This window comes from Nothoprocta perdicaria, unplaced genomic scaffold (genome assembly GCF_003342845.1).
Source record: "Nothoprocta perdicaria isolate Ctin4 unplaced genomic scaffold, notPer1 scaffold_84, whole genome shotgun sequence".
NCBI lineage: Eukaryota > Metazoa > Chordata > Aves > Tinamiformes > Tinamidae > Nothoprocta > Nothoprocta perdicaria.
This window is the reverse complement of record NW_020456132.1, coordinates 1,058,334-1,185,069: the sequence shown is the minus strand read 5'-3', so window position 1 is coordinate 1,185,069 and position 126,736 is coordinate 1,058,334. Positions and strand designations below refer to the sequence as shown.

The following is a 126,736-nucleotide window of genomic DNA, read 5'->3' as shown; positions in this document are numbered from 1 at the left end:
GGGCGAATGGGCTTCGCGGGGCCCGGGCGCCGCTTCCGCCCGCCTGCGGCTGCGGGCGGGCCCGGCGCGGCGTCCCCGCGGAGCGACGTGCGGCCTGGGCGCGCGCCAGGGCGGGAACGCCGCGGTCCTCCCCCCGCGGCCCCGCGCAGCGCAGGGAGGCGCCGCTGGCTCGGGAGGGACGGGCGCGAGGGCCGCGCAACGGCCGCGCACCGGCCACCCAACGGCCGCGCAACGGCCGCGGCCCGCGCACGTAACGGGCGGGCGGCGCCGGCTCCGCGCGCGGCCCGCGGCCCCGCTGGGGCCTGCCGTGGCCTCCAAGCCCAGGCTTCGCCGCCCAAATCCTGTCCTGGCCAGTCAGTAAAGGCGAAAACCTGTATGGGTTAAAATTCAAACGTGTCAAACGGCTCTATAGCCCTTGCATGAACTTATTTAAAATATTTTAATAAAAAATTATTCTTAAATATTTTTTAAAGTACAGGCCTCCTGCCCTGCTCTGTGTTCCCCGATGCGCTGCCCTCTGTGCCTTTTGTGCACAGAGCAAGGAAAGCGTTTCATCAGGAAAAGCGGATCGTAGAGTGCTTTAAAAGTTGCTGGGATTCCACAAAGGGCAGCGCTAATTTTCTCTCTGATTCAGGCCTGAGTCACATGTTCGTCAACGCGCCATTGGGAATTCTTTAGGGAAGGAATCTGTGTGCACACACACCCTTTATCGATTACAAGAAACTAAAGCTGGGTTTCTGTTTCTCAAAGCTGCCTTACACTGCCTGTCGAAGGTAGCACTGCCAATCCCAAATACGCAAAAAACAGTCTCTCTGCCACCTGAAGTGTATATATATTTATATATATATATGTATCTTCTAATAAATCTGTGTATTGTTTGTTTTCTGGTGTATGAAATAAATTAATTTGAAATATCTTTATAGAAAATAGTTTTTTTTTTTTTTGCAAAAAGATGGAATCTTGCTTACCATGAACAACATGACTTCTGTATCTGAGATGTTCTTACAAAGCGTGAGATGCTTCAAAATGCAGCAGGTCTGAATAACCTTGTGTGCTCGCTCCCTTGCTGTCCACGGGCACTGCACTCCTGTGAAGATGATAAAACGCAGTTTTTTTGGCTGGTTTTGGACTATCTTTTTCTTTCAATGCTGCATCATAAATTAAGAACTCCTCATAGCTTCTAAAGAGCGATTTCTGTAAAGAGAAGCAGAAGGCCTCTCTCTTGGCAGCGGGTGCAGTGGGAGGACAGCACTGGCGGCGAGGCTGAGGCCGAGCAGCCTGTGCCGGCTCTGTGCTTTAACCCCGCTGCCTCCGCAGGGCTTTGTCTCTGGCAGCAACCCCGTCGCTTCTGCTGCTTGTGTTTGGAAGGGGAAAGATGCACCCTGGTCCTGCTTTGGTGCTTAAAGACGCTTTCCAAGGATGCTTTCCTGGAGAAGCTGCATCCTTCAAACAGAAGGCTTACGTTCTGCTATATATCCTGGACTTAAAAATGTAATGACTAATGTAAACAGCTGCCTATAATATTCACGGTGAGGGCTTCCTATAAATGCTTATACCAGAATGTCACGTTTTCACCCATTGTTCTCTGTTGTTAGTAGGCATCATTCCCCCCCACATGCCTTAACTGTTTTTCCTAACAAGTTACATAGCAGAGAGAAGAAATCACAGAAGTGGAAGCAAACAACATACTCATCTTTGTCCAAGTAGCTATACCACATAGTATTTATTAATGCCTAGGTACTGTTGCCACAAAGTGGCTTTGCCTATTCTCATGGGAAGCCACCAGCAGCGGGAAGCGGTGCCGGCTCTCTGCCATTCCCCAGCTCCGTCTCGCGCTGTGCCAAGGGGAGCAGCGTGGCACGGCCGGGCACCTTCCAGGGAATGAAACGGCCATGTGTGCCATGCATCAGATGCTCCGGAGCTACTTTCACAATAATTGGAAACTAAAAGCAGCAGCTGCCACCACGGTGGGCTCCGTGTTTCTTTTTTTGTGAGGCCCTTTTGCGATGTCATTTCCTATGCCCATGTGGTTAATGTGGATGGGAGGTGCAGCCCTACATGCTGTGGAAGGCCTTCCAGGGCAGGCTTAGCTGTTTTCTGAAATAAGTAATATACCACGGCCTCTTCCATGAGTCCAGTTATGGCATCAGGAACAAAACAGTAAATAACCTGCAGGGCCCATATTGAGATCAGAGATGGGGTATTGTTGCCATACAGCCACAGAGAGAATTCCTCAGACTCCCAAGTTTGCAGAGCACTTCAAAAGGCAGGATAAAGTGTTGCAAGGCTGTTCCTCCTCCTAAACAAGGAACGGGATCCCAAGCTCCTGTATCCTCAGGCCCCGTGGTCATTCTTTCCATGCACTCCCCTTAACAGAAAAATCTTTGAAGACCAGTAAAGGCCAAGGCCTTTTCTCACCAGAGAGATCCCTCCCACGCAACCAGTGCTTCCCCCCCCGGGCTTTTAAAAGCAAGAGGCCAAAAGGTCAGAAGAGCTGTAGGGTTTGAAACATCTCCAAAACAGAACTGGATTTGCTGCACAGCGCTAGCGAAGCCTCGCTCCTCCCCTAGCCCTTGGGCTGGGGAATGCAGAGGCAGCACGAAAGCAGCAGCTTCCCCGCCCGCCTCCCAGCCAGCCACACCTTACTTAGGACCAAGTTTATTCTTTGTTAGGAAGGTCGCGGGGTTGACAGGAAAGTTAGATTCATCGCTTCTGGATTTCCCCGGCTGGGTTTTCCCACAACATCCTGTATGCTGTGTGGCAAGAAAAGGCAGGCTTACAGTTTGCCTCATAGTGTACCTAATGACATCAGCGCTGCTGAGTGGACACTGGATTCCTCAGGAGCTCAAGCTCATGTTGACAGTCCCTACACCCATCACATGAGGTCAATATCTGTTCTTTTCAAGCAAGAAATCCCAAGAGAAGACAGCTTCTCTGCATGCACAAGCTCATGGGGTTTGAATCTCTGTATCCTTCCAGGCTCTTCTGAGAGCTGAGATCCCTGAGGGTGACAGAGCCCTGGCACAGGCTGCCCAGAGAGGCTGTGGAGTCTCCTTCTCCGGAGATCTTTAAAACCCGCTTGGACGCAGCCCTGTGCCCCGTGCTCTAGGTGACCCTGCATGTGCAGGGGGGTTGGACTAGATGAGCTCTGAGGTCCCTTCCAACCTTAAGCATTCTGTGATTCTATGATCCAGAAATGGGACTTCTTTGATGGAGGGATGTCTCCTGGTGTTATTTCCACAAGGCACATGATGAATCCCTGGAGCTGTGGACAGCTTAGCTAATCCTTCTGAAAGAGCAGCGGGTGGATGAGTCACGGGTGGCAGTGCTGGAGGTTTCGCACAATGTGTGGAGTCAGCACAGGGGTGATGCCATTCCTGTCTTGTTTGTGTATCAAATAACTTGGGCCCCAACCGTCAGAGCAACAGAGGGAAACTGAGTGCTGGCCCAGTAACACTTAGCTTTTTATCTCACCTCGAGATCGCTATCCCTCGCTCCCTGTTTCCTCCGTTAACACCAACTGTGGGAGTGAACACAAAGGCAACAAATGTAACTCCACCAACAAAAAGAAAAAATAATTAATGATTTTATTTTTTTTTTAGTTCAGTTGGCCATCTGAGGTGCTAAAATCTCAACACCAACAAAGCAAGTGTGCATAAAAACAAACAATAAAACACAACCAAACAGAAGAAAACAGGCTGGAACACAGTCGTAGATTTGTTTTTGTTTTTTGTTTTTTTTTTTTACAGGTAGGGTATACACTTTTCTGTTAACAATCCATACATGCCAACCATAAAAGCCTTGAACGATCTGAATATCAGAGTTCACTTTCACACAAAAGGGAAGATGCCAAAGCAGATCCCTTCACCTGGATTAGACCTCACACACACACACGCGTACACGCACACGTATTGAGAGGACTTAAATTACTGCAATGCCATCAGAACATGGCACTCTCCCCTTGACACCTACACTCCCAGCGACATCCTCGTGTGTCTGGCTACCCTGCCTATAGCAGTACTCGGAGCGATCCAAAAGCGGAGACATTTGGAAGGCTCCTAATCTCTCATTTTGCAATGGTCAAGAGCAATCTCTCTCCCTGTGAATTATGTACAGGCTGGTTTGTAGTATGCTTTAGTTGTTCTCCTTATTGCAGACTGTGACAATTGAAACTCCCAGCACGGCCACATCGTGGCTTTTCTGATTGTACACAGGAGGTTTTATAACGCAACGCCTTTCTCGTCTACGGCTGCCTGGTGTAAACATTGAACTGAAAACTCAAAAGAATGGTAACCGAACAAGGCGTAGCTTGGAACGTTGTAGGAACAGTTGCTAAGAAAAAATGGAGCTGCTGGCTGCTCTAGATCATGCAGTCTAGACCGCTTATAATGCTTGGTAATGTTGAGGATTAGAATGTATAAAAATATTAAAAACCACCAGAGTGCACACAAATGTGGTGACTAGCTCTACGCAAGCACCGTGTTCTAACAGAGGCCTAGGCATTGCACAAAACTCGGGTCCTTGGCCGCAGGGGTAACCCAAGGACCCACTGGTGTCTTTATATACAAACAAGTATTTACAGAAAATGCAGAGACGGCTAGAGAAGGACAGACTCTCAAAACGTGCGGTTTGCTCTAAAATGTGTTCGGCAATGCAGTTTGTAACATGCCCTAGTGACACCATGGGGTTTTGGATAACTGAAAAGGGAGGAGTGTGTCTGGAAGTTGGAGCTGAAAGATAATCATGTCATCTCCCCACGCATAGTTCTCCGAAGCTCAGGATTTTACAGCCATTTTTAAGCTTTAATGAAAACACAGCAAAAGAAACAAAACAGTTAAAAGTGTTGTCTGTACTGTGAGAAGAGCAGATGGGCTGCTTTGGCCGTCCTCGCTCCTCTATCCCCACTCGCCTCCTGGATGCTCCCAAGAGACCGGATCCCTCTCCTTTAGCATCAGGGTGCGTGAGCGCTCCCGCGTCCTCAGCGGGCCCCACGGGCACAAGTGGGGCTGCCCACCCAGCTGTCCTGCCCCACGGAGCGAGCGCCCGGCCCCTGCGGGAGGGGACGGCGCCGGCGTCGCGTGCCCGGCTTCTCCGCTGTGTCCCACTCGGAACAGCCGCGTGTGCACGGAGGGCACGCGGCCAAGCTCTGTGCTACAGCCCGCCTGGATAGCGCTAAGAGCTACAGCATCCTACTTGGATTCTGGTATAAATAAGGAATCTTGTAGTCACAAGAGCCTCCTTCAGCTTTAAAAATATAAAATTTGAATTAAAAATATTCAGATAGTAAAAAACCCCAGTATCTGATATGCAAGTTATATTCTTAAAGTGCAACCGAACAACAAGTACAAGTTGTGCCTTTTACTACCATTTTGGTAAAAAAGGGTCTTTTAAGGTTCCCATTCATGTATTTTTATATAATTCGCATGTGTGCAATGTTAGATCTTCATTTTGTCAGTGCCAGAGGACTTCAACATAACCTAAAGTGGTTTAGAGAATCGGCTTTCCCCCCGGCAGAAGGACCCTCAAGAGATATCATCGTTCAGCTTTGCAAAGACCTGGCCAGTGTCCTTCAGCACTAAGGGAGAAGCAGTAACCTGGTATTTCTTCTTCAGGATTTCTGTCCTACAGCTCATATTCAAAGATATTTTTTGTTCATAGTCAGATGTGCTCCACATACACATGCACTATGGAATGGACAGAGGCCAATTCTCTGTACGGGAACAAATTTACAATCACCTACTGTTTAGGTTCCCTTCTTCCCTCCTCCACTTCAGTTTCCACTGGCCGCTTGAACACATACCGTGTAAACCACCACTGGCAACGTGACTCCTGCAGCTGGCCTCTGCGCTGGCACACGGGCGAAATTCTGTTTGCAGACATCCCGCTGGTTCACCAGCGCTTAGAAGGAGCTCTGTGCCACGATCCTGGCGCAGCAGGTACCACTTGCTAACACGCACGATTACTGAACAGCACAGCGGTGGCTTGTCTGCTTTGTTTCATGGAAGTTTGCGTTTAATTTTTAATGCTTCAGCAGAAAACACTACGGAGGATGAAGGGAAAACATTTGAGGTGGAAAAAAACCACGTCTGCACAGTTAACAAGCACTGCTGAGAATCTTTGGGGACTGCCCTTAGCTTGAGATATGTTCAGGACTCAGATATGAATTGAAATTGTAGACCCTGGCTAACAGAAAACATCTTTGTTGAAGGCAGACTGTCAACAACATGAAACCATGTTAACTTCTATCTTTCTATCTGGGGCAAAAGATTAGAGGATGTGGAGCCCTGCTTGGGTATCTCGCACCAACAGCATTGTCAGGCTGAAAGTCCGTGCGCTGTAGGAATGCACTTGGGAAACAGACACGTTCTCAAAGATACTGAGGAGCAGGCTCGGTATTTCTTAACAGGAAAAGTAGTTGACAACTCGAGGGGAAAAAATTCTCAACGTGCCACATGACGGATGAGACGCCCACCCAGCACACAGTGCTGCTTCAGCTCTGCGGGACAAGTCAAGGGTGTGATGAGCTTGGGAATCTGTCAGACACTCAAGGGTGCTGAATTGCTCAGTGCATCTCCTGCTCATGTCTTCATGTGGGATTACAACAGGCTCCCTTGTGGCTTAAAAGCAGCAGCTTCATCAGCTGAGCCAACATGAGCTTCTTCCAACAGATGCACCAGGAAATGGTTTTCCAGCTATTTTTACTTACGTGGAAGCCCCTCTCGCTGTATCTCAGGAATGGGAGGGTCCTCTCTTTCAGTGAGAATATGGGATGTCTCTACCTCACAGTTTTGGCTTTCCTGTTATACACATTTAATATTTAAATAAATTAGAAGTTTACCCTGGGGGGAACGTGGGATGCAGAAGAAAAGTGTCCTAGGAACACAAATAGATTCTCACAACTCCATGAACGCACCGGATTTCATTTTAAAGGGAATGCATCCCATTGTAAAGGGAATGCCCATTGTAAAGGGCAGGATGCATCCATGGGTCCATAAATGCTGCCCTTGTTGTGAAGCAGGGACCAATCCGCAGTAGTGTCTTCCTCTAACAGAGTTAAAACACCCCCTCCACAATCAAAGATGTGTAACATTAACATTATTAATAAGAACACTAATAAATAGCCACAGGTAACAACGTCCAGTAATTTAGAAGTGGAGGTTGTAGGATGTAGCAGGCACACACACCCATCACTCATCCATATTTCTCTTAAAAGATACAAAAATGAATCTTCTTTCAAGTATTAAAAAAATAAGTTAATTGACATAAAAGGGTCAAAGTGACTGAGGGCCCAGGCAGGTCTTAAGCTTTGTTTCCAATGTGCAAAAACAAAATACAGAAGAAAAAATAAAAACACTGAAAAGTCTTAATGGTGGTTCAGTCACTTAAGGGCTTCTCCCTTTTGGGGGCTGACAGCCAGGAAACGCCTGGTAACACCCCTACCCCAGCACACACTTACTGCTGTCCCACAGTCAGTATTTTCCAGTGTCAAAACAAAAGCAGAACAAAGAAACCCATCAGCCTCCGAGCTGTGGCCGTGAAGACGAAGGCCAGCGGGAGCTCTCTCTCCAGTGTGTAGCAAAGCAGAAGGGCATCTTTCCGCTCTTCTTTTCCCCTTTTCTCCCCACAGCAATAACAACATGTAGGAGGACCACAACAGGGAGAGAGTCCTCTGATGCCCAACTCTCTCTAAAAACCGGGATGCAGGGAGTTACATCACTCCATACAAGCAGAATCTTCTCTGTCTCGTGTTTCTTCAAACCCATGCTTAATAATCAACTGCAGGTTTCTTTGGTGGGGAGGAAGACTAAAGCAAAGAAGGTGCTGCCTTGGGCTTCTGGAGCGCTCTTGGATAGCTGACTCCTCCATACAGGCTGCTACAGGCTGCTGTGGTTCTCCAGAGAGGGGTTGCCCCTTCCCTCTCTTCTATTAGAACTGGTGCAATGACAATGGGAAAGGAATGGACTGCCAAAAATCCTGTTTAGTTAAGGGTGCTTCTCCCCTTAACCTCCTTCCCCACACACACAGTTTGTTCCTTTCCCTTCTACCATAAGGAAAAAAGATGGTCCGTTCTATGGGACCTCATGGAGACTGCATAGTCTCAGCCCACTATCTTCAACTTGGCTTGCAAACACATGAAACTTAAGCTTCTGGATCCAACACACTTATCAAAAGGCTTCTGAGCGCTTCAGACCGAATCCCTGCATGCTGGCGGACCCTTTCGAGGTTTCCCCTTCAGTATCTTCCTATCCATGTAATTCTGGCAAACTCAGGGTAGGCCAACTGGACAACACAGACCAGCAGAGGTGAATGGTTGAAGCTCAGGACCAGTTCAAGCTAAAGCCTTTGGAGAGCATGACTGCCTCCAGGTCCTTGTCCTCCTCTTTTTCTCGAAGCCGTTGCTCCTCAAGGAGAGCCACAAGAGAATCTCTCTGCTCTACCACTTCTAGCATCTCGTTCAGGATCCTCTTCTCCTCCGAGAGCTCCTCATCCGTCTTTAGATGATCTGCAGAGATATGAAAAAATGTCAGCATACAGAGGACTAGAAGTACCCTCAAACACACTGTGAAATGTTCCTTTCGCTCTCACCTTCCACCGCCATCCTCTCCCGGAGCTCCTGCTGCAACCGACTCTGCCTGTCTTCTAGTTCCAGTTCCCGAGCACTGAAAGGGTAACAGATGAGGAGTCCAATGTACCACTTCTGTATATATTAAAAATACTCTATACATTGTTTTGCATTCATTCTTAATTTCAGCCCCTCATTTAAGTATCTGCTATGTGTTTTACCAATTTGTCTTTTTGCTTTCCCAACTGAGATTCTTAAGATATGCAAAAAGATCAACCTCCCCCCGCCCCAACTTTTAAATGTTCCCTCAGAATCACAAGTCCTTCACATTTAGCTCAGAAGTGAAAACAGGATGGGTAGGAATAGGTTACAGCGGAATTATCTTTCTCAGATAGCTGTGTACTGACCAATTTTATTTAATCCCGATGAAAACAGTTCTAATCTGAGACAGTTCATAAAGGAAGGACTAGACAAATCTGCAATTACTGTCAAAATGATATTTTATCTCTGTGTATTTCCTATCACCTCCCACTTTCACGAAAAATCTACTTCTCAACTAAGGCCATTATAGGCCACTGCCTTTTCAGGTTCCAAAGGGGAGAGTACCTTGGAGTTTTTCTGGCACCTAGAAAGACCCCGCCCTGGCCAGCCTGACATACTGAGAAACTAATTTCAGTGAATTTGCAGCAAAGGGACTAAGAAAGCTCCCAAGTTCAGTAACAGGAAAAGCTTTATCATCTGAACCCGGGTGAGAGGCAGTGTCATCCTACTAAAGTAGAGAAGAGGGCCACCCTGGAATATATGACTGAATTAAAGGTGCAGGATGTCAAACTGTTTTGGCCATACTCAAAAGTGGACTCTAGCAAAAACAAAATGATTTATCTATTAGATACAAATAAAAACGGAAAACACATATGAACAAGACCTGTTTTGCCCCACAACAGCCTGGCAAGGACTCAAAGCTTTGAACAAACATCCATACTTCTGCTTGGACACAAACAGTTGGAATTTTCATGCCTTACTAGACTTTTTTTTCTATCAGAGATTCTTCTGAGATGCACATTTGCTTAGATTCATATCTGAACCAAGAATCAGGCTAAGGGACTTCTGGCATCCCCACATTATAGGTAAGACAGTGCCAGCAGATCATCCATTACTATTTGTGGAGTATTTCCTCTTTTGCAGCTTTGCACGTTCACTCACAATATCATCAGCTCGGACTCGTAGCGAACCAAAGCGTTCTTCTCCTGCACCAGCTTGAACCACTCCTGCATCAGCTTCGGATCATCCTTCTTCCCCATCCCTGCCAAAAGAGAGACCTTGGTAAGTTCTCAGACATTGCCCTGTGATCATTATAAGCCCAAATGGCAAAAACAACAATGGGGGCAAAATGTGCAAAGAAAGCCGAGCAAGATGCTGCCAGAGCACTCCCAAGCCGGGTCCATTCAGTTTGCCTACAGCACACCGAAGAGTGGAAGCCACCTCCAAAAGCTTCTTTCTCTTTGGAGCCTGATTTTTTTTGCTTCCCAGTTTTCTTGCCACTGCTTGTTTCTTCCTTCCTGCCACTGCAGAAAGCCCGGATGTCTGCAGCTCACTTCATTCATTACAGTAGCTTCATACTTCATGTCAGCTATTTAAATGTGTGCTCATCAGAAACTGATCAACTTGCCAACTCCAAGCATTTACCCTTATTTTCTTCACAACCACATCCTTAATCTTTTGTTTTACTGGCCAAAAGTAACCTTGTATCTTCTTTTTTTCCCGTTTCTTCAGTGGCTAAATAAGTTTTTTTCACTCTTCCTCCTAGCCACATATATATCCACTGTGGCAATGCCCACTGCACAGCACACACAGAAATTACTTCTACTGTTTTGCACATCAGCACTGGAAAGAGAGAGGGAATCCCCAGTCACATTTGCTAACATAGTAGGACAGAAAATTCTTGGGCCTCCATCAGCCAATACAGAACTCACAGTTGATACTTCATTTATTTCACAACCAAGTCCTAACCCTACTCAACAGTCCACTGATAAATTTCATCTTTCAGGAGCTACAAGGAATAAATCGCAGAACTCTGTTCTCAAAGTCGCTTTCTGACATTTCCCAGTGCAAGAGCTTTCCATGGAAGCTCTTCATGGCATTATCCTGTTTTAGGCCCCTGATTCCACACCCCGCTACCTTGCATGGCTTAAATCAAACGCCAGCAAGGACACTAGTAGGCTGCCTACCTGCAAAGAAGTGTAGGCAGGAGAAAGGCCTCAAATCAAGGTCAACGGTATCTTCTGGCTGCAGAATCCTATCTGCATTGCATATAACCTAGGCTTGTTGAAGTAACTAACAGCAGTGTCTAGTTTGTTATTACGGATACCTAATAGCTACATCGAGAACAAAACATCTTAAACAATGGTTTTGATGCTAGCAAGAGTCAAGCAGCAAGCTCACTATTCGCTCTGGGAAGCTACACAAATACCACATTAATGGCCAGTTGACTCATACCTATACCCTGCTTCCATCCTTAAGGTCTCAGAGAAGTGTTGCTCTGGAGCTAAGAGCGTAAAATTTCTTTTAAACCATAGCTTAGTTTGAAAATATCTGCATTAGAAATATTGCAGTAGACCCTTGGGAAATAGCAGCCCCAGTTGTGGCACCCTGAGAGCCCCTGGCTCTCTGGATCCTAGAGCCAGCATTCCTCTCCGAGCATCTCTGCACAATATGCCCACGTGGCCACAGAGGAGGGGAGACAGCACATGCAGATGTCCAGTGCGGTGGTGCCATGAAAGCACTGGGAAGTCTCCCCACCCTTTCCAATGCCAGGATGTGAAGGAAACAAATGCCTCTAAAGAAAAGCCCAAAACACACCGCTACTGACCTATGAAATATTTAATTATTTTTAAACAGCCAATGCACAGAGGAATGTGGGAGGTCTTGGGAGGGAGTGTTGACAACTGATGTGAGGGAGCATCATGGAAAGCAGAGTAAGTGGTTAGCAAAGTTACACCATGAACACACATAACAGCCCCCTTCCCCCATGCCTTGGCAATGGAAAATCTATGGTATTAGGGACAGTTGAAGAATACACTCAGCACGACGGATCAGGGAAGACTGGTCTGACTCAAGGCTTGTTGGTTCTTAAACTTCAGGGATGTTTTCCAAGCCAGTCTTTTATAAAGAGACAGTATTCCTTTAATCCATACATTCTAATTAAAAGGCTATTTAAGGAAGGGGAATTTCGTCCCTCATCCCACTTTCCAGATACCTTTCGCGCAGAACACCGGAATTAAAAAGACCGAATGAAACCAGAAGCTTTGGAGAGTGATGTTACTGCTCCCGCTGCTGCTGCCCCGTGTCCCTCCCAGGCACTACTCCCTCCCTACCACAACTTGCAGCAGAAAAAGGGATACTGTACCTTTAGTACTAGCTTGTCACAAGCTGCTTACCAGGGTGCTACTGCGAAGACGGGTTTGGGGGAAAAGCAAGAACGGGGCCGAGGGCTTCGTGATCACTAGCTGCCTAGCACTGCTACAACAACCCAGCGCCGCCAAGGGGAGCGGGGAGTGTGTGAGGTTACGTTACCTTCGTGGGCACAGCAAGGGCAGAAGGAGAGAGGTCTACGACGTGGTGTCCCGGCATTGGGCTCAACTTCAATAGGACCAAACGAGGAAGAGGAAGAGGCAGGAGAGGAAGTTGGAAGTGGAAAGGAAGAAGGAGGAAAGGGGTGAAAGAAAAGACAAGCAAAGGACAAAAAGCGTAAGAGTGAGAAAGAAAAGAAACACAAGAAGAAAAGAAAAGAAAAAAAATACAAGAAATGGAGAAGCAGAAACAAGGGATACACTCTACAGATGAATAATGTCCCTCATAAGCACAGGTAACAGGTAAGAGGCAGACTGAGGTCCTGGCGAACTCGGCACAATTACCAGGCAGGAGGGTTTTGTTGACTGCCTTCCTGACACACATTTTCAATCATATGGTCCTCAGCAAAAAGACTTGTGGACAAGATGTCGGGATGAGCAGAGATGAATGGCTAACCCTGCTGATAAATGTCACATGTAATGCATGGCTTCATCTGAAGTCTCTCCTGCATGTACAGGACACCAGCTGTGATGAGCCGCCCTGCTTTAAAGATTTATCAGGGCCATGTTCTTATCACCTTGGCAGCATTCACTGATGGTGAAAGTGTCCTTTTTAGTGGAAAATAATCCCTTCACATGGGGCACATTAAAGGGCGAATCTGATTAATGTGGAAGCAGCCTGCCAGGATCTGCTCTGTCATGAATGGTGGGTACACATGCACACAAACGTGTTAGCACAGATTTTTAAAAGTGATTCACATCAAGGCCTGTGTGGGGAATGATCAGCTAAGAGCGTTGCATATTTAAACAGTAACTTTAAAGCTGTCCCTTGACATTCTCATTTTACAAAGCATTTTGAAGCCTACAAATCCTGTTGTAAGTGACTTACTGAATATTTTTCATCATTTCTATCTACTAAGTGAAAAGCAAACATTTCACGTTTCCGTAGTGGTTCAGCTATTTTAACACTGAGAATTTGCTTTTCACTTGCATTTATGTTTCAGAGATAAATAGCAAGAAATAACTAATATCACTCTAATTTACAGGGGAACATATACACCAAAAAGGTGATGAGCCTCAAACATCAAAAGTAAAAGACTGAAACACTTAATACTCTCAACACACAACTGCATTTAAAAAGGGAAGGCATTTCTTGGAAAAGGCATAAACTCCACAGCAATTACATGTTAAGAATAATTCATGGCTTGGGAGAGATTAGCAGAGCTTGATTATCTATGATTAAGAGACAGCTTTATAGAAGTCTAGACTATCAGCAAACTGGGAAGGCTTTAGAAGGGACCATCACAGAACCGGACCAGCACAGGAAGGACACACTGGAGCAAGAGGGAGAGCAGCACATGAGCTTCCAACCCTGTGCCTGAGCAGCATGGCTTTCTCACACGGGAAGAAGCTTCTGTACTGGGAGCAGGAAGGGATGACAATAGGAGAGGTTCCACAGTTGATCAAATGATAGTTACAAAAAAAGCATCGTATCAACATCAGCTGGCAGTACCTTAGTTGCATACAATTTCCTCACTTCATTTTAAATGAACAAATCTATGGCCTTTTTTTTCCCCCTATGATTGCCATTTCATAAATTTAGGTTGAAAAAAGAAAAAAAAAATCAACCTCTCAAATTTTGCAGGCTATGCACTGTGAAGAATAAGCTGTCACACAAAGCAGGGCATTTAGTGAAAGACACCTATTATGTTATTTTCTTTCATATCCTATCTTATTTAACATTATTTTTTTATCTTGGTGTAACAGCCATTTAGGGGGGTCAGGAAGTGGAACGTAACAGTTGGGAAAATCCACTTCAATTTTTCAGGTTTTGAGTTTCATTCAGACTGGGGGGAATGAGGGGAAAGTGAGAGCCTGATAAGGCAAACACAACTATATTTATAAATTTCAAACTATGGATGCCTTGGCAAGGAATTCACAATTTGCCCTACATGTTCTAAAAATAAATACCCAGTATTTATTTTTATATGCCATTCATCTCAAGGTGACATGGTCACAAACAACTATCTTTTGCCCTTAGTGGACAACGGGGTCAGATCTTGAGACAAGATACGAACTTTGGCACAAAGCCACAGGACTTACACAGCAGAAGACAGAATAGCAATTATTTTTCTTCTGTAATACGGACCTCCCCACATGCCCAGAATTCTGTTTTATTCTTTTGCTCCTCATTGTCCTATTTTCTGGTAGAAATACAATCCTCCTGCTCTCCTCTAAGCAAAATGTGTCCTTCAACCAAGTTATGGAGTCCTAGGTGTCTGTAACACTGCTGCTGCTAAAAATGCTAGTATTGCTCTTCTGGAAGCTAATGGACACAAATGGCAGTATGAACAATAATGCTATACTCAGTATTCCAGATATGAATTATAGTTGAATCAGTGAGCATAGTTACAGGATCATGAACATGAGTAAGAGGCAACCTGAAAACTTACCTCGTATGCTTCTCCTAAACTGCGAAACTATACCAATTGTTATGCCCTAAAATATGCCATAATCTTAAGCCAAAAATATTATAAAACATATAATGTAGTAGAACTTTAAAGATATTTTTAAAAACTTCCAGCACACTGCACACAGAAGTACTGATACAAATAGTACAGATTGCATGAACAGACTGAAGTAAGGATCTTTTAATTTTAAGAGGAGAAATATTTTACTGTTTCCTGAAAGGGTGAAAGATTCTCACTGGCAACAGCAAATCCTTCAGTGCATTCCACATCACACATTTCATTAGCCCTTCAGATAAATTCTTTCAAGAAAAGGCTTCTTAACAAAGAACAAGGGAAAAAAGATCACCCAATCAATGGAAAAAAAAAAGCAGCCCTTTTGGCAGCTGATTTAGATATGAGTTAATAAGTTCATTCATATTAAGAAAAAATGCAAGCATACAGCAAGTTCAAGAGTACTCACTGTGTGTACTTCTAATTAAAGACAATCCTGAGAAGATGCTGAACTTCCTGGCCAGTACCATTAAAAAGGACACCTATACAATACCCAGATGGACAATGCAGAGTTAAAATTCTCATCTATCTTGCCTTTATTGCTTCTCCTGTTGCATTATGTAAATCCTCACAAGTCATCTTATTTCTCCCAATGCCAAGCGTGACCAGAGTTTGTGGATGGAAAGTTACCACTCTTAGCAATCTTTTTCTTGTTTCCCCACAGAGGCAAACCCACCACTACATTTGCATTAATCAGCAGTTATTCCCTTTCAATATCACGTGCCAACTTCTCTGAAATCTATGTAAAATCTTCGAAGCAGAGGTCAGCAGCTCATAGCCCAGATACCAAAGGAGGTGTGTTGAGGAATTTGGAAAGGCACCCAGGGTGACTGGTACAGAGCCAGGAGCTGCAGCATTTTGAGGAAGAAGCATCTCCTGCATGTTCTGACCTTCGTGGAGGGGTGCAAGGAAGATATCACCTTGCATTTTAGCAAGACAGTATCAGTAAAGTGACTGACATTATCTCACCTCTGTCAAACGGAGCATTAGTGAGGTCATGCAATCATGTTCAGGCTCTGATTTAAACAGGAAAGCCCTTCTTTGGCACAGTACCCCTTAGAGATTGCAAACTTTGCCACAGTGGCTGAAACCAAGAGCCGAACCAAGAAAAAATGCCATAGCTCCCAAACCACTTCAAAACTGAGAACAGAGATTTCAGAGTTACCAAGAAAGCACACCTTTTTCCTTGTACATTCCTCTTTGTTACACAGCACACACTGGATCATTGCCATCTTTTCTAATTTTTATTTTACTACTTCATAATCCCAAGCACAGGAGCAAAACTGCTCAGTCCTGGTGATGAAAGCACAGTGGCAAGTTTAGGGTGGCAGATGGCATTATCCCCACGTGACAACTCACCATTAATCCCATTCATTATTTGCACATGCCCTGTGGTATGAGGTGTGTGCTGATGTCTTAGAAATGGTGAACCACTGCAAACAAAAAGTCTCTTGAAAAGAAACACCGCAAACCTAATGGCATCAGATCCTTTCCAAGCTTTGTATCCAAAGGCTTTAATTTTTATAGTGCTGACTGACCTGGGCAATTTGGAAATTAGCACATGAAAACACTGGGCAGGAAACTCTCAGGCTACCCTGAGGCACCACTTGGTCAGCACTTCACCTCACAAACTCAGAACATGGTATTTTCCAAAGTGTTTTTCTACTCACAATCTGTATCACACATTTGGAGACAGACCAAGTGCTCTATTTTTAACTCAGTGCTTACATAAACATCAGTCCAACAGAGATCAGTAAAGCAAACTGTGTACTGATCCCATGAAATATTCTCTTTCCAACTCTTTAATAATGGTATGCTCAGAAACTAGACAGCTGCAAAATGAAGTGTTCCACCTTTACGACTTGGTGAAGTTCTTCAACAACACGATTGCCAAGCAGCCACCTCATCACTGCAGCACTTAGAAAGTTGAGGGCAAAGATTCTTACATTTACCCCAAAATACATCAGTTGGGGCATCTGACTTAAAACTTACAGCTTACTAAATCTATGCCAGACCCAATATGCTCTGAAGTACAAACCAGAAAGTAAAAATTAAAAAAGAAAAGGAACAGCAACAGTTGGAGCAGAATACACACAGAAATCTGCTGCCTTCTGCTAGACCTCAAAGCGCTTCAAAATGTGACCAGAACTGGTACATTCCTATACTGGATCTGTTCCACAAGATCCAGCAATACCTGCTAAGTTTTGTATTGCAGTTGGGAGAACTGTACAGAAAGAAGCAGGAAAACAACAACTTTTTGCTTGCAGCATCTAAGAAGAATTCCCAAATCACACTTAGTAAGTTCTGCTTATCACATGGTCTTTCCTTCTCCAAACTCATACTGAATACAATTTACTACCAGTCCATTTTAGTGACAAAAGCAACTGCAGACTGAGAAAACACTGTTTATCTTACAACTGTAACTCTCTTCCAGGAGGAGTGTTTTTGCCAATGACAGGACATAGGACAGTTCCCATTTCAGCATGTCAGACTCAGGTCCCGTAGATTCAGAGGGGCAGGGCCTCAAAAGACATAGTCAGCTCAAGTATATTAAATAAGCTAATAAAAAGGTAAGTTGTGGTAGAGCACGCTTTCAACAAAGAATAAATTAAAAAATAGGCATTTTTAAAAAGCAAGCTTTTTTCCCTCGTTTACCTGAAGTTCATAAAAATTCTGCCAAATGGAAGAAATGTCTGAAACACCACTATCAAACACACCAGGTCTCTTCCTTACGTCTTTCTTGGCTACCTTGGCATGGCCCAGCCAAGGGCTGGGCAGGACCGGAGTGACGGGCTGTTGTCTCAGGGTTTCCCCACTGGGCGCCTGTAAGAGGAAGCTCCTCATCTGATCCCAGAGGGACCAGAGGAGGCTCCTTCCCGGGGCTGAGGAGGTGCACACTGGTGGTGGGGAGGAGCTGAGGCTGGAACTCACTAAACAAGGAGCCTAAGAGCACTAACTACAGGAGAAAGGAGAGGAAAGAGCAGGGAAAGAGATAGGGGACAGAGAGATAAGACAGGTCTGTTGAGAAAGAATGAACTAAAATTGATTGGACAAAGAATGTCAGGTAGAAGAGGGAGCACAGCCCCAAAATGGGGGGAAAGAGACAGAGGCAGGGACTGAGGCTGTGGAACATGGGGTCAGGAATGAGAGACCAGGAAGAACGACTGCAGGGGCACAGGAGGTCTGAAGGGTTGATATACTAGCATTTCTTCATCAAGAAGATTGAGATTAAATTTAAAACGCCTGATAAGCAGAAACCAGAACTGAGAATGAAAATGGAACTGGCCTAAGGAGCTGTGGATGGAAAAAGACAGGATTAGGACTGTCTGCAAAAAGGGAGTAAAATGGACAAGGAAGGTGTAATCACCACAGCATTGTGTCCTTCCCGTGTTTGACACAGGATCCACATTTTCCAAGTCTCACCATTCCACAGCTGGCAGCCAATATCTGTGAAATTCTCTGAGCGTGTCCCATTCCCCAAAAGGATCTAGAAAGGTAAATAACCTAGAATTGCTACCAGTTGCTCCATAAAGACAAGTGACAGACTTCTCTGCGGAGGATCTAAAGAATCTAAATCCGTTGATAAACCAACCTAATACCCAGTCTTAACTTCAGTTGACTTTCCAAGCTTTGCAGTGCTACTTTCACATAACTGCATATACAATACAATACAACAGGAATAATTACTCAGCATGGAAATGTGACCACCTGTACTGTGAAAAGAAACATCTGTTTTATGGCAACGGTCCGTGATAGTTAAGATCAGAAAGAGAGGATTATGGTGTCTGAGCAGAGCAACAGGGACAGTTAGGAGAGAGATCTGCAGTCTTGCAAATTAGCACTTGACCAGGACATCTGAAGCCCCCATTCCCTTGCCTAAGTTGTTGTGCAGTCTGAACAACTTAATGAAACACAGCTCTACTTAGCGCAAAGAAAATCCAAAATATTTTTTTAAAATGTCCTTATCACTCAAAACCCATAACAGATGTCTCCAAAATGATTAGAGACCTAAGATAATGTGTGATTTTGCATAGTACTCCACTGGTAGCATGACCTTAGAGCCTTGCCCATGCCTCAGAGACACAAGTTGCCAGCAGAATTCCTAATCCATGCAGCTGTGCTTGCTGCTTACAGTGCTCAGCAGCACCATCCAGCCACAAGGCACCCCAGGAATTTTGCTGGGGCTCCCCTAATGCAGCAGCTGGCCCCAGTCATGTTAACTTCAGAGCTGAGCTCCACATCTGCCACTCAACAGTGCTAAGTATCATCAGAGCAATGCATCCATTCGGGCAAAAGTGTTCTGGCAGCCCCAAAAGCAAACACAGAGCAAGTGACAGAGGCAACAAAATCGAACTATGAAGCCACATATTCCAGCAGGAATCCAGCAGACTCTACTGGGTTGTTGCAATTAAAGGGATACTGCCCAATCTTGTATTTTTAAAGTTTGTTTAGAAAAAAATGTTTTTGAGATCTGAATAGACTTGCTATAGGTTTTAAACATATCAAGCATTAAAAAAAAATGTGAACGTTGTCCCTGACTGTTGGGAAGTCCAGGTGACTGAGCCACCATATAGAAGAAAACAGCCTGCAACAGAAGACTGAAAACGACCACTCTAGAGTGACTGTTGAACTCAAGAGAAATGGAAAAAGTCAATAAGTAAAAAAGATGAAAGGTAAACTTGATTTTAATTGTTGGAGGTTTTCTGCAACACAGTTGATTTTTTTTTTGACAGTGTCCCTTTAAGTAAAGATTATTTTGCTTTCTTACAGCCATCATTAGTGATTTTGAGGGACTGCTGTCTCTAAGGAGGCATTAGGAGAAGGAGGGAGAGGAGGGAGAGGCATAGTGGAAATAGCATTAGCCAGGGATAAGGATCCATTGAAGTGTAATTCAGCATCCACCCTTTTACAGCTCCTACTACATGCTTGTTCATATGGATGTGGGCCTGTCCTTGTAGGCTTTTGTAGGAAGAGGGTCTCAAAGTGTCTCTGTGGAAGATATGTCAGCAGGGAATATGAGAGCCTGAACAGCCAAGGAAGCACAGGGCTAAGGAGGCTTATCCCATCAAAATTACCATAGGGGAGTAGGGTAACAAGGAGAAAAGTCTTCCATTTTGAAACGTTGACTTCTAGTGGATATTCCTAACTGGGTATAATTAACTAACAGCCTATTGTATTGGGACAATTTGGAGCCATTCCCAACAGGCAGCAGCAGAGAGACTGCATGTGAGACAGCCATGTCCATGAAGGAGAGAAAATGACAGTTAAAAAATCGGGTGACGTTACATTTCAAAGGTCAAATCCAGCACAAAACAAGAGAGGAAGACTTCTTGCCTTGGAACAGCCATGGAGTGCGTGGATATTTAATTCTGCAGATCTGGACTGTAATGGACTCCCTCAACAAAACACAGTCTAGATTTAGTAACTTCATATTCCTAAAGACAAATGAAAGGAGACTCTTGGATGACAAAGCAACATAGCAGATTGTGCTTTCTCTTGGATCCACGGACATATTTGTCCATTTTAAGTCTGCAAGAATAAACTCAGGGTTAACTAAGCTAGAAAAGAAAGGAATTTTAATCAGCAGGATGAGCAAATGCTAAGCAAATGCCATTTGCAATCCAGAAGGTATTCACCTATTTAGGGATTCAGGAAGTAGTATTAAAAAAAGGAAAACTATAATGCAGAATGATAACTGATGACTATAATCCATATGTGGGGAAAAAAAGTTAAATAATCTGACATGTCCTTTAGCATTTAAATGAGATATAAGGAAAATTAAATAACAAGAAGCTTTTCAGCAGTGTAACAGTGCTAAATGGGCTCTAGGAAAATTGACTGGATTCTAACAGTAGAATCTCTCCTAACCTTACTATGACAAGAGAAGAGAGAATAACTATCACTTACCTACAAGTGTTTTCTAAGTTTTTTGAGTGAGCATTTGTTTTGTTAACTCATCCAAACACTAGGTTTTTTTTTGAAAGAAGCAATGAGCTTCAAGAGCACAAGAGGCAGGCAACGGCATGACTAACCCTTTAGAGAGCTTTTTACCCTTGGAAGCTGACCAATTCTATCGCTCCCTTCGTGATAAAATATTTTCATAAAGGAGATTTGGATGGACTGGACTTTGCAATGGAGAAAAAAAACAAACCAGAAGGGCTTTCCATTACCAGGAAGGAAGCTGGCTGGCATGATCCAGTTGTGAAATAATTAACAGCGTGGAAAAGAGAAGAGGGAGCCTTACGTGCACCATTTGTGGAGTGTTGCAACGTCTCCTCTCCCCGAGCTGGAAAAGGGGTTCTGCTGTAGCCAATCAGTCATGTGCAAGGGCTGTTCCTTCTCGTTTTGTGAGCCAAGGATGGGAGAAGTAGGTGAAGGGAGGGGTGGGGAGGAGTGTCAGCAGGATTAGTGTCAGCAAGAGGTTCAGCTATACATACCACCCAGATGCAAGTCGATGAGGTCACTGTAATAAGACTCTCCCCAATAGTCTACAACAAGGAAGTGGTGAAGACAGAGTTATTGAATCACCTCAGGCCCACACAATCAGAGCAATATAAGAGAAAGAGACGGACAGACAGACAAAAAAAAATAAAGGAGACAAACAAGAAAACATGCATATATATACAGGTATGTGTATATAAATACACACACGCATATATGTATATGTCCCTCTCACTACATATACATATTCATATCTATATATCTATAGATATATATGGATATAGATGCACATTTATAATGGGAGGATGAGAACAAAATTCCCAGCAGGCAGGCAAGGACTTCCAATGGGAAAAAACAAGAAGTTTACACAGAGACACTTCACCTATTTCAGTCTGCACCTGACACTGATGTCTGTCTGTTCTTGCTGAGAAAGGAGGAGCTATTCCTTCTGTTTCCATGCTGAGCAATATGTCATAAGGAAACACTGTAATTCCATGGGTCAGCTGCAGCAAAGGTGTAAGGGATGAGTCCTTGGAGGTGAGCGAGTGGAGGATATATGTGTATAGCACACGAGTGAAAGGCATTGACCAAATGCTGGCACAAATGGCAAATGTCTCAGTGTAGAAAGACAGGCTCAAGAAATTTCTGGCTTGACATATTTTTCAAGGAAATCAATGAAAAAGATGGAAAATCCACACGGAAAAGGAGAGTTATCACCATATCCAAACAGGCGAATGCACCATCATCCAAAGGACTGCTAGTTTAACAGCAGTCTCGTTCAAGGGGTCTCTTCCACCGACACATTGCAGAAAAATGGGAGAATTCTTCACTGGGATTATCCTATTGTACCTTGTCCGTGATGCAAAAGAGAGAAAAAGAAGTGAAGACAAAAACCTAAACCACCTGATTATGACAAACTCGTCACATGAAATGGAGCTTGCACTAACTGCCAGAGGGTGAAATTTTCAAGGAAAATCACAGAGGACATATTCAGGTAAGTAAGTAATCATAGGGTCATAATCATAGTAAGTAATCATAGGGTGCAAGATGATTTTCTGGATTCTAAACTAAACTTTGTAACAAGCATTCCATTTGCAGAAGAATAAAAGTGCCCTTCCTGAAACTGAGCCACATTAAAAATGAAGAGACAAAGAGGTAGACAAGAAAGTACAATTATTTAGATTAGTCAAAATTAAAGTTGATAGTGACCTCCAAGATGTTGCTGAGTCTGATTAGTTGACTAGCGAGCAGGATCATATAGAGTATTTCATCTTGACAAGTATCAGATAAAGTGAAATTCTTGGAAAGAACACTGAGCTACTTGTACCTACTGCTATGATCTAAATTAACTCTAACCTCTGAGGGAGACAGCAGGGCACCCCTACAAACGATTTATTAACCGTCTGTCAGTGTAAGTCAGCTGGCAAGAAAATATTAAGGTGTATGCAAAATGGATGGAAAATAGAAGCAAAGTTTTTCTAATTACATTATACGTATGTTTCTATAGTACTATTCTTTTTCTTAGCAATCCAACTTAAAATTATGATTTGGCAAAAATGGAAGAAGGTCCAGAGGTCGGTGATATGAACAGTTAACGTTACGGAAGACCTATACTTCAGGAAAAAATGATATCCTTTAGTGAGAGGATGGGCAAGAAGATAATGATACATAATATACAGAAGCATTTCACATGGTCTTGTCTGTCTTCTTCCACAACAGAAAAATAAAAATAAAAATAATGAACCACTAAAACCCACAAAACTCTGTTTCTTCTGTCAGGATTTTCAATTAACTAGTAGTAGGAAATCCCTAATAATAATATATAAAACTTCAAATATGAAGTTGCATAAGTCAATGAATGATTAAAGTTAAGACTTTTCCATTCTGTACTGAGAGGGGAGCTGAATAAGCCACTCCTTAGAATCCAGTACCTTCTGCAAGAACAAATAATACTGGTTGTCATCCACAGGATGGTCTTTCTTTGCATGGCCATCCTCTACTTGTGAGGACACAGCATGCACAGAAGAGGGCTGCCTCCCATGTTTCTTCATCTTGCACAATGTTGTTAAACAGAGAGAGATCTTCTTCAGACGACACCACTTCATAGGCTACTCTTCCCTTTTCAGCTTTTGCTTACAAGATTTCATCAAGGGCAGGAGCTGACAAGAGTGTGACTTCACACTCTTAACCAATGGCACTGCTAAGTGCAGCAGTCACTGCTGGTTACCATCTGATGCAATGCAGGTAATAAGACATTTATGTTAATTTTCTGAATAATTAATGGTAATTGGAGGCGGAAATTAATGGATATCAATGGGGAGTGAAGTCACAGAGCAATTATCCAGGTCTGTAATTGTGAAAATATGTAACACTGTCCATGCAAGAATGACTAGAGAGGTGAAGGATAGAGCTGACTTTTTATCTCGTGTTTTCAGCTAATATGGGTTAGACCTTTTTTTTTTGAAGAGAATGCGTTTCTTGTTAATCCCCTGAAAAAAAATGGAAGAGTTGAGGTTGATGAGTTCCTATGATGGAGTTAAGCTTCTGTAAACAATAAACCATCTTTTGGTGGAAATGTTGCCAGGAGCAGAGCATATCCTAGAGACTTACTGGAAGAAGAGATTCTCCCACTTTGCAAGAGCGACCTGTGATTTCATAATCCTGCTATGAAAATCACATACATACAAACTTAAGTAAGACCTTGTCCTTTTCGGATGAGTTGCGAGTGAGAAAGCTGACAAACTTTCCTACTTGTGCTAGCATGTCCTACATGAGTGCCACTGGTGAATAACCAAGACAGATTTCCAAGTGAAAAAAATGAAAAGTAAAGAAGCAGAGAAAAGAGAGGGGGAGTTAGTAAGTGCAGTAACCACTGGGCTGGAGAACAGAGTGAACCACACAGAAATACACAGCACAGGAAAAGAGGCACCACCACAAAGAAACACGCTGTGTCTCAGGTTATTTTTTGAACCCCCAAATTAAAAAGCCAGTCAGAACACGACTACTGAAGTGACTGAGATTGTCCTGCACACCTGCAGTAGTCATTTGCTTGGGTAGGTGCTCAACCCTGTTGTTTTGCCATGCCCTTACAGAATATGAAACTACTAATCGTCGTGGCCAAGTAGCAACTGCTGGGAAGTTACACTGGATCCTTCCTCTGTTGAACCTTCACTGATGAAGCAACTGTGATCTTCATAGATACAGTGATTGCTCTTCAATGCCAGCAACGAGCCAAGCCATTTTCCAAACACTTGTTCCACTAGTATAATTTCCAATCTCTGATCCTTGCAATCAGGTGCATAGTCCTGGGCCTGACAGATATACACACAATGCATTTGCCTGTTGGATGTCTGACTCCCTGTATTTAGGGATTTCCAAATTACTATTCCATTATCTGAATCAACTGTTGCTCCACTCTTACACTTTGTCAGATCGGGTGATGATCATTTAACTGAATTTCAAGTACATTTAGCATATTCCATTAACAGCTCAACATGGATACCTTTCAGTCCATGTGTGCATTTCTACTCTGCACAACTTTGTCAGAAGTTGCCAGTGTGCTGGGCTGTGCAGTGAGGAAGATGTTCTGTGATGGTCCCTTGTAAGGACACTACCTTGATAATCCAACGCAAGAGAGAAAGCACACACAATTTTACAATTACTTCCCTAACATACAAACAGGATTCTCTTACTGTGACAGCTTTACATGAACTGCAGCCATGAAACCCCTGCCATTTTCTAGCTGTAATATCCAGTAAAATGCAAGAAAAAGTCAAATGGACATTTTAATCTATTAATAATTGGAGGGTTACCTCTTAAGCCTCAGGCAAAGGCAAGTGAACTAGTTTCCTGCCATTAGGGAAATCCAAGGATTAGAAGAAACACAGGAACAGTAAGGCCTCAGAAAGATACTAGAAAAGGGAGAATGAATTCACAATCTGATTCTAGGCTACAATGGTCCAATTGCCTCTAGAATACAAACAGCTATGGACTACTGCACAAGCATTTGGTAAGAAAACACTGAGAAGCAAACCGAGCTCTGCTGGATACCTGCTTCTCCCCGAAGGGCCTTCTCCACAGCAACTCCTCTCTCCTCAAGTTGTCTCTGCTTCTCTTCCACCTGCTCAAGCTGGCGCTGGATGATCTGTCCAGCAAAATAAAATAAAACAGAACAGCAGACACTCATCAAAAGCAATTCTCTTGTTCTGCCTGCAGTCCTCATGCAGCTCTAAATGACTTCAGGCAAATCAATCTTTTCAGAAACAAATATCTGCATTCAACAATACACTGCTTCGGCAGGTAGCACTGCAGTCCCCTGCAGAGAAGGAACTCCCTCTGTATCCTATCCCTTAGTTTTACAAAGACTTTGATACTCACTTACCTGCTGCAACTCCAAACACTTTTCTATATTCTAAAGTGAAGGTAATGCTATTCAGTTAGCTTCAAGTTTTAGCAGAAATCCCATTACCAACAGACAATGTCACCAGTCTTCCAACAGATCTCTCCTAATGAAATGTTAATCTGGTAACGCTTCCCCCAGCAACATAACTTAGTATAACAATCATTGGTGCAGCCTCATCACGTATTGACTACCACTCATCTATTCAGTGAATGGTATTTTGCTCTTCTCCAATTAGATAGGTGTCAAAATCACTATTTGCCATTTTTCTTGCTCTAATACCACCAGGATAGCTCCAGCAATTCTTCCCATGCTTGTGACATAGTACCAGGTTTGACAGAGAGTGAGAGTGGTGATAATCACGTAGAAACAGAGGAAAGTTCTGGCTCTGGATCCTCTCTTGGCACACTAAGAATGCCAGAATCACGGTGCTTTCACATAGACGTTTCCAGGCATGACACGCAAAGTGTGAGGCACTACCTGGGCTCTGTGTAACCTCTTTAGCTCCTCCTGCTTGGCTTGTCTACGGGCAGCTTTCTGCACTCGCCGAGTCAGCTTGGCATTCAGTTCCTCTTCTGTGTAGGCTCTCTGAAGGAAGAAGAAAGAGAAGCAAATTCTATTTGCATGCCCAGAGATAGAGGGGAGGGAAGAGAAATTCTCTCTGCCAAAATCTCACAGGAAAAGAGTTGTGTCATTGTCATGGCTGTGTCAAAACTCAAGCTTTCATAGGCACAGGTGTTTGCAGTGCAGCGAGCAACAATTTCAGGGTCAAATCAGGAGTGAAGAAGTGTATAAGCCAACTGCAAAGCTGTGACTTTATATAGTAGCCTATCCCTGATTTCAATCGCTATATGGAAGCTCCCCACAAAGATCATTATTCTTTTCCTCAAAAGAGTTAGCCAAATGGATTTAGCTAAACCAATATAATAGTGACTATATAAAGAGGTCACCTTGAAGACAGTGAAGCATGTCTACATGAAACAGTTATAACAGCACAAACAAGAAATTAATTTAGGCCAGTGCAGTTATATTGGTTTTCCTCTCTCTCCATATCTACCATTTTATTTTAGAGCAGTAACATCCATATTTGCCAATTATATTGGTATAACTAATTGGAATACCTGTGTATAAATTTATGCATTTTTTTCTATGTATCAGGAAGACAAAACGAGACTTCAAAGCAGACAATCCCTAAACTAAAACTAGACTACCACAACACCAAAACAGAGAAAGGCTCTTTATATAGAAAGGTATTTCCTCCTCTTTTCTCCCGCTATGGCTAGTTTTAAAAATAAGTAAATTGTTATTGACAATGGAGCTCTGTATTTTTTCAATTTTTTTAGTTGGTTGTTTTGTAATCTAGGTAGGCTTCTTTTCACAGGCTTTAAGAATGTCAATGGAGCTTACAATTGTAATTACAGTGAAGAAAAGAACTCTCTTTCACATACATTTACACAGGCTTTAAGGGACAGCTGGAAACAGATGCCTTCCACTTCTGGAAAGATATCTTCTCCATGGAGAGCCAACTTAAAGGACAAAAGATTAATACAGACCAACCAGAATGTGTTTCATCTAACTATTGTACTGCCACATCAATCTGTCTATCTCTGTTTTATTGCCCTCTGCAAGTAGAGGTCTAAGTAGGGACCACAATTCTATTCAAAACTCCTCAGAAAGGAAATTACCAAGCACCACTGCAAAAACTCCAAGCTGTTAATGGTTTTCTTTTTTTTAAACACAAATTCCACGATGACACCCCAATTAGAAGGGAAAGTCCTAAAGGATGAGATATCCCATCCCACCTAACACTTTTTTGACTGTGAAGATAGGACAATAAGATCTTCAAACCCAGCAATATTACTGAAATAGAAACACAACTTCTATCTTTTCATTTTAACCTGATAGAGAGTTTCACTGAGATTTCAGGGAATGCAAGAACCCTGAAGGACACTGACTGAAGAGTGGCAATTCATTGCAATTATATCCTGAGTATTAAAAATATATATAAATATACATTTAACTGCCTAGCAACCCAAACTGTTCTGCAGTTCATCCATAATTGTTCAAAGCTCATCCACACTGTTCTCTACAGCAGTGAATTATTTTTCACTGAGAAGTGCATGCACTCTAAGAAGTCAGAGAACTGGGAGGCTAATGCATTTTTCAGACAACCTCCACAGAGATTTTGCTGCCCATGTCTGCTGACATCTCAAGCATGCACAGTCAATGTTTGTGGTGTTAGTGCACACGTGATGGGTAGCTATGGATTCAAAGGGTTAATGCAGGGACACGCATGCAGCAATGGCCAACTAGTCGGAATGGAGACACTACCTTTGACGAGTATGATCTCTTGAATGCCAAGGCGTGTGGTACATAAATCGACTTTAAAGGGGAATGGTAAAGGAAAAAAACAACATACAAAATGAAGCAAAATCAGTTCAACATTGAAAACAGATGCACAGTAATAAAACAAAGCTGCTTTTAAATGAAACATGAAATTGTGCAAATGCTGAACATGGCCCAGACTGATTAAGCACAATGGAACTTCTGCCACAAAACTGAGGTTCTAGCGCTATCCTGAAGGCCCTTGGGCTTGGGACCCTCTTTGAAGATGAATCCAACCTGTAAATCCATCTTCTATAGGGATTCTTTGCCTTCTATAGTCTCTGCTCATCAGATTTAATGTCTATTGAAAAAATAAATGTACATGCATATACAATATTTTGGCTTAAAATCTGAAATTATGGCTTTATCCTGGGCATGCCTGGTCTAAGCCTGCTCACCCAGTTATATATTACATTTTGCCATACATTTACAGACTGATTTACAAATATCCTAGAAGTTAGGCTTATTTTGTGATTTTAAATGATCTTTACTTAATAAAAATGATCATTTACGTTTAAATACCATCATAATCCTCCTCACTGCTTTATGACTGGAGCAATACTAGATGGGCCCACAGTGGGTAACATATTCTACATTAATGGAATCTCCTTGTCCTAAAAGAAAATCTCCAGAGAGTTTGAGGAACTCAAATAATGGCATTGCAGCACAATTGACTCAGTGCTGCTGCACTGGATAACATTCTCATTAGTGCTGAGTCAGGAACTAAACACTGTCAAACTTTTTTTTATTATTCTCATTTTAATTTTCTGTTCTGGTTATTCTCTCTGGTAGTTCCAATGAATACTGAAACGAAACAAGAAGTCATTTCTTTCTCTATCCAGTGACATTGTAAGCTACATTGCACCCAGAAAACAAGGCCAATAGACTACGTGGGGTCTGTAAGAGAGGTGCATTTTCCTTCTGGCATCAGCTGCAGAAGGCATTGTGCCATTCTGGGGGAAGAGCCAGCATTTTGCTTTCCACATTCAATAAACTAAAACCAGTCACAGCTGAAAAGCCACAGAGCAACTTAAGCATGTATGCAAACTTAGGTAACCAGCAAACTACCTGTAGCAGCAAATGGATGTTTGACCACAAATACCACAGCTGTACAGGAACAACGACAAACACACACACACAGATAATGACAAATATCTATTAGCACAGAGCATTAGGCTAGGAATTCTTTACAGGACGCTTCTCTTGAAGGACAATACACTAAACAACACTGAATTGCTCACTGCTGATCACGCAGGACAGGCTAAAGAGAGCAGGCTCTCTGGGGAGCAAGCTGGCTACAAGAACCAAAAAAGCAGCACTTGCAGCATTTTAGTTCAGCGAAGGGGTTCACATAAAAGTTATGTGACACACAGGAAGTCAGTTCTTACCATAATGAGTAACAGGTTCTTTGTAACTTAAGATAAGACCACCTTAAGTTAGTATGAACTCAGTTTTGTCAATTCGAAAGTCCAGCTACATTTACTTTGATAGCAAAGCACCCCAGGGTTTGCAAAAATGTTTGACATCCTTAAGGCAGGATGCGTTGTAGCCAGAAAGTTGAGTTTTCAGATCCATTTCCTCTGATTAACTAGACTCATTCTCAAAAAAACACTCCATTAGAAAATAGGCAGATGCTGAGCAAAGAAATTATTAACATCATTCAGCGACAGCAAATGATAGAAAATGGGAAAGCAACATTTCAAATGAGCTGTGAGATATTCTGAATATTAAGATTCCAGGTACTTGCCACTGACCACATCACCCATAACTGTAGTGATGATACTGTTTCTGCAGAAGTTAATTTAAATCAAACTAGCTCAACATAGAAAATGTGACCATCAAGATATACTCAAGTTTGAGAACAGGCATGGACCTTAATGAAGCCCTGTCTTCTCCTGAAAGAGCATACAGTGCAGAATTGTAGCTTCATAAGTCTTATCTGAACCCCTTGTACTGCAAGGCTGTCCTCTGCTAACCACGGGTACCTCATTCTTTTGCACCTCTTGCAAAATGCAGAATTTCTCATGAAACGTCTTGATAGCATGCAAGGAAGAATGGAGGAGGAAGGGAGAGAGAGAAAATGCAACCAAATAAAAACAAAATAATCTTCCCCTCAGAAAAAAAACATATATACCAGTTAGGAAGAGGGAACAAGGGAGACTCAAGTCAACTCACAACTCCTACTTCTTTCACCAACCCCTTCCATGAGCCTCAAATTTGTTAGGTATTCTAATTTATTCTGCTATATACACACACAGAGAAAGTACTTCCTATGACATTCAAGCTGCAGTACTTCTATACCTCTGCCACCTGAGCCAAGTATCAACTAGATGCTGGCATCTGAGACCAATTCCTGCATAGTGGATGAAACGTTGGAATTTGGATGTACAGAGCACTCTGTGACAGTGCTTTCTTAGCTAATCTGTTCTTCGTGCGAATCAGGCTCCACAAGGAAGGGGCAGAAGGAATTCTCTTTTCAATTTTCTGTACCAGTAGGGCCTTAAGGTACTGTGGAGTCAAACCATGTACTGACTCTACTGATCATAGAATGAAAGAATAGAATTGGAAATGAAGGAATCTCGGGAGTGAAAGCAGTATCCTTTCCCCTTATAATAAATGTAGCTGATCTTATTTTAGCATTATTAGTGCCACACTAATATTGAAATAAATAATCTGAAAGCAATTAACAGATAGTTAGTTATCTAACTAACAGGCAGTTAGTTATCACTACTTATTTTCCAAATTGCAAATAAACTAAACATATCTTTTTTTCTTCCTGCACTTCTAGTGGCATCCATTGATCTCTCTTCTGTTCTCTCCAATATCTTCCTTTACGTATAATTAAAAGGGAAACTTATTTGGCTAGAGAGCCATTGATAGGGCTTACATTATAATACCATAGCACTTGCATAGGAAACCTGTGCAGGAACGAGAAACAACTTTCTCAGAAGAGGCAGAGTTCATACCAACCTACACCTGAACGAGGACACCAGGCTAAGACCAGTCCCTATATATTGGGATTGTGCAAGGACTTGCTGCGTATATCTTTATCATAGCTGTTCCTCTTATCTTAGTTTGTTCCTCTTCTCTATAGGAACTAACATATGGAAATACTCATGCAGTGTGAAGAAGTTCTAAAAAGGAACATGGTCAAATGGGGGGAGAAAGGGGGAGGAGGAGAGAGAGGGAGAGAGGGAGAAAAGAAGAGAGGAAGAGAGGGAAAGAGAGGGAGAGAGAGAAGAGCTCATCTTTTCTCCAAAAAGGGAAGACACTAATTCAGTCCGTAAACTTCCTCTTCTGCCAGGAACAAACCACCAAACTCAACTGAGTTGCAAAACTGCAAGCTACAGCTTACCTGGCTTGACTTGATATGTTCTTGATGCACACAAAGTAACATCCCTGCCTATCATTTGCCTCGAATTCTATCAGATCAATCCAGTGAAGAGCATGGCACGCTAATGTACTAAAATAAAAGCCTCTCAAACAACAGAAAAGGCTATTTCACTGGTACCTTCTTGCCATGACAGTGAATGAAATTACACCAAAATCAGTGAAATTGACTCTTGATATTAAATTTCTGTTTTGTATAGATCACAGGCATGCTCACCACAGGGAGAAAAATATCCCTGTTCAGAGGGTGATACTGAGCTGTAAAACAATGTCTCAGTGAGACGATTCCTTCATATAGCAATAGGAAATAGCTCAAATTCATGAAACTAACTCATTTTAGGTAGATCATTCAGCTCACTTACAGGAAAGCCAGCGCAACAGAAGAAACAGTGAGAATGACAAAATTAATGAATCGAATTTCCGTTGTGGTTCTAAGCCTATGACCTAAACGATGCTTGCCTTATGTAAAGTGCACTCCCCATCTGCCTACCTCTCGCTTGGATTTCTGGGAGGAACGTTCTAAAATATCATCACTGGAGAGGTCAGAGTCCTCTGAGAAACTCAGGTGTCGACGTAGCTGCAAATCTGAGGAGCCAGGGATAAAAAAATAAGGTTTGAAAAACGGCAATTACGACAGTCCCTTTCTCTCTGGAAACATTTAAGAAGTCAATTGATTAAGCTAAGGTTCACAAATATTTAGTCTTTCACACTACTCTGCTTTTTTAAGACAGGATTATCTTCTGACTAGATAAACATCACTCCAAAAATGAACAGTATTAATCAGAAGTTTCATTTTAAGAGAGCATCATCTTCTGCAAACAATGTTAGAAGAAATGGTCATGGCTCTCCCTTCCTATTGTATTAGTGCTCTTACGGATAGATGAGAATTTGGATGAAAACAGCACGCAGCATTTCCACTATTTGTACAAAGCCAGAGAAATGTTACGTGTCTGTTTTCAACCATGTTTATGGCTAACTTATTTACTTCATCACAAGTTACTGTTAAAAACATCTAATTGCATCTGATGACATGTGAGCTCAGAATCCCCATTTCTTATATTAGTAGAGAATTTGCAGATCACTGAAAACACAAAAGAAACTGTGTCTCTGTGATCCTCAGCAACCACCGTGCCAGACCAAAAGAAAGAGAACAAAGTCCCAAGGGGAAAGTTGATGATCAGATTTAAAATACAGATGAACTTAAGGGAAAATTTCTTAACAGTGAGGATGACAGAGCGCTGGACATGCTGCCCAGGGAGGTTGTGGAGTCTCCTTCTCTGGAGATCTTCCAAATCCGCTTGGACGCAGCCCTGTGCCACGTGCTCTGGGTGACCCTGTGTGTGCAGGGGGGTTGGACTGGATGATTTCTAAAGGTTCCTTCCAACCTTAAGGATTCTATGATTCTATGCATGATTCTGGCAAATATAGCTTTTTATCAAGTCAGTTGAATCCAGAAAACAGATATGTCTTGTATATAACAAGAGTAAACCTTCCATTTATGGATCCATCTTCTTTGTTAGCTGTCATATACACTAACTCTGCAAACACACAAATTGTATTCATTCAGTGTATTCATTCACCCTGATCTGCACATTAGAACAGGAGAGCAGTGTCACGCTACTCAGTATCACACAGAGCTATATTTCCTTTCAGGGATTCCTAGCTACACCACTACACACTAGCTACTCAACTGCAGAGGCACGTATCAATTGTACCTGCTGCTGTAACCAATGCAGAAGCCTTGTGCTTGCCAGAATCCACCGTGGCGCTACTTGAGGGCGTACTGGGGCAGGACTTGTCATCAGTCTTTTTCTTCTTGTCTTTCTTATAGCCCGAAAAAACAGACTTCCATAATGATCTAGTTTTTGTTCCTTCCTCTGTCCCACCACTAGATTTGTCAGAAAGCCTGCTGTCATTTTTGGATTTCTTCTCCTTTTTGTTCTTACGAGGGGAGAAAAGAGAAGTTCTTTTCTTACTCTTTCCACTAGAGCCTTCTGAAGAGGTGATGGACCCTTCAGGCCCAGCCACCTCAGCAGGAGTGGAGAACTTTTCACTAGCAGCATCATGCTTTAGTGTAGAGCTCTCTGCTATTTTCAAGGCTAAGTGCTTTGGAGAGTTATAAAATAACTCCTTGGTCTTCAAGGGCATGGAAGATGCCTTTCGTGCCCTTGCAGACCCAGCAGCAGCTGCCATCTCCATATCTTTCATCTTACACAACTGTTGAGCCATGGCATCGCGTAGTGCTTGGCTCTTGACAGACTTCTCTCTGGCTCTCATTCTTTCTTCTGCGAGCTCCTTGGCTTCTAGAGAAATTCCAGGCAGCACTCTTTTCTTTTGGTTAACTTCTCCTTCCATTGATGGTAGACCACCATTTTCTTTGACCAAGGGCAAAAGAAGAGGTTTCTCTGGCCTTGGCCTACTGGTAGGAGGTGTGAAGAACTTCTCTTGAAGACTTGTGTCCTCTGTTCTCTCATCGTAAGTATCCTCTACATCATCAGCAAATGGAATCTCATCTACACTCTCGGCAAAAGACTTCCGCACTTCTTCTTTTTTGGCCTGGGCTGACTCTTTGGCAGCAGAGGTTGGCTCATACCGTGGGGGAGCAGGAGGTGTTGATGCTGGTGTTGGAGGTGACTTGGCTTCAACCTCATTTTGCCAAATGGCTTGATGCCTCTTTTTACGCAAGGTAGCTGGTTCCTCATCCCGAGGAGGTGGCGGAGGTGGACTCGATGGAGGAGTAAGCATGGTAGAGTCAGAAGTGTTGAAGCTCTGGCTAGCCATTGTTCTCATGTTAGACGAACTCTCCTGAAGGCCAAGACCAGAACTGCTGGACACATCTCTTCTTACTTCATTAGAGTTCTTCAGATCTTTTTCTGATGGAGATTTTGGAGTGAGCAGGGAAATCTGCTCATTTTCTAACTTGGACAGTCCCTGTCTTCTTGGGGCGGGCTGGGGTTTCACGAGATGGACCCTCTCCTCCCCTGAAACATTCTCACTGTTGAAAGACTTCAGCTGAGTTGTCTCAAGGGCAGATACAGTCACACTTGGCTCTGAGCGCTTGTTTCTGTCTACCGGGGTGAGGCCTAAGCTCCTCCGGATTTCAGCACTCTTCATCCAGAACTCTTCTACAAGATTACTCCGTTTCAGGGCTTCTTCTGCTGTCGTAGGGCTCCCCAGTTTTTCCACCTCAGTACCCTGGCTCCTTAGGACCAGTTTGGCCAGAGGAGTAGACGTTAAGGCTGGGACAGGTTGGAAGCATACTGGAGGCTCCACTGGGGATGGAATAGTCGTTTCAGTAGAAGGCAAAGGCTGTGAACAGATAGGCGTTGGAGCAGATGTTGGGGATGAAGACGATGTTGGTGCTGCTGGCTGAGACTCTGCTGGTGATGGAGATGCAATGGCTTCTGGTGATGCAACTGGCTGGGATAATACCGGAGAGACTGGCACGGAAGGGCTCTTAACTTTCCTGTCTTTTGGGATTTCTTCCTTTGGTCCTTCTTCAGGAATGAAAGGCTCAGGGAAAAAGCGTGCCTCGGGAGATTTTATAGGATGGGATATTGCAGCAAGGAGATCTTTTGCATCCTACAAAAGTGGGGGAAAAAAAGAATTATTAGTAGTCACTAGGCTGAATGTTATTCCATTTTTGTTGCTAATCAAGGGAGTTAGCAACACAGAAACCATCACAGAATCAAAATATGAAAAACAATCAAACAAACATGTATGGCACTCCTTTCCCAGGCCTAGAATGTCACTTCGGATATTACATCAGGTATTGTTCATTTCTCTGCTTCTTTTGTATAAACAGAGCATGCTAAATGGCAGAAAAAATAATCTTTTCCTGCCCTCTCTTCCCTTCTCCAACACTGTACATTATGATGGTTCCTTATCTCATAAGTTTGATAACAAGTCTCTCCAGCCCTCATCAAAACAGCCTTTGTACTAGCTAGTGTGTGCTTTAAGTATATGGTTTCTTAAAACAAGCAGAGATTTTTTTCTGCTAGGAGTAAATTAGGCTGCAATTCCCGTGTCCCTTAATGACGTGAAGAGCTTGGGTTTCCATCTCCTACATCCAGACTGTCGTACTATCAATACTGCATTTCTTTGTTTTACAATTAAACTTTTTGGCAGGGAACTCCTTGTAACGTGTTCTGATATTATTCTTTCCAATTGCATTATTTTGCACAAGCTTTCCTTTAACTGCATGAAGCTTGGTTTAACTGACACCAGATCATTAGAGCAGGAACCTATCTCTGTGCTTGTGTAATACCCTGGAATGCCCAGCTCTGGATCTGGCTTCTATCCTAATATAAACAGTAATTATGTTGAATGGAATAATTAGATGTACATAGAAAAATAAAAATCTTGTTTTTAACAGAGTGAATGCTGTCAGCAATTGTTGTCAGCAAACTCACCTTATCCCCTAATCTATCCACTGTATAAGCAAACTGGATTACTGCTGAACTCTGTAGAAAATTCTAATCTTTTAATGATTCCTTATGAACTGACACTTAGAAATAAACAACAAACAAATTCTTCAAAGGAACTTTTTAAGGGTTATTATGCTCTTACATACCAGCTATTAGACGCATACTAAGCTCTGAACTGTAATGAAGTCAAATCTCAAGATCAACATGAGACAGGAAAGCAGGAAAGACAACTGCTGTCAGTCTGCATTATCTTATCTGGCAGACTGTTCTATTGAACTACAGGAAGTAAACAGAGAGCATCTAAGATTCCCATTCTTACCTCTGTTTCTTTTGCTTTCGGACTATCAACAGGAGACAGAGGAAGAACACTGTCGTTAGCTGGCTGGATAGGGATGGATGGTTTGCATGGAGCTAGGGAAATGAAAGCATGTTTCAGAAAACAAACAGATGACAAATATTGTCCTCTACTGTCATTTGTTGTTACACACAGCATATAGTAACAAAAAAAAACTTACCCTTTTACAAATTCTACACTGGACAGATAAAACCTAGACAATTTTTTGCAAATGCCCAAATTGTGTGGAGGCTTGTTATGCAAAAACTTCTACAACAAAAAGCGGTTACATGGATTCTCACATGTTTTAGGAAGCTCTAAGCAATGGAATCAGAACACCCTTCTGAAAATGCTCATGCAGGCACCTAGGGTGCCCCTGACAGCAGTGAGATGATCCAAATCCGAAAGACTGCCTTCTTTGTCAGCCCACTTAACAAAACTCATAAATACAGAAACTACTCAGAGCACAAGTTACTCAGAGCACTCAAGCAGCTACCTTTTGACACACTGCAAGAAGCACCTTCTGTTCCTTCTTCATCTTCTTCATCTTCAGAGACTTTCAGCTCCGGTTCTTCTGTGTCCCCTTGATGTAAGCGAAACTCAGCTTCTGCATCAGATGCAATGTCATCTGACCATTAATTGTATGGATAGGGAAAAAAAAAAAGAGAGATCTTGAATGTGAGTCCAGCAGGGTATCTGTTTATTTTCAATTTTTTTATAATCCTCTCTACTCACATAATGCTTATCACTGTCATAACCTGAATACTTAAATATTTTCCTTCTTTATTATGTGTTAATTAGAGCAATTCATCAGCAAGTGATGGATGATGAAATAATTAAGTAGATGAAGCCATATCTTCTCAATTTGCTGAAAGATTTTCAGTCTATGTTTTGCAGTTCTTTCTACATTAGTTTTGACAGAGTGTCACAGACTTCTCACAAATTTGCTTCTATTTAAATTATTCTGCAGTATTAATTACTGAGTAAGGACACCAGACTGAGCCCTCTAACTCAGCAGATGTTGAGAGGAACACAAGGAATTTATTCTACAATCCATAACATTAAGGTTCTTCATTCCTGTTTGTCTTTCACCTCTGCTTCAACCTTGTCTAAGTGCAAGGAACTCCTTCCTGCACCATTAGAAATAACATCAGGCTTAGGCACAAAGTAATTTGCTTTTGCCAGTGCTTGTATTTGCTAGTATGATTTTGTTCACATTGCAAGGCTTAAATGATGCATGTTGGTACCCTACCGTCATCCAGCTCTGCACCCGTGTCTCCCTCTTCACCTGCCTGCCCTTCCGTGTCTGCAGGCTCTGTGCCCAGCTCATCCTCCACTTCATTATCCTCACATGGAGCTAGAATATAATCAAGTATTGAGAAAACAAAAAAAAAAAAAAAAAAAAGAAAGAAAATATACAGTGAAAAGGTTCAACATTAAATTGCACTGTATGTCCCTAGTGGAAATATTTATTAAGTACTGTGAAAACGAGGAATTCTGAAGTGTGTCAGCTGGAAAGATATACATGTTCAAATAATACTTTCAGCCTCCACGAAGTCAGAGCTCCTGCCTTTGTGGAGTCTCCAAGACTGGAAGGCAGCCAGGCCTTTCCAAGGCACCGGCCTCGCAAAAAAGAAAAATCAGTGAAAAGGGCACTGGGAAGATATTGAATCAGAATAAAATTTTCTGTTTTTGCAGCATTTTTTTCTTTACCACAGCAGAGCAGTTTACCATCACTTTACAGCATTGTGTATTAGGTGAAAACTGAATTTTTGCAATGTAGCACAATATTTTTTTGAGAAACAAGCTAACTTTCAAACACTTAACACAAAGAGTCTAGTTGAAGGACTGATCAATATTACATTTGGAAATTGTTTAACTCTGTGCTGCTACAGTATTCCTTGGTAAAACAGTCGGAGAGACTTGGTGCATCGTACAAATATGTGAATCAAATTCATCAAATAGATGAATCAAAATGTTTTAAAGTATATTAAAAGGTGGGTTTTTTTATTGTTAAAGACCACAATTCTTGATTCTTGAATTCTTGATTCTTGAATTTATAACATCAAAGGGCGCATCTGAAAACAGCACCCGTGACAAGATTTAATTAGAGGAGAAGGACCCAGCTGTGCAGGTCTAAATTTCTTTTTTAAATTATATTTAAAAAACTAAAAAAGACTCTACTAACTCTCAGCTTATCACATCTTTTCCCTTCTCTAGTGTTTTGAGTGATGGACTAGAAATTTGTTGGTGATATTTAGGCATTTTCATGTTATTCTGTATGTCAGACATGATTTAAATAAATAAATAAATAAGTAAATGTGACTCCATTTTTTTCACTTCAGAGTCTACCAACTGCTTTTTTGGATCTCTGCAGTGAATTACAATCTATTTAATGTCATCATCATGAGACACTTAGCTTGTTTTTCATATGCCAACATATTGTGAATGGGTACGCAGATAATATATGAGTACCATTATGTACAGTATTTACTAACTGAACACATAATATCCTAAATGAGGATACCAGGCACATTTACAACTGCCTTGGTCACATCTATAGCAGTAAACTAAGCAGCGTAAGCCTCCAGACCTGAACCCACACATTGCCAGGCTATCACTTGTGTTACTGAACTGGTAGGAGGGCTCTTGGCAAGCTTCCCAGTAGGTTTGTGCCATGGAGAGGCTGCAGGGTGTTCCTGTTAGACACTCTGGGTGATGGCAAAAAAGTTTTAGCCATATGGGTGCACATCAGGCTGTGGTAGCTTTCTTCAGAGTCAGAGAGTGGGCCTGGACCTTTTTATTTACTAGGGAAGATGTGGCCTTTGGCACCATTAATTAATGGGGGCAATCTTAAAAAAGAAAAAAAAAAAAGTCTCTAAAACTGAGATCTTATTGTGTCCCCTCCTTCCCTAACCCAGGTTTTTGCTTATTTCAAAACACAGCCTTTTGCTTTTCCCTTCCATAGCAGTAGTCTATTTTCTGCAAACTGTTGTGGCAAGGCAGTTATACCCAAGTGTGATAAAGCACTGGCGTAGTCCCTCATGTTGGAGGCTTACAAAACGCAGTCTTACAGGTCTAGAGCACAGGAGTCGAGCAATAAAAGCTCGTCTTCCCACAAGAGCATTTATAGGCATACTGAACAAAACCAAACGGTGCCTCTGACTGTTGCTCTGGTGAATATTTTGAAAAAGATAATGTCTTAGGATGGTTTTAAGGTAAAACTGAATGTGAATACCCTTTACCAAAGCTTGAAAGAATGTAACTGATACGCATGAGTGTCTGCTGATGGAGAAACCATGAGGTGACATGATTCATATATGGAGTGTTTAAGACAGAGGAGAAAAATGAACCTTTTAGATAGCTTGGTATATAAAACTCAACAAAAGATTTTAGGGATGCATGGGTAAGTAACAACTCGGTGCAAAGGGGATCCCCTTTTAAGGGACGCGGAGAGCTTGCAAGTGACTGATTATATTATACATATACTGTGCATATACGTATACGCAGTTAGGGTAGAGAGCAAGAGGCCAAAAGCTGTCACACACTAACTTCAAGCTACACCCCATGGCAGCCAGCAACTGGGTTTAGCACTGGGTCCATCTCAGCAGCCAGGAGCAGACTGCACCACGTGCAGCCCTCCTGGGAACGCTGCTGCCTTGCCAAAGAAAAAGCAGAAGTTTTACAGGTGAGCTAGTTATTCTGAGGTGCCAAAGCAACAGAGCCACACATCAACTGCATATCCATGAACTGCTCCCGTTCCACTGCTTTAGCCACTTTCACTGCTTCACGGAATTTGACTCCCTTAGTCTAATCCCAGACTCTTCACTCATCGGTTCTGCAATAGAGCTTAGAGAACCAGCTACAGAGGGCAGCTCAACTCTACCACCCTTCAGCTCTCCTGAGGCTTTCCTAAGGTACATGAACTCCAAGTCAAAGGAGACACAAGAGCTATCACTACTCCCAGAGATCCCACCTTAAACTTCACTTTTATTTCTTACTTTCATCGCAAGATAGCTAGAATTTGTAATTGCTTCAGATAGTTACAGTTGCTGCAAGCGCACTCTGTCACTTAACCTCCCAACTGCAAGAAAGCCCCCCTTTTTAGTGAAGGAGCTGGAGGATGCCTAACTGATCTACTCTTCTGCTCATAAAGCAAATCAAAGCACTCAGCCAGACTCCTCCTCCTACCTCATTACTCCGAAGACAACCCCTCTGCTCAGCCTGCCTTCCAAAGGGTTACAACAAACGTCTGGTTCATGCAGGAAGGGGCTGTCGGAGCAAGGCAGCATGCACACTCCCCTGCTTCCCTCCCTCCTTCCCTCCCCTGCCAGTCATGCAGTAGCGACAGGGCCGTAAGGTCCAGGGTTAAAGTACCAGCTCAGCTGCTGAAGGCATGGAGAAGAGACGGGCAGGGTTATTGTGCATTGCAATACATAGAACATCACCAAACTACCTCCAGGGACCGTCTCCAGCCACGCCTGTACCGCCTCACGGCGTACCGAGGGAAGGTCGGATGCTGAATTTAAAAAACAATAAAGCGTAAGAAATCAAAATTAGATCATCAGGAAGTGTTCTAAAAAGTGAAACGTGACAAAAGGGAAAAATTAAAGCTGAAACTATGGGAATGAAACCTGCAAGATGTTAAACCATTGATCACAGGCTTGGGATTTAAAGTAAGCTAACACACAAATGCCCAGGGCCTAATATTCCTTTAGGATCTGGGAAGTTAGAGGAAATACAGATGATAATGTAAGGAAAACACAGTTCTTAGTATCTGATTAGCACATTGCTATTGCCATACTCAGCTGGAAATTTTAAGAAAATTAATAGATGAGAGAGCTGAGCAATGAGACATAACCGAATGTGCCAGGCACAGTGTTTCAGGATCTGCACTGCCTGGCTTTGAACACGACCAGACAGGGAGGAAATCCTAAAACAGGACAAGAGAGACTTCAGTGTTTCAGCCATGTTCAAACCCGAGATCAAACCCTACCTCTAGCTGCTCCTCGGCTGAGCTCTCTGAATGAGCTCGTATGCCATAATCCAGGCCACCCAGGATCAAATCTGTCTGTCAAACTCAGATTGAAAACTTATGGCATATCCACAAGTACACATGTGCAACAGATCTCTTATAAACACACCACTGATACGTTCTGTACCGCAGGGCAAAGGAAGCAGCTACCTTTTGGTGAGTACATCTTCCTTAGCTTGGCCTACTTTGAGGGAAAGGGAAGGAAATACTGCCTGCTTCCCAAAAGAAGCTGGAGAGACTGCAAGATCACTTTGGTAGGATCAATGCAGGTTTTCCCTTATTCTGCAGGCATCTGTACTAATATACTCTGGAAAGGCAGGAATCAGAAAATACAAATTAAAAGAAAAACTCAAAAGCTGTAGTGTCATAGACCTTCAAGCAGAGGCTGAATAAACCTTAATTGTAACAAGCTTAAGAAACCATGTTACTGTTTTTTACTTAGGGTTCTTAAAGTTTAAACAACCACTTCAGGAATATTAAATGTTACCAATGGTGGAATAGGTACCATTTCTATGATTGCAGTGGGAGCAAAATACTGATCTCCTGCTTGTAAGAACACATTTCACACTACCAAGTCCACGTGCATTCTCTAAACTGCAATTATAAACACACCTTAACTGAACTGTAATTATGTATAAAGTTGGCTCAGGATTTAAGAAAAGGTCAGCTAGAACTACAAGGAAAAGGTAATTACCTCGCATGGAATAAGATCAGGTAACATGAGGTAAGATCCTAGGTTTCTTTTTTTTTAATACAGATCAGTCATCAATTTTACATTTACTGTAAAAGAAACCCTTTTCACAGCACACATTCCCTCCACAATTCTGGCACAATGACTTGGATAGAAGTCACTAAAGCAGCATCACTAGTTTTGTTTGACTTTGGGCTTCTGGAGAAGTAAAGCATGTGTGACACACTTACCTTCTGACACCCAGTAATAAAGCCTAGCAAGGAGTCTGGTGCAGGGATCAGCCCAGCAGGGATGGTAGGAAAGGTGCTTATAAGCTAGTTAGAAAGTTGGCATTTCTCCACCTCCAAAGCTTTCCTTTAAGTAACCAGCAACTCAAGAAGATCGCACCTCACTTTAAAACACAGATAACACTGTCAAATCTTGGCTACCTTTGAATTCTTGTCCTTCTCTGGCAATACCAGCTGCAGTTACACCGTTTGAAAAGCAAAAGCAGAGAATACGCTCAGGAGACAGAAGCCAATGCTGTGCTTCTCACTGCAATGCACGTAACCACACTTGAGCTTCCCTGGGAGTCGAATCCTCATTGCCACAAAAAACCTATGGCAGCTTCTAGCTTCATCTGTAGCTTCTAGCTTCATCGCAAGTCAGCTACCATGGGCTGATATCTAGCTCTAAGCAAAGCACTTCCACAGCATGGAAGAAAGCAATGGAGTCAAAACAGACACATGAATAGGTCAGAAGTCACAAAGCTGCTGAGCTGAGAAAGTAGTCGCTTTAGGCAGAAACTAACCTGAAAAGCAAAATGTTTAACCAACTGCAATTTCAGAAAGCAGCACCTTTGAATCACTATTGGCCCTTCTGAAGAGCACTGCTCAGTAAGGGCACAGAAGCAACAGAGTTAAACAGCTGCGATTGTTATCTAGGAACTGACAGTGCAGGGGGAGATTACCTCTGGAGGTGGAGGACTTGGAGGCTGGGACCATTTTTTCCTCCTCCTCTTTTTCACGGATGTGTGTCCAGTGCACATCTGCCAGGATCTCCAAGGGATCAACCGGATTTACAATCTGCTGCAGTCTAAGGTTTCCAGCTAGCAAATCGAGGACATTGCAGACCAGGATGTAGGTGGGGGGAAGATGAAGGACAGGGAGGAAAAGGTGGGAAAACAGTGGAAAGGAAAAGTAACACATCACAGGAAAAGAAATATGAAAAGAAGAAAATATTACTGACCAAGATCAGCGTGCAAGACAGACAGAAAAAGCTCCGCACTGCGTGTGCACACAGCCACCAATACAGTAGGTTCCCACTCCTCATGTTCCACACCAAAGCTGCATCGTGCCATTTCAAAGGCAAAGAGATATTACTGAAAACATCATTATAGATTATCTCTACTGCAAGCAGCTTCACTGATATGAAAGACATTTTCTGGTGTCCAACAGATATGGTTGGTAGATAAATACCGTTTTAGCAGATATTTCCAGCTTTTTTAGCCTCTTCCACATGATTATTGCCAAAGATAACCTTGCTGTTAAAGACAAAGGACAATCTGCATTGTAATCTGATGCACCAAAACAAAAGGACCTTCATTCTCTACTATTTGGTTAAATATTCCTTCCTTTGACAGGTAAATCTTTGTGAATTAAATTACATGTTGGACTGCAGAGTTTCAGGTCTATGTCTATGCGCATGGGCACACAGGGCCACACATTTGCTATAATAGTGAAGCACATCACACATTCCTGCTATTTTGCACTAACTGCATTGTTTAAAGGGTGGAAGAGCTTTCTGAGCAGTCTCAACATTTTCCTTATGACTTACCTCCTCCCCACAAAGATTTCTCTTTGCAAAAAGAGCTTTGTTTCAAAGGAACTACATTATTGCTCCTTCACTTGCCTATACAAGCAGGAAAGCATATGGGAAGCAATTCATTTAGCTGCTGAGTGAACACTCATGTTGAAAGCACCTTCCTGTGAGTCTATTATCTTCACAGAGCCTTTCTCTACTGCCACCTGCTACAGGCCTCTATCTCAGGTTTTGTTTGCCCATTAATAAACAGATCATTCTACAGGGACCACAGTGTTCAACATCTCTACAGGGGGTGGTCTTCAAAGGCAAATGACTCATCCTGAATACTAAAACGCCCATTTTATGAAATTAAGTCAATATTCATGGGCAGATTATCATTGTGTAGGGCAAACCACTATTTCAGCAACTTAGGGCTCAAAAGCAGTTAGACTTTCATACGCTGGATTAGTGGTTGGAAGGGAACAAGAAACAAAGCAGTCTTTAGAGGCCATACTCATCAATTCCTGATGTCCTGTTTTAATGCAGTTGCTCTCTCCCAGCAATGTTCCCCCAGACATTAAGGAGTGTTTCAGGAATGACTGGGTACGATTGCTGGCATTAAAACTGCAGAAGAAACAAGCAGAAGAAACTGCAGGAAGGACAGAATCTCCAGGTGATGATTAAAGGGGAAGAGGAATGAGACACAAACTCAAATGCGGAGTAGGATTCACAAGTTAGACACATATTTAGCAGCTTCATCTCTCTATTACCTCTACAGAAACGAATTCAGCACAAAAATATTGTCTAATCAGAGCTACTTGACATCCTGTGGAAAAAGGTTTTTTTCTCACGGCATACCAAAGCACTCACATGCAAGCCCCAAGATCAGTAGAGTTAGCATTTGCATCCCCACATAAAATTTTGTGTTAAATGGTTTAGATTTGCCAGCAATGGCTGCAAAATGTATAGTCATTCAGCAAGGCTCAAAAAGAGCAGGTCCCACATGATCTGCATGTTTTTAACAGGGATTTGCTTGTGATTTAGGCCACTGTAACACACACATGTGCAGTCAACTCCCAGGACTCTATGAAAAGGCCTAGGCCTTGATTAGGAAGTAGGCCTTGTTCAGCTTTCAACATGGAAACTGCAGTTTAAACAGCACCAATAACTGTCAAGGACGGCTGCTCGGCTAACAGGCAAACCTAAGATTTCTTCAAGTTATGAATGCTTCAGAATTTCAAATGACAGCTGGTGCAGCCTTCTCCATGGCTGCCCACTGCAGCTTTGCAAGAAGCTGCACATTTGTTCTGCCCAGGATAGGCAAAACTTCTTTTATATTAGCACCTACCAGCACTTAGTAAGAAATGGGCAGCCTTAACGTTTAGCTTTTAATGGAATGTGAAGTCATCCACAAATCAAGTTCTTAGAAGCCAGGTATAAGGCAAACTAGCAACTAAAACATGGGAAAACTTTTCAATTTGTGCTCTCAAGCCATACTACTACTACTGTTAATCCTTCTCACAAGAAAAGTTACATTGAGAGAAATACAATATCTGATTTATTGTTTTATAAATATGGCAGATGCTAAGCTACAGTGGTTACAATTGTAAGTCCTGAAGGATGTAGTCTGACAACTGGGTATGCCCTCTTACCTGTATGAAGGCCTTTGGATTTTCTTCTCATATATTTTGGCTCTAATGAACCACATCGAGCAAATAATGGATTAACAAGCTCTTAGGACCAAGTGCTTTGAAAGAGCAACTATCAGAAATGAACTGCAGCAAAATTCATTATGGAAAAGAGCAGAGCTAACTACACCGGAACACCAGATTATCTTCACTTAAGTTCATTTTGTGACTTTGAAAAATTTCAGCAGCTTTAGAGTTTGATTACCTTCCCCAACAGACTCGCCCCACAGACACACATTCACAAAGGACAACAACAAAAAAAATGCAGGTTTGCTCACACAGGCATCAAATTACAGCAATCCCGATGTGTCCCAGTGTGTCTGACATAGTGTACAGGTGCAACCAGTCTCTATGAAACAAATCTGAAACGTCCTAAATAAGCAAGTTTAGTGTTCAAGCACTTTATAGTGGCAGACTGATCAGGATTTTGAGATATCCCGAAGTATTTGGCAGCTCTACCTTTTCCCTAAAATCAACAGAGATGACAGACAGAGTACAGCAAGGATCAGGAGGTAAAGAGAGCAATAGCGACTGACTCCGTTTTGAGAGAGCTGGTAAAGCAATTACATAAAAGAGAAAATTTTCTCATGTGGGAACTGCTCTTTAAGACACTCCCCCTACTTAGGGGGAAATTGAAATGGAAATGGTATATGGGTACCTTTAAATGTACCCGTGTCCTCTTCATTTGAGAGATGTTGAAGCCAGAGGCCTTGCTGCAGCTCTCTCTCCCAAGGGCAATACTCTCCCTCTACAGCAGAGGGAACCACACATCCACATACAACACCAGACACACGTGTGCGCACACACAAGCAATGGAGAGAGAGAAAGAGAGAAGGTACAGAATCAAAAAGAATTGTCTGCAAATCCAGTGAGAGTTATTCCCACAGTATTCAATGTGCCTGACAGGAAAACTCTACTTGACAGAAACAACGGCTGTCTGAGAACATCATGGTTTAGTAGAGAAAACACAAAACATGCAAGTTACCATTCATAAAAAGCAGCCTTGACTTTCAAAGGTTTCAGCTATGGAGACTCAGTTCCTAAGCTGAAAACGTAGCCAAGCAGCATGTTGAGTTCATGAACACAAACTGCAACTCAGACTCAGGGTAACTGGACCGCTGCTTGTACAAAGAGACCAAAGACCTTCACCAAGAAGCTCTTTGGAGTCAAATAGTCTTTAGGAAAAGGGAAATGAAAGTACACAGACAACATTAATAAGAAATCTGAAATGATGGTGAAATGCTGAAGACATTGTATATTCTTAACATAAGCTCTGCTTTATGGTGACTGACACAAATGGGAGGGAAAGAGTCTTTCTCTAAGATTTTCCACAGAAATCCAATCTAAAATGAGGACAACCTGAACTCCCTGTCTTCTCAAGAACTTCTTTTAAATAAGACGAGCTGGAAGGAGCTTCTGGGATGCCTTCATGTTAGCTGTAGGGGACCACCTCCGAGGGAGGCACCCTGAAAAACTGAAAACACTGCCTCCACAATGCTGCCAGTTCTTTCTGTCAAAGAACAAAGGGCACATTCAAACCCAAATCCCAATGACAATAATAAACAACAATAAAATGCATTCCCACAAAGCTGTGAGCTGCACATGTTGGCATGGTGAATGGGCAGCATATTGTGTTGTCATTAATGCTGTAACTATCCTGCAGGGAAAGTTCTTCCATATCCAGAATGAGCCACCTAAAACTTCCCTTGACAGTAACTCACTGAAAATCAAAGCAATATGAATGTGAAAAGAGAAAGAACGATTTCCAAGGCAAATCTTTTTCATTTCAAATACGCAGCTCATTTTTCATTCCTGTTTAGCAGAAAGAAAGGACAAATCAGTCTAACCTTCACTAGACTGCTCATCCTCCTCCTCTTCATCTTCTTCATCCTCATCATATTCTCCCTCTCTGTCTTCAATGTCAAGATTCTCCTCGGCCTCAATCTCTTCTTCACTCTTTCCCTTCAGGAGGGCATGGATTCGCACAGCCTCTTTCCACGGCACGCCACCCAAGTCTGAGGGGGGTTGCCGAGGCTGCAGTAGTTCATCTTCATCTTCCTCATCTTCCTCCTCCATCTCAGACTCCGAACTACTGCTTAAAAAAAGAAAAAGACAGCAAGCAGTTAATATTGCTTAGATGACTCTACAGGTGACTGACAAGGCATTTCAACACGTAACACCCCAAAACATACAGTGGAAACCATGACCCTTGTCACCTTCTTTCAACATTTCATAGGCATTTTACTCACAACTTGATCAGTGCCCTGCAGTATGGTGTCTGCCTGCTTCTTTTCACACACATGAAGCAGCATGAAAGTACCTATGAAGCTACATCCAAGTATTTGTACAGCAATCACTGTTACAGCACTTGAGCATACCCAAGTTGAGCACTAAGACCTGACTTTACTCAAGCCACATTGCTTTCACTCCGCTGTGACAAAAGATTGTTTGGCAGGGTCAGAACGCAGAAGGTCGTATCTTTTGATAGTGGCAAGTACTGCTGGCATTTTGGATAGCTAGGGCATTTTGGGCATTTGCTGGAGGCAGCCACAGAAGGCTTCAGGAATAGAAAGAACACAATGCGCAAGAGAGCTACGAGGCCAAAGCACACAGCAGGGTGAGCTAAGGACAGCTGGAGAGAAATGCACAATTCCACACTTCTCTGCATCACTGGCAGCACTATCATATGTACCCAATTAACTGTGGAATATACATAGTGGCACGAAGCTGCAGGAAACACCGCAAGGACAATTACAATAACGTGCCTACTATTCTCCCTCTGAAGTCTAAAGCATGGAAAACAATACAGATATACCATGAGCATTTTTTTAGCACACATCCTGGTTTAATTCCTCACAATAAGCTGCAGGGGCAAGAAACTGCCCACAGAATGACATTTAAGCTAACTCAGTCTTACATACTGGACCATCCAGAGATAGCTGGGAGAAAGGTTGTTGTATTTGACACTGGAAAATTAATGTGACCCATCCTACACTCAGAGAATGCACCTGCAGAGCAAAAAGGGATTCTTTCTTTGTTAATCTTTAAGAAAGCATTGTCAGGAGGAAAAAAAAAAAAAGCATTTGCTAGAGCAATAGTTGGGTACTTCCCATATATAAATCTTAACAGGCCCAGAAGGCTACTTGTGAATGGTTAACATTCTGGGTGACTCATCTGAGAACAATACCCTCCTCCTGCTGCTTCCTTATGGCAGCTATCATTGTGTTTAACAAATGAATGTCCCCAGCAGACCCCTTTCCATACAGACAATGAGAGGGAGAACCCGACAAGTTTAAAGTCAAGATGAATGACATTTCAATTCCATGCATGCCTATAAAATACAGCTTCTACAGCTGTTATAATTTTGCTTTTCATGTATGGATTTTTATTACATGAACATTCAATGTGTCGTACTGATACTTTATGGAAACTGCTACCTGGCAGCACCCTTTTTCTTATACTGTACACAAACATATTCAGGTGCAGATCACAAACATACTCTAACACTAGGCATAGTGTTGTATCTATGTATTTATGTGCCATATTTATGTAATTTTATTCAATCATTTCCCTGAGTATTTTTGCTTAAAAATTAATAAATAAAGCATGATCAGTTTTACTGTGCTCTGACTGCCACATGCTTCCATCTATAGCCCCTTAAATTCCCCCCACTGTACTGTACTGATTAACGTAAAATACTCAAATTATAATTGACTTTTCCACAGCAGAAACTGAACATTTATTTTGTACTGTCTGTCCTGGTTTTCACATAGCAAATACCGAATACAAATGCTGCTGCATGCCACAGATGCAGTGTATATTCTAGGACTGAGGCATACTCCAGAGGCTTTGTGCAGATATTCCCACAGAATTAAATGTGATGTTCCCTTTCTCCCTCCTCCCTGATTAACAGTACATTTTCCTACCCTTCAGCGTGAAAATAAACCCGACAGGTGCTGCCTGTTGGGTTTTCAGTTGCTGGCTTTACACTTTGCTGCTGCTCAAACTGTTGCCAGGACTGCTGAATGGGTCAAGCTGCTGTTTTTCACCCGGCCTGCTTATGTCATGTAATACTGACGACATGGATTCTTTACCACATAGCTCACTTTACCTTCTTTGGCATTTATTTATAAACATGCTTTTTGCCTGACCTTTCAATATTGGGAAATGATGAGCTGGGTAGCTGAAGAATGACAGAGAGATGGCCTGCTAGAGCCAGTATTCCTTCTACTATGGTAATTTTTTTTTGTGCCATACGAAATAATCCAACAGCTAAGGCTTTTTTTTTAATTTTTCCTATGAAGCAGTGACCAAAAGTAACAGTGTTTGCTTTATGGAATTTGTATGGACAGCTGAACAGCTTTTTAAAACAAGTACATGTATGGCTGATTAGAAGAACCCAAACTTAATCCATGCAAACTAACCTCTTCTACTCCCCTGCCATATGGGCCCAATACAGCTGCCCTATCACACCCCTTTCATGTGCTCCCTTGACAGAATATTACACTATACCAAAATGACAAATGGCATACTGCAAGTGTTGCTTAAAATGGACAAATAAGGGTTTATTTGTAATTTAAAGGGTTTTCTACCCCTCAAATGCCATACAGTCTGGGTTTGGCTGCTTAAATGAATTTTTTCTTCTTGAGGACTTATTTCGTAGGCAAGACTCTCTCTCCTTTGAAACAACCCTACTTCAGATACAGTTTCCCAGAAGTTTTCTCTGTAACATGCACGCTCATGTGTGCGTGCACACGTGCTCTGGGCAGCTCTGCATCAGAACCTGGGCTTTCTTCTTCATTTAGAGTGTGCAACCACATGTGCCTTGAGGGTCAGCCCAGTATTCCGTAAGATGAGAGATCAGAAAGCTGCACGTGTACTCAAAAAGCACCTACCCCTACGCCTCTGCAGCAAGACAGTGAATATAATCAAATCAGGGGCTTGGCTGCTTGCTTGCAGGAGTCAACATTTTTTCCATTCTTTGCTGCAAAAGTGGTCACACTTTTCCTTGGCTTTTCTTTGCCTTTCTCTGAAGCAGGAAGGACTGGGTACAGCTGAATGTTGGACACTGCGTAACTGTATCAAGTAGAAAATACTCTGGTGTTTGGCCTACACAGTCTAATCAATGCTCTAAATCAAACTGCTTGCCATTTTTGGTTTTGGGACAGAAATGGGTTTTTTTGGGGTGTTTTTTATTGTAGTATGTGATTTAAACCTGCAAAATTTAACAATTCAGTCTACTAGAAACTAAAATATTTAATCTGAGTTATAAGGATGAATGCTGTGGAAAGTGAAATAAATACACTGGCCCACAAGAGAAAATCAAGCTAACTAACACAACGGGGTACTAGCCTCAGTCTCCAGAGTCCTACTAAAATGACTCTTGGACAGGAGCAACAGCTTCATGCTGAAGTGCCATTTTTTTCACCGACTCTTCTCTTTTGGAAGTCTTCTGCCATTTACTGGCCAGGCCAAATGAGTCTGAAATCATGGCCAATAATAATAAGGGTCTACGAATTTTGAGGTTTATAACCAAAAAAGGATTATAAAACCCACAATATTACTAATGTCTGTACTGTCATAGTTGATAAAACTCTTAAGCCTGGGCAGGGAGCTGAAGGAGAGCTGAGAAAAGCAAACAGAATTTGAGTCACTCAAAAAATGTTCCAGAAAACATTTAACTAGGACAAGATCTCTGTTGTGTAAAATTTATCAAAATAGAATATTTTAAATAAACCAATGCATTAAAAAATGAGGTGTTATTATAGTTCCACAAAAGCAGGAGTACAAGGTAATAGCAGTTCCCCAGGCACTTACATTAAGTCACACATTCCCAAGTCCAAACTCATATCCTTATCAAGAGAGTAAGAGTTCAGGCTATAAAAAGCTGCTCCTTTCTAGATGCTACCTCTTCAAGCTTATCTTATAAGATAACTTGGATTCTGTATGACCATAAACCTAGGAAGATTTTAATGAACAATTTTATACCTGCACCCCACCAATTCAATTTTATCTCTCAGGTATAAGAGTAGAAAGCAATTTCTTACACAACACTACACCTGTACGAAATGTATATATAGAATATGTTTGTAACATCTGAGTCTCAGGAAACTAGCAGTAGAATTATCTGAGTTAATTTCAAAAGGAGTATTGGGTAGACTGAGAGCTGAAAAATTACAGGTTGTTGTTGCTACAAAGAAAAGTAGATGATTAGAAATCATATTAAAAGATCAAGACAGTAGAAGTTCATGATTGACTACAATGGTCCCATTCAATCTTCATCAAATATTTTCTCTCAGTTGTTCTTGCAGCAACCAGTGCCTATGCCTGCAAATTTCTGGATCCCGGCATGTCTGGACATCACACATAACGGGAAATTTGTGATGGGGTGGCACATTATTTTTCAAAAGCCGTATCTATTGCTTCAAAGTAAGATCTTTTAGGCACTGCAACAACATTCAGTCCAAGTTACACCTGTGTCAAATTTAAGCTTTAATTCACAGATGTTTTTGAGTTGAAATAGAGTTAACTTTGGAAAACACCCTCTCTTTTTAATACATGTTCTGTTGCTCAGATGACTACTGTGTCTTTAATACAATTCCATCCTCGTCCCAATCCCTTCCAATTTAGGACTGATTTTCATGCTGTTATATTTTTAAGTACTTTTTTAAGAAAGTAAGTAATTCAGAAGACCAGAAACTCTAACATAAATTATCCATGTACATATGCACAATATTTCCAAGAACTCTAAAAAGGGCAACCTGGTAAATTATATGTGAAAAAAATCCTAAAGGAACAGCTGGTAAAAGTCTGTTGGGATACATATAAACACCTTAAGTTAAGGACAACGTGTGCTAACCTGCTGGGCCCATCGTCTTCTGTCACTTTGTCTAATACACTGCTCAGGTTATGCTCTGCCAGTGTCTCTTCGGGAACCTCTTCCAGTTCTTCTTCCCGCTGCAGGGAGAGGCGGTAGTTCTCCAGCTCGATGCGCTCGGGGGTGCCACGCAGCCGCTTGGCAAGGCTGGGCTCTTCCAGCCCATTGAGGTTGGCACCTAAGGAACAAGCCAGTGAACAAATGGTAAACGTAACAGCCAGAATGGCACTTTCCTAAGGAAACTGGGCAACTGGGAGAACTGGGACATGAGGCAGAGGGGGGTAAATAAAGCAAGAGAAAGAGAATACCTTATGTTATTATCCTGCTTGCCACTACAGGCAGAACCTGCTGGGGAGGCAGACTGCAAGAGGGAATCTTAACCGTTCTGCCTAATACATGCTAAAAAATTGATGCTGAATGTCCTAGTTGAGAGAGGAAGTAAGGACATTTTAGCTGCATAAAACAGAGCTATAGTGGTGTCTGTTTGGTAAGGACTGCCACAGACTGGGCATGTCCCACGAGACAAAGTAGAAATGCTGCAGCACAATCCCACTGCACAATGCTGAAATTGTTACCAGTCAGGTTGAGTGGGACTACAGAGTGAAACAGCATGAAAATATTACCTCTACTTAAAGAAAAAGGGAAGGGGAGAAGAGGAATGGAAAGATGAATATGGAGAAAGCTTCCAAACTTTTTCTAGATTTGAATTTATATTTTTTATCAGAGCATGTAATCAGAGCATCTAAGCCACAGGGCAAAACTGACATGAGATGCTCGCAAGCACCAATCCCACAGATCCCAGAAAACTCAAAAGGATACGTGAATCAGGCAGCTGGAGAAAGGAAATACAAAGAAGTTTCACTCAATGTGTCTGTCAATGAATTACGCTCAAACCTGCATTCATCTATCTTAAATTCTAGTCTTCAAAAACATTAGTATTTTACCTTAAGTAGTGTGACACTGTTTTACCCTTATCCAGGTCAGAATTTACAGACAACAGTCTTTCCCAGCCTCTGTTGTGCTATGCTACGAAGAAGCCAAGCCTTTCTTTCATGAGATGATCTCTCCAGTGTTCTGCTCATCCTCCAGCTCTCTGCACCTGTCCAGTTTGGATTACTCTTTCCAGAACCTGCGCGATTGGGATTGTACTCAACTTTCCAGATGAGGTCTTATAAGTGTATCTTGCAGCTCTGCCAGAAATCTCTCATCTGATAAGCCCTGAGAGCACACTGGCCTATTTATACACCACATAATACTGGTGACTTTTATTTATTGACTGATACTGAGATCTTTTTCCTTCTCTGCTTTCAACTGATAAACACAAAACAAAACTCGCACCACTTTCTTAGTGCATGACTTGTCACTTTATACTATTACACGTCTATTTTTAATACCACAGTCCACAAAATTTTGCTCTTCTTAATATATGATATTTTCATCCTCCTCTGCATTGATGATGCTTCAAAATCTTGCCTTAGCAGTGAATTTCATTCCATTACTCTCTCATTTAAATGTGTACCTTCTGTACTCCGTCATTTTACCCAGTTTAGCTAGTAATTACCACGCAGCAGTGTTCAGGTACCTTACTGAAGCCCAAACTGATCAGTTGTATGATGATCGCTTATACAAATCATCACCTATATTATCAATAAAAGCAGTCAGGGCAATCTGGCACAGACTTGGGTCAACCAAAATATTCACAGCATGAACCTGTGCCCGAACCATTTTATACCACTTACCTTTATGAGGTCAAAGTGTGTTATTTGTAGAAAGTGGTGTTTTCCTCCCAAAATGCTTTACCTATTGCTTATACTAACAGATGTGTACGTGTTCAGACAACCTTTTTCTTTTCTTTATTTTTTTTCATTTTTGGACAAAGTGGGAGAGGCAGGGGGATGGGACATTGTTTAGATTCAGCTCAGTTTTATCACCCGGTGAGGTGAGAGTCAGGGTAACTGTTAGCAGGATAAACCCTTTTGATGATAACTTTCTTTTTTTTTTTTTTTGAGAAAGAGCTGGTTTGGTCTCATTTTACTTCTCCTCATTAAAGTACATTAAGATTTGAATTTTACTTCCAGCTCCACTGAGTTAATTTCCATTTCCAAACTTTTCTACATACTAACTAACTTTTTTACTCCCATGCTCAATGGCATTGTCCCAGCAGAAACTGGAAGCTAAATATTCTTTCAATTTCCTGAGAGCACCGAGAATTGCAGTTAAGTCCAGGCCCATCTTCCTTGCGGACCCATTTCCATTTTTCTCCACCTTTCTGCTCTTACACACTCAATGAGTACAGCTGTTTGCTTTCTTTCCCTCTGCAAAGCCTAACTCAGCACGGACTTTGGCGATGTTCCTTTATCCTCATGCTTTCTGGCCTTACACTTTCTCTAAGTGTCTCAACTGTCCTCAAAACATTTTTTTTTTTAATAATTCAGTTTATTTCTCACTTTTTTTTTTTCTCCTTTTCCTTGGAGGCAACTATCCACCCGGTAACACCTTAAGCCTTTGTTGAAAAAGACTACACAGGCCTAGCCATGTAATTAGTGGCAGTTATATTCCAAAACCTCTCCGGAATGATAAAATATCCCATAGGAAAAACTGCCCGGAGCGTTTTTGTCGCTCACTTCTCACCAGGGCTCTGCTCTGAGCTGTGGGGGCTGGGGCCATCGGGCTTCCCCGCAGTACAAGGCACAGGGGCCTGCTCTGGAGCAGGGCTGCAGCACGGCCTAGAGCAGCGCAGGCCCCACCATTTCCCAACGCTCAACTTTAGGCCCGGTATTTTCTGCACGTTTCATGGACCTGGGCTGCACTCTCAGCAAGGATTCGCATTTCACTTCACTCTCTCTAGACCACTTGGGCCAAAGCTATTTTTGTAATCTGTGTTACATTCCCCAAGCCTGAGTTCACAGCAGCGAGGGAAGTGACCTGGAATATTGCTTTGCCAGGTCTGGCTGACAGTGAAAATCCAAAGGATTCTGGGCAATGGAAGAGCACCAAGGTGAGAGAAAGCAAGGGAAGAATATACTAAATCACCACAAAACAGGATCTTTGCTCCCTGTAATGCTCTATACAGAGCAGGGTGCTCTGCTAGGCCCAGCTCCTTCAGCAGAAATCCCTTTGTCCATACTGGTTTTAACTCGTTCTCTTCCAGTGAAGTTCATAAAGTTCACAAAGCAGAAAAAAAAGGGATTTTTTTTTCCAGCTGACATTATTTCTGTTATCTCCTTTTCTAACAACATTGTTTCTGTCATCTTTTCCAAAGGAAAATAGAAAAGAAATATAAAATCATATCCACGTAAATGACCGCCATGAACACAGTATAAAGAAAACAGAAGCTTGATTCACTGCTGCAATATTTGGGGTGAGGGCTGGGAAGCAGATTGGTAACTACAACTCTAAGGTAAAGAATGACTGAAACCCACAGTAACATCTGGTTGTAAGCATTTCACCAGCATATATAATCTTTCCAGCCTTTTTTTTTTTTCCAAAAAACAAGTTATCCTTGCCTTTCTAACTATGTATAGAATGTATAGCCCCCAACATAACTGATACAAAGCGAATCAAAACAGTTTTGTCACAGTATAAACAGAGGGAGCAAGAGATTCAATGCAACTGATTAGAAAAATGGAAAAGACGGAAAAGATGAAAACCCTACCCAAAATTCCAAGCAAAAGGTATGTGGTTGAGCCAAAGCATGCACTAATTTAGAGAAGTTCTGTATGGGAAGAGCCTAGTGCCTCTAGGAAGGAAAGGTACTTCTCTCAGAGCACCATTCCGCAGTCTGTTCTGCAGCTTGCCAGTGAAAGTTACTTGCAGAGTGCACTCTCCATCTGTTACCTGCCATTTCACCTTCCCAGGGCAGCTGGGGCCCATAAAGCCAACTTTCCCAGCCCAGGGAAAAGGGGCTGATGAGGCTGCCTACATTAGAAAGAGTTAGGTTATTATTAGCCAAAGAGGGAAGCTACCTGAAAGCCAAGAGACACTCATCAAGCAATCACCAGATCAATTTAAAAATGCACAAACAACATCCAAAATAGGGCACATTCTAAACCATGGTTCTTTATTTTGCAAGAGCAATGGGCCATGAACATCACATAGATCATCTGAATGGAACTGTTTTCCTAAGAGGACAGGCTGCGTTAGCTGTTGCCTGAAAGCTGCCAGAGTCCTTAACTTATCTCAGCCTTGACGCAGCCCGCCTCCCGTAAAGAAAATCGTGTGATCGGACAGAACATTTTTGCCCTGAACTGCCCTTTGCGAGCACAGTAAGTCCTTCTCTGTGCTCCGATTTCAGCAACTTTGGAGGTTACTGGGAGGCCTGAGAAGCTCTTCTTAAGAGAGAATCCCATGTCTATTTTCCACCGGGGCTACTTTGTTGTCCAAAAGCTAGAGATGAGCTCCCTAAGTTGGATAAAGTCATGCTCAGGTTGCTTCCTGGACTAATGCTTGCTAAAGACAGGAGAAACCTGGTAATATGCGAGTAACGAATTCCTCCCCACCGGGAAGCTAAAACTACCTGTCCTCGCCCAAATCTTTTCTCTGTGGTATTGTATTAGAATTTGTTTTTCATAATCATACAGTACCTCTATACTTCCTCTTCTTAGGAATATCTGTTAAGACTGCAAGGTCTCTAAAGTAATTATCATGTCACACATGAGTCCCCAGTCTCAGATGGGGCTTGGGGAGTTAACAGCAATTCAAAAAAAAAAAGGAGTCTCACGCAGAAGAGGCAGTGGATTAAAACATTCCCCCAGAAAATATTCATTCTAGATTTCTTGAATCTTGTGCTTTTATGATAACCTGAAGCACTGTACCTGTCTTCAGTCCTCTCTTCCAAACTCTTCAATTACCTTCTACCTTCACACAGTGGTTTGAGAGCACAACTACATCAGACAAAAATAGCTCTTATGGAAACAACAGCATATCACATATGACAAAGTACAAGGAAAGAAGATGTGAACCATTCTGCGGAGTATAAACACAATATGGTTAGTTCTGAGTCAGAAATACTACGTGTCCTAGGACTCCATTGACATTAGGTTTTAAAAAACACCTTTTGAGTAAGGAGTCTGAAGTTTGTTTGCAGTTCAGTGGACACAGAGAAGAACAGAGATGTGATATTTGTTTTGGCTTCTCATTTTGCACCTGTGTTAATATCATATCAAGTTTCTGTTTTTTTTTTTTTTCCCATAAGTTTCATCCTCACCCACTCCAATTCCATTAACTGTCTCTTTGTAGTTCAAATCCACTTCCCATTCAAGTGCCTCAAAATGTTTTACAAGTATTAGCATATTAAAATTAACCTATTTTTGAGGTAGATAGGTTAGATAGGTAGAGGTATTACACAAGCCCAGACACAGAGAAATTAAATACCAGCAAATCAGTCTCACAACAGGTAACTGGTGGTGCCAGAAACGGGATCCAGAATGCCCAATGTCAGGCCTTTTGTTCTCAGCTTAAGTCAAGATAAAAGGTTTTGAAATAAGAAAGGGACTAAAAGCTGACAGATTTTAAGCCTTTTATAATTATTACACAAGGTGCATGAGCAGGTTCAGCAAAGGCATTTCCTATGAGATGCTCTCTGTGCTTAGCACACTGTTGCCTTAAAGAAAGTCAAAAACTGCCAAGCACTTACAGGGCATCTTTTTTAGTGATGTGTACCAAAAATGGAGTTCTTAGTATCTAGGTATGTTTTTGGATGCTGCAAATATTTAAACAGTGAGTCAGTTAAGTGCAACTGATTTCTTTTGAGACATGTAGCCAGAAATCCCCTCCTTAATCCTCTCCAAAATTAGTATCTAGCTACTGTTAACAATTTTTTGCACTGCGCAATATGAGATATACAAAACGTGGCTGGCAACTCTAAATGGATTTGCAGAAGTATATTAAAATGATTTTTTTTCAAGCTTAATAAGACATATAAGGGTTTGGCTCTGGATTCACCTACGCTTTAAAATCTGATCTTCTCTTTTAAAAAAATATCTAAGAAACCACTAGAAAGAGCACAACAAATGTGGTGAATTCTTATCACTGCTTGTTCACATAGCCTATCATACACTTAAGAACTTAAGAACTTTTAAGAAGCACATCATCAAAGCCAAAAGAGGTAGCATAATAATCTGCTCACATACAGATAATCATGCATTTCTTTGAAAAGAAACACATAAAAGTCATCAAGGTTAATGCTATTTTGATACAATGCCTCAAATGTGTATCTCCCTATTTTCTAGGGTATTCTCCAGCCTTCAGGGAGACTGGAGCTGTCAAATCTTGAATTTTCTGATATCTGCCTTTCAAAATTGATCTGTAACACTTAGGTTTTGCTAAATCATTTCAATTTTAATCCATAACTATTATGTTCAGCTAAATACAAAAGCTCTGAATTCAGAGAGAGAATAATATGACGAGAAATACAAAATAAATTCATAAGCAAGATACCCAGAATGTCTGCACACGATTCAAAAAGAGCTCAAATCTGAGGATGACCCTAGTGAAATTCTTCTGTAAGATTCCTATCCATATCTGCTGGTTCCCTCTGTAGTGAGAGGCAGAGAGGCCTCCAAGACCATTATCTGTATGGGAAAAACTGTAAGCTAAAATATTCAAAGAATTCTGAAACCCCAGGAACCATCGTGTGGAGATACAAGCCCCTTGGCCCACACTGCAGCATCTCCAGCTGGAATCACATTCTTCTTGTCTTAGATACTGCCAGCAAATGTGGAAGCCCATTCTCTTCCTAATTACACAAATAAACTAGACTGACTATTGAATGAAGTAATTTATGTGTTTAACTTATCAATATTACAATACTATCCCCTCTCCCCATGGTATTAAAAGAGTGCTCAATATTGTCAAAAAAGACACTGAAAAAAAAGTCTCCTACCACATCAGCAGAATAAGGCCTAAAAATTGTCAATTTGATTTGATCTTACCTTTCTTCATTTTTAGTGGAACTAGGCAAAAGTGAATATAATGAATCCATTTTATTTTAGAATTACCTTTCATTTATTCTTGAAAACAAACCAAAATCAATCACAGCTCACACCAAGGTTATATCTGAGATATAAATGTTGTTTTTCATATGCAGAAGCGGAAAGAATCATTATTAAGTAATGAAAATGTAAAGTTCAGCACATGACTAAACAGTACAGAAAAGCTGCCTTCATTCCAGCAGAGGTACAGAATAATCCAAGAATACAGCTATTTTTGGCTCCTGGAAAGTGTCCAGAGTTGTGGATGGAGGCAGGAAAGAGAAACAGGGAAGAAGGTATTAGGTCGCCTAATCCAGGCCCCAATGTTCACTGCTAAGGTTCATTTTCCTCACTGATTCTTTTCCGACAGAAAATCCTAACATTTGTACAGATTTAATTCTTCTGCTGTACCAGACTACCAGCACTAGAGATATAAAACTCCTATATTAACCTCTATTTTTATGTCAGTTAGTAGCTGTTATGCCCATTATCTATCTAGCTTGGTAAGTCAGTAACATATTACTTATCACCTTCCATTTTGTAGGTTATCTCTTAGGATGCCTGAACTCTCTCCAGTATTTTGATCCACTCTCCTGTATGTTCCTGGCATGGTTTTCATTTCCTGAAGGAAGCTGAGCGTGGGAAGGCTGCAGAGCACTGGAGGATAATCTGGCTAAAGACGATATTACTCTGCAGGTGGAAATTTTGTCCTGGTGACTATTAAAGGTACATTACCTCACAGAACCACCAGGGATATGTCCCACCCAAGGGCTGGGAGAAAAAGGAGAGGAGAGGGAGAGGAGAGGGAAAAAGGAGAGGAGAGGGAGAGGAGAAGGAGAGGGAGAGGGAGAGGGAGAGGGAGAGGGAGAGGGAGAGGGAAAGGAGAAGAGAGGCCACTCTGCGGCCTTTAAAATCATGGAGACTTTGGTTCATGGAGTTTTCCCCTGAAAGATTTTTTTCTTTGTTTCTTTAAGTTCCTTTGGAATTAACACTTAAGCATGGTTTTCCAAAAATAATCCTAAGAATAAGTCCTTTTTCTAAAGCGTTGGAAAGAAACCTCCTCTATCTTCACTACTACAGAGGACTTCAGAGTCATTTATTGTGGCATGTTCAGAGGCCTCCTGCAACTTTTCATTTCACCAAGTGGTATCACACAAACATTCGTCCTGTGCAAGTAACATATTCTAATAAAAAGTTGAACAATGGTCATTTCCAACCAAAAACACTAGAAGAATCTATTAATACATATAATGCCTACTATCAGTAGAAATCGGTACTAAAAATCAGTATTTTCAACTCCACCTAACATTTTGGAAAATGTTTTGATCACTATAGAACAAACAACTAGCAATCAGAAATTTTATCATACACAGGAAAATAATCTTCATTGTGTGATCGATGCTTCCTGCCTAATTACTACCAGATGCCAAAAATAGCCTTCAAATTCAGTAATAAGTCATGATTATATGAGTATCTTCTTTCAACTACTGACCTAATCATTCTCTTCCCTTACAACTTAATATGGATTTCCATAATGAATGGATCTCAAATTTGTCAGAATACTAACTCTGTCTTGATTTCTACCATTTGTTTCAAGATTACAAATGCAGCAATTGCTGCAGGCTGAAACAGGCTGAAAGCTGAGGCTGGTGGTTACAGGAAAATATACAGCGGGACATTCATCCTAAGGGAAAGCTCTATATGTTCCAAACTGCAAAGACACCTGCTCTCACGTTCTTATCTCCATTTATTTCACATATTCTTGTATATTTTTTAAAGCAAAAAAACATTCAAATCTAACTAGAGCTTCACGTCTTAGTGTATTTTTTTTCTGCCACTAACAATATTCCATTATATAAGTATATAGCTAGGTATACCTAAAAATTACCACAATGCTAAGAAACAAAGTTTTCAAAGGACACATTACTGATTAAAGACACATCAGATTTGATGTTTTAAATCAGCAAGTTACCCAAGCCTGAAAGTATCTGAAACATCTCAGGTTAAAAAAAAGAAAAGACCACAGACTATTTTTAAACAGTTGTACCCCCAAGCTGTCAGATAAAGTTCTACAACAACAGAGAGGACAGTTACAAAATTTTCCAAAGAAAGAATACGCAGAATACTGCAATGACAGCAAACACGAGAAATGTCAGACTAAACATACATTTTTGAGAAAAGATGTAAGCAACTAAACTGAGCACAGAAGTGCCGTCTCATCCTTAAAGAGCATCTGCCCTGTTTTGCTTGGAAGTCAAAGCTCTACATTACTAGGACCAGCTCAGCAACCACCACTCCGCCTTTCTCCATAAATACACTTCAGAAAAGCAGGAGAAACGGTCAGATGTTGATTTTATTGTTTCCATTCCAACTCTTGGTGGTTTTGGGGGATTTTTTTTTAAAGTTTGTTTTTCTCCCTTTGCTCCATGATGTATTTTAAGATATATTACAAACCATGTATCTTAATATTTGAAGTTCCTGTCCACCTGCACGCTGGCTTATTTTCATTGGTGTACAGATGGACAGACAGCTACTCAGTAAACCTATAATATCACCTTATTATCTTGAAAGTAACTTATGTTTTCTCATCACTGTTACAGGATACTAGAGGAAAAGAACTGTATGCAGCAGTTATTTTGCTTTCTCCTATACCTGATGAGGCAGCTTAGTATGTCTAAAATTCGAAGGAGCTTCTGCACACTGGGATTTCTACACTGTCCTAGTAATGTGTGCAGCAAAGAAAATGGTTTATGCAAACAGCCCTCTTGGAAAAACTGCTACCACAATCCAGGTAAGAAAGTTTCTTCGGGATTCATTGTGCATAGCATCTAAAAGAAAGTCCCAAAAGCTCAAATCTTAGTATGAGGCTTCCAAAGTTATGTTAAGGGTAATTCACCCCAATCTGAGGTTATTATCTGATTTTCAAGGACACAAAAATCTTTGAAATACTAACATACTAATTCTTACAGATTTAATATGTTAAAGACATCTTTCCCTTACAGGTTAATGGTGATTTACAAACTTAGTTATGATACTTTGCTTGTAACTGCAAAAATAACTGCAAAGAAGTATGTGAGGCCTCACCTTCTTTATTTGTAAGATGAAGATAATATCTAATATATTTAACACAAGCTGCAAGGTCAGCAATGCTGAAGACCATGAAGTGACAGATGCACCTGAAGGACAAATCTCAGTTGAGATCCCTAGACAGCGTATTCTGAAAAATTCAATGTTTTCCCTTTACAGAACTACAGGAAAAGCAGCACACACGCTTGATAAGAACACTGTCAGGCCCAAACCTTAAAAGCTTTAAAATATCTCAGATACCATTCTCTTTAAGTAAATATCTTAGAATGGAAAGGGAGGGAAAAACAGCAGTGAATACAGGAGTGCTTGAAAAAGATCCAGATTTGTTTCGTGAACAAAATTAGGAGAGCTGTAACAGAAGAGGACTCTTGAGTGCTCAGGTCATGGAAGGAGTCCCCTGCTAACATCTCTCTCCAGTCTAGTGGGGTAGGATACAAAGCTCAACTTGTCACGAACACTGCAGTAAGAAGAGATGAGAAGCGAAGTACAGAAAGTCAGTGCAAGAGCTGCGTGGGCTTCTCAGTAAGGTGAAAGTCCCTGGGAGTTCTCCCATTACACAAATATTTGGTTTCTGCAATTTCTAGCTAAAAATTGTCTCCTACACTGCTTCAGTAAATCCCATTTTACTGTAATAGGTTCAAAAATAACCCCTCCGCCCACCCTTTCTTCAAAATTCCTAAAGCAAACACTTGATTTCTGGAAAGTGGATAAGTACTCGTGAAGTTAACGGGTCTCCTGACGCCGAGTAGTGGAGGCTGTTTAGCCATACCTCAAAATGACATTTCCAGTTCATGTAGGAGCACTCAAAGTTTTACCCTGACCAGTGAAGGCACCTTTTCAGGACTGTTGACAGCACTAAAAAAAAATAAAAAGCAGTTTGAAAGGTATAAAGTGCTTATTCTCGTCCAAAGAGAGGAACTTTGTTTGCAAGAGAATTGGTTTCCTGTTGCAGTTCAGTGATTCACTGTTTAAATAGGACTATGTGGCTGAATCAAGCTGAAGGAAAAGATATATATCATTAACGATTATGGTCTGAAAAGTCAGCTGCTATTACAAGCTTTTAGTTGCCAAGAGTGCAGTAGGAAGGATATGAAAAGCGGGTGAGACGAGGCATGGACGGGATGATGCCTTAACATAGATGCCTTAACACAGACTAATTGGCTTACATCTCTGAGGGTGGCAAAACCCAGCTCAGCACTTGGGCCCAACTTCACATGTCGCTTAGGCTTGAGGGCAGGAGGGCATCTCCTCACACGCTGTTCTCACATGCGGGGAGTGCCACACAACCAGACCAAGGTCATACAGGATTTGGCCATGAGATCCCTCATTTACTTCCATGTGACCTACCAGCATCACAGATGCTGCCATGCAAGCAACAGAAAAGAAGATCCTACCAAAAAGCTTACCTGTCACTGTAAAGGTAAAGGTTATGCTTCCCTCTCCCTGGAAGCTGACTTGCACTTGATCACGTTCCTCCTCTCCCCTACAATTTCCTTTCACTGCTGCTCATCTGCCACAGGGAACTCCGGCCCTTTAGCAAGGGGCCCAAATCAACCTCCCTGATCAACAAGTCAGTGAAGCCACAACAGGGAGAGCCCATCTGTCCAAATCAGATTATACCAAAGCAGCCTCTGCGTAGTACATCCTGAACTCTGATTAAGCCACAGCAGAGCAGGAAAATAAATAAACAGATAAATAAATAAATAAACAAGATGCAGAAGTACCCCGAGAAGTTACCAGCTCCATCGCTTGCCATAGGGGAACTGCCACCTCCAGAGGCCTCTGTGGTACTTCGCAGTTATAGGCGGCACATGCCACGGAGCTCCCCAAAACTGCTGGTGAAAGAATATTTTACCTTGCTAGATCTATTCAGTTTGCTCTCCCCCAAACGCTTATTCCCCACAGCATTCCTTACCTGGAGCTACTGGAGGCCTTTGGCAAGGGGAATGACAAAGAAAAACTCAGAAACCTGAAGAGTGTTTGGAATTTATTCCCTTGAACAATTCAAAACATTTGAACAAATAGTGTATCGATTTCACAGCAAAAGGAAAACCAAGTATTACATAATTTAGAGAGACACACACCCAAAACAAAACCAGCTTAAAAACAACCGCATAAAACAAAATCTTCAAAAAGGCTATTTAATGGAGACATGAAGCATTTCTGAGCACTAATCATCTTACTAGAACATTAAGTGTCACTGAGCTTATTTTATGCAAAATCTCTATTTTTCTATGAGGGAAAACTTAAAATTCCCCCAAACGGCCATTTGTCAGATTTTGCTTTTCAAAAATACAAATGCTTTAACGCTCCCAGAAAAAATAAAAACTCTTTTATACACACTCAGTACTATTTTTCTAAGACACAAAAGCAGCTTTTGAGAGTGCCCAGAAAATTTCATATCACCCTTCAGAATATACACATACAAACAACAAACAAATATTTCAGTGGAAAAGGTCTACAGGTCTGAAAGCTAGAGAAAAAGATGGAATTGGGAGTCTCTGCTGCTCCCAAAGAAAAGTGTTCTTAGCAGGATCCAGTTTTGAGAACCAATTTTGGACTCTGCTATTGAATATATCCTTCCTCAGTCCCTAAATACTACTATGTTTTTCAGTGCAGCTCTATTGGGTCAGCTGCATTTCCACACGTTAGAGCAAACAGCCTTTCTGTCATGTCTTTGGCTTTCCAAATTTTCTGGTCTCTATTTTCTGGTCTTTTAGCAATCTCTTCTATTTCACCCTCAAACCACTCAAATCCTGATAAGAACACCGACAAGGAACAGGATGGACTGGGAACAGTCAACCACATCTCCTAAGAGAGTTTCCTGGCTTGCTACTGAAGGATGATTCACTGAGCACTGAGACTTGGTTCTAATCATGCAACCCACGCACTCTCCTCAGCTTCCAAAAATACAGAGCCTAGCTCTTGAGTTTATATTTTAAATTTTCTAGCACAAATAAATAAATCTTGCATCAGATCTCTCTGGAGCTGTACGAAACCCCATAAAAGGGTTCAGCACAATGTGCGTGTCTGCAGAAGAGACAGCCAGTGTCCCTCCAAAGAGAGGAGACAACCTTCAGGGCACAGCAGCAGAGGAACTACCTCTCCTCCCTATTTGGTGTTGCATCCTGAAATAGGCATTTCTGTATAAATGTGTGGGTAAGCAATCTCCATGTTTGGTAGCTTAAAATAAAGGCACTCCATTGAGAACACAAAATTGGAGCTTGCTACATTTTCTGTAATCCAATGCTTTAAACGCACCAAATTAAAACAAAAACAAAAATCAATGTGAACGATCATGAAAAGAAGTGACCGAGTGGCAGATTCCATGAAGATATATTTGTCTGCCTGAGCAAACAGTATTGCTTCTAGCTGAATCATGCTCACAAGTGAGGCATGCACAGCGTATGCAGAATTGTAGAAGGGTGAAGTTTACAAGTAAGATGCCTATTTCTATGGAGAAATATATAAAACTTTACTTGCACTGCATAATACCGAAGAACAGTGTGCAAATCCTGCATGTATTCAGAAAGATTCAAAAAAATTACTCAGATAATAAGATCCTCCTGGAAATGTGGCTTACAATCTACCTTTATGGGCATGCAATGGAAATGAACAGCCACTTTTTCCTAACCCTGAAAGTCAGCAAAAGAACTTCCTCTCTGAAAAGCCGACCTTGGCTTGCTATATACAACTGACTATATACTAACAGCCTCTCACAGCCAGCTTTGCTCAGTGCATTGCTCATTGAAAGCACTTAAGGCACATCCATTGGGGATTTTAAACTTTTCATATTGCACACCTATTTTATATACACTGTATATTTTTGTGATTTCAGAGCAGAATATCTAATGCCTCTATTTTGCACTGAATTTTTCAGTTTTGCATACTCCTGCTTACATTTGGTTGCTTAAATCTTTCTCTGTAACTACTGTCACAGACAGATATTGCTAAGAACCTCACAACTTGTCTTTTACTGTTGTATGTTCTGAGGCATGAGTTTCCCTGGCAGGTCTTTTCTTTCTGAAGAATGAATACATTCAGGGAAATGTATTGCTGTGGGAACACAAGCCTGGAATAGGAAACTTCTTACCACAAAATATCACTGCTCAAGAAGCAGTATCATAAACCTGATATGGATAAAGACTGTTCCAAGTCCACCTGTCAAGAAAGAGCTCAAAGTTCAGAAATATGTTCTTACAGACCTTTAGAACAAACAGAAAAACAGCATTTGCATTAAAAGCACATTCAAACCATATAAAATACTGTAAATAATATCCAAAAAATCTGAGACACAGTGGTTACAGATTATCAAAGGCAGAGACAGTTGAATAGCAAGTTTTTTTTTTTTCCTTGGCAACAGCAGCAATTTTGGCACAAAGGCAAGTGCGGAAGAGAGAAAAACAGCCAGAGAGACGAGTACAGAGAGGGGTTACAGAATCTGCCACAAGCATGCCACAGTTGAGCAGGACCAAAAGCACAGTAACAGCATTCCCCAGCTTCCTTTCCCAGGAGAGAACGGCACCGCTTAAAAGCTTGTTAACCATGTCCCCAGCTGAAGGGGAGGTCCGTACTGCAAAAGCCACCTTGAATAAAACCTGCCTTTAAACATCCCATGCAACCTTAATCACAGGTTAAGGTAAGGTGCCCTGCAGGCTCCTAGGCAAACCAGACCCAAGTGTCACATAACGGTGATTCCAGCTGCCTGCTAAAAACTCTCAGCTTGCACATCACAGACTGTGCCCTACAGCTATAGTGACTGCAATACAAGGGCTAGACAAACAGCATGTAACACCAACTGAGAGTGTGACTGCACACCCAGGGACTGACCTTCTAGCAAAGCTAACACATGCCAGCGCGGTTAGCAACATCCCACAATAAAGTGCCTGTTGTGACTGATCTTACCTCGGCTGACCACACCTATTGGAGGTTACTTGGAGTTTGCATATAGTTTAAGCTCTAAGCTAGCCAGAAAAAAAAGCTAAACTGACTGGCAGCGTGAAAGTCGGTATGACCGTAAGGGGAAAGCCCATGCACTTTATATTCATTTGGTATTCCAGGTGCCTTGCACAAAGCCTAAAGTTCCCACTGAACAAGCACTTCGCTAACTCAGGACTGAATTTGACTCAGAGAGTACAAAACTTAAGAACAGAAGAGGCTTTTGTCTTCTATATACCCTTTGATTAGTGTTCCCGTTGCACAACTTGCCTTTACCTTCTAAGTTATCTCCATCCAATGGTAAATCTGTGCACTTTGTACTTCTACTTTTCCTTTAGAAGCAGCTGAAGGAAAGGAAAAGCAGCAGCTTTTCCTTTAGAAGCAGCTTACACTACACATAAGGCTAATTCAGCAGTTACTACTGGTTCAGACTTTCAGGGTCTGAAACTGCAAGTGCCTAATTTCACAGCCCTTCACTTACCTCAAGGGAAGTTAAAACATTTTCAGACAGGCAACTTGTGCTTGGGGAGTCCTTCAGACAGGTGAAGCAGAGGCTTAGGAACGGGGCTCTACCGCTTATCTCTGATTGAAGCAGGTTTGTACTTAAAGTATTGGTCTACTCTAAAGTGCAAGTAGAATACCTAGAGTCTCTAACACGTACCATTTAATAAATTGAAATGTTATACACAAAGATAGTTCAAAGTCAGTAGTTACACAGACGTAATTTTACAGACTTCCTTTCATTATTTAGGAATAATATCCTAATATTCCACTGTAATATCAAGCTTAGTAATTCAAAAGTTAATTTTTTTCTTTCCTTTTTTCCCCAAGACGTACTGTGCTGTAAACACATCACAGATGACCTAACCTATCCAGCAAGAACAGGAACTGAGGAGAGGAGGCTGAAGGACATGACTTACATGGGCTAACAGAGAACTGACCTGCATTGGAGATTACCTCTCAAGTGCACTGCATTTAGACAGCTCCTCCCATCTCTTAACCGATTCCCAAGAACTTTACGATGATATACTTAGAACCTTATACTTCACAAAAAATATGAAATCTCATCTACAAATGGATTTTTTTGTGGCAGAAAGGGGAGAATGGCAGTGCTCACCCTTTCACCATGAAAGGTGCTTCTATCATGCACACATGAGCATGCGACACACTACATTGCCTTAAAGAGACCTAACATGACACAGCTAACCTGAGTATTTTTCAACGTACTTGTGTACTACAAGAAGTAGAGCTTTAAAGGAGCCAAAAGCTTTAAAAATGATGCTTCAATTTTGCACTGCTATAAAAAAAATCAGAAAGCCAACAGGAACCCTATATTTCAAGTTTTAACCTTTGATAGAAAGAGCATCCTTCTCTGGAGGAAGTACAGATCTGCTACAGGACTGTGCCACCATTACATAAGGAGAACTGGAAATATCTCATCAGAAGTTTATAGCAAACTGTGGTCTATGACTTAGTGATCACTGAGATAGTATTTACTGAATGCTCATTTACAACTATGAGTAATTAAATTTAATCAGTTGGAAGGACTAAACCAGAGGAAGGAGAAGTTCTGCTAGCACTTGCTTTGTTAAGCTAATTGATATACACAGCTAAGCTCTCTTTCTTCCACTTCTTATACAAATAGCTTCACATAAACCTCCTTCTACTCATATGAGATACTCCATGCATAACAGCTCCAAGAAATATCCTTCCATTCATCTCAAAGAGAAATTGCTTTTACAGAGAGCAATTTTAACTCTAGCTAATTATATAAAAATGCTGTAGTTATGCCACCTGCATACTTAGAACCTACTTCACAAGCAATATGAAATCTCAGCTACGAAATGGCATTTACAAATGGCATTTTTTCAATATGTTTTTCCTTTTCTCCATCCTGCCATCTGGAAATCATCACAAACAAAAAATAATACTATCTAAGTAACTATGTTGCAAGAATCAACTGCACACAGTAAAACAAATTTCTGTTTGACTACATTTGGCTACAGTCTTATAAGCACTTGAAGAATAATATGCAAAGTCAAACAAAAGCGTGATTTTTATCTGCCTGTATGGCTGGTAAGGCTTTTTCCTCAACTGGCACTATGAGGACATTCTTTTCTCAAAGCCTTGTTATCCAGTATGTTCTCTCTCCTAAAACCAACTGATTCCGTTTTTCCAGAGTGTTCTGGGCAGATACTAGAAATCAAATCTCTTCCTTTTTCCAGCATCACTAAATGAACATGTAGGGGCAGGGCCAATGAGCATTTGTAGCACAGACGTTTCTCCCAGGTTAGAAAGAATTAGAATTTTAAGTTGAGAGCCAAATATATTTCACAGGAAGACACACTCACCACCCAATTCCCAAAGCCATGGCAAGGAGCAGCACAAATTCTGGCAGTGAGGGGGGAGCACCATGACCTGCCAGCACCATGAAATTCAAGGAGTTTAAGGAATCCGAGCCCATGAGCTGTCAAAGATACCCAGAAGTCTAAAGGAGATACAATCCAGAGGTAACAGAACCTTCCCCATTCAAGTAACAGATTAATGAAGGAGAATGAGAAACAACAACCAAAATTCAGGCAAACACAGAAATCCAGTTTGTAACTTATTCCAGTCCAGGAAGGATTTTTAACACCAACACTGCAGTGCAGACATTACAGACTAGGTGTCTTTATGTGGGTCCAATCAAAGGATGCCCTTACTGGAATATCTGTGTTTTCCTGGATTTATTTCAGATAACTTCCCTGAAAGAACTGAATACATCTAGGCCCCAAAGCCACAATGCAAAACAATATATTGAGACTTTCACAAAACACCCCAAATTCACACAGTACCCCAAAATCACAGGAGATATACAGCTTACCAAGTTGGGTCACATTAATTCTTAGTGCTCAGCAGGCTGCCCACAGAATTCCCCTAGCATCTGCACAAGAACTTCCGACTGGACATAGAGAAAGGGAACCCCAAAAGCCATCAGCTGACACATGAAAAAAGAGTCCAGAGGGTTCTGGGCTATATGGTGCCCCATCGAGGAAACTGTGCTTTGCAGGTGCTGGCTTGCCACCCTAACTCTGTGAAAGAGGCTGAGCGAGTACTGCACCACCCTGCCAAAGAAGCAAGCAGAGCTACCTGGGCTCCTCTCTGCTGAGGCCGAGATGGAATTTGCCCGTCCATTCCCATCACTTGCCATGGCGTCCTGCAGAGGTCCCTTGGTGTCCTGTAAAAGTGGGGTAAAAAACAAAACCAGGTTAAAATTCAAAATGCCTCAAAAATACTGTTTTTTTCTTCATGTGAGGCATTAAGTGCAGAGCACACTGAACTAGGAATATATCCCCCTGACAATTAAGATAGCCCTTAATCATTGCATAGGCACAGTATGAACAAATATATTGCATCTCAACTTATAGATTGGTTAAAGCTCTGAAAAGCAATCTGAATATCCAAGAAAACCAAAGCAGTGAAACTCCTGAAGTCTAATCTGGGAAACGAAACACATCAAACACTTAACAAAAGTTTCATCTTTGTTATTTATTTTCTGCAGGAAATGTAGCACCAATACTGGGACAGTACCTGTACCCTTCCAAACAAAGTACACTTTTAGCTTGTAGTGATAAAATTTCAGAAAAGGGCAGAAAGACAACCAGAAATGAAAATATAATCTAAGCAAGAAGGACAGCTGCATGCAACTTAACAGAACTCAAATGCAAGCTAACTACCACGTAGCTTGCTTAGAGTAACAGCATGCAATACACTGAAAATAGAGATGAGGACAGAAATTATGTCTAACACCTCTCAGACTGTAAAGGCAAAAGCAGGGAGACCTTTCTCTATGTTTAAAGTACAAATGCTCTGATAATGACAGAAGAGCAAAATCATATCCTCTTTTTCCATTCAGGTTCCCACTAATGCACAGCTAACCATCAGAAAAGCAGGCAGGTCTTATGGCCTTTATGGGCTCTGCAAGTGATTTGGAACTGCATGTCCCAAAAGAAATGAAAAACATTTGTTTCATCTTATGGAAAACCACTAAAGAAACAAAGCAAAAATGAAACTGTAAATACAATGCCTTTAGTCTTTGCATGGAGTAAATAAGATTTTCAGTTTAACAAGAAAACAAATCAAAATCCTATTCTGAAAGGTACAATATATTATCTTACAGAAAGAATCAGGAAAAGCAAAGCAGTGCTTATAGGTGCTTATAGTGCTTATAGGCTTATTTGCAAAACAGCAAACCCCCATGAGAAACAAAACAGTTGGACATGTTTTGACACAAAATGAGAAAACATATGGAAATTCCATTTCTACTGTTAAGAATGAAAACGTACTAACTTCACATGTTAGACGAAAATAAACAGTTACCTTTCCTGACAGAGGAGCCACTGCTGGCCTCTTCCTCTGAGCATAACCAGAGAGCCGGTAACAGTAGTGAGGCTTACAGTAGAATTTACCTGCAAACCAAACAGCAAAGAAGGTTAACAGAAGCACAGCAGTTTAACAAAATACAGATATTCACCTCAGTGGAGCTTCTTTTCTGCCATTTCCTTCGCTCTATCTGGTTTAGTGGCTGTGCATGCAGACAAATACACTAGAGTTTAACTCCAGCCCTCCTCTCCCGCTCCGAGCCACGCTCCCTTCCGCCGGGAGCCCGACAGCCATTTAGCCCCATGTCCCATCAAACACCAAAGCAAAGCTGTGAGGCTTGTGTGGTATCACATGCTAACAATGCGGCAGTGTGTGAAGAACAAAGAAATCATCACATGAAAAGCTGGCAGAAACACTTTTGGAAAAAGCAAGAATGAATGCAACCAGCAGAGGAAGGCGGGAAAGGACCGTGTTAACTCCCAAAGAACCATCTCAAAATGCACAACGGCTGCTTGTGAAAAGAACACTCAACCAAAGAGCCATTTTTGCAATTTCAGTTTCTATGATACTACTAATTTAGGTTTAAATGGGCCTTCATCAGTATCTGAACACTGTCAGGAAGATTCCCTAGTGATTCCCTAACACAAACTGTAAGCGCAGCAAACTGATAGCTGATTGTTATCTTCCAGTGTACCTCCATATATCATCAGGGTGCAGCCTCCTTATTGCTCTCCTACTCCCACAACCTTGCTAATGCATTTCACATTCTCTCTTTTGAGATATCTATGCTTGAATAAACTTCTCTTAGTACTGATCTTTCTAAATACTATTCTCTCCAAATGTCTGCTTCAGGGAAATTTATGAAAAGAGCAACAACCAAAATGTTCTTATACAAATTTCTCGGGCTTTCGGAGCCTAAAACCAGGCACCGACTGTACAGTGCTGACTCATCAGTCCACCCAGCTAGATGAATAGTAACAATGTCTGTACAGCTTCGTTTTTTTCCTGTCAAAGAAAACTCAGAATAAAATATGAACTAAATCTGCAGTAACAATGGTTAGACTAGAGAGGATGCAAATTACTGTTAGGACACATCTGCTTCACACATATATTTATGAAGCCATTGGGCACATAGGAATCAATGCTACAGGTGTGCTGAGACTTCATGTTCTGTGCTGCTTCATTCAGAACATAACCGTGTACATAAATTTGCTCCTGCAGAGATTACTAAACTAGCAGCAAAACGTATTTCTGCCCATACAGCTGACAGAAGATCTGTTTGTTATTGCTAAACATATGATCAGATACTCAAGTCCTTTTGAATGTCCAAAACAAGAACAGTGCCCCCAAACTGTTTTTTTTTTTCCCAAAAATTGATTACTAATGGAGCTGTCACTACTCTTTTCATATGTTGAGTTCCAAATTACCCCTGGTCCACTTAAAAGTCTCAAGCCCTGTTTGGTGACCTTCTGGCCAAGTAATAAAGGGCTTTCTATTCCTTACTGAGAGATTGGTTTGATGATTTTAAGATTCCTCAACTCTTCTTGTGACCAAACAAGTCCATTACTCATGACTGCTATACAGTTCATAATCAATACGTGCATTATTTCAGCTATTTTTTGCCCATTATGCCTCAAAGACGTTTCTATGGCTATTATTCTACATAGCTATGTGCAGTAAACTTTACGAACTTTTTAATCTGCAGCAGAATATTCTGGAATTTCAACTCACGTCATGTCAGTTGAGAATTTTGCTCACTAGGTGGGGGTAAATATTGATTTTCTATCACTTTTCTGTTATTCTGTCTTCTTGAATAGATGAATACTCCATCCTATCTGGTGCAGAATTCCTCCTATTTAACCTCTCACTAGAGCTTCATCAATTTTTACCTGTTTCCTTATGGAGTAAAGATAAATGGCAGCTGTGAGAGAAGGCAAAGGTGTACCTGTTGATATGTATAAAGGTTTATCTGAGATACTTTCTCCTTTATTCTTGCTTCAAAAAATATGAAATTTATGACAGCCATTGTTCAAAGAATGCAACACATGGCTACTTTTTAAAGATGATTACTCCTTAAAGGAGGTGTAGATTAAAATGTATTCCTTTCAATATGCACACTTTGCACTGTTAATGGTGGATTGAGTTTCATCTGCTGCCATATCATCCATTTTCTCAGATTTGCCTGGTATATCTAAAGCTCCCTTTAATTACGTTAGACTCTGTAAGCTGAGACATCAGCACATTCTCTAATCATATTCCCTCCTCTTCAGTCCAACAGACACAGAAAACAAGAGCTATCACTGATTCTTTAGTAACTACTTCAACAAAACTTTCTACACTTATATGATATTCACTCACCTCTACTCAGCTTCCAGGCTCCATCATTCAGTATGATAACAGAACTTAGTCTGCAATGAGCCAGTATCATAGCCCTTGATTACAAAATTGCTATTGTATTTGCCAAAAATAAATGTAGAGTTGGACTGCTGTGATCTCTTCAACAACAAAAACAAAGCTGTTTGCAAGTCTCCCAACATGTTATATTCTTTTAAATGCTTTTAAACGCTATTGTGAAGTGTTTGCGAATTATTGTGAAGTACTGAACTAAGTGCAAAGCATCTACCCTTCAACAACAGTTTCAAAACCCTTTTTAAGTCCTCCAAAATGATTTGCTTCTTTGCCTTCCAGGAGGTATTTCTTAATATTGAATTAATTCCTAATAGCACTATTATTTTGCTGCTAGAGTGATCTGGCCATAGGAGAACAGATCCACACAGTTTCAGCATTATGAGGGATGGTGTCTTTGGAATAGAAGTTGCTCCTTTTTCCAACTCATCAAATGATTTGTAAGTGAACAAAGAGTTGAATTCACTATACGGACTCAAACGAGTGCTAAGATAATTCTGACATAAAGGCAATTTCTCTTACCATCTTCGATATCATAGGCGTAAGATGACAACCGTAGAGTGGTGGCACAGTATTCACACTTGAAGCAACTGCGGTGGAAGAACTTGCCTTCAGCACTCAGTCTTTCCATCACGTAGACTCGTTTGTGGCAGAAGTAACACACATCACTGCCTCCCACGTTTTGGGGGAACTCCTTTTTGAGAGAGCCCTGGACAGAAATGGGCATGAATACATTTATGAGTGTCCAACCTCACCAAGATTCCATGGTTGCATTTTCTCTTCTTCTGTGTGGACACTGGAGCACTTGGATGCTGCAGTTCTTTGACAAAATTCACAGCTTTAGCCAAGACACCAAAAACCTTCATGTCCACAGAACCAGGTTCTAGGATGCCAGCCTACATGTATCAGTAGCAAATTACAGCTCTGGATAGAGTGGACACAAGTACAGTTAAAGCTGTCCTTGAAATTAATGCCTCAAGGAGGCATGCAATGGAAAGGCAAAATCAGAATCAGAAATCCCTCAAATGACAATTCTTAGACCTATATTATGGAAGAGGATCTCTCCTTCAGGAAACAAAACACAATACTAGCCCCAGCAGATCAAACACATCTTCATGAATATGGCAAGCAGTTTCTTAAGGACATATGTACAACCCATGGTCATTAATATCAGATTTCAACATTTTGCAAGGAAAATGAGGACAAGAGTGAGGATGGAAGGAGAAAGGGAAGTCTTTCACAAAGCTGCTACAGACGCCATCAGCTGCAGGCAACAGCTGGACACTCACGTTACACCAGATCTACAGCAGAGCTAATCACAAACACGCAGCGTCTTCTGCACGTTGTCTTACCAGTTCCTTCTTGTCTAGAAGGGTTTTGGGTTGCTCTTTCCTTTGCAGCTGATTAGCTATCTGCTCAGCCAAAGAGCTCACTCCGCCTGTGTACATCTTTATATACTTCTACCATGTGGATGGAATGAAACAAGTGAGAAGTGAGAAAAGGGGAGAAAAATCAAATTAAAAAAAAAAAATGACGAAAATGGTATAGGTTAGGTGGTGAAGAAGTGCAGAGAGGTCAAACCATGCCAAGACAGTGGACAATATGAAGTGAGAAGTAGTAAGAGCAAAGCTAGTGTCATCAGTAATCACCAGTCCAGTACCGACGATAATAAAAAGTATTTTAAAAGTCTACATTTAGCATTCTGTAAGTATTCTGGAAATATATGATGATGGAGAAAACAGAGGGGTTTTCTTTGGCTTGTGGGTATTTTGATGCCTAGAAACCTGAACATACACACTTCTCAAAAAAAAGACCAAATATAGATTAAGGGTTTAAATTCCAGGTAAAACATATATCATCCAGCCTAATTGCAAGTGCTGTACACAAGCCTGTATGTATATGCTTAGCAAATGGAAAGAATCCATTTGCAGAGCATTTGCAGAACAGGAAGAAAATTTCAACTCAGAGATTCAAAAATATGAATTCTTCCAATGCTAAAAGTGCATAAGGGATTCCATTTATATGGAAAGATATAACATCCTCATCCAATGCATTACAGCCACACCTGCATGCATCTGGAATATATACTTGTTCAGCATTGCATGTGGTTTTATACCTACGCTTTTTTTTTTTTTTTTTTTTTTACCTAGTGCCAAACTCTGTAACTTTGGATACTAAAATCCATGCAATATTCCAAGAAACGTAGGCAAGCTGGCTGCTACTTTAGATTGTACAAAATGAGTGTTTGGAAACCATAGTCAGTACAAGAACAGAGGAAGTGCTTTTTACAGGAAATACTTATCACACTTGGCAATAATTATATAGTTAATAAAACTATGTGGTTACAGCTATGTTAGCTCAATCCCACTGCAAACACCATGTATTTGTCTCAGCAGAGCAGCAGTCAGCACACCAAGCAATGTTCTGTGTCCAGACTAAGAAGCACTGTAATGTTTCTAGCCACAGTCTTCTCAGTAAATGAGGATCAGAGACACCCTCCAGCTTTTGGCAAACGTACAATTCCTAGCATAACACAATTCTGAAGGGAAGAAATAAAGTCATAGCTCCGAAAGCCCTTTACCTATATAGCAGAACTTCTCTGAAGTAAGAGCTATTTCCTATAACTAATCACATGATAACATTTTGTGAATGTGATTATTAGCCTTGGAGAATTTTTCAAGACTTCTACAGGTTTTCTGACATGAGGGCAGCAAGAAGCAAAAAGTGCTGAAATCCACCACTACTGAATGGGTAATTCTTTGGGAAAAAAAAAGAAAACTTGAGAACAAAAGTGCTGAGCCATCGCTTATTACTTCTGTGAATGGACTCCAAATCTTTAGTTCTGTGCCACTGCCATCACTAGGCTTTATTTCTGCCCAGATAAAACTTATACCCACTGCTCTTTCAGGCATGTCCACTGACCCCAACCCAAAATGCACAGGATTTACTATTTGCATATGCAAGAAATAACATATAAATTGTCTTTTGTAATTTTCTAACTTCCTTATTAGTACTTAATTAGGGTGTGCGTATGTCCAGAGATAAACTTCACTGTCATATATCACACTTGTTGAATATATTTTAAATGGTGGAAAATTTAAATTTTCTTCCTTTCATCCAATGTTGTTCTTAGAATGACAAATAAAATCATCTGTCAAGATTTTCCATTTTCCTCTGAAAGACCAAAACCATCTGTTTAAACTTTCTTAAAGATAAGTCAAGCTTTTGCTTAGGAAGCAAGTCTTTTTAATACAACCTTTCTTTTAGTTGAAACCACGTTTCTATTGAACAACTTTTGATATGAAACCTCCAGCCAACCTTACCACAGATGTTCCAGGATATTTAGATTTCTTAAAGCACATACAAAGTTCTGTATATGAGAAGGGATTATGCTGATCTTAACTCACAATAGCCTGCACTATTTGGTGTGCAGAATGAAGTTCCTGCATCTTTAATGCTTAGTTCCTTAGTTTCCCGTCCCCTCTTCCCTTTTCTCATACATCATATCTAGCCTAAAATCTGTATCTTACGTGAAGCATTTTATCTTTCCTTACTTAAGCTAAGGCCTTCAACATCTACAATCTTCTGCAACATTTTGAAGAGTGGGCAAGGAACCCACTCCCAAATTTGGGTCAGAGCAAGATCCTGCTGTTTGCTTTAGGTATGACAACTACAGCTAGTTCACATTCCTGGTGATTTTTCAGAAAGTTGAAGTATTTTGTTTCATACTCCCCTTCAAGTATTTATGCTCAACATCTCATCAAAAGCAGCAAGCAAAAAAATAAAAAAGCTTTACTCCCGGGCTAGAAGACTATCAGCACTGAGAAGAACTGATCTGAGTGTGAGGCTTACCAGAAGCTTTTTCATTTACATCAAATCTGCAACGTGCTTAGTGTCAAACTGCTTTATAGCTGAGAATAACCTAGCTAAGCCACGGGTTGCCTCTGGCTTCTCAGCAGGACACTGCATAGTGCAGGTGAAGCACTGCAAGCCCAGCCAACTCTTGTGGCGTCTCCTTGGCTGGTGGGCCTGGGTGGAGCAAGCAGACATAGCAGAGTGCACCTTGCAAGGCTCAGGCTAATGCTACCTGTCGAAGAGAGTCAGATGAGGGTGAAGAAGGACGATTAGAAGAACGGAGGCTAAGGGAGAGCTCCCACTGGTCAACAAAGAAGCGGCGAGACGGTTCAGTCTCGGGCTATAAAATAAAATAAAGATCAAGACAGTCATACAAGGCTACGGAGGATAAAACAGGAGAAAATAAAAACAAAAATGCAGGCCATTCTGCTCACTATGAAAAGCTTTCATAAAGATTCCTATAGGAAAAAATTGAAAAAAAAATGTCCATCACACCTTACTTTTTTCTCTAGTGAGGTAGAAACTAATAACTGTTTATTTTATACACAGATATTCTGTACTTAAGACCATCAACATTTACTCATATTGCTTTTTAAAAATTCTTACTTGGCTTTCTTCTTTCATTGCTTTACTTTTTCTAACAAGTAAGTCTTTTCTAACAAGTCTTTCTTTTCTTTAAATCCCATGCTATAATCTATCTTCTGTACTGTTCCAACATCTGTTTCCTCTTTTCCGTTCTACCCTGCCCCCTTATCCTTTTTTTCCACTGTGTTATGTCTCCCTTGTATTTTCTCTCTCCTAACTGTATGAATATATTAATGGAACAGTCTCAAAATAATTCTTCTTTTGCAGTCCAATGCTGTTAATCCTTTTTACCCTTACAAGGACCTTTAAAATACTAGAAAGCAACACAAAAAGCAGGATAAAGGTATATAAGCCTAGATGTTATCTTCTCTGTCATCCTTTCAATTGGGTAGTGAAATGCACAATGCCAGTTGTTTCATCCATTAACAAATAGAGAGAAGGGTATTTAAACTAGTCTTCTTACCCAGTATTTCCTGGCTTCTTCTAGATTTCCAACATCCTATTTCAAACCCAAGCAGCTGCTCACTCTTTCTTTCTCGAGAACAGCTTCATGGATTTTAAGATTATGGCCCCAAAGAAGAGCAGTTCAAAAATGACCTACGGCTTATAAATTTCATTTAGACATGGCTTGGTAAAGTTATGTCCCAGAACTCTGGGCCTGTTTATATGCAAGTCAATTAAGGCAAGAGAAGATAGGTCAATTCCGGATGGCTAACTTAAAACAACAATATCTGGAAAAAAAAGTAGATGGCATTTTCCAAAAGCACTCTCCTTTTTGCCAAATGCTCAACTGAAAACATAAATAGGGCGAAGAAACAGAAACTAAAGAATTCGCTGCTCAAACTGACACCGTCCCATAGGTCAGAGCAGACACATAGAAGACAAACTTGAGCACAAGAACAAAACAAAAGTTTCCACTGGAAACAACGAAAATCTGCATGAGTTGCCAACTTTCCTGTTGGAACTAAGAATACAGGAAGTATGGAAACAAAACCAGTACTGCAGAGCCAGAAATGCTTGGAAAGTGCAGATGTTCTTGTGCCCAGAAGCAAGCAGAACTCGTGAGCAACCGACTGGTAAAAGACAGCTGTGAGATGGTTTGATCTGGAGTCCAGTTCTTTTTCAATATGCACTCTGAAGCTTAAAGAGTGTTTCTTACCTTATTGTTGATAAGAGTGTTTTTTGAAACAGAAATGTTGTCATTTCTCAAGGAAGAAGAAAGTTAGGAACTGTCAAGTAGGATAGAAAACTGCAAAAATAGACTGTCTTTTTAACTATATGACTGCAATGGCTGCTGTATTTGGGGGGGATTTTTCTAGTCCTCTGCCCCCGGATGTCACCAGCATCCAGAATTACAAACTGATGCCCACCACCCAACAGACAGGGTCACCTGAGTCACCTGAGGCCTCACTGCGGGCCTGGGCTCCAGGAGGGCCGCCAGCTGACAAGCCCTTTGCTCAACATTCTCAGGCACTTGGTCATCAGAAATAAAACGAAGACTTCTCTGCGAGATAAGGAATGAGGAAGGAAGTGAACAAACAGGCAACAAAGCCCCAAAAGGAACAGACACTAAACTGAAAGCAAGGCCAAAGCCAGAGAAGAAGGCATGAAATTCACATGCAGAAAAGAAAAGCTCCCAACTGAAGATTGTTTTTTCTTCCAGCGTACATTGGATTACTGTTGTGAAGAAGTCCTAAATTCAGGCCTTCGAGGCCAAGAAAAAACAGCAAGGTTAAGCATTATTCACAACTCTTCCCACCTAGCGCAGCTGCAGCCCAAAACAAACAAGTGCATAGCCTCTCTCTGGCATTACCATCCAGAAAAAGCATTTCAAATCAAAAGATGTGGCTTTATCACACACAAAAGGAACTCCATCCCTTGTACTCATTTTATGAGTCAGGAATCAGGGATTTCTTCTACATATTGAGACCTGGACATACCCGTGTTTCTCAGACTTTCTGCACAGACACACTCATTTCAGGGGTAATGTAGCTGAATTATCATAAAGAATGAATCAATCTCTTTTATGATGCTAGGATGCAAGAAGTTGAATGTTTGTAAACAAAAAGTGAACGTGATACTTACCGAAGATGGGATTTTACAAGACTGGCCGGCAGAAGCAAAGCATAGGACAGCCAAGCCATCATGGAAGTCATCAGCCTTGCTGACTTCCACTGTCCTCCTTGCTCATGCTGCACTGTCATGTCAACGGACACTAGGCACAATATTTAACACCTCTGCTATTCTAGGCATCTTTATCAATCTTGCTAACCTGCTGTATGGTACACTTCAACGACACAGAAAAAAGAGCTGGCTTGTGTCCTGCTGTTGGAAGGACAGGAGTGTCATTCATGTCACATAGCTTTCAGCTAATGTGTTTGTAGAGATCAAAAAATAATAACTGAGAAACTACAAATGTGCACTCATGAACAAATTTCAAGCTAAATCTGTCAGGAATGCTAAGGTACTGTTTGATAACTGGTCTTCAAAAACAGAGCACAAAACTAGGTTCACACCGAATTAATGAGAAGCACATTTCTCATTCAGATATGGTAATAATACTGCCTATTTTCATCTGCTCTCAGTTCCTCCCACTCCCTCCTCCTAGATCATTCTCCCTAAAACTAGACTCTGCTACAGGGCTGCGGGGTTCTGTGTCCCTGCAGACATGTGCTTACTCATCTTCCATGGCCTGTCCGAAAACATTCATCCCAAAACAGTCTTCTGTATAGGATGTGTTTTGTAAGTTACCAGAATTTTATAGCTGGCTGTTGTTTATGCCTTAATTAATAAAATGGCTTAGGGGAACGCCACTTAATATGTCAATATGAATTGAAACCAATTTTTTTAAGAGTCTGTCTTTCTTTTACCCATGTTTCTGTAGACATGCTGTTAAATATCTCATTGTTAAGGCAGCATCAAAGACTCTAGTACTAAACAATGGCTCATCATTTTTCCTTTTACTCTATCCTGTAGGATGGAATGCCAGTTGTTCAACGAACCAGAAAGCAAGCAGTGGAAACAATGCAACCACGTTCTCATGAATTAGCACAAAACTTAACTCTTCCTCTTCTGCTATAGCCACAGCACACGCCAGTAAAGAGGTGTAAGAGAAGAAGAAGAACGGGAAGAGCTTAAGTGCTAAATCTGTGGCAAAATAAACATATTTAGCAAACTGTTGATGAAGGAAGGCTTGTGAGGCATTTATGTTGGCATCACACAGAAATAATTGCTCCTAACTGACTCTGAGCAGTTACAGCGTGTTAACAGCAGCATTAGGACAAGTGTGTACGCGCTCCCCAGTCCGTTTGCTCTCTGTATTGCACACATCCATCACTGCATTGTGTTATCAGCATCCATGCCATTTGTTCATGCTCTTTACCCTTTCCTGGCTGGGACTCTGCTCCCCAGGAGAGTCAGCGCCACGTTCCCTGTTTCTCTGCAGGCAACAAATTATGAACTTAGTAACAATCAGAGACCATATTCCTCATCAAAACACACTTAATCTGAATATTCTTACAGTGCAGGTAGAAAAGAGGCCATAATAATAACATAATAGCTTATTAAGAAGAGTATTTTAAAACTGGCAATAACAACTTGGTTCCTGTAGAGAAAATTCAAAAACTGGTCCACACATATTTATATCAGGTCAGTTAACCACTGTATATTACCACAATGTAATGAGATTAGTATGATAAGGATGATTAAACACTCAATACAACTCACACTGTGATATTAGACCGAAGCAAGGAAATAGAAAACTTAAAAGAAGTGGTGGAATGAATGCATTAAAAGCAGAGAGGTATAGTTTTTAAAAGAACATCAGTGTAACAAGGACATAGATCCATCTGACTGTCTACAAGGCATGGGCCAAGACAACTTCAGGAGAAGAAATTATTCAAAAGGGAAAAAAAATGTCTCCAAAGAGAGACCACTCAGTAGTTTCTAGCAAACTGGTTCTGCAGCAGAGGAACTGAAGAGCCCTCAGAGTTAAAGGAAGAAGCTTTCAATTTTGTAATCTATTTGAGAAAAAAGATGGGGAAAAAAAAACCTATACAAGGTGGAAAACGATCAAAGGACACTTGAGCTCAGCAGTAGTCAGCTCTCATGACTGAATTATGCAAACAAGACACAAGACAAACAACAGATAGGAAGAGAAAGCACAAAAAAAAAAGTCTTTAGTGACAGCAAGACAATTTTTCCATATAGAAAAAAAAACTCTATGGATTAAAACTAAGCATTTAACTGCAATAGTTTCACTGTCAATAAACTGATGGAAAACCCTAAATCTTCTCCAAAATTATCTGTTAATATCTTCATTAAAGGACCTTGGTGTAAGGAAGAATTCAGCTATCCCGTCTTTGATAATCTAATTCCACATTACACTCAATTCAGTCTAAATGAACGGTGCTGATGAAAAGGGCTGTCCTCATCCTATCCTATCTAGTACACTTAGAGATGTACTCCTGTATCCTTTCTTGCATCACGCTGTCCACTTGGGTACCAGAAAACTAATCACGTTTTCTTAGGACAGTTTTCAATCAGATTTGTAAACTGCTTTGACTTATCTTGCATCTGCACAACCTGACACAAGATAGTCAGCAGAGAACGTGTGGTCTGGAGAGGGACTAAATTAGATCACATTAAATGTAACATGTAACTACACTCTGAGGTGTAAGAGCAGTAAGGCAAGACAGACTTTATGCCCCAAAATGGACCTAAGTTGGCTAAAAGGTGACATGCCTTTATACAGTTTACAGGCATGCAAGAGTTCAGTGAAGAAATGTTTTCCATTTACGGGGAAACTTATCTGTACAACTTCTATTTAAAGTCATGGGTGGTCCATGGAACTGCAACTGCCTTTTTATCACCTGAGGATTAGTTCCAAATTAATCGGGAAGGAGTGGAATCTATTACTGTGGGGAAAAAGGAGTTAATAAAAAAATAAATTAATAAATTTTAAAAAAGAGGATGAAATTGATCCTGCTGAAAAGTACAACGACCACATACAACAAAACACAAATATTAAAAGATTTCAGGTAATATATAACTATAGAAGGACAACAGATACTTGCTCACAAACATCTGGAAGCACATTTATATATGATGTTCAGAACAGCTATTCCTACTCCAAATTAAAACTCAAGAGACACTGAACACACACTTTTGCAAGACACAAGGTAAAAGAGAAGGACCAAACTGGACAAGCCTACACTATTACAAAACTCCCCAAAAGTACTTCATGCAAATAATCCTGAAAGAGTTTCACGGATACACGGGCAAATTCTCAGTTACATTTGTTTACAGGAAGAGGGGAAGAAAGCTGCCCTTTCTGTCCCTGCGCCACTAACCTCACTTGTCCAAAACCTCACTTATCCCAAAAAACTTCCTGACACTTAAAGATATATATGCAATATAGCTTCAAGCTCTAATGCTTAGATAGAAGCATACCTACTGAATTTTACAGTGCATATATGCACTTCAAGGGAAGTCTTGGCCCCTGTATTTCACTTGTGCCCGGCTGCTACTTAAAACTGAAAACAGCTACTTTAACTACAAATGTCCCATAGCAAAATCTCAGAATCTACGCTGCATCAGATAACCATCATGAGCATATTTCTGCTGATTTAATGTCAGCCTATGTTTTTAACCTAAGAGCTTCTGGTAACTGATCTAGTCACTTGTACAAACAGTAATGAAGAGAGAGGGACAGAGCATGCAGAGGGAATCACCTGCTGTCTGAGACACGGTGGAGAGGAAGGTGGAGTGGAAGAAGAGAGCATGATCACTTTTTTGGGGCAGGTCCGAGAACGTTCCTTACTCCTCATCTTTTTTTTTTTTAACAGAGAAAGAAAAAAATCATAATAAGTATGTAAAAGCTAAGGTAATGTTACAAATAGCTTTGAATGAGACAGGCTACAATCTCAGAAGTGCATTAACTGACACAAAATTTTACGATTGTTGAAACAGTCTGGAAGTCTTCACACTAGGCTGCTCTCTTTGCTTCAGAAGAACTACTTATTGTTGTGCCCTGTAATGTTTAATAATATCCATCCTGCTGGCCTAACTCCTCTTACTTGGAGTTCATCAGCCAAAACCTCAAGTCACAGCATTCTGTTCTCAGCTTTGACTCCTTTCTCCCTATCTTATAGAGATTAAAGCATATATGGCAAATTAAATTGTATGGTGTCACTCTATTAGAAAAGAAATATAGCCATTTTATGGATGAAATGTAGTCACAACTAATAATCTGAATGCTACACATTATATGTATGCCCTAGTTTATATGCCAGAGCACATGCCTTTCTAGTTCTAACTGTGCAGGGTCTTGTTTCCATATCACTTCTCCATTTTTTCATGTATCTTTTTATTTTTTTTTTTTTTTTTTTTGAATTCTCTCCCCAGAATTTCTGGAAATAGTTGCACTACAAAAAGAAACCTTGAGTATCTAAAGCCATGGCTAGACAACCTCTGAAGAAACTGCATGAACTTTACAGGCATTACATATGTTCATCACTGACCTTATCACTGAGCTGATACAAACATCTGTGCAACTGTACTCTTCCCCTTCAGCACAAAAATCAACTCTTCTAATTTTAACAGTTGCTACAAGCAGTTTAAACTAAGCCATATGACTGTGCACTAAAGTAGATGAGAAGCACTTATATGCTCTTTCAAAAGGCTCAGCTCTCAGGGAATTAATCTCCAACAGAAGGGCAATAATGTCTTGAACCACTGCAGCTGCTTATGCACTTTCATGTGACCAAAGCCTGTTTTGTATTTCAGATTTAAACATTCTCACAGAGGTGCATATTTTTCGATGGCAGATAGCAGAACACTGTATAATGCAGCAGGCGTATGTCAGCCCTCCAGTAGGATGCATTTCTGAGTATGCATAAAGATGGTTATAGGAAAGAGGAGATAAAGAAATATCAACAGTTTTAAATATGAAATTAAAAGAATGAGCATTCATGGAAATCAAAACGGTTTTAAGTTATCTTTCATTGAGATTTCAAATCCTGTTGACCATGGTCATCTCAGTCATTACACATCTTGAAAAATCAGAATTCCAACAGAATTACTTAAAGATTTTTACTGGTGCATCTCTGCTACCCTTCAAGAAACCATCTCAGAAGAACACGCATCAGAACTCCAGAAGCAGAAGAAAATTGCCCAGGAAGACATGCGATCTCCATCTTACAAGCATCCTTGTAAATGTAAGTGATGAAAGCTTCTTTATTATGCACATACTTTGCTGCTGTTAGGAGACAAGGAAGTCACAGGAGAAAAACAACAAAAAAAAACGCTCCAGACTCATGCTGAGTCTAGAAATTCAGAACAAAATTCTGTTTAATAGACTAGTATCCTATACCATACCCAAGCAATCAGATCCTCTTCTAGACAGGCCCCATGGCTTTACAATATTCCCTGATGAGATGCTATTTCCCAAAAGCAATGGAATACACAATGGGAATTGTTTTTACACAACTATGAGTTCACTGGAGAAGATTAAGCACACTACATGAAACAATGATTTTTTTTAGGCAACAGTAAATCATATTAAAAAATAAATATTTTAATTGAGATATACACATAACACATCACCTTCATACATTACTATCTGCTGTTTGGGTGATCCTAATGCCGTGAATCCACAGATTAGAATTCTTAAGGTGTAGCTCAATAAAGCAAAATTTCCTACACAATTCCTGTGGAAAATCAACTACAAATGTGGAGAGCAGCAGATGGATAAGGCTTTAATCATTCTGGATCCTTTCAAGGTATTCTCTTTACAAGAAAGACAGCATAAAGGTCTTACGATAGAAGTAAAAATTGCTTCACAACAGATTCTGACAGGATTTCTCCCTTTCTCAAAGTTCTGTTTGAACAGCTTGTCCCAACCCCATCTCTGTAACAGCTCTGTAACAGAGATATTTTGCATCACAAACTGAAACTGCTGGCCTTCCATCAGGGTAAAACAAGAAGAGGAGTTTAAATTGATAAGCAGGTAAAACTAATGAAGTCCATCTGACAGACACTTAGGAGATCACTGCCCAAGGCAGATGTACTTTTTCCATCAGCAATCCAGACCCCTTCCCCTGCAACTGTCTGGTTTCTCCCCCATAATTAATCTTGCTGCTTTTGCAGTGTATCTTCCTCTGCCATGCAGCTTCCACAAGCAGAACCAAGCCTGTCAAACACAAGGCCTGAAACTGCCTTCCTCACTAGAACCCTGCAGTCCACTCTGTCTACTGGAAAGAACATCAGGCACCACCCAATTTCCCTCTACAACAGGTTACCACTTTATCCAGTTGGGAATTGCCTTCAAAGGACTCTTCAACTTTTCACAATAGGATCCATTTGCTATGTGAAGAGATGCAGAACTCTGCCCCATAGCTTCATGAATAGCTCCTAAGAGCTTACCAGGAGCAATATTATTCCTTTACAGCATGTCCAGCAATGTGTATTGGCATCCAGTACCAACTTTGTTATAGAATCTATGGCTTGGAAAACAGTTTTGTAGGTGGAGGGCCTGGTGTCACCATAGGGAGCCACCACAGCACTGCAGTCTTGTGCAGTCTCACAGCTACCAGATTTTGTTGTGCCTCAGCAAACAGAACTAGGACTTTCAGAAGCCTGCTGAGGGACCACTTCAGCAACAACTTCCATCCGGACAGTTCTTTGTTCAAACTTGGCAAAGCTGGCTTCTTGGCTTAGTAGACAGCGTTTTGCCTCAGCTGATCGCTGAATAAACGCTCCTATAAACTCTTATGGCTTTTGAACTAAGATAACTGATATCCTGTATTTCCCTCGGGAAATCTTCTCTTTGATCCTGCTATATCCTATTGATTTTGCATCATTGAAACCTATTTTTATTCTTCCCTATTTCAACTGTTTGATGAAAAGCACAAGAAAAAACAGCGCAAGAGTTGGACCCCAGAACCCCCATATTCTGTTGACTCAGTAAAGCTTATCAAGGAAAGACTTATCATAGATATCATGACATTTTTAACCTCATTGGTTGGGGAACTTGCCTATATATTTTGTTTGTTTCTAATAGAAACATTTAGGAATACCTTAGACACAACATTTACACTGAGTTGCACCTATAAGCAAGATTTCTCTTCAAACATCCGCTGAAACCCTGGAAAGTTGAAAATGGCATAAGAAGACGGGTTATCTTTGACTGCCAAATCCTAGTGAAATATTAAATAATGCCTGAGGAAGATTCTGGTTTTATTTGTTATTAATTAAATGATTTAAAACAACAGTCTCACACAAAGGTGCTCAAAAGCAATGGTTTAAAACTAGCAAGGATATTGATAGCTAGTACTGAGCGTGGGCATTGCATCATAGGCATAATCAATGCATTTACCTGTTTCCACTGGGGCACAGAAGCAAGACGGCCCTGTTCTCGTCTGCTGGATGGTGGGTTGTGAACACGTTCTTGATAAGGCAGAACAGGCTGCTGCATGCGGGTGGTAGGGACAGCAGGGTGGGACCAGGGAGGAAAGATAAAATAGCAAAGGAAACTCAAAGAAAGCCAAGAGAATGGGAGACAGAATCAGACAGACAGACATTTAAGAGAAAAAAAAATGGATGGGGAGAATTAGCAAGTAAAACATAAAAAGGGGGAAAGACATAACAAAAATGGGAAACTGAAGGTTTTCTTTTTTTTTTTAAATTCCTTTTATTTTCATTGTTTCTCAGTTCAGCGAGTATGTGCTGACTGAGGAAACATGTGACTGGCAAGAAGTAAGATAAATGCCCTCCTTTTACCTTCCATTACAGACATCGGTGTGCAGCTTACAAGTAGCTGGGTTAGATCCCAGTCAATCTAGCCATGGCAGCATAGACTTTGCCACAAGTTGTGAAGCAGCAAGGGAAAAACCCAGGCACCTAAACCTTACTGAGCCTTAAACTGCTGCTGATGCACTGCTAGCAGTATCTTGGAGTGACTCAATCCAACTTTAAAGATGACTTCCTTGCAGCTGCAGTAGTTCAGATACCATCCTGAATAACCAATAGTCGTCAGGAAGCCTCACTTGGAATGATACAAATATTCTGATTGCATTCCCAGGCATTTATCTGAAGTGCTCACAGACACATAAAATATGGAGGCTCAGTACACAAGCACAAATAACTGGCACACACAAAAAATGAAAATCAGAATTTAAATGATAGTTCTTGAACATTAAAAATGAGATGTTCCTGGAAAGCTTTTCAGTGGCAGTAGCAGTTACAAAAGAAATCTAACTGTTTTTAAGATGTTTCTGAAAGAGATTACATAACACATACCAGTACTAAAAGCAAACTAGACTTCAGTCAGGAAATGCTTCCCCAACTCATACTCCTAAATCAAGAAATTTTCCTCTTTTGCATAAGCTTCAATATTACTTGAAAGAAAAGAGTACCATTAGCATCCCGTCCTGAGAAGTATTATTATTAGCATCTTGTTGCTCTGCAATATAGAGGGTTCCACTACTCTCACTTCTCCTACCTGTCTCCGCACGCTTGAGGACGGCACAGGTGCATTCTCCTCAAACTTGGCCAGTAGCTGGGTTGCCATGGACTTCACTTTATTCTGATTCCCAATGGCAGCATCAATTCTCCTCTCTGTCAGGGCGCTCACCAGTGTGGGCCTTTCTTCTCTGTAGCTTCGAGGGATGTCCTCCTAACCATCAAGAGAATGGAAACTTAACATATCCAGACCACCTTTTCCTCTATTCCTTTCTGATGTAAAAAGTTTCTAACACCATATATTAAAAAAAAATAGCTTGCATATCAAAGCTCACATGTTAATTTTCCTTGGCAGGTGACCAAGTTCTGATAAACTTTCCTTATCTTAACCATCTTACTTGATATATTTACCTATCAAAGAGATAACAGCTGAAACACTCCCATGAATATGCCGGCATAAAGCAAAACCTCCTTCAAATCCTCACTGGCAATTTAAAGTTCTAAATTTTATTACATTTGTACCCATTTGGCTATATAAGCTTGAATTGGAGGATTGCCTCACAGAAAATACTGGTTATGTACGTCTTTTGAAACGAAGAAGCTAATCTTTTCACATGAACAAAATTTCTGACTGCACTGCATCACTATCCTAAATCAGCATGTTATTCACAGCATCCTCCTCAAGTCAAAGTGAATTGTCATCAAGACAATATATAAGGGAACTGCAACTTTTAATTTTTAACATATTACTTTTTCACAAGCATCAGTAAAATATTTCAACTCTCTTCTATCTCAACTCAACTCAATTTCAGTTTCTGTGTATGGCAAAGCATAACATCTTAAGAAGAATTTATGCTTACCTAAAATTTTTTTATTTAAACTGTGTTTGAATATCAAAAATATAAGGCTTGAATTTGGATCAAGGATCTTAGATGTACATATTTGTCTCCATAACACTTCTCCACTCATATACTTACATCCTCAGACTGGCTTGTTTTCCTCCGCTTTCCTGCACCATCTAGTTCCTTTTCTTTTTTGTCCTGAAAATAGAAGGAAGAGAAAAAAAATAACAAAGATAAGGATTCTCATCCCTTTCTGGACTGCAACAAACCTCATAAGGATGTTTAAGTATGCTTTGCAACACAAGAGACTAATCCTCTGGGCTCATTTGTTTAAGAAACAAATTTTGTATTGGAAATTCTTCCTGACAGTGCTCAAATCCCTCAGTGGGTTTGGAACTGAGTACCAATTATGTTCTAATACAAAGCATCCACAAATACTAACATATAGCTAAGATTTTAAGACTGAAGTAGACCACTCTTTGTAGGTAATTCTGCAACCAGAATGGTTATGCACTGTCCCGTATCAATAGCTGACAAACACTGGGTCATTCGTTGCTACACAGCAGATACGCAGTCCTACATCCATTTTTATTAACACTTAATTGGACAGCAGCCTAACAGACAAAAGAGTAACCAGGAGTTATGGTACCTTTGGAGTGCGTTTCCGAGAGATGCTTTGACCCAGTTTGCTGAGAAAAGAGATGGGAGATTTGGTACTAGCAATCAAGGCAGCTTTTTCTTCTGCATTCAGCTCCAGATTGTCTGTTAGCAAAAATAGGTAGGACAAGGAAATGCTAAGCTTTTACTTCTGTGGTGTCATTATTAAATACACAACCAAAAGTCTCACTATTTTTTAATATGACCTTTGTCCTTAAACTCTCTGCAAAAAATAGAGACCATCCAAACACGGTAAACAGAAGACATGGCCAATGCCTCGAAATAAACTACTAAACAACTGCTCGCAAGATATGTTATGAATATGCACATATGAAGCTCTAGCAACAGCAAAAGATCACAAAAGTTGTCTAGAAGTCCATTTAAATACTTTGAGGACATTATTTTGCACTCATTAACTAGTGACAACTATGAGCTCGTGTGGGAGAAGGCAAAGATAGTTTAAGTGACCCCCAACCATTCTGCAGTTGTCTTCAAATCTGAAGAACCTGCCCCAAGCTCCTTACCACTAGAGGGGATGGTGTCTTTGAACATCTCATAGAACTGCGTGAGGTACATCACCATGGACAGCTTATCGGGCTCTCCAACAGATGCCATTTCCTTTCCAGTCATTATGGGAGATATTCCAAACTCTTTCTCAGAGATGTCAAAGGCCAGCTGGTTATTTTTCTCTACATTGTGCTCATCCAAAGAATCAAAGTCTCTGCAAAGGGCAGGAAGAGGACATATGCTGAATGATGTACAAAAAGTCTTTTGAAAGAACTCAAGAGATCCGTCTTTTTGTCTTAAATTTATTCTCTTTAGTAATTTTAAATTTATTTTCTTTCTATGTTGTTTTTGTCCTATTTTGACTCATATATATCTTAGTTCTACTAGCTCTTACAAAACTTGGTATTTTCACTTGAGCCTGCAACACTGCTTTCAAAAAATAACTCTATTGCAACACAGAAGTAACTCAGCAAGCACGGAATGGAATAACCACGAAACTGTTTAGCATGCTTTACACTGAATTACAATCCTTAATTACACTGCTAGCACTTATGTTTTCTAATATCCCTTTGGGAAGTTGAAGTCATTCTAGATTTGAAGTACTAGAGTCTTTGCTTCTGGTACTTCTACCTGTCAAGAGCATATTTTTTCCCATTCTAGAATCTGGGCACTCTTTCACCCAACATATAACAGAAGATTATATCTTCTCTCATCCATCCAATCAACATGTTAGTGCACAAATGGCAGCAATGATTCTATTTAGACTGTCAGTCACTAATTCCAGAAAAGCAGTCTAAAAATCTTCATAATGAGTTACTATCAAACTATAAATGGCTAAGTACAGATTTGTTCACAAGAGGTTTACCTGAGACTATGAGTTAATTTCACAAAGCAAATAGTTGTCAGATAATAGTGAACTCCAGACAGTATCAGTTTGCAGTTTATTGCCATCAAATCATGCAGGAGGGAAAATAACACACTTATCTTGCTATTCATCAAGCTTTTACGATCTTCCTGTCTGCTGGTGAATCGCTGTACATTAGCTTCATCGAATGTAATTGCTTTTATTTCAATGTTACAAATGCATCGTTAAGATCTCCAATTACTAGTTTCAAGTAGGACCAACTTTCCTAGTTTTTCAAAACAGTCCGTTACTTACATCAGGTCTGGACGGTATCTGTGGATAATGGCACACAAAGCTAGGCCACTTTTCCAAGACATTGTGAGATCTGTCACATTTACTCCAGCATATCCATCCGTCTGCCGCTGGCACCAACTGAGCAATTTGCTGGAGCGAGCTACGGACTCTGTAAGAAATCATGTTTTTTCAGTGGAAATGAATTAAATCTCTTTCATTAATTCTAACTATGTCATAAAAATATGCATCAATAAACACACTTGTTGGAAGAGTCTATCAATAAACAAACTTGCTGGAAGAGTCTTCCTTTAAAGAAGTAGCTCCCTCAAAAAGAGACAACATAGGACAGATTTAAAGAAAAAAAGGCTATCACATCTATTTTACATCCACTTAAGGACTTTTCATTTGCTAAGAAGTAGTTACCCAAATTGCAACTTGGCAGGCATTTACTCCGAACTTCATAAAAGACACCCAGGAATTAAAAAAACAGCCAAAAAGGCTTGTTGTAAATAAGATCAAAAGAACATACAGTAGCACAACCGTTTCTAAAATCCAGATACACTATTTCCAAAGGAAGAATGACAAAAGTACTTCTGCAAATTCTTAACTTCACTTGAAAGCTTTCCAATTAATCACTGACCTGTTCTGACCTTGCCTTACTGCAAGAGCTGATGAGATTATAGCCCAAAGGCACATGGTTGTAGGCCAAGGTACAAATCAAAGACTACATAACTATGCAACAGCGAAAGGGAGGTTCAGCAGCAAAACTCCATTCCAGAGTCACCAAAGACTTATCTGGACATCCAAAGGCAAGTATGCAGAAGAAAAAGTTCAACATACCCCTCAGGTTATAGGACTAGCAGACATATTCAAACACTCAACCACAAGATATTTAACTTCCAGAATGATGCAAGTAAAGCAATGTTACATGTAGTTAAGCAAAGAGATGAGGGCTAGTAAAGGGTAAGTACAAACAGGAGCGATTACACAAGGAGAAATATTATCTCTTATTTTTTTTGAATTGTGAGTTTGCTGCTAGAGTGAATTCTGGGTGACGTTCCAGACTCAATGTAACAACAATGTTAACGGATAAAGGAAGTGAAGAGAAATACTTGTATAAGCAAATATGCTTAGGAAGTTAACAGCATTATACAGCAAAGGAAATTAGGCAAAAAAAATGCAGTTGCAGGTTAATTAAAAAGGGAAAAAAAAAGGAAAGTTAAGAATGTTAGCAAAAGAATTACTAGATACTTTTTCTAAAGAGATGGCTTAAATAAGACTCCAGAGCCCCATTGCTTTCTGTATCTTGCACTAATCCAGCTCCAGAATAACAAAAGGAATGAAACAACAACCAGGCCTACCATTCCGAGTCAGCTTCGGGGTCCTGGAATTCACAAAGTTTTCTATTTCCAAGTGAATATCTTTCAAGTCTCCTGTATTATACAAGTGGCGCACCTAAAATAATGCAAAAGATCATAAATGAGCAACATGTGATACACTCAAAACCCATACAGAATGAGTCAGAAGACAACAAAAAGCAGTTCCAAGAATGAAAACAACTATGCTCACACAGCAGAAAACTCCAGCCCAAGAACAATGAAGAACATTTGTCAGTGCTGAACAGTTGAGCTGTTTTTTGCTGGTCAGTGGATACCAAATTGCAATGACAGACAGCTATATTACTTTACTACAAAGAAAAGACACACATACACACACAAGCTTATGTATTTCAAATATCATTACAACATGCTTAAAATGGTCAAAAAAGCCTACATTAAGAGGAATTTGGTAGAGTACAGAATTCTGGTCTTGATAATTTGGTAAAGTACGGAATTCTGGTCTTGATAGATATGTCACCATTTTACTGCATTCCACATCATTTCCAAGTTGAACTGCCACAGACAAGCCAGCCCCAAGCATTAGCATAACCTCATCTAAAGAAAGACCATGCGGGTTACAAGCATCTTAAATCACTATTCATCCAATTACCTGCTGTGGCCTCAAGAAGTTGACGTTGATGTTGGGATACCGGGTGGCAGGATCAATACTGTAATGGCTGAAGTTTTTACTCACATTCTCAGGGGTTGTCTGAGGCAGTAGCCTATAAATGCTTTCCCTTGGGAAAATTTAAAAAAAAAAAAAGTGATTTTTTTTCAAGTAATGCATCACTACTGATACCATTATATCAATCCTGGCAAGACAGAACATTCCAATCTGACAGCTAGTCACTTCAGATATTGAATAGCTAGGATACATCTTAAGCATACTAAAATCTGCTATTTAATGCAACTCTAGAAACCAAAAGAAAGGAAAAAAGCAATACATTGAAGCATGACTGAAAGGTTCCCCAGTACAAGAAAGACACTGACATACTGGGCAATTTGGGAAGAGGGCCATGAGGAGGCTGCAGCCCTTCGCCCTGTAAGGAGAGGTTGAGGTAACTGGGTTTGTTCAGCCTGGAGAAGACCCAAGGGAAAACTTAATTGCTGCCTGCAAGTATAGTGTGAAGAAGATGAAACTAGACTTTTCTAGGAGGTACACAGCAATGGAACAATATACAGTGGAGACAGGTTGGAACACAGATGATCCAATTAGATACAGGAAAAATATAATTCATCATGAGAGTGGTCAAACACCGGAAAAGGTATCCAGAAGGACTGTGGAATCTCCATCCTGGGAGACATTCACACCCTGATTCCACACAGCACTGAGCAACCTGACCTTGCTGGAATCAGTCTTTAGAAGGACATTGGGCTAGGTGAGCTTTAGAAGTCTCTTTGACTTAAGTTTTTCTACAAATCTACAATATAATAATAGGATACCCTCTTGATATATTTTCAGGAATCCTGTATTTTCAGGTTTACTTACACCAAATCTAACACACCAGAAAGAAACAGTCCACAGACAGACAGTATAACCTAATATTAGATAAAATGGCCAAGTTATACCAACAGTTGAAACTTTTTAGAGACATCCATAATGAAATACAAATGATAATGATATGATCAAAATAAATCTATTATTTTGTCCCTGTTATCTTCTCACTCTGACAGCAAGAGGAACTGTGGAAACAACTAACAGAAAATAAAATTTATGCCAAAAGATTACAGTTTTCAAAATTAACTAGACTTTTACATGACTAATGAGAATTCCAACATTACGTCAGTCATGATAAAAACATTAACACAAGCCTTTGTGAAAGTGGATCTATCTGATAGAGAAAAAGGAAACAATGGAGTAATCTTCTGACTACCACAATCATGTAAAACACTGTACTGATTAGACTTCTGGGAGCTAAGGGGCAAATAAGTTCTATATTTGAGGGGTGCCTTCCAATCTACATGATTCTGTGATTTTTGTCTTTAAATTACACAAGAGAAGTTCTCAAATTAGAAAACAAGAAGTGAACTTCTATATTAGTAGTTATTTAAAAATGAAAACATAATTACTAATATAAATGTGGCACAGAGTACTATTGACACATAAGAAGCTAAAAGGTAACTGTAAATAAAAGAGACTAAAAGGTAACTGTTTCAAAACTGTGAATAAATTCTGGTTTAAGTTGAAGACTAAGTACTCTCTAATAAGCCTGTTGAGAGTCCCCCAACACAAAAATAGCACGCATACAAACTGCCTGAAATACACATGACAACGTGAAATATTCAGTTCCCCAGTAATGTGAACTGAATCGATTCAATCGGACCGTATTCCCTTTATCAGGTTTTGCAGATTCGCCTACTGAATCATTCAGATGTCTTATTAAGTCAAACTTTTATTCACCTAACTTTATGATCTTTTATTAAATCAGTGATCTTTAAAATAAAAAAAAATATATTAAAGAATATAAATAACTTTCCGATGCTTATTTTGAAATCATAAAAATTCTATTAATAAGATTTTTTAAAGATAATCCATCATGAAATATTTTACAAGCTAACTAATTTCAGGCAAGTGTACGAAGCCAACTACAACTCTTTTCAATATTTTAAGTATGCACTGTGCCATTTAAAAAAAAATTTAAACTATGGTTCATGACAGTCAAAAGCAGCAGTTGTTTTTGTAAGAGGTTCAATTAAAGGTTGATTTTATTTACACCATCTTTTTCTAACTTGAGTCCTGATCCACAAGATACCACTCTGAGCTACCAAAACAACTCTCAACCAAAGATAACAAAAATGTCAAAAAAAAGGATAATACAAAGAAAAAGACCAAAAGCCCAAGATATTGTTTGGTTTATAGGAAACAAAACGATGAATTTAGAAAGAGCACATGAAATAAAAAATGATCATAGTTGCATTAAGAAAAGATAAGACAGTATGGAAAGTTTGTGTCTGATACTTTGAAGGCACCTACATCTTCATTTAGTTCACCACCGTAAGGCTGTGGCAGACGGAGAACAGCTGCAACATCCCTTATTCCTCTCTAAAGACACTTCAGTTTATCAGGTTATTGGGAGATATTCCTTTAATGAAATTACACACACAAGCGTCCTCTAAATACATTAGTAAGAATCTCTATCTTACGTTTTGTCTGTATGTTTGTACTAGAAGTAACTGAGATTAATGATGGCAGCTTGGAGAATTTAGATTAGAAGCTGAATTCATTTTCTATATTACCTCTCTGCAAGAACTTCCAAAGGACTAGCTCCGAGCGACCAACTTCGTACCATCCAAGCAGAGTCCATTGCAGCCAGAAATCCTCTGGCTATTCCAGTTCCCATTGGCCAGAAAGGCTAATATTACATGTTACAGAAAAAATGTAGAGAAAGGAGAAGTGTCAGTTGGGAAAGGAGAATTTTAAATCAATATTAAGAATATATTCAGAGGGTAATCTGCTGGGAAATGATAACTCAGTAACTAGTTTAAAGCTCTACTCCCACTGGGCTATATGTATGGTGATTTGGCCATGAGCTCCCCCAAAGTCAACATTCCTTTATTTTCAACAATAGTTAACAGCCTGCAGTGTCTCAACAGCTTCTTTTCAAGATCATACTTTTTAACAAATTACAAAATGCTAATAATTAACAGAATTACAATAGGTTCCATAGAGAGTCTAACTGTCCCAATAAGAAACAGATGCAGCAAACATAATTTCAGAAACTCTCTGGCATGTTTTCTTTAGTGTTAAATATTCTTTTTTCCCAACACTCCTACCCTTTCTTCAAACCTCCCACATTACTATACAATAAACAGCAGCTTTCCTCATAATAACTATTTTATAGGCCAGAGGGAAAGAAATAGATATTTCAGCGATGGGTGCAATGGCTTGAGCTTGTTCTTCAATTCATTGTTTACATGGTAGGAGCTTAAAACACAAACCTCTAAGAGACTGTCCCCAACCAATGCCACAAGTAACTGGTGGCCATTCTGCTCCCGCACCAGCGCTGCATTCTCTGACGCGTACATACACGTGAAGTCAAACATAGCAACATCTGGCTGCCCATAGTGGTTGATGGCAAAGTCCAGTGAGGGCAGCTGCTGATTAGTGGAGAAGTCAGCTGCTTCTCTGGCGTAGTTTAGCAAGGCCTCCTGGTCCACATTCTCCCGTGAGAGCAATAACTCCGTGTCAGCATAATCCTGTCGGAGAGAGACCACTAGACGTGAAAGAGCCATATTCACAAGGGTATTTTAAGATTGATACATAGAATTGTTGCTACTGACATTTCTGTGAGTCCACAGATACAAGTTTGCCCTCTATATTCTTTAATTTATATCCATGTCTAAGCTTCCAAAAGGAAACTTGTACATCTTTTGTTGCAAGAAAGCATCAGCCTTACTAGCATTTCTGAAAGTGAGAGGGCAAAGAAACTTCTGAACATTTTTTTAAATTCTATTTTCCAAGAAAATGTCAAAACCCTAACTTATTCTCTTGTGGTCAAACTAGTTTTACATCAATTTCCGTCAGAATAAGGTATGGACATATTCCCAAGATTTCCTTCACTCCCTGCTTTTACATTTCCATAAAATGAGGGAGACTCAACAAAGTAGTCAAAGATTCTGAAAGTAAAATTTATCTCAACATGAATAAAACTCCCAAATCTACACAGAAATACAAATTTGAACATGGTAGATTTTAGAACACTTTTCTGATGGATCAAAATAGTTCAGAAGGGCGTTAATCACACATATCTGTGTTTTAAAATATGTCTGTATAAAAATGTATGGTATGAAGCAATAGTTTATTCCCTCCTTTCAGCATGCCAAAAACAAATTCTGCTAAAATTTTGAGAGAATATAGAAAAAGTTAACACTCACATGCCGTATCACTCCTTTGTCCAGTAAGCTCTGCTTTTTGGCTGTCATAACAAAGTAGTGGGTGTCATCTTTGTAGTAGACAATGTTCTCTAAGTCAATACCTTGTGAGAGAATAAAAGATATGGTAAACAAGGGAAAAATTTACATATTTTGTGCAAGACATTAGCTGTATCAGCAGAAAGTAAACTGAAACTACATGGTTAGAAAGCCTTTAGGAGAATGCCAAGCAGCTTCCTCACATGTTTTTGGTGAGTTTAAAAAAACGTATCTCCAACAAATCCACAACAGTGTATCTTACCTCTTTTTAAAATACGTATTTATCATCACTCTAAAGTTTGCAATCAGATGTGGTGTTCAGAAAGCTGAACTCAGGATTCAGACTTTTCTTAGGAAGGGCTCAGCTTTCTTGAAAACCTTCAGGGAAATCAGTTCTCCATTTTTGTACAACAATGACACATATCTGCTTTATACAGCTGTATAAGAAAGCTATAAAAGAACTTAAACTTGGAAGACAGAGATTAAACATGTGATATCAGATTTACAGAAATGTTGTAATAATAAAGACAAATAGTTTTCACTGGAAATCTGTCTACTGCTGACCAACCTGTGGCTTCTCGCAGATCCTGGAAGAACTTCTGATTGAATATGAAGGCCACACCGCTGATCTCTTCTACTTTGGCTTCAGCTGTGGTGTTGCGATTTATGAAGTTTGCTGTGATAGCAATTGCTAGTTTGCCACGGAACTCTTTTCGGCGAAACCCTATGGGAAAGATTAATAATGTGGACAAAAAGAGCATAATTTCAGAGACGCAACATGCCATAGACAGGTGTCTTCATAAAATAAAAGAGAGGATTCCTCCAGAGAGAAAACATCAAAAATGCCTCATGAAAAACTGCTTCATCAGGAAAATAAAATGATTAGGGGAAAAGCTCCCCTCCCTTTTCTAATGAAGACTGTAAATTGCACCAAATTTAAGATAGAATCCTCTACTATATCAAAAGAGTATATAACACTTCAGCTCTAATTCCCATTAGCAAGAACTGTAACATTTCTTAATCAAAAAAAAAAAAAAAAAAAAAAAAAAAAAAAAAAANAAAAAAAAAAAAAAAAAAAAAACCAAAAAATCATCAAACAACTCATTACTGTCCATGATAACAGCCAGATTTCTGCAGTCTTTTTAATTTCCCTAGCACCAGGCAAATGTCTTTAAGGGCTTCTGGTTTGGACGTTGAGGGTCATTTCTTATTATATCTACTCCAATTTAAGAATAAGCTCTATTCAAAGTGAATAAATACAGATTTTTTTACAATAGGGATCTACCAAAAGCCATTACCTTCTAAGGTGTTCCTCCTGCCATCCCCTCCAATGATTACTTCAAACTCATACTCAGATACTGGATGTGTTTTGGGGTGGACCAGTGCACGCCAACCTATCCCTGTGGATAAACTTGAGGTTAATGACAGCATAAGCAGTGCATCTAATACAACAAATATATAAAACCTATATAAAAACATTTCTTACTATCCATAAGCTATTTGTCAATATAAATGGTCAATGAAGATACAGTGCAGGATGGCCACACTGTCCACCTGGCTATTGCTGACCTGCACAGACACTCTCTTTCCAAGTGAATTACAGAATGCACTATGTCAGGCAGTGACAGCCCCAAAAATTATGTCCTGATTAGTATCTTTAAGAATGACTACAACCCTATAGAGCTTTTTATACTTTTCACAAAGATTTCACAAAGCTACAACAAGTGTAACAAAGATGACTGCAAGCTTAAACTTTTGTAACAGCAAAACTGATTTGTCTAACAACATGTATGCTAAGTCAAAGACTGAGCTGGCATATGACTTGTTTGCTCAGTAAAAGCATGTCAATAAAATTTATAAAAAATATGTAGGTAATTGATATAAACATCCTTAGTGAACACATATAAAGCAGTGGGCAGCAAAAAGTTCTCTTCTAAGTGTAATAAGCTTAAATATTTTAGGAGTGAGTATAACTGATTGTGTCTTGGATTATTTCTACTTAGCACCTCAGGTGTTTTTTGTTTTATATAGCAACAAATTTCAAATTTGGATTCTTCACTAGAAAGAATAAAACCAACTATAAATGACAGCAAAAGTGAATTAATTGTTACTGTCATTAACAGAGTGTGAGGAAAGGACTTAAGTGTTATAAGGAGCATTGAAGAGGTGTTCTCTGGGTATCCTACCACAACCTCCCCTTTCTCAACTACCCATTTCAATTCTACTTGCTTTCATTCTCCTGATCCTCAGGAGGGTAAACAAGCCCCTGAAATTCCACATTGACATGGATCTCAATTCCCAAGATCAAGGCAACCTTCAAAAGGATAAGCTGGAGCTGACGGATACCTACAAGAAAGCAGATGATAAGGGTAGAAAAAAAGGAAAGGGTAAAAACATACACATGTCTGTAATAGTTGAACATTACTGATAAATTGATTTAAGTATCAACTTTTTTTCTTCTTCCCCCCTTCTAGCACTTTCACTGAGGCAACACTGGTGTGTATCATCACAGTATGCAAAAAAACCCTTCTATATAGCAGAAACTCAAACCCTTCCCAAAGAAAGTATTTTTTTTTAATGTTTCAGTCCCCAAATCAGGTGCAGGGGAAACAATCAGAGCACAAGACTGTACTTTTATCACAGGTAGCAACTCTCTATTTGTTCAACCAAGCTGTACTATTGAGATGCACCTTTACCCTAAGACTTCTAGGTTAGTGACAGTGTAGTAAGATTCTCATCATGTCTCTCCTCTAACATAAGTGTAAGTAGTGGGGACAGAACTGAAAATGTGAAAGCACTAATGATCTGCAGGAAGACATCCTACTATGATATTGCAGATACTGAAATGAAAAAAAAAAAGGATACTGAAAATTAGAAAATCTGCTGAAATACAAAAGAAGATGGCATTTAAAAAGCATTAGAAGAATAAAAATAATAAGAAATTGGGAGAAAGGGAGTGATCTGCAAGTCTAAAATTCCACTGATCCTTCAGCTGTACCCTTCACTTGAAAAAAAAAAAAAAAAAAAAAAAAAAGAGGAGGAGTTTTTGCCTTGGACAAGAAGCTATATTTTATCTTTCGTATTTCTGTCACTTTATTTTCCCCATTTACTACAAATGGTCATCACAGATTGGTGGGCAAAACAATCTGGTTGTGGCATCCACAGTAAATTACGGAAGAAAGAAAAATTGAAAAAAAAAAACTCCTATATAACTGAATCAGTCATTTGGTTTTAAACTGGATTATCAGAATTTAAGAATTACCAAAATTACCCTCATTTTCAGCATGTAAACCTCTAATCCAATCAAAGCCCATTCAGAGGCTGGCAGTTTTCCTGAAAACATCTTCAGCACTCTTTCAAAAATACAGATATTAACAGTGGACAATACCAAAACTGTACCCCTGTTCTTCAGATCATCATTCAAAAGAATGTTAAAAAACACGTAGAATTTTTTTTTTTTTTTTACAACTTGCTTATACTGTTCAGGAAAACCAGAATAATGTGGCAGCTGCAAGGATGTAACACCAAAAATAGAAAGATTATCCACTGGAAAAAAGGTTTTGAACCTTAAATGCATTTTTCCATGTAAGAAAAGATAAAGATAAGTCCCTGAAAATAGTAGGTGTAAAAGATGACAGGTCAATGGTATATGCTGCATGTCTGTTAATCTCAGGGCATGATGCATTTCTCCCATATCTAGGGCATGCTGTGCTATGCACAGGTACAGGGGCCAAGTGCAGCAAATGGAGGTCACAGCAGTGCCTGCTGCAGGCTGAATTCCAAGGAGCAGCCCCTGCAGCTCCCGTCTTCCCTGGGAGCACAAGTGGTGGTTGCACTTACTGATATGGTCTATGGATCCCGCACAGAATTTGCCGTAGAACTTCTTGGCGCCAAGGCCCCGCAAGTCGTGAATGGTGAACGGCCACAAATGCAGGACGTTGTTGCGGGAAAAGGCATCCCTCTTCTCTATGACCACCACCTTCGCTCCGAGGAATGACAGGTCGATGGCTGTACGAAGGCCACAGGGTCCAGCCCCAATTATCAGACACTGCGAAACAACGAGTACAGAGTAACTTTACAGTCTTAGGAGAAAAATATGATTCTTAACGCAGATCCAAAGCATCCCACAGCTCTTAGGGGTAAGAGCTCTTCGTTTGCAACGTAAACTGAAATTCCAGATCCATATTTCCATTATTAGCCACCATGCCCTGCCACTGATACATGGAAACAGTAACTGAAATCTGAAATTAAAGTGTATCACACAGCAGGGAAGGTCTGGAGAAGCAGCCAGTCACCTTCCTGTTTTCAACCATTTTAAGAAGAGCTGCCAAGATATAGTCCATAAATTTAATATAGACTATATATATAAGCACTTGGAGAGCATCAGTGATTCTGAGGGCTCAAGGCTGCCTCCTCCTCCCCAATCCCATCCATGTGTTTCTGTTATTAAAGCAGGTGGATCTAACTTTCTTCTCTCATTTTCCAAAACCTAAGCTGCCCTTCCTAGAGAAAATTTTGAGCAACACTAAACCCTAAAAACTCTTTATGATCACCAAGTAGCACAGTAACAATTGGTTTTATGAACATCATCATTCTCAGTAGCACAGATAATAGTCAAGTCAAAGATTAAATACAGAAGTTTAGTCAGAAGATTAAATACAATGTAAATATAAATTGTGTGTAACTGACTAGACTAGACTATTTTTTAATTGAGACATTTTTTTCTGAGCTGTCTTTTCTCAAATGGTATTTCAGCTTGCCATGTCTTTCTCCACTCTACTCACAAGCACTACTGGAGGCCAACAACCAGAGAATGTAAAACACTTGCATCTCTAATGCTAATAATTTCTTCAGAGAAACCAAAGAGTTTTTTAATCTCTTGATTAAAATGAAGATAATTGATTTTAAGACTAAAAATGCAAGAAAACAATCTATTGACACCGCTTCCTCAGAACAACTGTGGCCCACCAAGCTGGCACATGACTATTTTGCCATATCATTTTGCTCTTCGATTTCTACCGAGTACAAACCAGTCCCACACAACAAACACCTTGCTGCAGTGACGGCTGATGCTGCCACGTGAATGTTTTTCAGATATTTATGTAGCTGTAGAGCTGGGCAACAAAGCCACTTGAGAAACTGAGCTGGACAACAAAGTCATTTGAGATTTTTGTTCTTTCACAGTCTCCATATGTCCATTTTTACAGCTCACCACATTTTAGCTAGTTATTCACTGGGCATGTATTTTGCAAATTATATGTAACCACAAGAATAAAGCCAGAATGATAAAGTTGAATATAAAACAGTTCAGGTCATAGTAATGAAGAGGTACAACTGGCATGCAAATATAAAATAAGATAAAAAGTCACATAAGCATGAGGCAGAGATCCAAGCCTAGAGGAAGGGGAAGTGAAGGATAACACTATTTATCCAGTAGTTCTGGGAATCTGAAGGCACACAGGAAAAAAGACAAGTCTAAGAGCACAGCTATTTGCAATTCAATTTCTAAAGAGGCTCTTAACCTGAATAAAAATAAAATATTGTCCAGTCTGCAATTTGCTGGAAGTTGTCACAGACTAGGATCTAAAATATTCCTCCAACTCATTACTGTTTCCTTTGTGGACCAGCCTGCCTCCAGTTAGTCTTTCTTTGTCTTAACCTTACAAGAAAATTAGCCTCATGTTTAATCATGGTAGTAATTTTGCCTATCTGAGAACTGCAGCCTTCAAAGTGACTAGATGCAATAAGCAACAAGTCCACCTTAACATCATTTTGAATCCTTTCCTGTGTAAAGTAGTCACAATGGAGCACACAAGAACAAAAGAATGACATGAAATCCAGACTTTTCAAATGCAGATCCACAGAAACAAATTGTAAATTAATTACCAACAATTTTATGACAGAAATTTAAAAGCTTATCTTTTTCTAAGACATTTTTTACACATATGAGGATGTGATGATCAGCATCTAGACATTCTAGACAACTCTATAAACATTCTGCATGGAAAATACATGATACCCATATGAAGTAACTCATGGCCATGCTTGTCATGTTTTACCTCCACAGAATTATTAAACTATATTGTTGTAAAACACAGGAAATATTAAGCACAATTAAAAGAAGAAAACAAACAAACAAACAAATAACAACTACAAAAAACAAACAAGATTCTATCTCCCTTTCCCTTCTAATGCTTTTCCAGTTTCACATCTCCATAAAATAGTAATTCCAACACCCTTCGAGGCAGTAAATATATATATAAGGTGTTAATTATAGTCAAGTAAATACAGTTACTGCTGTTCCTTGCTCTTCTCCCCACAGTGACTCAAATCTCCTGCTGCAACCCTGTGCACTAGGGCAACCTCTCAGAAACACTTGTTGCTGAACTGTTTTTGACACGTTTTATTAAGTTTTCAATATCAATGTGGCAATGGCAAAGTAACATCAAATGCAAACCGCATTGCTTCTATAGACAAATAAGAAAAGAGAATAGGAGAATTATCTGCCTGAACGTTCCCCTTTGAGGGACATAGCTGAATGCATACAGGACGTAGTATAAAACAATCTGTAACTATTTATATCTGAATAAACCATCACAAGCAATTCTTGCTTTCATGACCCATCTAGCTGAGCTCTGGTTAACTTGGGCACTGGTTACGTAAAGCACTATGGGCAAAACTCTGCTCTTGGCACTTAATCCCTGCAAGAGCTGAGCTCCAGAGGACAACAGCAGCTCTTTACTGTCACGGGAAAAACAATTAATATTTCACAGGATCACAGAACGGTTGAGGTTGGAAGGGACCTCTGGAGATCATCTAGTCCAACCGCCTGCTCCAGCAGGCACACCCAGAGCACGGGGCACAGGGCGGCATCCAGGCGGGTTTGGAAGATCTCCAGACAAGGAGACCCCACAGCCTCCCTGGGCAGCCTGTGCCAGGGCTCTGGCACCCTCGCAGTTCACTTCTGTTCTGTATCGCTTTGGGTATACCAAAATTTCTTTAAAATTCATATATGTTCAAACATTTAAAAGCTGACCTTATTACAGTAATGAGAGAGATCTTCTCTGGTAATATGAGTAAACTCTTAATCTTTATTTTATGTTCTATCGTCTTCATATTCTCACTTTCTTTTTTATTTTTAAATAACCATCTGCAAATGTCATTAAAATTAGGGATATAAAACCATGTGATAACAAATATCAAATCAGATATGATGCAGTCCTCAAACGGTCTCTACTGTGAATAGTTATTATTTCTCAGCAATTATATTAAAGTAATTAGTAGGAGATGCTACCACCAAGTACATTTCTAAAAGGAACACATACAGGTATTATTTCTTTACATAAAAAAGACAAATCAACGAAGTTTACATTTAAAATGATGTAAAAATGACTTATAACCACAGCTATGTTCATTAACATGTACTAACACCGAGCAAACAGTTACTTAAATTTCATTTCCTTTCATCTATATAATTTCAATTGCTCAGAATTACATGAGTCCCAAACCCTATGTGTTTTGGCATTTCTTTTGCCATCTCAAATTTGTTCCTCTTCTACCCTTATTACTGTGTCTTTATACAGCATCTCTCCAATAGCAATGTAGAAATATCAGCAAGTTACCAGGACCGGCCTCCCTTTTCTTCCCATGCCTTTCTTTTCCCCGGTGCACACACGGGATGGGGGCACTAGGGCAGGAGCCCCCGCTCCTGCTGGAGGCCATCACCTCGGCACGTTCACACCATGCCTCCCGCTCCGGGCCTTGTGCTCCACAGCTCTGCCAGCCGCTTCCAAGGCCTCCCCCTCATTACTAATGGGGAGCGACTCATGACCGAGGGATGTTTAGGATGTTCTCTGTTTATCTCATTCCTATTTCATCTCCAAGATAATCGAAGATAAGAAAAGACCAAGATAACAGAAACTTCACTTCTATACAACATTTCATTCAAAAGAGAGCAGTGACTCCTGACTCCAATTAATGCAGTAAGCTTTCAGAAAAATTAATTTCATTTTTTTTCCCATGACATCTATAGTGACCTTAGAAGTCAATTATTTACTCTTAAATATTTACTCTTAAATATAAGGAAAAAGGAGTATACTCACCTTCCCTTGTCAAGGTGCCTGAAAAAAAATTAACCCTTCACACTGGTTGGTCTGCTGCAGTGTTGAAGCTACAGTGGCCAACACTGGCTATTTATTTCACCACTTTCCACCTTAACCTATATTCACCTGCCACATCATCTGTCTCTTGTAAGCTTCTTGACGAAAGACTTGGACCTGGGACATTAGAAATTCTTTGCTATATCATTATAATAATTATAAATGCTAACATCCATAAGAAAATGGTAAATGGAAAGGGAATTAGAATAAACACCGATGAAACTAATATGCCTTTCTAACATCCAGCTGAGAATTTAACTTCACTCTATGCATCTTGAGATGACTGACAATATCCTAAATGAAATATATTTCTCCCTCAGCTCTCTGCCGGAGGAGTTAATCAAGATATTTCTTTCCCCAAAAAGGTGAATACACAACAGAAAGAAAAGCAGCCATTGTCCTCAATAAAGGAGGAAATAATTCTGTCCTAATTTCCTCATATTCCTATCTCTATTTTTAAAAAAAGGAAAAGTGTATGATTGCTTGTTATCACATGTGTATTTTCATGAATGATACAAAGAATCTCCTTTCAGTAACAAGAAAATAATAAAGCTCATATGATACTGTTCATAAGGGTGCAGCAGATAAGTACCAGTTCCCAGCAATTAAATCATTTTTTCCAAGCGAAAGCAACAATTCCTTACTCTAAATATAACACATATCAACTTTTTAGAATGAATTGATAAGACTTTCCACAGCATCTTTGCTTTTTCCTTTAATTTCTCTGAATACAAAATATAAGTTATTATTTCTAAGTGTTAAATTTAGTATTTTGCCATATTTGTAGGAAAGTCTTACTTCTCTTCAGAGAGTCATGAAAATTTTCAAATTGAAATTGATGTTTTTTAGAAATTTCCAATAAAATGTTCTGTATGTAAACTCCAACAGTGGATTTTTTTCCCATATATTAGATAAATAAGAAAAAGAGAGGTAAAATATGCCTATAAAGATTAAAGGTTTGCAAATGAAGATTTTCTAATTCAACCTCACCGTAGTATTAATACCACAAAACCACAGAAAAGAGAAACTGCAATCTGATTCTCTCAAAGAAATTATAGGTTTCTAGTCATTCTCAAGGATTAAAATTTAGTTTTACCCATGAATTTTGGTTAAAAAATGGAGATGTTGATTGAGAGTTAAATGCTAACAAATTATGACCATACCATAAACACTAGAGGTGAAAACTTTCCGTCATCTTCCTGGTCTTACATTGATAGTATAGGAACATCTTCCTACATTCCACCTTTTTTCTTATATATTTCAGAGATAAGCTGGGTAAGAGAGTTGTCTTGACTCCCATAACAAACCTTTACAGAGGATCGCTCTCCTTACCTTTGTGTTGGCGCATGCTTTCCCCTTCTTGTAGTCTTTATGGCTGCCCCTCTTGTCCAATTTGGCCCACAAGGCTTTGGCTTTCCAGTAATTGAGTTTGGACTTGAGTTTGTGATAGAAAGAACGATAGTCCTTGGGTTTGAGTTCTAGGTAATCACAGAGCTCTTGGAAAGCCTTGAGAGTCCCCTTGCAGGTTGAAGCCTGGACAAATCTGTCGAAGAGAACGTGAGCCTGGTTCACCTTCTCGTTCTTGGTTTCTTCCATGCTTCACGCTTGGCAGCTACCCTGGCGGGCAGCTGTTCTCTTCCAGTCTGCCAGACTTCCTGATATTGCACCGCTGAGCCACTCTCACCTCTGGCTTACAAGCATTATTAACCTACAAAACAAAAAGGACAAAACACAATGGAGCTTGATCTTTGTTTTACTTTCCAAACTTACGGCTGTGCCTACTGAACCGAAAGTGCAAACTCTCAGGAATTAATAAGGCATTGGTCCTAAATGAGCCAGCTAAACAAAACATGCAGGATTCCTGTCCAACTGCAATGACATTCCAGAGCTAACTGAGCTGTGCTTCAGACAGTGGAGCATCTCACCCCCATAACAGAACACTTCTGTCTTACCCTCTAGAAAGTTTTTTTTCAAAATTTTTGTTTCACACAAGGAGCGGACAAGTTTCAAGTAAACTGGCTGATGTTGCATGATGTTTGGAAACAGGAGGAGCTTTTAAAACAAAAGGTATGCATACCATTATCAATATAACACCTACTGTGATGACAGACTGCAATTGCTGTGATAACTAACAGCACTGCAGTGGCAAGGTGTCGGTCTTAAAATCGTTGCTACCACAAAGTTCTTATGAGCTAGTATCCCACAAATAAAATAAGTCAGGGTTCATTCAAAAAGGACATGTATCTTCTCTTAAATAGAGAAGAGGAAAAAGGATGGCATATCACAGCTCGATATTTCTGAGTCCTTCAAAGACTGCCTTTGCACAGCAGCTCAATGAAAGCAATGAATAATGGCTCCTGCACTCCTGCAAAGAAGTTACATCTTCTAATAGCAAAAAAAAAAGCTTAAGACTGAATGCTTCAAGACTGAAAATTGTCTGGGAGATATGTGTTGCCTCAAGCAGTATAAACTTTTGCCTTACCTAGTCCCTATATCCATATTCCTATCTTAATAGGCAGCAAGGCACTAAAATCTGGTTGATGTGCTGCTCCCACGGAATTCTCGTGCTGTTTCCTCTAGTTCCGTGGTAGAGATGCTGAACCTAGCGAACTGAGCAAGTGAGAAACGAGAGAACTGAACACTTAACACTTCTTCTGCGGTGCTTTTTGGTTTTTTGTTTTTTTGCAAAGGGCATTAAGGTAAAAAAGTAAATATGTGGATATGTGGACTTGGATAAAACCTTTTAGATTCTCACCAGCTCTTTTCCGGCTTCCAGCAGACAGGAAGCTAAGTCAAACATTACAGCTCATGTCTCTTCCCCTCCGCTGTATCAGCTCGGCAGCAGTTTGTTTGGGCACTCCTGCATCCCACTCTAACATGATATTTATTTGTTATATTTTAAAACAGCAAAAGAGACCTCAATATCCTTACAAACAGTGTCAAGCTGTATAGTTATTACTACAAATAAAAATATCTCCTATGGAAGTCATAGTATAACAATGGGCTATAAGGGAGAATATAATTCTGACCTTATGAGGACAACTGTCTAGAGAAGGTAGAACAAATGAATTCGTATTTATGACAGTGGTGTCATGTCCATACCAGTGCTACTCACTTAGCTCTGTAGAACTAACTACTTCCCTTATTTTTAATATGAATTTCCCTGCTGTAGAGCTGGAAACGTGCTGCAGGCTTCACCTCTGAGCAAGCACTGCGCATCTCCAGGGGCCGAACACACTGTGCTCTTAGCCTGCGACCCCACGTCCATTCTCAAGAGCAATGTTATACACAACACATGCAAATCACATACGGTGAAGGCTGCATCTGTGTGACAGAGATGCAATAAAAGATGCAAAGTCTGCCTCCCTGTGCCTCTGTAACCTGCACAGCGCTGCAGGCTGAGCAGGATTTGAGTTGTTTCCCCATCACTCACACTCTACCACGGAAACACTCGCTTTGCACCAGCTCTTAAAACAACTGACAAAATGTTTCCTAAGAGTAAGTAACGAAAACCTCATGATACAAATTCAGTGAGACTACTACGAAGTCTGATAGTCCACAGTCCATTACTAATTTACCCAGGTGCAAGGACAACACAGGACCCATCTTCTGCTCTTGCTTCTGTTCTACTCTTCCACCAGACAGAAGGACAGAGCAGCGAGTCTCTGCAGTGCAAAGGCAGATCCTCAAAGTAAAACACAATCTATTTCCCCTCTAGGAATTTAATGCTTTGCATTCAGGATTTGCCAAGCCAGGTGACCGGCTTGCAAAAGGCCTCATTTTGCAAGGCAGGGCATTTTACACAGCTCAACTGGAGTGCCGGATTAATCCTCAAGTTCTGCCGACATCCCGTTTCATAAAAGGCTGTTAAGTCAGTTATGCCCACGGGTCAAATAGAGCTGCTGCTTCTCCACAGAAACTTCAATCGCTGTAATCAGTCGCTTCCCAAAATCCTGCATTCCTTACGAAAACAGCCAAAGCTCTCGGAACTGGCGAGCGACACGTCAGCGATCACGGAAAGGACGGGAGGCAAAGCAAGGGCCGGCACGGAGGACGCAGCCTGCAGCATCCTGCGTGTTCAGTCTCGAGGCAGCTGGTTGCTGACTCAGAAGCTCTGCACATTCCTTGGCAAAAGTGTTGGGAGCGAAAAGACAAAGCCTGTGAAAAGAAGCATGCAAGGGCAGCGTCCATGTTGCTATTTGCAATAACAGCAAGAGGTTGTCACTGACTCATGCCGGCAAGTGTGCTCCGGAGCAACAGCTCACGCTCCGGAGCTCCAGCGCCCGTCCAGCACAAAAGAAACCAAAGAAAAACAGGGCAGCGGACAATGAGTAATGCCAGGCAGCGTTTCCTTCCTCTTCCCACCAAAGATGTGTTGCTTTCAGACCTTGTGCAAATATTTTGCCAACCGTGAATATGGGAAAGTAAGTTAATGCCTGGAAAACTCAGCCCCATTCCTGCCCAATGCAAGAGACTGGAAGAAGTTTCGCAAATGGTGATTAAATTATGAATTTAATTGTACAAATCCAAATTCTTACAAAATGCATTGGGAATGCTGACCTCGTACACTGCACACAAATGCAGCCCCATTACTGCATTACAGGAGTCACCTCCCCTACATTTTCCATCCCGATTTTGTCCAAAAAGCCTTATTCAAATTGTGACTTGAGCCTGGAAAAATAAACTATTTTAGTTTGGGATTACAGTTTTCCAGTATTTTTTTTCTCCATTTTGTTCTGGTTGGGACTATTGACTTAATTCCATTCAAATTCAGATATTGTTTCATCTAGCTCTAAACAGCATCTTAGGTAAATAAAACTTTTGACAAAACAGCTGCCCAGCTCCACTTAGGTGCTGCATTTCTCGGATCAGAGTGTAAACACTTTATACTTTGACTTCTTCACAACTAGATAAGACACTTCCAGGTCCAGGTCCAGGTCCATCCTTGATAAGACAGACAAATTTATTAAAATTTAGAGATGAACAAACTTGAAGGACTGTGAGGAGTCTAAAAAGCGAGTTTTTCCATCCACTGTAAAACTACTGCAAGATCCATCTAGCTCAGCTCCCACTGCTTTCACCCTTTCTGTAACATCTCCAATTCCCTTGCAATATTATCCCCTATGCCCTCACTTCCTTCATCTGACTCCTTAACTTCTGCCTAAGAAAAGCCCAGAAACGGTAACACGCTCTGGAAAGCTCTGAGTCTACTGTAATACCTAGGCAGCCGGGACACACTGGCAACTTGGCGAGCAGAAGCCTAAGAACAGATTACTGTTAAGCCTAGGCTGGACGCAGCAGGGACACCTATTTTTGTCTCTCTTCTCCGACCAGCCAACAGCTTTCTTGTTTCCTACACTTGCAGGAAATCAGTTCTCTTCAAGACTTTAATTCACTGTCCAATCTGGATGAAACTGTTCCAAAGTTATTATGGGTGAACTGAAAAGCAGATGGACCAGCACTCAATCCCATAAGCCTTCCTTCTTTAGGTAACCACACTAAAAAAGGTCTTTATTCCAACAAATGAAAAAGCTCTGTTTTCATTACCAGGATTTGGTTCATCTTTTAGCTAAAACTAAAGACATGCCCCTTGGCACAACACATTCATCACATGCTAAGTCGTTGCTGACACTGAAAGTACAGGTTTGGGACACAGAACACCTGGCAAAAGGAGGCCAGTTTCCACAATCAAAGCTGAAAATAAAAGCAGCTTTTATTTCAGCCTTGCACCATGCAGACGAGAAGTGGGAAAGCAGGAGGACCCCGGGGTGTGGCTGCCGTTGTTCAGAGCTTCCCTTTCACACCAGATGCAAAACAGGACGGTCAGCACAGCGCACTGCAACAGCCTTCCAGACCCTATAAAGATCCACCCCAGCTCACAAAATAGAGCACTCCAGCAAATACACTGGCAAAGAGGTGCTGGTGTTTTAATACACTCACCAAACTGCATTTGCTGGGCAGAACTGGGGAGCGTGAATCCATCTATGTGAATTCAACAAAGAGAATATTTTGCTGTTCTGTTAGATGTTATTCTTTGATCACACTGGTGTCCTTATGCTGAAAGATCCCCTGCTTAAAGGGACTCAATAAACAGATCATCTCTCCTCTTTCTTCTTCTTGATAAAATTCATGTCCCCAAATGTTGTACACAGAGTTTTTCCTTCTGCTCCTTGGGGAAAAGCTGCTCCACTCACTCACTTTTTATGCCTCTGGCTATTTCAGCCGGTTTCCTTGAGTCATAAAGGGAATGACATCCCAACCAAATGAAAGAGAAAAAAAAAAAGAGAATTGAAACCCCAGAGAAGGAAGAGGTAACTGCCCACTAGCCCTGATGATAGGGAAATGGCTAAGTCATATTATAAAGGAAATCTCCAGGACAGGCTGCTTAAATGACTCAACCTATCTGGGACAGTCTCATACTAGGAAAATCCCTCAAAGTAAGATTCTTTCCAGGGAGCCACTGTAACCAGTACAGCAACCCCTCCTCACCAAGTACCAACTGTGAGAAGCCAAGAACATTTTTGGTTTTAAGTCCTGGAACTGCCTCTGTGCTTTAAAGAACTACCTGGTGCTTCACAGGCACAGCAAACATTTTGCTTCTCAAAGAAGAGAACATGCCTCCAAGTTGGGAATGCATAGAACTACTCCTCACAAGGAGGTGTCACCCTCACAAGGGTGTCAAGGCAAACTTCAAATTTGGGTTGTGGCCATTAGTAGGCAAGATGAAGCCTTGTGGGCAACACTTCCTTTTATAAGCATCCCGAAGGCCAACGACAGATGACAGCAGAAGCTGCATGTGATGGTGAAATCCGTGTATTCCCCTCCCACAAACCCTTGGAAGAGTCTGCTTGGCACAGGCTTGAACTCTGCCATGAGAGAGCACCAAACACAGGCAGCTGCCCAGCTTGGTTCACCCAAGATATTCAGAACCCTTAACAACAAGGGTAAGTACCAACAACCCGCCTTCCCTGATTTTATGGCAAGATGGTGCTCTACTAAAGGCAGCTCTTTTGGGAGAGAGCCCCAGTTCCAGCACTCTGCCATTCATCTGTCTTTACAAGACTCATTCTTGATGCACATTGCAACACAATGGTGGATTTGGCCTCCTCTTCCCCTGAGACTGAACTGCCCTAAATCTTGCAGACCGCAGTTCCTCTGCCCAGGAACTTACCTTTATCTCCAATCTGTCACCCCTTGCTTCTCAGTAACTGCTACAGCAGTTCCTCCAGCAACATTTCACTAAGTCCAACTGCAGTGCAGGAAGCTCTGGACCTCAAAGCATTTCCCACCAACACCCCATCCCACCTCTAGGCCATCAGGCCAAGGCACTCTCTGCTGAGTCGTGCACAGCCCATTTCTGAGCTAAGTCCGTTATCATTTTACATCCTACTAGGCTGAAATACATGGAGGCTTCTCCCTCCAACACTTGAAAGGCTTAAGAAGGTCAAATGCCATTTCCTCATCTGAAGTGCTTTGAAGCTGTTCCTGACGTTACATTTCAACATGGAAATCCATTCTGAAGTTTTGTCTTATCCAACATAAGTCGGACTTCTCTAGATTTCCTCAAATGCTACCCCAGGGCAGCTACTGTATAAAAAAGCCTAAAAAAGGAAGTTTCACAGAACTTTCCTTCTATGACTCCAAAAGGGGGACCAGTGGCTAGGGGTGGAGAACACACAATCATTCTTCTTCATACTGCAAGTCAAAAGGAGATGTTTCAGAAAAGCATTCCTGAACACTAATGAAGAGCAAGAGCTTCACTCTGACTCACCTAGCATGTGGCAAGAAAACATGATTTAAATTTATATAAGAAAATGAGGTTTCATAACCTTGCATCGAAATACAGATGGCCACAACCACAAAAGATAATGTAGGCAAACTAATGAATGGGGACAAGAAGAACAACACAACCATATGATATGCAAGTGATAAAAAAAAATAAAAGACTGCTCTTTAAGGAGCATGTAAAAGGCTTTCATGGAATTTAGAACCTGAAAAGGTCTAGCATCTTATGTAATAGCTGTTCACCCAACGGGAAATTTCCACTCTTACCCTCCAGCTCTGGGTTTCAACTCTGTATCACCCAATTCTACCTCACACAGCTCAGCAGATCACTAACTGCACGCTGGCCAGGCCAGGCTGCTGCTAATAAATCCACCTTCGTTCGGGTCATCGAGAAGGATGGCTTAGCACCCCAGGAGCAAACCCCAAAATGTGGTCATTTGTGTCAGTATTTATCCTAATCAAGGTAGGTGGCTGTCTGAACTTTTAATTTCAATGTTCCCTCCCCAATGGTTTGGTAAATACCAAACTCTAGCAAATCCCATCAAAAAAATCCCCATAGTGTTTCCGGACACTAAAAATATACACAGAAGAGCAAGTTTTATTTGTGCTGTTTCCAACTTTCGGCTATTATGGGTGTGTAAAAGAGGCAGACACTTTCTGGAAGGAAGCAGTGGAGGGAGAGAGCGAGCCAGAAAACAGGATTAAAAGATTGCTAATTCCACCCCCCTCCACGCTGCAACTAGCCAAGGTGTCATAAATTGAATGTATCATACAAGTTAATATGAATAGATTATTTAGGGATGGATTTCCTATTGCAGGAAGACTAGAAAAAGAAAATAAAAGGACTTAAATTTAGGGTTTTTTTTTTTCCTTAATACAGATCTTGCAAGAGTATTTTGGGAGTCAAGAAACCAAAGTAAACAGACATTTGAATACAGATTTCTCCAACCCACAAAACACTTAGAGGCTGTTGAACTTTATTCTAGGAAAAGCAGAGGAAGGACTGGGGTCACACAACAGCTTGTGGGTGCGAGCCTCGCCTTGATAATTGCCAGCTAAAATACCCATGCAGAGCAGGGAAAATATACCTCCAAAACTGGGGCTTAAATCCAGGCCTCCAGAACTAAATGCAAATATTCATATAAAGATTAAGACTTACATCAGCAGTAAGACAAAAGAAAAGAATGGGTGCTTCCCTGTCTTCCCCTCCCTTGCACATCTCCTAGTCCCTGATGGGGAAGGTCCAAACAAGGAGAGCATCTTCAGGACTCAGCAGCTAGGTCAGGACCAGCACGTTCCCACCTACCTACCACCACATGTGCCCACCTACCAACCCAAGGGCCAGCCAACAAACCCCAACCCCATTAGCAAGCCAGCTCTCTCTTGTTTCACTACTGTTGGAAAAAATCCCATTGTGTTTTTATAATCTCTGACCTGTGTGCCCTACTCCCAAAGCCCAAACCCTGGTACTTACTCCACTCCCCTGAAAGCTGTGCAATAACCGTGTGCTGTGTAATCTCACTATATATGTAAGAACAGGAATGACCATGGCAAGGAACTCAATTTAGGGCATGTGTGGCAGGTCATTTCTTGAGGATGTGCAGGTCACCACAGGCTTGTATTGTCCTCATGTGTTGGTCACTGGATTAGAGTATAATACCTTTAATTAAGCAACTTATTTTCACTTTGTGAAGGACAGAAAATGGCACACATCAGCAAGAACACTACCAACTAAACTGAGTTTGAACAGGACATGCTGAAGAATAGAAGGGGACTGGAAGAGGCTGATTTGTAGCGTGCTTTGAATTTTCTTTGTTTGAATGATTAACAGATTGAATATGGACATACACCTCATTGTCAGGATAGGACTTATTTGTCTAAATGCTTGAGGCACAGACACCTCAATAACAGAGAAGATATTGGAGACATTCAGTGGACACAATGCTAAATTACACTTTATTAGATCGAAAGAGGAAAAAAAGCCACAAAAAAAGCTCATATCTTTATTTTACAATTTAGATTCCTTTTTTAAGCTCTCTTCTTTAGGTGCCACAAATGTTTTATTTTCTAAAACCTGCCACATGCTGATTTCCTATAGATATGTTTTCATCATCAGAAGCACCTCTGTCCTACCCTTTCCTCAAAGCATTCTCTGACTGTACTTATGTCCTAGAGTTCTTGACAAACTCTGCTCATATAAATCCTTCCTCCTCCAAAGACAGGAATTACCCCTTCCCCCCCCCCCCTTTGCATTCTGGTCTTTAATAATAAGAAAAACAAAACAAAACAAAACCCAACCCTTAGCAACTAATAAACTTCACTGAGAGACTGTCAAGTAACCGCTGATCAAATCTAACAACTTAATGAAAATTCACTTCTCTTACACAATCCTGTGAGCCTGATGTAATCCATCGCTCATTTTTTCCCTCAGTTTAAAAAATAAAAGGGGAAACTACAGGAATCACAAGGGACAGGAAGACATTCTAAGCAAATATCCCCTTAAAGCATTTTAACTTAACCATCACAAACAACAGGGAAAAGATAGGTAGAGTTGTGAAATTACAACTTCTTGTTATAAAACATAACAAAAGTTCCCCCAGAAAAAAAAAGGCTTACATGGATACAGAAAGGGTAATCCAGATTACCGGCAGCGCTCGGAGTATTGCAAATCCCAAACCTGCAACATGGAACTTTACTCTGGACCTAAGTAAATACCATTTGCACATAGTGTTACAAAGCTTAAAAATAGTAACCAGGCAGCACGTTCCCTACTTGGCCGGACATCTGACTCTCACTGAACGCTCAAACAGTTTCAACTGGCCTGACAGCAATCCCCCCCACCGAACGCCCCTGAGATGCCTCCCTCAGCAGAGATGCCGCCAAGTTGGATGCCTGGAGCAAATGAAAACCTGCTGGGAAAGGGGCTCCGGAGGAGAGGAATAGGGGCAGGTCTGCAACCTGTTGGGAAAGGAGCTCCAGGGGAGAGGAAAGGGAGCAGGTCTGAAACCTGTTAGGAAAGGAGCTCCGGGGGAGAGGGCTGGGGGCAGGGCCCTCCTCTCCCGGTGGCTCCGGCAGGAAGTGCTCCGGAGCCGGCAGGAACAGCAGGCACTGCTTCCAGGCGCAGGCACCACGAGGCTGCTCAGACGCAGTTGCGCTGGTGGGGACGTGAAAAGGCTCGGTACCAATTAGTCAGAGATTCAATCCAAACTAAGCGTAAGGATGCCATTCAGCAGAATTTCTGCCTAGCAGTAAGCACACATAAAAGCTTCGCTTTGCCTTTCACCATCTAAGACCTTTCTATCGAGTCCTTTCAATTCAATCCTCCTCTAAATAAAAGCCCCCCAAAAAAAGGATTCTCCTACAACGATACTTTGGGGGTTTTCAGCAAATATTCTTAGCTGAACTTCCCGGTTCTCTTCCAGAGAAAGGGCTCTAGGAGGAGAGTGCCTGTCTACATTTTCTACTTAATAGAGATTTGGGAGTTCCCATCAAGTGACCTTACAACAACTGTGTGTGTGAGATGTTCACGTGCATCTCTCTAACATCCCACCACTAAGGCTCTTGGCATTCAGTGACAAGTATCACGCTGCACAGCCACATCTGTCCCATCCCACGCTGCCCTGCCGCTGTGCAGCCATGCAGCTGTCACGTGGCTCATTCCACAACTTCTCCTGGGAGACGATTCAGGTCTGGACCCTGGTCTCAAACTGAAGAGTTTCCCTGATTCCTCATTCACATCATGTATCTAGTTTTCACTAGACCATTGTTGTGATTACTCTCAGTGTATCTGCCATCAGATAATAACGTCAGAATTGGACTGAAAAGCTCTAAGTGATACTGAAACTAAGTGATGCTTCTTTCAGCCTCACCCAGCTGCTCTTTTCCAACTCAACCAAGGAGCACGGGCTGGCAGAGCAGCAGCTCTGTAAAGCTGGGTGAGCAGCAGCAAAGCTCCAGCGTGCCTGGAGGCGCCTGCCTGCAAGGCTGCACAGGGCTCCCGTGCAGCAGAGCCCCGAGCGGAGGGGAAGCTTCATCCCTGAGAGCAAACCTGGAGCCTCCAAGATCCAGATCCCACTCACCTTCCACAGGTGCTCATTAGCATTTGTCAATTTAATACTCACAAACTTACCATTAATTCACACTAGCAGGAGCAGGCTGCTGTTAAGAATTCTTGCTTTTCCCTCATTTGCTGATTAATATAAAGAATTAATTCCTGATGGAATTAACTAACTTGCACAGCCTATTACCTTCACTTTCCTATCCTTCCATACGCGTAGTTCTCACAAATTATCAGCAGAAACACACTTTTCTCCATACAAGGCAGTGATCTGGCTAAATGTAATGACAAATTACCTAGAAACTATACTTCATAGAGTAGACTAGAAAGTTCTTTGACATTGGGATCTTTGAGTTCTGTCTGGCCTCAGGAGAAGAAGAAAAAATCAGCCCTTTTTCCTTGTCATTTGCTACTCCTCTTTCTTCTGCAAGCTATATGGCTTACCGCCTAGTCTGACTGACACCACTGACTGGACACACGCCTTCTGCTCTCCTGCAACTAGGGCACAGTATTTTGTAAGCACGTGGGGTAACTGTGGCACACTAATTTGGAAGGCTGAAAGGCAGATGCAGAAGCCTTTCCGGCTAGCAGATGAGTTCCTGAGTCACATCACACCGTGACAATAGAAATTAGTAATACTCTTTGCTTCATCCCAGCTATCATCTCAGAAGTTTCTCTCCTAATCCACTTGTTTTGAAGCTGAAGAACTTTCTTTTCAGTTCTAGGTCCAGGCTATATCCAGATTATACCGCTGTATTCTTATGATCATACTGATGTATGCATCAGCTTTCCCTCTCTTCCTCCAACTACTTGGCCACATCCCCTCCTGCTTGGCATTGTACCTATTCCCTTCTAGTCTAAGCTACCCAAGCTGCTTTCCTAGCCCTCCCAGGCAGGCACAGAGGGTTGTTGGACCTGGTCTGGGGAGAGAAAGAGCTGTAGCTGTATGCTGCATGCTGCATTTTTCCAGATATGGTCTCAAAAGAATGTTGTACAACAAATGACAATGCTTCTCCTGATAACAGTGGGCTTGCTTTTGCTGCACTTACACATTGTTGAAGTATACAGCTCTGGGTAGGCTCTAGTTGTTCTGGGAATAGTTATTTGTCCTTCCTCAGTGATTTGCGAGTGGATGCCAGGCCACACTGAATTGTACACATATTCTGAAGAACTACAGAGATCAAATTAGTCTTAACATACTGGTTCTCATCCTTAAAGAACATGTTCAGAAAGAGCCATCTTAATCTCTCCCCCTTTCAAACTGCTAGTTGTTGCTATCAGAGGAGACCCCTGGATAAGGTGCAGCACCCAGTCCTAGTCTCACTCATTTTCACCAGTTCAACAGCATCTTCCAGGCACAGAGACTTGTGTGTCTCTGATGACACAAGCACATTGCATGCAGTGGAATACACAACATCCACATAGTTTTGAGTGGATTTGTTAGGTAGAAGTGGTCTGTGACCACAGCTGAGAAAAAATTTTGTGGGGTGCCATAGAGACTTCAGAATATTGTATTTCCTTGCAGAGAATTAAAATATTAAACGAGAAAAACTCATTGGCCTCAAGCTATAAAAGAAGGATGAAAGAGTGACAAGGCTCTTGGCAATACAACCGATCAAACTGTGAGAAATAAATATGATCTTTGGAAGTAGAAAGCTGCAGAAAGTAAGGAAATATAAAAACCTCACCTAAAAGTATATAGCATGTATCTCAGATAGGAGTGTGTTAAGTTCTTTATTAGTCAGTCTGACTTATGTTCAGCTCTTTCCTTTTCACCTAGTTCCTGACCTATTTCTGGCAGAAGAAAGTATACAAGCTTGGTTTTAGACTACAATTCAATGCAGAGAAATGAGGTTCTAATATAATACCCAGGAGAAAGATATAAGCAAAAACAAAGAAAAACAACAACAAAAACTACACACACCACACAAGTTATTCACGTTAATTACCCAGGGTTTTGGCTTCAAGCCAGTCCATCGGTTTAATATTCCTGTACATAAGTTCCTGAACACAACAATATTCCTGAACACAACAATGTATGCAAAACTAATTTTCATGCCAGAATCAAGTCACCATAACCATGACTTCAAATATGTTTTAAATTACTAAACGGAAATGTTGTGTTGGATTATCATCTTTCAAGGCCTTTAGTTCCATAAAGACTAATTTTCTCTGTGGAAGTAGTTGCTAGTGTAGTCACTTCTGTACGTGTCCATGCTGCTATTGATGCTCGTGTTGTGTGGGGAAGGCAGAAGTGGGAGGGAAGAGAACACAGTAATTTGAAACTCCATTTCCTTGCCAGCACAGATGAAATATCACCACTGCTTCTGTCTAAGGAACACCAGCCTTGGGAGCTGAGGAAGGGAACCGATCGCCAAAATTTTGCTGATGTGAGATGGGCTGCAAGAAACAGAGGCGGTTGTTTGGAAAGAAAGGAAAGAGTCCACGCAATTCCAGAAGAGGTGAGGCTTCTGGTGCTTCTGCACTCTACGCTATCAGATTAATAACTGCTGGTACATTTCTACGCCTTGTTTGCTTTCAAAAACAAATTGTGTGTTGTTCTTCATGAAAGGCATGGAAATGCTATGCAAAAACATACTACAGGCTGTGTTTGCCTCCACATCTAATAAAGGAATGTAAGATGACTACAAGCTATACAGGTATAATGAGTTTACCAGATGAAATCAGGGAATCTAAAGGTAAGTATTGTTGTAATTTACCAGGCATGTAGCACACCATCTGCAAGTGTCAATCCCAAGAGCAGAAAAATTCTTTAACATATCTTCAAATTGCTCTCGGAAATGCCTAGAATATACAAAACAATGATAATTCATAACTCAGAACTGCTCTGAACTGATCTTGATGGAGCTTGTTTTTCCCCTTTCTATACAAGCTGTGTAACACCACGCTATGTGTAACACCATGCTATGTGACACTATGTGACTGCTGTCATCAGTGTCCTGGCTAAGCCAGCACATTTGACAGTGATAGAGCCATTAAGAAATCTGAAACTCTACCTTTGACACATAGTGCAACATAATACTCTTCAACAGACAAGAATTAGCCCCCACTTTAATTTGAGTTGCCAACTACTAAAAATGGTTCCAAATGCTGCTCTGCCCGTTTGCTGCCTTTGGAGAAAAGCTCTTCCTCTGTGTAGTATGGAGCACCTTACTCCAGGAATTCTCTCCAGTCTGTGAGATCCAGCTCCAAAGCCCCTCTGCATTTAGTGTTCCAGCAGCTAACAGGCCACATGGGAGGGAGCTCTGGGGGTCTCCACACATTCTCCACTGCAGCCTTCACTCCCTCTGAATGTCGGTGTCTAAGCACAGGCCTCCCAAACGTTCTGCTCCAGAGGGCAAAGCAGTTCACTTTAGCAAGGACTATTTAATAGTTATACCTCACGTTCTATTATCATAAACATGCATAAAGTATTTAACAGCAAGGTAACACCTACTCGAAACAGCCAATACGATGGGTACCAGGCTATTAAAAGCTGTTTTCCCGGGAAGCATTCGAAGCAGCCCAGGGAGCTTGCTGCAGTATGCAACAGCTCTTGGCAGCAAGGCAGATGTGGATGCAACAAGCCCGTTCCATTATCTAAAGTGGCTTGGTCTTCACTTAACTAAAACATCATACACTGACCTATGCCCACAACCATTTCAAATTCTACCTCAGGGCAGCCCATCCCAAGTTCTGTGTGTAAATAAACCTCCACAGACATAGCAAACTTCCAGGAGAGATGACAGCACGAAGCGAGTAAGATCCCGCTTTTCTCGCAGTAGCCAAAAGCAACACTGTTATCCGGGAAGAGTTTTCAGGCAGGTCAGTTCTCGCTCTCTCAAAGTCTCTCCTACCAGAAGAATTTAGCAGAGAGAAACTTCCAACACACATTAGTTTTTGCTCATCACTCATCTCCTGGCTTCGTCCTTTGAACAGAACAAGCTAAATTCCATTCATGGAAAAACAGCACATGTGCATGAAAAGAAGAACTAAGTCTTTCCCAATTAGGCTACACTCAGCAACATGAGTCAGCCCAAGGCTGGAGCTGGCAGTACTGAACTGGCAGCCTTCCATGCCACGAGCCTTCCCCTTGACCAGTGCCCTGGGCTGCAGAAAATAAGGATCCTTTCTGGGGAAAGGCATCCCTGTTTCCTTTCTCTTTTCGATTAGGAAAATGGATTAGGTTGTCCATTAGGAAAGTGCACCAGCCTGCCCTGTTTAAAACTGCTACTCCATGAGTAGGTCAAATTGATGGCCTGGTCTAATCCTCCTGCTCAAAGGATGCTCAACTAGAGCTGGTCACTCAGCACTGTGTCCAGTCGGGTTTTGAATATCTCCAAGGATGGAGACAGAAAAGACACTTTAAACTAAATAACATAATACCCATCACAATAGGCAGACCTGCATATTTAACCTCCATGCATTTTTTTAATGTAATAACGTGATGGTGCTAGAGAGGATAGATGCTCAAGTACCAGCACATGTTACCCAAAAAAGTAAAGTCAAGAGAGAGACAAAAATAAGTCATTTCCTCCTAGAGTTATGAACTCCTTAAGTTCTTCAGATTTCTTCCTTACCTGGAAGGGATTTTTTTTTCCAGGCCTTTTGGACCACTGAAAAGATGAATATGGAATAACCAAACTGGAAGAATCAGAAAGCAGCACTGGAGAGAACCACAAGAAATCACAGACTCAGCCACATTGCTGGAAATATTGACAGAGACACCTGAGTTTCTTAGCAGCTGCAGTATTGAAGAATCACCTAACGTCATCGAAAAAGATATTCACACCCATCAACAATAAAAACAAAAGATAAAAGAACCATGCTCTATTTTCCAAGTGTAGGGTAAAATGCAGAGAGGCAGTGGGTCTACAGAGAATAGCCATTCAGCTACTAACTAAGCCACTAAATTTTAAATAGCCTCTTCAAAGAGAGATATTATTCTCTTATCCTGTGTTGCCAGAGTTACTAGGCTATGAAGAAATATAATACTGACAGGAAGGGGAAAATGTTTAGTTTTAAAATTAAGTTCTCCACTTTTGTCTTTACAAAGCCACATTTTGGGTGACTTGCAAATGCGTCAAGAAGATTTGCAACACTGAATATCAGTAGAACCTACTGCTTCAAGGACACCAGGTTCAATTTTAGTACAGCCACAAGGCACTAGCTCCTGCAGGGCTGGCATTTTAATTCTGCTATATGAAGAAGGCATTCATTAAAATGAGGCTTACCTCTGGGATGAGCAATGTTTATTGCATCAATTCAGAGCAGCTACCTATGAGCACTTGGAAAAAAACAGGTCAATTTACTCAAGGGGGAAAAAAAAGGAGGAAAATCAGGGGAGGCAGATTGAGAAATTAGCAATAGAGCAGGTTGAGCCTACAAAGATAATTTAGAAGAAAGACTTGTTTAGGGGAAATCTATCACATGCATGCAGGTAAGGACAGCAAGTGAAGTACTGGAGAGAAGAATCTCAACCTGCTCAGCCTTTTCATCCCTTTGGCCTTTCTTCTTTTCCTCATCCCCTTATTGGAAGCAAGCGGGCAGAAGGACTTGAACAGATCATCAGGTCAAAGCAGATCCAGGGAAGCAGTCTAAAGCTGCAATTAATTACCTCAGCATCTTTATAAAGGGGAAAGCCCCATAAAAAGCAGAGGGGGGCTGCCTCCCTTAAGTAGGCAGAACTTAATCAGAAGCCGAGCAGACGGCAGGGGACAGCTCCTACAGGCACTACGGGAGGGAACAGATGCTGGGCCATGCAGAGCCTGCTTCATCGCAGCGCTCCACGTAGAGCTACGAGATCTCTGATCACAACAGCACAGCTCTCCAGTGGAAGCTTTTTGTTAAAAAGAATTTTTACTTTATGTAGCATTTTTTTTTTCCGAACTCTATTTAAAAGCTAGTTCTCTCCAGCCAAATCTTCTGGCAACATTAAGCTTCCAAGAGGGCGAGCACCATCTGGTTTGGTCAGGACATGAGTACTTACGGAAACATTTTCTAGCATCATCACGGCACCAGATCAGTGTCTTTTCTCTGCAGTCCAGATGAGAGTGGTGAGCGAGTTCAGCTACCATCACCATTCATTGCCATCATCACCCAGACTTGTACATAAGATGCGGATTTTTATGCTGAAGTTTGGAAGGAAGTTTCCAAAGCAACAGTGTAAGGCCAAATCATGCATTACGATGTAAGAGCACAAGGCACAACAAAATAAGAGTTTAGGCTAAAGAGATCAGCTGTTGCCACGCATGTTCTTAACTCATGTTCTTCTGCATGTGATAACTGCAATACTGCATCCCACCTCTTTGGGGAAGAAAAACACGTACAAAGAGCACCTTTCTACTCCTGCAATCCTTATAATTCAACCAGATGAAGCTCCTCAATGACCACTTCAACCACTTGCCTTTGCATCTGGCATTAAAGTTTGGGAGAAACAAAAATGCTTAATTTAAAAACATGTTTCCTAGCTACTGACTATTGCTGAGTCCATATAAATTAGCATCTTCGATATCGCTTTAAGCTGCCAAGTTCATTGTTTAATGAGACAAAAGCACATTGATTTCTGCAGTAGACTGGTTTGTTTAGGTTTTGTCTAACACACTAAATGCATCATCCAAAGAATTAAATATATCATGACATACCCAGTAGTATTTTATGGATCATTACAATGCGACGTTCCCTTTTGAGATGGGGGTTAATCAGCAGTTTAGCCAATAGCTGATTTGAAGCCTGAACTGGCAACAAACAGGAAGGACAGGAAAAGCCCCAGGTGTTTTGTTTGCTTTTTTTAATCATCATGAAATGAAGTGGAAGCCCTCCTGGAGAGGAGGGCAGCTCCTTTCAGCATCATCTCTCCATTTCAGGAAGCCAAGCATGGGACATGAAACGGTTTCAAGGACAGGGACAGAGAAACCACTCAAAACCATATGCTAGTTTTATAAATTTAGGGTACTCAGACTGTATTTCAGCCACTTGAATGGCTCTATATATAGCAGAGGTGAAATCATCACCAGCAATGGAGCCACACTGAGGTCTATAAATACTTTCTAGAAGAATTAAATGTTTTGCTTTTCCTACATCTATAGCACTGCAAGATCAGAACAAAGTCTACAGTCAACTGGAAACAGACATTCTAAAATGCTTAATATTCTAATTTTCAAAATTTATTCAGATCACTGAAATGTACATTTTAAAGTTGTTTTCAAAACCAAGTAATCTACCTCATTTAGTCATGATAAAGAAAAATGCAGTAACTGTACCCCAAGCAGAAATACCAATCGATGCTGCCTGCCTTTCAAACAGGAAAAGGCGGCCTGCTGGCTCATCACAACCAGTTCCGGAATTTCACCCCTTTCTCTTTCAGCCTGTGGTTTCCCTGAGTTCATGAAACCATACCACTCGATATTTTAAGGATGTAATAATACCATAGAAAGGAACACCACCTCTTTTGTGGTCAGAAGCTCAACCACATAACCTTCCTGCTCAACTTGATCAGAGGCAACAACCAGCAGTAGACATGCCCAAGATCTCCACGCATCTCCATACTTCACTTACACGTGCCAAGTTTGGACCATGCTACTGCTGAAGGGGATTGTCTTCTCTTTTCTCCTAACATCAGCTCTAGTAATAAGCTTCAGGTGAAGCCCATGTTAACCACTACCCTCCCCTAGCCTAGGGAACAAGAAAAGCCAGTTCAGTGAGATTGAAGATTTGCTCCGACCCCTTGCATGGCTGCACAACCACCCAAACAGAAGCAGGCAAGAAGAGGAACACGAGGCTTGTGGCAAGACAGGACCCATCCCCTGGGAAGCTGTGATCTTCAGCCAGTTTATGCAGATCCGCAAGGGGCACCCTATACAGATATTCCCACACCTGGAAGAAGGGGCTTTAAGAAAAGTAATAATCTGAATGTTTGAAAGCTAGTGAAGTTGAAGGNTTCCTAAGGTGGCAAGAGCAGTATGAATTTCAACATTCCTATTGCCTAAGAGGGGCAGTATAGAAGAAGGACTTTACATCATTAGTATTTCTGATTCACTTGTTTGCTCGTTTTTTTTTTTTTTTTTTTTTTTTGTATGTGTGTGTGTGTGTGTTATATTTGTTTTGCTTTTTACAGACAGTATTTGAATGGGGGGGAAAAAAAACTACACAAATGCCACTAGTTCCTATGACTTTAGTAGGATTAACAGGTCTAGGGGAGGGGAAAAAACGTGGGGTTTTTTGTTTTTGTTTTTCAGTTGCAGTGCCTCTAAATTTAACTAGAAATAGCGTAAGCAAAGCTAAGAGCCCATAACCTGCTTACTGCCCAAAGTCATTTCCACTGAGTTTAGGCACTATGAACTGTAAGGAAATCTCTCTTAAATTTAACACATTTCCTCTCGCTCAACTTCATTAAGAAAAGTTCCAATTGCTCTTTTAAAAGCTTAGTTAGCTTCAGGTCTTAAAAACCTGTACTTTTCACTCTTTCTCATGACACAGAAGCCACACACTAAGCAGGATTCCTTCCAAAATCTTGACTTTTTAGGGCTCTGGT

General features: G+C 40.8%; 1 protein-coding gene across 2 annotated transcripts; it reads right to left on the bottom strand.

Annotated features, from left to right (window-relative positions):
* Positions 1 to 5,556: 5,556 nt before the first annotated feature.
* On the bottom strand, positions 5,557 to 108,063 carry MICAL3 (microtubule associated monooxygenase, calponin and LIM domain containing 3). 2 transcript variants are annotated; one of them, XM_026052170.1, is made up of 36 exons: positions 107,694 to 108,063; positions 102,043 to 102,250; positions 100,432 to 100,548; positions 99,501 to 99,602; positions 98,771 to 98,926; positions 98,167 to 98,267; positions 97,231 to 97,488; positions 96,529 to 96,644; positions 93,902 to 94,028; positions 93,274 to 93,367; positions 91,934 to 92,081; positions 90,792 to 90,988; positions 90,260 to 90,372; positions 89,746 to 89,808; positions 88,809 to 88,982; positions 87,684 to 87,776; positions 74,390 to 74,576; positions 71,459 to 71,547; positions 70,229 to 70,316; positions 52,086 to 52,281; positions 47,074 to 47,318; positions 45,885 to 45,974; positions 42,706 to 42,843; positions 40,487 to 40,549; positions 37,283 to 37,387; positions 36,527 to 36,658; positions 36,016 to 36,107; positions 32,985 to 34,851; positions 31,760 to 31,854; positions 27,826 to 27,876; positions 25,975 to 26,082; positions 25,146 to 25,239; positions 12,137 to 12,202; positions 9,767 to 9,866; positions 8,587 to 8,660; positions 5,557 to 8,503 (listed from the first exon to the last, which is right to left on the bottom strand). In XM_026052170.1, exons 1-36 carry the CDS (start codon positions 107,955 to 107,957, stop codon positions 8,319 to 8,321), a joined length of 6,396 nt encoding a protein of 2,131 aa, XP_025907955.1. In that variant the 5' UTR covers positions 107,958 to 108,063; the 3' UTR covers positions 5,557 to 8,318. The 2 variants fall into 2 exon arrangements, with proteins under 2 accessions (XP_025907955.1, XP_025907956.1); XM_026052171.1 differs by lacking the exon at positions 40,487 to 40,549 and adding an exon at positions 21,092 to 21,142.
* Between the last annotated feature and the right edge of the window lie 18,673 nt (positions 108,064 to 126,736).

Bases quoted from the DNA above. Each gene is read 5' to 3' on its own strand.
- MICAL3 (XM_026052170.1), bottom strand. From the start codon at position 107,957: ATGGAAGAAACCAAGAACGAGAAGGTGAACCAGGCTCACGTTCTCTTC. The intron at 94,029-96,528 runs GTAATATAGAAA...AATTTTCCCAAG, and splicing joins TTGGAAGTTCTTGCAGAGAG to GGAAAGCATTTATAGGCTAC. The intron at 9,867-12,136 runs GTAACGTAACCT...CTCTTTTGGCAG, and splicing joins CCCTTGCTGTGCCCACGAAG to GGATGGGGAAGAAGGATGAT.